This window comes from Panulirus ornatus, chromosome 23, assembly GCF_036320965.1.
Source record: "Panulirus ornatus isolate Po-2019 chromosome 23, ASM3632096v1, whole genome shotgun sequence".
Taxonomy (NCBI): Eukaryota; Metazoa; Arthropoda; class Malacostraca; order Decapoda; family Palinuridae; genus Panulirus; species Panulirus ornatus.
This window is the reverse complement of record NC_092246.1, coordinates 6,190,746-6,312,754: the sequence shown is the minus strand read 5'-3', so window position 1 is coordinate 6,312,754 and position 122,009 is coordinate 6,190,746. Positions and strand designations below refer to the sequence as shown.

The 122,009-nt window shown below is 38.7% G+C and overlaps 5 protein-coding genes across 14 annotated transcripts; 2 read left to right on the top strand and 3 right to left on the bottom strand.

Moving 5' to 3' along the window:
* Positions 1-11,984: 11,984 nt before the first annotated feature.
* Positions 11,985-20,498, bottom strand: LOC139756748 (WD repeat-containing protein 89). Its single transcript, XM_071676494.1, has 2 exons — positions 20,346-20,498; positions 11,985-13,674 (listed from the first exon to the last, which is right to left on the bottom strand). Exons 1-2 carry the CDS (start codon positions 20,365-20,367, stop codon positions 12,518-12,520), a joined length of 1,179 nt encoding a protein of 392 aa, XP_071532595.1. The 5' UTR covers positions 20,368-20,498; the 3' UTR covers positions 11,985-12,517.
* Positions 20,499-22,493: 1,995 nt separating this feature from the next.
* LOC139756661 (uncharacterized) lies at positions 22,494-25,203 on the top strand. The gene is made up of 2 exons (XM_071676321.1): positions 22,494-22,657; positions 22,997-25,203. The coding sequence occupies exon 2, from the start codon at positions 23,007-23,009 to the stop codon at positions 25,152-25,154; it is 2,148 nt and encodes a 715-aa protein (XP_071532422.1). The 5' UTR covers positions 22,494-22,657; positions 22,997-23,006; the 3' UTR covers positions 25,155-25,203.
* A 3,099-nt stretch (positions 25,204-28,302) lies between these two features.
* UQCR-C1 (Ubiquinol-cytochrome c reductase core protein 1) lies at positions 28,303-44,569 on the bottom strand. Its single transcript, XM_071676493.1, is given in 10 exon segments — positions 28,303-28,590; positions 30,684-30,887; positions 32,487-32,594; positions 35,240-35,287; positions 35,289-35,416; positions 36,962-37,146; positions 38,601-38,752; positions 40,096-40,272; positions 41,189-41,410; positions 44,415-44,569. Coding segments are annotated over 10 exon segments (1,434 nt in total). The 5' UTR covers positions 44,484-44,569; the 3' UTR covers positions 28,303-28,449.
* A 2,687-nt stretch (positions 44,570-47,256) lies between these two features.
* LOC139756742 (uncharacterized) lies at positions 47,257-109,574 on the top strand. 7 transcript variants are annotated; one of them, XM_071676474.1, is made up of 15 exons: positions 47,257-47,366; positions 54,036-54,224; positions 56,418-56,584; positions 60,326-60,476; positions 71,977-71,991; positions 77,521-82,528; positions 91,363-92,119; positions 92,507-92,600; positions 95,459-97,147; positions 99,408-99,553; positions 102,715-102,826; positions 102,971-103,150; positions 105,878-105,970; positions 106,471-106,614; positions 107,025-109,574. In XM_071676474.1, the coding sequence occupies exons 2-15, from the start codon at positions 54,045-54,047 to the stop codon at positions 107,103-107,105; spliced, it is 8,817 nt and encodes a 2,938-aa protein (XP_071532575.1). In that variant the 5' UTR covers positions 47,257-47,366; positions 54,036-54,044; the 3' UTR covers positions 107,106-109,574. The 7 variants fall into 7 exon arrangements, with proteins under 7 accessions (XP_071532575.1, XP_071532577.1, XP_071532578.1 ...); XM_071676475.1 differs by lacking the exon at positions 47,257-47,366 and adding an exon at positions 47,376-47,682; XM_071676476.1 differs by lacking the exon at positions 71,977-71,991.
* On the bottom strand, positions 109,489-119,903 carry mtTFB2 (mitochondrial transcription factor B2). 4 transcript variants are annotated; one of them, XM_071676491.1, is made up of 5 exons: positions 119,614-119,902; positions 117,512-117,671; positions 115,437-116,473; positions 114,498-114,623; positions 109,489-110,216 (listed from the first exon to the last, which is right to left on the bottom strand). In XM_071676491.1, the coding sequence occupies exons 3-5, from the start codon at positions 116,469-116,471 to the stop codon at positions 110,001-110,003; spliced, it is 1,377 nt and encodes a 458-aa protein (XP_071532592.1). In that variant the 5' UTR covers positions 116,472-116,473; positions 117,512-117,671; positions 119,614-119,902; the 3' UTR covers positions 109,489-110,000. The 4 variants fall into 4 exon arrangements, with proteins under 4 accessions (XP_071532592.1, XP_071532590.1, XP_071532591.1 ...); XM_071676489.1 differs by lacking the exon at positions 117,512-117,671 and having other exon boundaries at positions 119,601-119,903; XM_071676490.1 differs by lacking the exon at positions 117,512-117,671.
* Between the last annotated feature and the right edge of the window lie 2,106 nt (positions 119,904-122,009).

Sequence of the window (122,009 nt, the reverse complement as noted above, 5' to 3'; positions counted from 1 at the left end):
TGATTTCATGACAATTCTCAGAACCATGTTCTTGAAAGGGTCCTGGTGTTACTTCTATCCCTATATCGCTGTATATGTTAGAGACATCTGTTCCCTCTTGGAACTCCCTCAAGGAGGTAGCCACAGCAATCGTCTCTATAACTAGTGAACTCCAGTGCCACTTTGTAGCCTCTAGTGCCTCATCCTTAACAGGCCACTTGCAGAGGGCAAGTCCAGTGAAGTGTTTGCAGAGCCTCCTGCCTAATGTTCCCACGGATTACTTTTACCTAATGTTCCTACCTACTACTTCTACATAATGCTCCTACCTACTTCTTCTGTCTATTGTTCCTACCATTTTGCCAAAAGGTAGGACTAGCACATAGTGCTCACCACAGGAAAATTTAGTTATGAAAAATGAGCTGAGATTTGAATGTTGTCAAGTGTTATGTATGACAAGGCAAGATTGTATATTTCTGGACAGAGTGCCACTGGTCCACATGTGGATGAGGTAGAAAGAACAATCAGCTACCTGTGTCACAGGAGTGCTACTTGACAACCACTGAAGTTCTGGCTCACTACATAGCCATCACTAACCCTCCTGATACCCAGGCAGGTAGTACTGGTAACATACCTCACTGGTCGTTGGCTGCATACCAAGCACAACCTACAGGACACTCTTATCCAGATGCTCTTGTAGCTTCAAGGCTGCACTATTTACAGTAGCAGAGAAATAATGTGCTCCCTTAGAGAGAAGTTCTTCATTGAGACTGTACTCCCTTTTATCAACAGACAATGATACAGCCTTGACAAAGGTGATTTTCACTTGTGATGTAACCACAGGCAGGCTGAGTCTGGTATGCAAAGGAGGATATTCAAAAGAAGATGTGAGTAAGAGTCTTGCATTTGAAAGAGATAGGCTGTCACAGTACAGCATCTGAAAGTACTAGTTAGTGGCAATAGTTTGTGTACAGTATATGAGAAGCCTGTATTTAAGAGGATTTGTCTAGACTTTGATTTTAGGATAGGTAAGAAATATGATTAGTAAAGATGGATATAATTAGAGTTCTTTAGTTATGGAGACTCTGTTGCTGTGGCCACCCTTTTGAAAGAGTTCCAACTGGATCAGGAGTCAGAGATATAGATAGGTAGATAGATAGGGTAACTTAGTAAATTTTATGGTAAGAAATGTGATTTATAAAGATGGTTAATTTTGTACACTTTGGATTAGGAGAATATGCAGAATAAAGAAAGAAGCTGAAAGAATATGTGTTGAGGCATTGATGAAATCTATGTAAGATGGTATGACAATACAGAATACATGGTAGATGACATGATATAATTTATTTATTTATAATTACCATAGGAGCTCTTAAGAAAGAGTCCTGGCATTACCTGTGACTTTTTTCTAAAAGCTTTGGCAGCCTAAGGCTGCACTGCTTCCACCAGCTGGAATTTTGAACCCCATTGGGGTAGGAAGTTCTTTTATGACACTGTATTCCCAGTGATACAGCCTTGCCAAAGGTGACTTCATTCATGCTGTAACAATTGGAGATGATTATGAGGATAAACAGAAATTGTCTGTACCAGAAGTAAACTGCAAAAAGATGAATAGATACTTATTAAAGATGAAACTATTCCATGTGATGGCAGAGGAGTGATATTTGAGTTTATTTGTAACTTGCTTTTATTGTATTATATGGATGCTAGGCATTGGCTATAGTTAAGGTTGTGCAGAGGAGGGTGAATGTGTTGGAAATGAAATGCATGAGGACAATATGTGATGTGAGGCGGTTTGATCGAGTAAGTAATGAAAGGATAAGAGAGCTGTGTATAATAAAAAGAGTTTGTTTAAGAGAGCAGAGGAAGGTGTGCTGAAATGCTTTGGTCGTATGGAGAGAATGTGTGGGGAAAGGTTGACAAGGAGGATATATTTTTCAGAAGTAGAGGGAAAAAGGAGAATGGGGGAACCAAATTGGAGGTTGAAGGCTTGAGTGAAATATTTTTTAAGCAATCAGGGCTTGAAGATGAACGAGGGTGAGAGGCGCTTACAGGATAGAGTGCATTGGAGCAATGTGATATACTGGGGTCAACATGCTGTTAGTGGACTGGGCCAGGGCATGTGAAGCATGAGGTGAGTAAACAATGGAAAGGTCTGTGGGGCCTGGTTGTGGATAAGGAGCTTGGTTTCAGTGCATTACACATAACATCTAGAGAATGGATGTGAGCAGATGTGGCCTTTCTTGAGTTCCTAGCACTTCCTTGCTAATGCAGGAAATGGAAATCAAGCATGAACTGAAATATGTAAAGAATACATATTGGTAATTTTTTTTCATACTATTTGACATTTCCCGCGTTAGCGAGGTAGTGTTAAGAACAGAGGACTGAGCCTTTGAGGGAATATCCTCACTTGGACCCCTTCTCTGCTCCTTCTTTTGGAAACAAGAGGGGAGGATTCCAAGCCCCCCACACCTTCCTCTTTTAGTTGCCTTCTACGACACACAGGGAATACATGGGAAGTATTCTTTCTCCCCTATCCCCAGGGTTAATTGTTGAATATATAGAATATATAAAATGATATCGGGGTCAATGTGCTGTCAGTGGACTGAACCAGGGTATGTGAAGCGTCTGGGGTAAACCATGGAAAGGCATATGGGAGCTGTGGTTTCAGTGCATTACACATGACAGCTAGAGACTGAGGGTGAACAAATGTGGTCTTTTTTGTCTGTATTCCTGGTGCTACCTTGCTGAAGCAGGGGATAGCGATGCTGTTTTCCTGCGGGGCAGGGTAGCGACAGGAATGGATGAAGGCAAGCATGAATATGTACATGTGTATGTATTTAATGTCAGTGTGTGTATGTATATGTTGATATGTATATGTATGTATATGTGTGTATGTGGGCATATATATATATATATATATATATATATATATATATATATATATATATATATATATATATGTGTGTGTATTATCCCTAGGGATAGGGGAGAAAGAATACTTCCCACGTATTCCCTGTGTCGTAGAAGGTGACTAAAAGGGGAGGGAGCGGGTGGCTGGAAATCCTCCCCTCTCGTTTTTTTTTTATTATTTTTATTTTCCAAAAGAAGGAACAGAGAAAGGGGCCAGGTGAGGATATTCCCTCTAAGGCCCAGTCCTCTGTTCTTAACACTACCTCGCTAACGCGGGAAATGGCGAAGAGTATGAAAGAAAAAATATATGTGCATATGAGTGGATGGGCCATTCTTCGTCTGTTTCCTGGCACTACCGTGCTGACATGAGAAACAGGGATTATGTACAATAAATAGATTAAATATGAAATCACTTCTGGATAGTATATTGTGTTGATTGTGATTGGGTGTTTGTAGAATGAAATGATACCTGGAAAAAACATAATTGTTCCCTACTTAGATAAGGAACAACCATGATGCCACCAGCCCAGGCCCTCCCTCATCAACTTAGCAACATCTTACAACAACTTAGAGGAGAGCATGCAACTTTTTTTTTCTTTAAGGGGGGAGTATTTTCTTTAGTAATATATGGTGTACATATATTCTGTATGGAAAAACAATTTTTAGATTATTTTTGGTGGGGTGGGGCAATTTTTTCAACTGCAGTGAAAGGGTTAAATGCCTTTTTTCAGGAATGCATCACTCATTTATAGCAAGGGAGTCCTGCATTAACATAGATGACCATGTTTCATTGTAGCACATCAGATGGGTTGACAGAGTGCAAGTTATTTGCAAGTTTGGGTTGTAAGCACTCAAAGAACTCCACATAAATGGGAACAGAGTTAATAATAATATATATGTAGTATATTGAATTTTGATACGCCATTCTAAGATAGATTGAAAGCTGTGTATCCAGTGAGTGTGACTGAACATTTAGAACTTAATTTTGTCCTACTGTAAATGCTGAAAAAAATTTTATAGGTGCAACACCAGAATAGGTAATTGAATCAGATTGTTTACCCAAGAATTTGGGTGAAAAATTTACCATTCCAAAACGTTTTTGTTTTACATAGAATGATAATTGCAACTTGTAGACAAAACCTCAGGTCTTTTATTTATAATCATGTCACAATACTTTTAAAGCCTTTTGAATAAAATGGGTATTTATTGTTTTTATGATGGTTTATTTGAATGTTTCAAATATTTTTATATTTTACTTCTAATGAATGGAAGAGTTTACTGTTTATATATTTTGACAACAGATACATAGCATATATTCACTGAAGTATTCATGGCACTCCCATAACATGGATAAGAATTATGATAAAATACCTTCTGTGCAGCACTAAGAAAATCATAATTGTAACGATATTGATTTCTTTTCTTGCACTTTAATGAATTGCTCTTTGCAGCCAGATGGGTTATAACCACAAAGCAAGTTCTGTGTCTATTTCCTTTAGCTTGTGGCTAATATACATCAAACTTACAATGGACCTTTATTGCTACACAGACGTGTTGCTGTTTGATGTAGGCAAGCACAGAGAACCCATCTGTCTACAGTTCATGCTAATGTGAGATGCAAGTCCCAGATATGCACTTTGAAGGTCACAGGGAGTGTCCTAAGTTATCATATGTGTATACCACTGACAGATTAAGGCACACTATCCATGTGACTCCTGTTTTGGGATAGTCACACTTAGTTCTTCACAGCCCCTAAGGAGTGTTCCTTAAACATCTATGTTTTGTTCATGAGCACAGATGTTTGGAGACAGCTCAGCCAGACTTGGCCATTTGGGAATGATCTAGCTATATACCTTTCATACCTTTCTTTTGGTCAAGGAAACAATGCCATGTAGCATCTGACCTCTACAAACACAGGGGTGGTAGGGTCTTGTGCAGAGTTAACTCTAACCAGACCTTGCTATTATCTAAGCTTGCATGGTAAGATGTTAAGTAGATCTGCATTACAAACTTTTGTGCTAATAATCAATTTCAGCTGATATACAGTGACTGTGCAAGATGCCTGTGGCCTCCAATTATTAAGCCACGTCCACACGGTCGAGCTGTGCCTGGCAGGGCAAAGTCAGCAGACTATGCCCGCGTAAGGTGTCACACAGCTGTCTGTGGTGGTTGGAGGGCAGTTGGACGCCAGCAGTTGTTGTGATTGAGTAGTTCATTTACGATACGATTACCATGGTGTGCGCCGTACTTCGAAAGAAGATAGCACTATTGGCAACAATATCCGTACCCAGTACATGAACTATTTCAATGCAGAGGGTGCTGTGCTATGGCAGTATAGAATAGCAAATGTATAATTGTGTACGTGCCCTTTCCCCATTCCCCCAGATAATCCTCCTTCCCCGCACTCACCACCTCGGCCTCTATGCCCTGTCAGACTTTTGCCTCATCCCCTGGTTGTTCACCATCACTTTTGTTATAAACACTCCCTCTGTCACATTTACATACGAATTATGTATCAAGAATTATTGTTGATGGGACTATTGTTCAAACTGTGATTTTGTACCTTATGATAAAAATTAATTCACAGACACTGAATACACATTAAAAGAGTGGGAATATGAAACGCTGGTTAAAGTGAACCATTGCAGTCTCCCTTAACTCAAGACACCTATTTGACATGATAAAACTGGCTGATTTTGTAATATACCTATACAGGCTATCTGAAAGTAACTGTTGGATTTCATTACCCTTCTGTGAAGCATATGATTGAAAATTGGTTATATACTTAGAAAGAGAGAATAGTAAGTACGTACGTACCTCGGAATCAGAAACATCCTCGGATACTGTTTCTGTAGTCTGGTAGCTCACGGTGCTTGACATATTTGACAGCAGGCCGCACAGAATCACCATCGTTCAGGAATGGCAATATGTCAAAGCACCACAACTTGGGTGTATGAATTTCATCTGACTCCTGATTTCTTCGATGTGCACATTAGCCTCGATTCTCGCCGATGTTGGTTTCTGAGGGAATCCAATTTCTTTTTTACATCATTAACACTCCTGCTTATTGTCTGTGCTATATCCCTTATTGCTGCAGCACGTTTGTCTCTATTTCTGTAATCAAAACACCTTACATTCCACAGACATTCATGTGATTTATATATATCAAAGTTAGTCTTGTCGTGACCAATACGCACTAGTACTCGGTGTGGACATGGTGTACTAATAACGTGATAGTCAGTGGATCTGCCTGCACTATGCACTAGCACTCGGTGTGGAAATGGTGTACTAATAACGTGGTAGTCAGTGGATCTGCCTGCACCTTACCTCGTGCGTTTGGCAGTGACGGAAGACCTCTATCCACTGCCCTCTATTGGCGGCGGGAGCGGACAGTTGGATGGTTTGCCCACTGAAACTGCTCGTACAAGGGTAAAGCTTTTGTGCCCGACAGACACTGCTCGACCGTGTGGACGTGCCTTTACACATAAGGTCTTGAAGTACACTTCTATCTGGGTTTGGAATGAATGTCATATTAGACATTGCTCCATAGTAGTGAAGAGATTAGCAATCTAGATAATGGTCAACACCCTCATAAAAAGAATCAAGTATGCAAAATACTATGTAAAGAGGGTGTGACAGTTGGGACATTTTGATAGCAAGCTGTGTGCTGCTTTGGGCACCAGTGGTAAATGAAGGTCTGTTTCCCTTGCTTCTCTCTCATTTTGTACTCTTTTGTCATTCTTTCATCTTTAAAGAGCTATTGTTTGCTCTTTACTTAAAAAATTTTTCAAGAGAGGACAGAAACTTTGTATTCTTGCTTAATGTATGCAATCATAACATTCAACAGAGTCGATCTATCCAGTATCACATTGTTGTACTGTCCTTTAAATCTGCACACCTAGGGGCCAAGATGGTATACAATACTTGACCTTATGTAGTATCATGGGGTTTTCTTATGTTGGTCAGACCTTGCGCTACCTCGCTAACGCGGGAGACAGCAACAAAGCAAAATATAATATATATATATATATATATATATATATATATATATATATATATATATATATATATTGTGTGAGGAAGTACCAGGAGAGACTAAGTACAAAATGGAAAAAGGTGAGAACAATGGAAGTAAGGGGAGTGGGGGAGGAATGGGATGTATTTAGGGAATCAGTGATGGATTGCGCAAAAGATGCTTGTGGCATGAGAAGAGTGGGAGGTGGGTTGATTAGAAAGGGTAGTGAGTGGTGGGATGAAGAAGTAAGATTATTAGTGAGAGAGAAGAGAGAGGCATTTGGACGATTTTTGCAGGGAAAAAATGCAATTGAGTGGGAGATGTATAAAAGAAAGAGACAGGAGGTCAAGAGAAAGGTGCAAGAGGTGAAAAAGAGGGCAAATGAGAGTTGGGGTGAGAGAGTATCAATGAATTTTAGGTAGAATAAAAAGATGTTCTGGAAGGAGGTAAATAAAGTGCGTAAGACAAGGGAGCAAATGGGAACTTCAGTGAAGGGCGCAAATGGGGAGGTGATAACAAGTAGTGGTGATGTCAGAGGGAGATGGAGTGAGTATTTTGAAGGTTTGTTGAATGTGTTTGATGATAGAGTGGCAGATATAGGGTGCTTTGGTCGAGGTGGTGTGCAAAGTGAGAGGGTTAGGGAAAATGATTTGGTAAACAGAGAAGAGGTAGTAAAAGCTTTGCGGAAGATGAAAGCCGGCAAGGCAGCAGGTTTGGATGGTATTGCAGTGGAATTTATTTAAAAAGGGGGTGACTGTATTATTGACTGGTTGGTAAGGTTATTTAATGTATGTATGACTCATGGTGAGGTGCCTGAGGATTGGCGGAATGCGTGCATAGTGCCATTGTACAAAGGCAAAGGGGATAAGAGTGAGTGCTCAAATGACAGAGGTATAAGTTTGTTGAGTATTCCTGGTAAATTATATGGGAGGGTATTGATTGAGAGGGTGAAGGCATGTACAGAGCATCAGATTGGGGAAGAGCAGTGTGGTTTCAGAAGTGGTAGAGGATGTGTGGATCAGGTGTTTGCTTTGAAGAATGTATGTGAGAAATACTTAGAAAAGCAAATGGATTTGTCTGTAGCATTTATGGATCTGGAGAAGGCATATGATAGAGTTGATAGAGATGCTCTGTGGAAGGTATTAAGAATATATGGTGTGGGAGGCAAGTTGTTAGAAGCAGTGAAAAGTTTTTATCGAGGATGTAAGGCATGTGTACGTGTAGGAAGAGAGGAAAGTGATTGGTTCTCAGTGAATGTAGGTTTGCGGCAGGGGTGTGTGATGTCTCCATGGTTGTTTAATTTGTTTATGGATGGGGTTGTTAGGGAGGTAAATGCAAGAGTTTTGGAAAGAGGGGCAAGTATGAAGTCTGTTGGGGATGAGAGAGCTTGGGAAGTGAGTCAGTTGTTGTTCGCTGATGATACAGCGCTGGTGGCTGATTCATGTGAGAAACTGCAGAAGCTGGTGACTGAGTTTGGTAAAGTGTGTGAAAGAAGAAAGTTAAGAGTAAATGTGAATAAGAGCAAGGTTATTAGGTACAGTAGGGTTGAGGGTCAAGTCAATTGGGAGGTGAGTTTGAATGAAGAAAAACTGGAGGAAGTGAAGTGTTTTAGATATCTGGGAGTGGATCTGGCAGCGGATGGAAACATGGAAGCGGAAGTGGATCATAGGGTGGGGGAGGGGGCGAAAATTCTGGGAGCCTTGAAGAATGTGTGGAAGTCGAGAACATTATCGCGGAAAGCAAAAATGGGTATGTTTGAAGGAATAGTGGTTCCAACAATGTTGTATGGTTGCGAGGCGTGGACTATGGATAGAGTTGTGCGCAGGAGGATGGATGTGCTGGAAATGAGATGTTTGAGGACAATGTGTGGTGTGAGGTGGTTTGATCGAGTAAGTAACGTAAGGGTAAGAGAGATGTGTGGAAATAAAAAGAGCGTGGTTGAGAGAGCAGAAGAGGGTGTTTTGAAATGGTTTGGTCACATGGAGAGAATGAGTGAGGAAAGATTGACCAAGAGGATATATGTGTCGGAGGTGGAGGGAACGAGGAGGAGAGGGAGACCAAATTGGAGGTGGAAAGATGGAGTGAAAAAGATTTTGTGTGATCGGGACCTGAACATGCAGGAGGGTGAAAGGAGGGCAAGGAATAGAGTGAATTGGAGCGATGTGGTATACCGGGGTTGACGTGCTGTCAGTGGATTGAATCAAGGCATATGAAGCGTCTGGGGTAAACCATGGAAAGCTGTGTAGGTATGTATATTTGCGTGTGTGGACGTATGTATATACATGTGTATGGGGGTGGGTTGGGCCATTTCTTTCGTCTGTTTCCTTGCGCTACCTCGCAAACGCGGGAGACAGCGACAAAGCAAATATATATATATATATATATATATATATATATATATATATATATATATATATATATATATATATATATATTTCTTTCTTTCAAACTATTCGCCATTTCCCGCATTAGCGAGGTAGCGTTAAGAACAGAGGACTGGGCCTTTGAGGGAATACCCTCGCCTGGCCCAATTCTCTGTTCCTTCTTTTGGAAAATTAAAAAAAAAAAAAAAAGAGAGGGGAGGATTTCCAGCCCCCCACTCCCTCCCCTTTTAGTCGCCTTCTACGACACGCAGGGAATACGTGGGAAGTATATATATATATATATATATATATGGGCTAGGCAGCTTGTTTAAGGACATTTAGAATTACTACCAAGAATATTGTCACTTGTTGTTAATGCACTTGTTTGTTAGCCAAGTATGTGGTAGTGGAAATCGAAATTTTTTCACATTCCAGATGGAAACTATATGTAGCATACATGGTGAAATGCCCAAAGATAGGTTTTGCTTAGCAGTCTAGTGTAAGTCTTGGATTTGATTTTTGTGTCAGATATTATTGAAGTTTGTTACTGACTCCCAACATTCTTAACAGACTGCAAACATTCGTTGATTAGTTATCACATTGTCATGTGTGTGCATTCATTGTGAAAACAAGATAATAAAAATTTAATCAATCCAAAACTCATTGTAAACCAGAAAACATAACAATCAGAGTGAAGGAGGAAGGTAGCAAATCTAACTGGTAATAGATAATTTCTGCTCATTTGTCATCCTACACGGTTGTGGTCAATTAAGTTAATAAATGGTAAGAAGTACAACTTGCACATTTTATGAAATATGGCCTTTGATAAATGTTTGCACTGGATATTCAAAATGAATATATGAAGACTATCACATTAACAAAGACAATTGACTGATATATTTTGTGTTTCATTCCCTTATTCAGTGGATATCTTGTTGAATTTTCTATCACTGAAAACATAAACAAATTCTACAGCTCATTATATTTTCATCTCTTCCTTGTCTTGTACATGGCTCTAAATTGGAGTGGGTGCTTATATTTCATTGTACAAAATGTCAACAGGTGATACTTTCATGGCTATCATTAAATGTGTAGCATGGAATGATGGCCATCCAAAGGAAAGCAAGATTACACACTAAATAGTTATAACCCAAAGAAAAGTTTATGTTTTTAATCATCTCACAGACAATCATCATTGTTAAGAAATGTCCAGAAACATTCTAGTTGTTCTCACTCTGCCTGCCACAATCACACATTTCCCTTTTTACTTAAATATGAAATCATAATGTATACAAGCTTTCCTCTTCATCAATTGTTCTGTTTATTATGTGTATCAAACAATAGTGGCCAGCGTAGTCCTCCTGCCCTGACCTGTGCAGCTGATACATGGAAATGTGATGAGTTACAGAGGTCAAGAATTAAGGGTGTGAAAATGAGAGGAGCATCTGATATGACTAGATGGAATGAAGAAAGTGATAAGAGGGTGTATGAGAAATTTGGTATGGCAGGGAATGAACTGTAGAGTAGTAGAGTAGGTGAAACATTAAACTTTGAAGAGTTGGGCATGTGGAAAAAATGCAAGATAGGAAGTTTACAGGAAGAGTGATGATAGTGAGATTAAAAGGAATTGGTGTGAGAGGAAGACCACCTAAGACATGGGGTAATAGAGTGAAAGAGTACTGGAGGGAAAGGGATGAGGAAGAATGCATGGTATGGTGTATGTGTTGGAGAGACACAAAAACATGGTAAGTGGATGATCTTTTGCCTTGGCCACCCCCTTGATGGGAGTTTCTAAAGGGAATGTTCATCAGAGGTACAGATAGATAGATGGTGGATATGTGTGTCATCACACCAAGTGGCCACACATGAACCCTCATGTGATTATCTATGCATGCCAACTGAGGTATGTGGTATATGTTCCACCTGTCTGTTGGCTGCTAGTAACATCTATGGGTAATATGTGGAATCAAATATCAGTGGGAGTAAAACCGATTCCCAATCATCAATTCTTTTTCAGAACCCAAGTTCTCCATTTTCATTTATACCAGAAATCCCATAACCCCTAGTTATACCTTCTATTGCCACATAACCCACTCTTAGCATTCAGATTCCTCAGCACCAAGATTTAATCCTTTCCATCAGAGTAAACAAAATACTTGCTCTGCTCTGAAAAAGCATTCTCTTTCACTCCTTTCTGTAGCAAGTATTTAAGCTTTAACAGTCACCCTCTTCTTATGGTCTACTTTCCTTTTAACTCATGTCACTTCTAAGTTCACTTCCTTATACTCATTAACACAACCCCACAGTTCCTCCATCAGAAAAGCCTCCCCCACCATCACTCTTAAACTCTCGCTAACCTTTGAGTTTAGCCCTTAAACATTTCCAAACCATTCTACCCCTTTAACCTTCAACTTAGTTTCACACATAGCCAGACCATCCATGTTCCTTCCATCAGTATACTTATAACATCCACACATTCAAACACCTCAACCTTATCCTTCCTGGGCATATCTTCATTTGGCTTTTTATTCTCTTACCATTCTTGGAAAGTGATAGTAAAAGGGAAAGATTATGTACCCTCTGCTTCAGCACATTAGATGCATTTCACAACATACAAGAGTGTGTAAAATTTTACTTCTCTATTCCATGGGGTTATGTGAATGACTAAATTGTTTCCTTAAAACAGTGTACATTAACTAGGAATGTAGAATGATAAGTTTTAAAGAGAATTTTATTAGATAATACATTCACAGGTATTTATAAATCTTACAAATTAGGCATATCCAATGTACACAACATACAACACAACACCCTCAAGTTAATTTACCTGGATGTTAATCAATATTCTTTATTCTATAGGTCTTAGATATTTTATTTTACAAATTGCTTTTAACAATAACTGATGGCAGAGTGCTTTCATATTATGAATAATATAAACTAACTAATACAGTTTTGTCCAATGATTGAGGGTCAAACTAACCACTTAAATTCTCTCTCACACAAGTAACCTTCACTTTTCAAAACCTTGATACTGCCAATCAATATTTCAGACAATACATTTACTGTTAACCAATAATTCAATTGAGTTATTTCTGAACAGTACATGGGACTAATAATCCTGTTTGGATCTTCATGTTTACATTAAGGTATTACAAGATTTCCACATTGGATATAATTCAGTTCGAGTTCTAAAGTAGTAATGATAACAGTTTACATGTTAAACTTGCATCTCATTTTCAATAAATTCAAATCAGTATGGTTTTTTCCTGTTAATTCTACTTTGTTTGGCAACTGTCTGTTTGCCTACACCATCAGCAGATTCTGATTTCCATATCCTTACAACTCCACATTCCCCAGCAGTAATATAAGAGTCTGTTTCTGCTTGATACAAAGCTGTTCGTGTCATAAGTAATGGCTGTTTACTATGAAATGTGCCATGTGGTACAAGCCGGCCGCTGTGGATATCAAATTTCAAAGTACGCAAACAATCACTTGATTCAGCATCAAGAGAACCAGTCAACACAAGTGGATTGTCCCCATCACTTGTCATGTCCACAGACACCAAGTAACATTCATCAACTACTCGGCGCTTCATAGCAGAGGCCACCTCTTCCCTGCTATATTTATGTAATGGTGCAGCCTCCTTAATATCCCAATATTGCAAAGATTCTACATCTGTTAATCCAGATAATCTTTCATATCGACCATTTTGACATAACCATGATAACTTTCCAACTGTCACTTCTGCATTCATACAGTATGTCAGAGCATCATCTTCTGTATTTTGTGAGATGTCAAACACATTAATGAGGCCATCTGTAGCAGATGTAGCCATCATATCTGCCTGATTAGGATGAAACTTAATCTGTGTGATATCATCAGTGTGACAATGCCAATAACTACCTAAAACACCACCACCACGGACATCCCAAAACGAGAGAAAAGTACCTTCTGGTGCTAACTCTGTCCCAAAACACATTATCCTTTCATTAGGCGACATATCAAAGCAATTAATAGGCTTAGTTGCAAGTGAATTCCCAATCTGTATTTGGAATTCTTTCTCACATTTATTGGACCTTAAATCCCACATCTTTAAAAAGCCATCACTACTGCTTGTCCACAAGACGCTGTTGTTGCTGGGAGGGAATCTTAACCCTGTAATACGATGTTTGTGGGCCTTATAACTGTAAACCTTCTCAAGAGTTTCTCTTTTCAATAAAGCCACAGAATTATTTGATATTCCCACAGCTAAATTCTCCCAACTTGTATCACAAGTCAATTGAAGACAGTAATCATTTTTGGCAAGAGATATACTTGTCACAGACTGATATGTGGTAGAAAAGAATGCTGCAATCTCTTCATCTGAACACGTGTTTGCACATGTTGACTTGTCAGCCAGTTTTCCACCTAAAATGAATAAGCAGTAAAATTATACTTTTATCAGAATTATACTTTTAATAAATTCCACCCCAGGATAACTTGCATAGAGTACTTGCAGCTTTAAGGCTGTATTCCCAACATGAGCAGGGATATAGCAGACTCCTCTGGAGTGATATGTTCCTCTATGAGACTGTATGCCTATTCATCCACTAATGATGATACCACCTCTTTGGAGCTGACTTTTCATTTAGTCACTTCAAGGATATCCCAACAATAACAAATTGTATGGCTAACTAGGAGACAGTGAGCTAGTGTATCTAAGAATTACAGTTTGTCAAAATGCACTCCTCTGACACAGGTAGCTGTGTTTTCTTTCTGCCTCACCCACTTGTGGACCAAAAGCCTTCTGGCCACAAATATGAAATCTTTCTTTGTCACACATAACACTATGTGCTAGCCCTGCCTTTTGGTAGTAAGTAGGAGCATTAGGAAGAAACATTAGGTCGTAGGAGTTAGGAACATTAGGTGGGAGGACGATCACTAGATATGAGCATCTGCAAACACTGCTAGACTGGCCCTTTCCCAGTGGCATGTTAAGTGAGAGACATAAAGGCTAAGATGCTACACTAACCATATTTTCTTGTATTTTGAAAAGATGTTCATGATTTACTTTATTGAACTTGTTCTGGCCCTTTCCCAGTGGCATGTTAAGTGTGAGGCATAAAGGCTAAGATGATACAGCACTGGTGGCTGATTTGGGTGAGAAACTGCAGAAGCTGGTGACTGAGTTTGGTAAAGTGTGTGATAGAAGAAAACAGAGTAAATGTGAATAAGAGCAAGGTTATTAGGTACAGTAGGGTTGAGGGACAAGTTAATGGGAAGGTAAAGTTTGAATGGAGAAAAGCTGGAGGAAGTGAAGTTATTTAGATATCTGGGAGTGGATTTGGCAGCAGATGGAACCATGGAAGCGGAAGTGAATCATAGGGTGGGGGAGGGGCGAAAGTTCTGGGAGCACTGAAAAATGTGTGGAAGTCAAGAACGTTATCTTGAAAAGCAAAAATGGGTATGTTTGAAGGAACAGTGGTTCCAATAATGTTATATGGTTGCAAGGCATGGGCTATACATAGAGTTGTGTGGAGGAGGGTGGATGTGCAGGAAATGAGATGTCTGAGGACAATATTTGGTGTGAGGTGGTTTGATCGAGTAAGTAATGAAAGGGTAAGAGAGATGTGTGGTAATAAAAAGAGTGTGGTTGAGAGAGCAGAAGAGGGTGTACTGAAATGGTTTGTTCACATGGAGAGAGTGAGTGAGGAAAGATTGACACACAGGGGGAGGGGGTCTGCCATTTCATGTGTATCAAGGTGGCGCCGGGAATGGATGAAGGTAGCAAGTATGAATGTGTACATGTGTATATATAAATATGTATATGTGGGTGGGTTGGGCCATTCTTTCATCTGTTTCCTTGTGGTATCTCGCTAACCCAGGAGACAGCAACAAAATATAATAATATAAATATATTGTGTGATCGGGGCCTGAACATGCAGGAGGGTGTAAGGAGGGCAAGGAATAGAGTGAATTGGAGCGATGTGGTATACAGGGGTTGACGTGCTGTCAGTGGAGTGAATCAAGGCATGTGAGGCGTCTGGGGTGGACCATGGAAAGCTGTGTAGGTATGTATATTTGCGTGTGTGGACATGTATATGTACATGTGTATGGGGGGGGGGGGTTGGGCCATTTCTTTCGTCTTTTTCCTTGCGCTACCTCGCAAACGCGGGAGACAGCGACAAAGTTTTTTTTTTTTTTTTTTTTATACTTTGTCGCTGTCTCCCGCGTTTGCGAGGTAGCGGAAGGAAACAGACGAAAGAAATGGCCCAACCCCCCCCCATACACATGTACATACACACGTCCACACACACAAATATACATACCTACACAGCTTTCCATGGTTTACCCCGGACGCTTCACATGCCTTGATTCAATCCACTGACAGCACGTCAACCCCTGTATACCACATCGCTCCAATTCACTCTATTCCTTGCCCTCCTTTCACCCTCCTGCATGTTCAGGCCCCGATCACACAAAATCTTTTTCACTCCATCTTTCCACCTCCAATTTGGTCTCCCTCTTCTCCTCGTTCCCTCCACCTCCGACACATATATCCTCTTGGTCAATCTTTCCTCACTCATTCTCTCCATGTGCCCAAACCATTTTAAAACACCCTCTTCTGCTCTCTCAACCACGCTCTTTTTATTTCCACACATCTCTCTTACCCTTACGTTACTTACTCGATCAAACCACCTCACACCACACATTGTCCTCAAACATCTCATTTCCAGCACATCCATCCTCCTGCGCACAACTCTATCCATAGCGACAAAGTATAAAAAAAAAAAAAAAAAAAAAAAAATACATATACACATAAAAAATGGCAACCCCTTCCCCCTCCACGCATATGAGGTAGCGCTAGGAAAAGACAACAAATTCCACATTCGTTCACATTCAGTCTCTAGCTGTCATGTGTAATGCACCAAAACCACAGCTCCTTTTCCACATCCAGGCCCTACAAAACTTTCCGTGGTTTATCCCAGACGCTTCATATGCCCTGGTTCAATCAATTGACAGCATGTCAACTCCGGTATACCACATCGTTCCAATTTACTATATTCCTTGCAAACCTTTCACCCTTCTGTATGTTCAGGCCCCAATCACTCAAAATCTTTCTCACTCCATTCTTCCACCTCCAATTTGGTCTCCCACTTCTCCTTGTTCCCTGCACCTCTGACACATATATCTTCTTAGTCAACCTTTCCTCACTCATTCTGTCCATGTGACAAACCATTTCAATAAGCCCTCTCCTGCTCTCTCAACCACACTCTTTTTATTACCACACAGCTCTCTTACCCTTTCATTACTTACTCTATCAAACCACCTACCACCACATATTGTCCTGAAACATTTCATTTCCAACACATCCACCCTCCTTCGCACAACCCTATCTATAGCCTACGCCTCACAACCACATAACATTGTTGGAACCACTATTCATTCAAACATACCCATTTTTGCTCTCCGAGATAATGTTCTCGCTTTTCACACATTCTTCAATGCTCCCAGAACCTTCGCCCCTTCCCCCACCCTCTGACTCACTTCCACTTCCATGGTTCCATCCACTGCTGAATTCACATATTCGCCATTTCCCACATTAACAAGGAAAGAACAGAGGACTGAGCCTTAGAAGAAACATCCTCACTCTGCCCCCTTCTCTGTACCTTCTTTTGGAAAAATGAAAATGGGAGGGGAGGACTGAGTGATGAGAGAGATGAAAGCAAAACTAGGGAAAGGGGGTGCAAAGATGAAGTGTGGCAGTGAGGCATGGAGGCTATTGCCAAGACTATCTGCAAATGATACTGTGCTGTCTGCTGAGAGTGAAGAGGAGTTGCAGAAGGTTGTACGATTGTTTTATGATCTGTGTAAACATAGGCAACTGAAGGTAAATTCTGGCAAAAGTAAAGTAATGATGTCTGAAAGGAAACAGAGTGAAAGTATACATATATTTGCAAAACCATATAGAGTGAAAGAAGGAAGTATACTAAACTGTTTTTTGGATACTGAGGGAGAAACACTGGAATAGGTGAGAGACATTAAGTACTTTGAAGCTGTCTTGGATGTTTGGTGATATTGAAGGAGATATAAGAAGGAGTGCAATATTGGGTAGAAGAATCACTGGGGTCCCTTTGTAGAATAATGAAGGGTAGAGGAGTAATTATGGAGGTGAAGAGAGGATCATGGGATAGCATAGTTCTCCCAACCCTGACCTAAGCAGCCAAAACATGGAAAACAGAGGTCAAGAATCCAAGATGTGGAAATGAGCTATTTGGGAGGAGCATGAGGTATAACTACGTGGAATGCAAAAAGAAATGGAGGGGTGTATGAGACGTGGTATGGCAGGAATGCAAAGGAAATGAACTGTGGAGTGGTAGAGTAGGTGAAACATAATACTTTGAAATGGTTTTGGCATGTGGAAATAATGCAAGACTGGGAATTTACAAGAGTGTATGATAGAACAATTAAGGGAGTTGGTGAGAGAGGAAGACCACCTGTAACACGGGCAAATAGAGTGGAAGAATAATGGAGGGATGGAAATGAATAATACATGGAAAGGTGTACATGATAAAGGCATGCACAGACGGATAAATGAAGACTTTTGCCGTGGCCACCCCCCTTGATGGGAGGGAGTTTGCAGTGGGAGCAAGTTTCAGAACTATAGACAGACATACAGATATGAAGGTGTGACAGCAGCTAAAAATAATATTAGTAAAGTATTTGTAACCAAACAGCAATACTGTAAATGGATATGACTTAAAATCTCCAGTACTATTCCCCATATCTTTAAAAGTGCAAATTTCAATGGGCTGTCCAATGCATTAAAGTCTCAACCTTGTTGGTTCATGTCCAGAGGAATTATGGGCCAGTTTTAAGCATCAGTTAAGCACCATCAAGTTACATTCATTCCCATGCATGACAGAAACAATAAAACCCACAATATGCCTGAATAGTACTCCCAAGATATTGCAAGAGCTATACAGTGCAGATATAAACTACATAAGCTTTAAGAAATAAGACAATGACCCAAATATTGCATCGCAATAAAACACAATCAGAAGACAAGTGAAGGTCCTCATCAAAGAAGCCAAGAGGGAATGAATGAGCATTGCAAGAGATAGTAATAGAGATCCTAAAAGTTTAAAGACATATCAATAATAAGACACATATGAAGAGTGAAATAAAACACACAGTACAACAAGGATGGGGAACCCATTGCTGATAATAAAAGCACAGCATCAACCCTGAACAAGGTTTTAGTTCTTTTTTGGTAAAAAGCGATGACAAACTTTGAGACAGTGAGAAATAGCACTTATATACGAACTTACCGTCACAGTTAAGGATGCAAGAATTTACTGTCACAGTTAAAGTACTAACACATATAGATAAGCTGAAGACTAATAAAAGCCCAGGTCCTGATCATTTCTATCCACAAGAGATCAAAAATGCCAAACATGAAACTGCCAGACTTCACCCACATTTTCAATAAATCTCCCACAAGACTTAAGACTTGACAGATGTCACTCCTGTTTACAAAAAGGGACACCAAGAACTGCTGGGTAATTACAATCCTATTAGCCTCGCATCAATTATATGTAAACTTCTGGGGTCAAGTATTATAGATAAAATTGTAGCCTATCTGGAACAACACAGCCTGATCAATAATACACAGCATGGTTCTAGAAGACACAAATCATTCCTTTCAAACCTCTTTGAACTTCACTGTAAATCATTCAATACCCATGACAAGACAAAAGCAACAGATATAACATTTCTGGACTTCCAGAAAGCATTCAACACAGTCCCCCGCATTAAACTGATGCACAAAGCCCAGGCCTTAGGGATTACTGGTTTCAAGGGAACTGGATAGAAGCCTGGTTACATGATAAGCAAAGAGTCATAATGAATGGGGAATCATCACCATGGTCACCTGTTACTAGTGGAGTCTCCCAGATATCCATACTTTGGCCTATACTTTTCATCATTTATATAAGTGATACTGATGTAGAGCTAAATTACACAGAGTACAAATTTGCAGATGATAAAAAGATATGCTAAGATTACAAGAGGATCTAGATAAAACTGCAGAGTGGTTTCGTAAATGACAAATGCCATTTAAAGTCAATAAATGTCAGCTGTTGCAAGTAGGAAACCTAAACAAAAATTATATTTTGAAATGATGGGCCACAAGACAAAGGACACCTTTAGTGTAAAAGATCTAAGGGTCACTATCTCCAATAACTTTACACTCTCCCAGCAATGCAATGAAGCTGCTAAGAAAGCAAAGAGGATGTTAAATTTACTAATAGAAACTTTACGTGCAAAAGGAAGGATGTGACAGTGTCACCATACCTAGGTCTAGCTAGACCACATCTTAAATAAGCAGTGCAGTTTTGGGGCCCCCATTTACGTAAAGATATTCTTAAATTGGAAAAAGTGCAGCAAAGAGCAACTAAATTGATTCCTTCCATGTGTAACAAACCATACGAGGAGAGATTGTGAAAATTAAACTTGTTCCCCATCAGCAAGAGGCACTTTCGGGGCTAATTAAAAGTTTTAAAATACTTAAAGGATTCAATAATGTCAATATGACACTTCCTTACAGTAGCAGAAGCATTACAAACAATAGGATATGGATTACAACTTACAGGTTGCCAAGTTAATCTGAAAAGTACAAAATATTTCTTTACCAACATTATTGAGCTGTAGAAGAAGCTCCCAGAAAATGCTGATCGGAGCAACACTCCTAATATCTTCAATATTAGATGTGATCATCACTTGTCACTATCCAGTATTGAATAATTCATTTAATCAGTCATCATAACACAGTGGTATATATCATGTAGTCTTCTCAACAACTGATCCCTCCCTGGCAATACTGTGGTTAACTAATGCCACCTGCTTTGAGAGAGTAAATAAAAATTATTGTATCATTAATAATTATTGTATCATTCTTCAACATAAGGAATATAGGTATGGTGCATGGAGAGGCAGGAGCTCATGCTTATGACAAGCATTGTACATCTCTTATAATCAATTTCACTCCCATGCAGGTCAAATGATTGACAACTTGCACCAGCGGAAATTTAACTTGCCTGTCCTAAATGAATTCGACATCCTGGTCGACCTCTCGAATTCCAAAAGCTTCTTCCTCGGTTTTGTTTACTGCACCAGCATGAGCGAGGGAACCACTCGACGTCCAAGTGTAAAGGCCGGGCTTACTCAGGGATTATCTATATAAAGTTAGTCATTCTTAAACCTAAATAAATAGAAAAAAAATAGCTATAGCTATAAAGTTTGTGTGTATCTATATATAAAAGAACAATCATTCTGCAATAAACGAAAGTACTCAACGTCTTTATTGGCCCTTTTTATCATAAGAATAACTGGGATAGTGTTTCCGCCATTTATCCGTTAATCTGTATGTGTGAATGTAAATAACCAGTCCAATTTCATTTTCGTAACGACACTAATTCCAGTGTGAATTAGAAATGCAAATACAGTCAGGTCATAGGTCACCCCACCATACTCAAGCCCTGCTAATGTGCTCGAGTCGCCATACACGTAAGGCAGGTCTCCACCACAAGCCCTGTTCTTTTTAACATACTGAAGCATTAACTGAATTCTCCATGCGATTGTATATTAGTGGACTATGTCGTGTTAAACAGTCGTTGGTATCCAGTAAAATGCTAGAAGTTACTCATAAGAATATTCAACTAGGCAGTATAGTTCTCTGCATTTAACATGGTACCAGTTGGCTTAGATGATCAAACAACATGGACATTTAACCGTATACTAACAAAACCAAAACTAACCTAACCTAACCTTATATATTCATGAAAGAAAATTCCGATTGCTCTTTACGGAAAGATAAACATTTGTATATTTCTTGTGCTTTTTCCCTAACATCTCTCAGGGCAATTTGGTTATCCAATATTGTGTGTGTTCTTTCACACAATTCAGATTTCATGGTCATAATTCAGTTTCGAAATATAAGCTATTCGTGTATCCATCATATGTTCGTCAGCAATGTGTGGCATAGCAGTCACCATACCTTCACAATTAGGGTGGACACTTCCAATTCAGATCTAAAATGCCATGTTTGTGCCATCACAAACCAGTGGGGAACATGTTTCATTCTTCATCTTGTCTAGAAACAAGTTACACTTCTTACATCACCTACATAACGTTACTTCCATAATGCTTTAAGGTGTATTCGCTGGTTCAACTGTCTGCTTCTAAATGTAATTCATTATTTAACTCATGTTTCGGGTAAACACTTGGAACTGATAATGAATCTTTTTATCTCCGTTGAATAGACTTACTTTAAACAGTGATTCGCTTCGTTATGGAACTAATTTTGTTTCACAGATATCAAGTTTATATCATTATCTACGCAGTTTGAAAGAAAGGAAGACGCTCCACCAGGGATTTACAGCACTCCACTATATCTTGATTTTCGTCGGTCATCTTTAACTTTTACCTTATGCCTACAAAAAACGGCATTGATAAGAATACCTTTTTTACTTATGTTGTTGCCTTACAAACAGGATAGATACGACGCTTTCCCCAACCGATGTAGCAAAAGTACGGTGACACTTGGTGGTGTCTGGGTGTGTTCCTGTAATGGGTACCTTGTTGGTGTGTTGCTCCCTCCTTGTATGTCTGGGTCTTCGTAGGCCTCCTTTGGGAGTAATAAGGGTTTCTCTAGATGGTCCCTTTCATCTCCACAGCCTTAGCCATGTGCCAAGCGGGAAACGTCTGAAAACTTGAGTGGCCAATCCAACTGTATTCCATCGTAAAGAGAAATGGTTTATTGAAATCTAGAGCCTCGGTTGGCTGGTTCCTTGTAAACCTAAATGCTAGGCGGGATGCCATGGTACTGAACTCATTGTTGATCTGCAGTAAACATAACAAAGGAAAAGTACAATTGCCACTGTCATAGGAATACTAACACCTTAGGCAGTTATACGTTTACTTTGGTGGTATGATGGTAGACTTGCTACTCTGTCTTGTTCAGGATTTTCTGTTTGCTGCTTCTGTAAGCTTTGCATGTGATCAGGATCTGTTCATTTTGAAAAATTTTTGTCTCCATGGTAAACTGCTGGGCTAAAAACGTTTCGCTAATTATGAGTGTAAGGAAGTCTCCAGGGTACACATCCAGCTTAACCTAAGTTCTTTTAAGTGTTGGCAGCCCTGCTGTCTTATCAGCCACTTCTGGGCGTGTCTAAAAGGGAAGCCTCACATAGTTGCCAGTGTGGTTGTGTGAACTCCTCGTTAAACACTCCAGTTCAATATATGTTCCACATCCATTTTCTTCATTCTATTATCATTGTTTGTGCCCGTACCTCGACCACAGGATCTTGATCTAAAGTGTTAGAGACGTTATATACATATATGTATGCAGGTAATACTGTGCTTAAATGCATTTGATGGTTCTTCATATTGTTTCAAAATGTCACGCTGTGGAATTACTAGTTCATTGTACATACTTTTAGTTGACTTGACGCTCATTTAGAGTTATATGGATCTGTTAATAATGTGAAATAACCAAAGATGATGTGTGGATAAATGTCCACTGAGTTTTAATCAGTGCTTCAATTTGACCTTTTGCGCAGCAGTCACAAGTATTTAGACTTTTTTTATAATATATTCTGACTACTTAAACGAGGACTGGGTTAGCATTGGGGATAGCATTGGAGAACAATAACAATAAATAACGGTAATTATTGGCTTTTCCCACTAGACTGCGGGTCATGACGGCCAAATGTCACCCTTCTTCCTTCTCCAGCCTGCCACTACCGCTTTTGATGGTACTGCTCCTGGCACTCTCTCCTGTGTCTCAAGAAGAACCGCCTAGCGAAGGTGGCGACCTCTCATCGAGTGACGGAGGAACGCCAGGTCTCGGAGACGACCTATTGCATGGCGAGGAAGAATCGTCAGATGATGAAAACGACCCATCACCTAGTAAGGGAGAATCACCAGTTGTTAAGATCCTTGCAAGAGTGAACAGCTCCGAAGAGGAAAGCAGTGATAATGAACTGGAAGACGATATCATTAGTCGGACAAGTGCAGTGAACACTGTCCAGCGGGTAATGCCGGATGTGAGGCATCTCCGACGGGAGTCACTGCACGTTGGGTCTGCTGCCGCCACGGATCATCGAACAAGAGTTCGAAATACTTTAAATCTGTGTAAATCGATTTATATGTCTGACTATGGGGTATACCCGCGTGACCATGCGTTTGTTTACGTGTACCGGCATGAGAAACATGTGTACCCGATGATCATTTTTGTTCAGAAAAAATTTGTGGATTTGTGCCGACCTTTATTTATACGTGAAGACTGCGAGGAAGAGAAATATCTTACCATATGTGCGGAAGCACAGATCGGGTTCCTGCATTCTCATGGGTGTCAGATACATGAAGGGGGGCAGCACGAGAAGTTGATGGCCAGGCATCTCTTAAGAGGAAATACCGAATGTTTCGAAGGTTTGTGTGACGGATCCTTTAGGCTAATTGAATCCAGTGTAGGGGGAATTGCATACCAAATCTTCAATGTTATTCATCCATATGACAATAAGGTGTGTGACAATGCGTTATTTTCGAGTGGACCTTTGAAAGATGGGAACAATACTGTGTACTTGACACAAAACAATAAATGGCCGTGTTGCTACGCTTTGTACCTGGTGGCCTGGCAGCACCGGCCCGAGGAACATAATCTCATTGGCAACTGGAGTTACCTGCCGGCCTCTTGTCGTGTAGGGGAGGTGCTTCTGATAGTGATGGTAGCGGCGGTGGGGCTGAGCGGGGTACTGGGGAACTTGATCGTGGTGGTGGTGATGCTGAGCAGCGCACATCGAGGACAGGAGTCGAGCCTACTGCGCACATCTCTTGCCTTCTCCGACCTCTTCCTAGGGGTTTTTGTGGTCCTCCCCTCACTCTTCCACCACCTTGCTCCCTTCTTCAGTCCACCTGAGTATATGACGTTTACAGGTAATGAGAGGTTACAAATACTTCCCACTGTGAAGCGTGTGAAGCGGGACGCGCCTGATGTTTTTTTAACAAATGGAGTGCCTAGTAGAGACAGTTTTCTATTGTTCCAGTCTCTGGTGTATGGAACATGTTCCTTAGTGTCCTTGTCTACCTTGTGTTTACTGAGCACTGAGAGGCTGGTGATGACTGGCCGAGCACTTCGCTACAAACACTACTTCACCAGGGGACGGATCAAGGCCGCCATAGCGTTCACCTGGGTGTTGGGCCTGCTGGAAACACTCCTCACTTATTACGACCGTGACGGCAACATTAGCACAATGTGGTCAACTTTCTCCAAAGTTCCGTACAAATTCCCCAAGAATAATCCATCTAGTTTGGCCTACGCCTTTTTTTCGAATATGCACGTCGCACTTTACATGCTAGTAGGTACCACCACTGTTGTATTTTCTGTGCTAGCGTTATATAACTTTGTCCAAGAACAGTCGCGAGTGAAAACGGAGTGGCACAGTCTCGGCATAAAGACAACTGTTCTCTATTACCAAGAGAACCGTCGCATCATCACGACCATGACCTTAATGTTAATACTGTACCTCGCTTCGGTAGTTCCGATCTTAGTCCTTATAATCATAAACCTCATGCAATACAGCTTTACTGGAATTTACTTGTTTGGGCACCTTGCGATCTGGCTGTTGTTGGCCAGTTCAGCTTGGAATCCGTGGCTGTACAACATGCGCAGCAGCCAGTTCACTGGCGACCTAGCCCAGCTGCTGCACAAGGTGTTGCCGACGTCACTTGGAAAGAGGCTTAGGCCCTGCATGACCTACTCACACTATGGCAAGGAGAGGGACGATATTGAGCTAACGCCGGGAAGGGAGAAAATGCTTTTCAGACTGGGTCTTGCTGAAACCTGAGATTTTGTAATTGTAGTTAGAAAATAAAAATGGAAATATACAAATGACACTGCTTTTGAGTTATTCTCCAAATTAAGCGATGTTTTTGCTCACTGTAAATCTTATAAATTTATGTAATTTAGATGGTTCTGCTGGTATGGGTCATCCTAAGATAATATATCGGGGTGAAATTATCAGGTTTGCAGAAGATGAAAGGCGGCGAGTTTGGATGGTATTGCTGTGGATTTTTTTTCTATAAAAGGGGGGTGACTGTGTTGTTGATTGGTTGATAAGGATATTCAGTGTATGTATGAGTATGGCTCATGGTGAAGTGCCTAAAGATTGGCGGAATGCATGCGTTGTGCCACTGTACAAAGGCAAAGGGGATAAAAGTGAATGTTCTAATTACTACATTCATAAAATCATTATGTTTGAAATGTGTAGAGAGCAGTAAACACTAACCAAGGCAGGATCCAGCTGCATTGTAAATGAAGAACTTGGCGGAGCGACTAATGTAGTCAGGTTAGGTTGTTGGTTTCCACTTCAGTTATTAAAGCCTACTGCAAAAATGTCCACGAATATCTTTTTTCCCTTGTTACAAGGTGCACACGAAACTAAGCAGTGATGATGTCTGGAAAATTAATGATGTTGATATATAACGTTTTGGAATTATGTTGCTTTATCCATAAGTGGTCTTGATCACCTGGTCAGTGTTGAAATTGGCTTTTAAGGCTATCAACAGTTAAAGGATGTTAGGTCCCCAGTTAGTGTAATTATCACTACGATTGTCTCTTTGTACTGTAAGGGTAAGGAGTTTTACATTCATGGGGGCCCCATCCACTGAACATTCTCTGCTATCATACTAATTTGGTGAATCTATTATGGTGTCAGCATGAAACGTACACAGTCATCTCCATCCATCCATCCACCACTCTTGAACGATAAAAGTATTTATTTGAATCTTTAAGTTTTCTTTTACTTAATTTCATGTTATGTCCTCTGGTTGCTCTATTCTTATACATGTCAAACATGTTCAGTGTCCACATCGATTTTAATTGAAAAGTTAAAGGATACGATCAGGTCGCCTATCACTTCATTCTAAAGTGGGCAAATTAAAGTCCTCTGGCCCTTACCTGTAACTCATCTCTTAATTCTGATACCATCTTTCTTGCCCTTTTAGACCTTCTCTGTTGGCTCTTTGTGACTTTTGTTGCGGTGATCAAACCTGAGAGGCATATTGTAGTTATGGCCTCATGTGAGTATGTGTGTACAAGCCTTAGGCTATGTACCACACAGCTCACCTGTAGTGTACAACACAGCTCACTTTTCTGTTTCAATCTCCATCTATCAGGCAGTACAGTAAATCAGTTTGTTTTCCTCAGTCAACATTCTTCAAAGTCATCCTATCCCCTGATCTAAACAAAAATGTAATGTTTAATGATGTCTGGATTAAAGTAAATATGTCATTGTTAATCTAGATGGTCAATGGTGAAGTTAATGATACGACTCTTCAATCCTACGATATCGCCATGGCAGTGAAATCCTCGTTCCTGGCCCACTTGCTGTTGTTTCTTACTCCCTCACATGCACAGGGGTTATTGGCATTCTGTACACAGCCCACGTTCTCCAACTTACTAACTACAGTTGACAACAGGTAGTACCTTGCATGACCTCTATTTTCCTGCAGTGTTACGCATTAGGCCTTGCTGGAGGAATAGTCTTTGGCCAGAGGGTTGAATCTCGTCATGGGTGAAGTAGGTTCAAGAGGTGGGGCCTCATGAGTGTAAAGCTCTCTTTCCTTACTGTACAAAGATACTCAGAGGAAGGACGTTGCTTACGAGGGCCTCGCTTCAAAGGCGACTCTGTCCTTTGTCCTCGTAAAAAAAAATATACATTCCTTTGTTGCAGATACTATGTTGATCATGAGTATAAAATGAATGAAAAGTCCAGTTATCGAACATATAATATTAATTAGATATTGAGAGATATTCTATCAGGTGTTTGTCATTATGCCACATGCCTCATTTATGCTAGGTGTCTTTCATTATGCCAGGTGCCTTGCATTATGCCAGGTACCCCCCGCATTTTTATGCCAGGTGCCTCGCATTATGCCAGGTGCCCCACATTATGCCAGGTGCCTTGCATTATGCCAGGTGCCTCACATAAATTGAACCTTCTCTGTTCATGGAGATTAGGAATCTCAGTAAACCTTATAGGGAGGCTCCAATATTTTTGTAGCTTCGATTACCAGTGCGAGAATACAGGTAGGGACTATGACGCTGGATAAAGTTATTTTCTCTTTCCTTACAGGCAGGGTGGACAGACTTTCTGTTGCAGAAGTGTATAAACCACGTACCATAATTCATCAGAGACCACTGGTGTGTTATCCTTTGTTTCTTTATCCCATAGACCAATATTACACAGGCCAAACAAGTAAAGAACATCTTGGGTGGAAGGAAAAAGTAGAGGATAGACTAAAGATCATTCAGCGCTCCACAGGTGTTTGTCCAAACCACTTCAAAACACCCTCTTCTGCTTTCTCAAAAACACTCTTTTTATCACCACACAGCTCTCTTACCCCTCCATTATTTACTAGATCACACTACCTCATATTGTTCTCAAACATTTCATTTCCAACACATCCACCCCACTCCGCACAACCATATCTATATCCCATGCCTCGCATCCTTTTAATTGTTGAGACTTTTATTCCTTCACACATAATAAATTTTGCTTATAAGTCTTTGTGACTTAACATCACTGTTCTCGAAAAGCACATCAGTGAATTCTCTTTACATAATGGAACTTTGTACCACTAGTAGCAGTCTAAAAATACATACCTTTTCAATATTCCTTATGCATTTTCTCTTTCTTACAAGTGCTTCACTCTGTCACATGCCATCCATAAGGTCACCAGAATGCCATTATTTTTGTTTAATTTACACAATGCTGGAACTATATTATTATTATCATCTGTTCATCGTAATGTAAAAAAATCAATCATCCCAGACTTTTAATGGTTAAATAATATAAAAAAATGCATGCTACAATAAAAAACCTATTTTTTTCATTATTAATGTAATTATCTTCAATATGTTTACAGGTATGTATGTGCAACATTCTTGGTATGTACATATAAAATGTGCAGTTAAATATCCAAAAATCTTGGATCTATGATATTCTCCATATTGCAAAAGTTATGATTTTTCACAGAAATGAAACTGCAGCATTTCAATAAATAGTCTGTTTAAACATGTCTACATATTTCAAAACTTTAAACATTGATAAATTTATAACCAAAAAAGTTTATTTCTTTTTACACTCTTAGCCAGTACATGCTTGAACGGATACGATTGTAATCAGGCAACTGCTCACAAGGACCAACAGCAGCAACAGCAGGACACTTGTCGTAAACATACTGGTAGCAAGTGTCTCGCACAACATCTGAGGTCACAGCCTGTAAAGAGAGAGAAAATTTTTTTTTTTTTTTAAATAATGATCATATCTTTATCTGTGGTTTTGGTGCATAACACATGACAGCTAGAGCCTGAGTGTGAACAAATGTGGCCTTTTTTGTCTGCTTCCTTAGTGCTACCTCACTGAAGCAGGGGGTAATGATGTTTCAGGATTACTATATCTTCAACCATACTCCTCTTTCTTCTAACAGACTTTGACCTCTCCTTCCACACACTCCTCAAGGCTGCATCTCCATTTCATCTCAATGGAGTGGAGTTGCAGGCATTCTGTTTTGGGTGAGCCACTTTTCCCAAATGTGTAAGGTAGTTTTTCATGTTTGTTAATGCTTCTGTAGTGTCAGAATGCTAAGATATAACAGGTTTATGGTCTATAGGAGATACTGGACAATCATAAATGAAGAAGGATGGAGCAAGACCTGCTACTTGGGGAACTCTCCTATAGTGTAACTGGAAAAAAAAAAAAAAGTTGCCTTGTAAAGGTTACCTGCTCAGAGCTTATCAGCAGTTTGCAGTCCTTCAAATCAACCAGATTTATGACTGATGTTTGCATTTGGAGCTTTGTTGTAAATATCAAATATATCGAAAAAATGCAGAGTTATGATTATGTGACCAGATGATCAGAGACGTACATCAGCATCGTGTTTAGTAACAGTTCATTCACACTGCATGTGCTGGGTTGGCAGGGCAGATACTAAATTTTCAGCAATTAACCAACTGGACAAAAAATTGGATCACTTTCTTAGTGTTGGTGAATGCACAGAGATTAGATTGGGTTGGAGTGGAATGAGATAGTAATGGAAGTTGCAGATATACTATAAGGTCTATCAAGAGACAATGTCCAAAGAGCCTAAGAGTGCCAAGGGAGCCATCAGCACTGACCGATTTGTTGTTTGGACAGACAGCATTAAAAAGATCTCAACATTAAGGCACAGTGAGAAACAGTTACAAGGTAACTTACTACAAGTGAAAATAAATTCAGGCTCAAAATCTTCATTTATATTTTACTTTATTAGTTATAGAAACTTTTTTATTGTACACTGCAGAAAGGCTGTGTATGCTGACAAATACTCAATGAAATCATTTTCCTGCTTGACCTTGATGTTATTGTGGTTTCAATCAATATGTGTTAAACTACTTGGATGTCAACTATATCAAATTATTTTACTTGGATAGTACTGTGAATTCATGCAAAATATATTGTAACTTAAAAAGTACAAACACATACTACCAAACACAGGTCTAGGTAAACTGGATCAAATGTTTTTTCTGTGTGCTTTTGCACTAGTCTTAATTCCTCCTCCTCCCTTTAATCTAGTGGCCAGTAATTGTGTTTATGTCACGCAGTCACGGATAGGAGTACATTTTATACAGAAACCCATCCATACAAAATGATTCACAAAGAGTAACTCTATGTAGCAAAGAAAACTGGCAAGAGACAGGTCCTGACTGATAATACATTGTCACCAACAAAATCGTTATTTCACGTTTTCTTTATTTTCTTACCTGCTCATAGAAGTAAGCATTTATACAAAATGAATACAAAATATAAATACACATTCAAACATAGCATGTATTCCTGTGTACATATGCAAGTATTAGGTGCAGATTCAATTATCATCTTATAACAATGACTGATATGCTGAATACAATAAATAATAATAAATATCTGAAGGAGCACACAAAATCCTAAAAGTAGCACATGTTAAAAATTTCGAAATAGAAAAAATGAGAAATAAATAAGAATAATGTCAGGAGCAGCATGTATAATATTCCATAATTAATTTACCATTCACAGCCCAATATTAATGACCAATCCATAGTTTACCAATTTGCTCCAATCTTAAAGAACAATCCACAGTTTACCAATTTGCTCCACATACCCTGGTTCAGCCTATTTAAAGCATAAAGCGTTGGTGTATAAAATCTATAGAACCTCACCTCTATTCTGGCATCAAGTTCATGTAGGGGAATACACCTGTTATAACAATCCACAGTTTACCAATTTGCTCAACATACCCCGGTTCAGCCTATTTAAAGCATAAAGCGTCTGTGTATAAAATCTATAGAACCTCACCTCTATTCTGGCATCAAGTTCATGTAGGGGAATACGTCTGTTATAACATAACATTTGGCGACCAATGTCTTCACACACTGGAGTTGTACCATCCAACTGAAGCAGTAAATTAGTGCGTAAAATATTTTTAGCACGTTCTACTTCAAACTCTGTAACATTGGTGCACAACCTCATCCATTCTGACTGAAGGTTGTACATGAAGTCCTGAAAGGAAGCAAAAATATATTTTTTCTTTTCATATACACATTTCTTTAATGTTGAAGGCTCCAGTCATAGTTAAAAGTCCACATCAAGGGTAGGCCTTAAATGAAATATAGAGCTTTAAGAAATTATGCATTTGTATCCTTCACTCAAACTCTATTGCTATCTCTATGAATAGGCCTCTTTTCCAAGGTCACTTACCACTTCTTTCATGTCATATCTTTTCCCTATTGCAAACTTTCACACTTGTGTACACAAGAAAATCATTACATATTACACCAGCCAACCCCTCATTGCATTCACATCCAACAGCCTGTCAAATAGAACATAATTCACTAATGCCTTTAAACCCAACTTCCCTAACCGAACAACACTTTTGTTTTATTTGTTTTATTTATGGTTATGATATTTTTAATGATACTACTGCTACTCATTTATTTATTTATTATACTTTGTCACTGTCTCTCGAACTAGCATGTATAATGCATCAAAACCACAGCTCCCTTTCCACATCCAGGCCCTACAAAACCTTCCATGGTTTACCCCAGACGCTTCACATTACCTGGTTCAATCCACTGACAGCATGTTGACCCCGGTATACCACATCATTACAATTCACTCTATTCCTTGCACGCCGTTCACCCTCCTGCATGTTCAGGCCCCGATCGCTCAAAACCTTTTTCACTCCATCCTTCCACCTCCAATTTGGTCTCCCACTTCTCCTCGTTCCCTTCACCTCTGACACATATATATCCTCTTTGTCAATCTTTCCTCACTCATTCTCTCATGTGACCAACCCATTGCAATACACCCTCTTCTGCTCTCTCAACCACACTCTATTACCACACATCTCTCTTACCCTTTCATTACTTACTCGATCAAACCACCTCACCACATACTGTCCTCAAACATCCCATATCCAACACATCCACCCTCCTCTGCACAACCCTATCTATAGCCCATGCCTCAACCAAATATCAACGTTGGAATCACCATTCCCCTAAACACACCCACCTCTGCCCTCTGAGATAAAGTTCCCACCCTCCACACATTCTCCAACGCTCCACACAATTCTTCAACGCTCCCAGAACCCTCACCCCCTCTCCAACTCTGCTACTCACCTCCGCTTCCATGGCTCCATCTGCCACCAAATCCACTCCCAAACATCCAAAACACATTACCTCCTCCAGCCCCTCTCCATTCAAACCACAACTACTACTACTACTACTAATAATAATAATAATCTTTTTCTTTTCTTTTAAACTATTCGCCATTTCCCGCGTTAGCGAGGTAGCGTTAGGAACAGAGGACTGGGCCTTTTTTTGAATATCCTCACCTGGCCCCCTCTGTTCCTTCTTTTGGAAAATTTAAAAAAAAAAAAAACGAGAGGGGAGGATTTCCAGCCCCCCGCTCCCTCCCCTTTTAGTCGCCTTCTACGACACGCAGGGAATACGTGGGAAGTATTCTTAATCCCCTATCCCCAGGGATAATAATAATAATAATAATAACAAAACACTAATAACCATGGGAGTAAAAATGGTAATGGCAATATCACATGCATTAATCTTTGACATTCATCTTAATACTTCAGAATATCCTTACCTCAATTTTTTTGGGTTCACAAACAAAGTACATTCCCCAGAGTCCAGTGTCCTTATAACAAGTATTAAATGACTGGAATGAATGACAAAGATTCCCTACGACTGCAGCCTGAAAAAAAAAGTTTTGAGTTGCTACTTGTCCCCAGTTTGGCAGTTATAGTGATAATGACACAAGAGAAATGTTGTTGGAAATATGTGATTTGTAGTTATGTTATTTTTGTTTGTATATTGTATAAGCCAATTTTTAAAGTGAAATTTGTAGATCCATAAACTGTCTATATGTACATTTTGATAATCAGTAGTAAATGTACTGCTATATTAGGGGTAGGGGTAGTGAGGCTAGAGACAAGGGTACTTCATGGTGACCCATGTATTAAGGTTGCTATGTTAAACCTAGGTTAGTGTCAGTTTGCAGTCAGTCCATAGTTGGAGATCAGAGGGGAAGATGGTTTAGTGTTGTCTGCTCATTTCACTCAGCATTTGTAGGTGCTGTAACCTGGATTAACTTAAAAACAATTATGGATAAACAATTATGGACAACTGTTTGTGTGGAGACATGCTCTGTAATGAAATGTAACTTTAAAGGTAATGTTATTCATGTTTCTATTACAATGTAGCATCACACACGAGTTAATAAGGCTAGATACCACCAATGCCATCTGTCATCCCCTTCCCTTTTGGCACACAATAGCTCAATAAAATGGTCAAAAAACAGTTTTGATGCTTCAAAGGATAAAAAATGGGTAACACGGCAAAGTTAAAAATTACAATGCTGAGCTCTGAATGAACAAGTCTACAGTGCAACACAGTTATTGGGAGTACATAAGAATGTTTGGAAAATATCTATTCTATATATATCTATATATCTCTGACACCTGTTCATAACTGGAATTCCCTCAATGGGGTGGCCACAGTAACAGTCTCCACAAGAGTGAACTTCAAAGCTACTTGTTAGTGTCTCATCCTTAGCAGACCACTGACAGAGGGCAACTCTAGCACAGTGTTTGAAAAGTATAATGAAAATAAAAATTTTTTTTTTTTTTTTTTTTTTTTTTTCTTTGGGCGCTGTCTCCCCCGTTTGGAGGTAGGCAAGGGAAACAGACGAAAAAAATGGCCCAACCCCCCCCATAAATGTTTTACATAAGCCCCACACGAAATTTACTACCCACACAAACTTTTCCCTGGTTTTCCCCCGGCTTCACATGCCCCGATTCAATCCCCGACAGCCGTCAACCCGGTATACCCCATCGATCCAATTTACTTATTCCCTTTCCCCCCTTTCACCCCCCTGATGTTAGGCCCCCATCCCAAAACCCTTTTTTACTCCATCCCTTTTTCCCCCAATTTTGGTTTTCCCCTTCTCCTCGTTCCCTTCCCCCTCCCACATTGTCGCTTTCTCTGCATTAGCAAGGAGAGAAGGGGAAAAGACGAAAATTCCCAACCCCCCCACATTAAAAACAGGGACCAATTACAATAAACATCCCCCTTTTAAGCACATTTAAAAAAATCCTTTTTACATTTCATCATAAAAAAAACATACCGGTAACAGGGGCATAAATGGGGGGGTTTATTTTGCCTTATTATTTCCCATCCCCCCACCACACCCCCCTGAACAAACCAAACCCTCCCACCCCCTTGCACCTGGAAGGAAAACTTTTGGGAAAAGGGAAAAAAAATGGCACAATTTCGTTTTCAAAAATTTTTTCTTTTGTGTCAGTTTCCAGTTTAAATTTCACCCAAACCAACACTTTTTTTTACCCTTCCCCTGGCCCCTTTAAATTCCTTTTTTAACCCCCTGGGTTTCATTTTTTCCCTTGGTTTTTAAATCCAAAATTGACAAAAACAGTTTTTAAAAAAAAACCCCAGGGAAAACATAAAACTTTTTCAACTTCACTTTTTATTCCATTGGTAAGCCTTTAAATTCGTAAATAAAGGGCCCAAAATGCCCTTTTAAAATTTTTTTTTTCCTTTCTTCAAAAAAAAAAAATTTTTTCCCCTTGTTCCCCCATTTGGAAATATAAAACCTTTGTTTAAAATTATTTTAATTTTTTTTGTTTTATATTTTAAACCTTTTTAAAAACCCCTTTTTTGCTTTTAAACCAAAATTCTTTTTATTTCCAAATTTTTCCCTTTTTTCCATGCCTATTATTATTTTCAGTCTTGGGAACAAGGGGAAAAGGTTTAAAAGGGTTTTTCTTTATCCCTTTGATGCTTTAAGGATTCTTAAAAAAAGGTAAAAAATTTTGGAAATTTTGGTTAAACTTCCCCTTAAAGAAAAAACTTTAAAGGAAACAGTTTTTTTTTTAATCCCCTTTGGGCTTGTTAAACCAAAATTTGCACCCCCCCTTTTGGTACCCAAAAAATTTAAAAAGGTCTTCAAAAGGGGGAAAAAATGGGAAAAGGCCTTTTTTCAAATTTGGTTGAATTTTAAAAGTTGGAAAACAGGAGGGAGGAAGTTTTACTTTTTTAAAAAAATTTTTTTCATTTTTAAGGGGGGCCCCAAACATTACAAATAAAAAGGTTTGTTGGGTTTTTTGGAATTTCCAAAATCTCCTTTTTTAAAAAAAATTTTTTTTTTTTTCTTAACTTTTGTAGCTTGTAACATTTTATTCCACCACATCTTATTAAACTACATTTCCTTGTGAGACCTGAATTCATTCAAGCTGAATTTACTGAACCCCAGTTTATTTTCAATTTAAAAAGAGGGCATACTTTTTTTTCACTGTTAACACTGCAGTAACAAACCGAACATACCTGTGCTAGGTTGGATGCATTGTGAGCACCTCCACCATGGGTGCGGTCCCCAAGAACCAATGATAGTATTTGCAATCATTAGTGGGATATTGTCTGGATCAGCCCAGCCAGCACCCTCCACTGCCAATGCAATGTGAGCCAAAGGCATGCTGTCATCACGCACCCGGATCTCAGCACCTGGAACGAGAAGTACATGATGATTAGTACACGAATAAATAAATGGACACAATCTTAAACTTGTTCTTCAAGAAATTATTTACCTTCTTTAGCCTCGTCTACGCTTAACTCTCAGTTAAGAGTCTGCTATTCATTTTCCAACTAGCAACTTAATCTTACATTCATAATATTTACCATGTCCCTTCTGTTCCTTACTGCTAAACTCTGCTTCTCTCTCTTCCCATACCTCCCTGTGTTAGGTTACTTACTCTCTTACTTTCTCTAATGGTTTTCAAAGTCCATTAAGTGTAGACATAAGACAGCTTCAAATGTGAGTAAAACAATCCAACATGGAGAATGATTCATAAAATCTTTCTAATAAGCATCATTCTTAAAACACATGTTCTATTCCTGATATGTAATGCGTGTAAATGTACAGTAATGATGAAGGCAACAACACTATGCTCTTTCTTTAAAGTAATTCATATCTTATCCTAGTCACTTCTAAAAAAAAAAAAAAAAAAAAAAAAAAATCCAGGTGTCAAGGGTTATAAGGACAAAGCAAGGAAAATGTATGTAATGTACATATAAAATATGTACTGATATGTATAAACATATCCCCGGGGATAGGGGAGAAAGAATACTTCCCACGTATTCCCTGCGTGTCGTAGAAGGCGACTAAAAGGGAAGGGAGCGGGGGGCTGGAAATCCTCCCCTCTCATTTTTTTTTTCCAAAAGAAGGAACAGACAAGGGGGCCAGGTGAGGATATTCCCTCAAAAGCCCAGTCCTCTGTTCTTAACGCTACCTTGCTAATGCGGGAAATGGCAAATAGTATGAAAGAAAAGAATGAAAATGTATAAACAGTATCACTTACATATCTACTACATATCCATGGGATGATGTATCCATCTTCAAGCAAATACATCTATCTATCTATATCTCAGACACCTGTTCCAATTGGAACTTCCTCAAAGGGGTGGCCATGGCAACAAGTCTCCACAACTAAAGAACTCCAGTGCCGCTTCTTAGCCTTTAAAGCCTCACCCTTAACAGGCCACTGGCAGAGGGCAAGCCTTGTGCAGTGTTTGCAGAGGCTCCTATCTAATGTTCTTAATGATTATTTCTATCTAATGCTCCTACCAACTGCTTCAACCAAATAATTCTACCTAATAACCTTGCTTAAATGTTCCTACCTACTACTTCTATCAACTGCTCCTACCATTTTCTAAAAGGCAGGGCTAGCATAAAATGCTCATCACAGGAAAATATGAAGTTATGAGGAATGAGCTGCATAAGTTAAGTGTTTGTCAAGTGTTACATATGACAAGGAGAGATTGTACGTTTGTGGACAGAATGCCAGTACTCCTCATGTTAACAAGGCAGAAAGAAAAGACAGCCACCTGGGTCAGAGGAGTGCAACTTGACAACTACTAAAGTACTGGCCCACTAAGTAGGTCATAAACACTCATGATACCCAGGTGGGTAGTACTGGTAATATACTCCCTAGTTTTTGGCTGCCAAACCTTGAATAAAAGTACCACAAGAAAATAAGTCTGCGCACATACCTGTAAAACGACAGGGAGCAACCTCAGGAGTATCTCCTTCATAGGCAATACCAAGGCCCTTGAAGTGTTCTTCTGCCATTTTAACAAGTGAATCATGGTCAACGCCACCAGCAGCAGCAAGCACAATACGTGGGGCCTTGTAATGGGTCGAGATGTAATCTACCAGATCAGTACGGCTGATTGATCTGATGATTTTATGAATTGTTAGAAATTTAATACATTCTTTTATGATAAACCTTAACCCTTAAATATTGATAATCATAAATGATATGCATAATATTATATTTCTTATTCAATCAACCCTCCTCACACCACATATTGTTCTCTAACATCTCATTTCCAGCACATTCACCCTGTCATTTGCATTTTTGTGTGAAAATCACATCTCACATCTATACAGCACTAACATGACTACTATCAAACATACTTATATTTGCCCATAAAGACAGTAACCTCTTTTATCACATATTCTTTCATGCGTCCAAGACCTACTCCACCTCACCCATCTGAAACTCACTTCAGCTCCCTAGTTCAATTCACTGCCGTATCCGTATCCACTTGAAGATAGATACCTTGAAGTTCTCTCCATTCAAACTCACACTCCAAATATCCTGTTCCTCTGGACTGCTAAACTTAATAATCTTATTTTACACATTTACTCACAATTTTCTCTTCACACACTTTCCCAAACTCATCAGAAAACAACATACGACTCATCTCCCAGGCCCCTAATTCCAGCAGACTGCATATCTGTTTCTATTTCCATGATCCTTCCATTCACCTCCCTTACCATCCCATTCATAAACAGGTTAAACAACTATGGAGAAATCACACACTCATGCTGCAAAAACATCTTCACCCACAACCACTTAACCCCATTCTCTATGCACTCGTACAAGTCTTTTGATAAAAATGGCTCACTGCCTCTTAAGAGCTTTCCTCCATAGCCATATACTCAGAACTTCTTTATCAACCCTATCAGTTGCTTTCTCCAGATCCATAAATACCACAAAATCATTCCATCTCTCTTAGTATTTCTCATGCACAATCCTCAGAGCATAAAAAGAATATTCTCTTGCAAGCTAAATAAATAGTATAAAAAAGGAAATGAGACACTAATCCAAGGGACTGAAAAACTTAACCTGGTTTCACTTCTTGACAGTGCAAGATCTAGAGACTGAGTGAGCTTTCTGTGGCTGGAAACCAAAGGGCTCACAACGTTATCACTATGGCAGTTTCCAGCAGAAAGCAGGCCCAAAACAAAGAAGAATCCACTATCTTCTTGAAATGATAGTGATGGGTTAAGAAAGCAAGTGTTCCCAAGGAGACATACAATGGGTTAAAAGGTCCTAACCCCAATATTCCTAGAGAATAGCTCTCATGCTCATAGGGCAAACCACAGTATTATACATATGGGGACAAGAGAAATAATACCATCCATGTCGTAGAAGGTGACAACGAGAACCAGAAGTGAGGGTCTGGATATCTTCCCTTACTGTGTTACTTTCCAAAAGAAGAAAAAGAAAAAAACACAAGGATTTTTTATCCCCTAGGGCTCGCTCATCTGTTCTCGATGTTATCTTGCTCATGCAGGAAATAACAAACGAAATCAAAAATCTTAAATACAGCCAGAACTCACTTGATATTCTTGGTTGGTCCAAGAATGGTACGTCCAAGAGGTGTACCTTGGAAGGCTATTGCATGAAGGTGATCAAACACAACTTCTTGTAGATTGCTTTCCACTTCTTGCATCTCACGCAAGATCACACCACGTTCTCGCTCAATCTCGACCTGGAAACATAACAAGGATAATCGAAAATATCATAAAAAATCATGGAACCAATTATCAAACTGATGTATGACACATAAACTTGCACTATTTGTGACACTCGACCAAGTTCCTAAGAAATTCCATGCAAGTATCATGCTACCCTCTGCAATATATATTTTTTTTTTTCAAAACCACAGTTATTAGTAATACCTTAAACAATGCATTCACCTATATGAACTTTCAAACTTTTCTGTACACAGCATGCATTATAACCCTTATCCAACACCTACTGTCTGGATTTATACATATGTGTTAATTGATAAATACAACTAACTTCACTTAAACTACTTTTAGTATAAGAGGGCATCATGTGAGGATAGCAAAGGCATGGTATATCACTGCTCAGAACTTATTGTGATAAACAACAGCAATCTTAAATATGACGTGCTGCCAGCTTTGTCCAGCTAAGGGTCTTAAAATGCAAATATCAATGCAGCCTACTTAATATCCCCATGACACAATCACTGCAAAATATGGAGGTGCATAAGTGTGTATCTGTTCTACCTAGAGTGAACAGAACAATTTTCTACTATAGCACTTCATAAAAGTGCACAACAAATACACATTATGGCTTAAGCCAAGACTTCACACTTACTCTTAACCTTCCAGGCCTGCACAATATGTGGTAGGCTTCCAATGCACATAACTGCCATACTCAACAGTTCAGTGATTCAGTCAGACTACCTCATTCAACCTCTTCCACTAAATCCTTCAATCACATTATCAAACACCTATATCCTCTAGCCTAACCGCTGTACTATATCTGTAAACTTTTATCCCTGCAACTTTCCAACAAGTTCTTCACATTGAAATTCTAATTAGAATTTAATTATTTCAACCTGTCAAATCACACTTCAGATTTCAATAAAGGTTTACTGACTCACGTCTCCAGATTCCAAGAAGTGTACTACCTGAGACAGTTACACTGCAAGACTGGCTCTCCACTTATTCAACTTATAATCTATAAAAAGCTAATTACGTACAGTCATCATTCCCTTATTATTCATAGAAAGTGTCTAATAAGAAACACACAGCTCTAACACAAAAAAAAGGGAAATTAAGTCTACCAATAATACAATACATACCACGTCGTATTATTCATATCAACTTACACTCTACTTTTACCTCATATGGCTACACCTTTATGCTTCAAGTCATTCTTGAAACTTAAACCAAGGCCACATCAACTTCCAAGAAAACTTAGGGCATTATCAATGAGTCACCCATGCATCTTCGTGTTCTTACTTCAACATCAAGCAATCTTTCATGCACCTCACGCATTCACTTATCTCCATATTCTAACCTCTCCAAATCTGCTGTTCAAGATGATGTCTGACAGGATCTCTATGGCCTTATGAACATCCTGAGAGAAACATTTTGCATAAAAGACTGTTTGCTCCCGGGAGGTATAGGCATTGAGGTGGGCACCCATGTTCTCAACTTCTAGTTCAAGATCAGTCTGGGATCTCTTCGATGTGCCCTGAAAAGAAAGTAACAATAAATATACACAAATAAATGTACACATTAGCATTAGCAATGCTACATGATCTTAGATTCAGATAAAATGACCACAGGCATTTAATCTACCAGTAGAAAGACCTCTAAGCTAAAATTTCAATTTATGACTGTCTCCACACTGTAAAGATGACTTAAGAGCAAATGCCAAAAATATATGTGGCATAAATACTGAGTTAGGGGAGTAAGAGTACTGCCCACGTATTCCCTGCATGTCACAAAACATAACAGGTGGCAGTGGGGGTGGGGGGGTGGGGGGGGCCCTGGAAATCCTCCCTTACTGTTATACTTTTCCAAAAGAAGGATCAGAGAAGGGGGCCAAGTGAGGATTTTTCCCTCTAAGGTTCCATCATCTGTCCATAACACTACCTTGCTAATGTGGGAAATGGTGAATATGTATGAATAACATTTCAAAAAAGCTCTACCATACTTGGAAATCAACATCTTTACCCCTTATAATCTTCAGTAACCCAGCAACTTGCCTTTATCACCTTCTAACAAGCCTCTGCATTTATGTTTTCCAATTGCATAAAGTACACTCAAGCAATACTTAAAATTTTGAAGTCTTTCCTTGCTCATGAACAATTAGCCTCCTCTTAGCATATGTAGTTAACATCTTTCCTAACACACTTCCAAATTTTCACCAAAAGTTTCTCATCTTTCTCCAACATACACAGTGTCATCAACATAAAATAGCTACAATTGTAATCATATCCTCTTCCAACTGTACTCTTCACTTAATGAACAGTCCCCTTCCAGCACTTTCCTCACAGCAGCACCCATCAAGGCATCTGATACCAGTATATAACTTCATACCATGTACTAATATTTTAGTTACATATACACAAATTGATTAGCGGATTTGTTACCCTGAATCTCACCTTGAAAGCCATGTGTTCTAAGAAGTGTGCTACACCATTGTTGGCATCTGTCTCAAAACGGGAACCAGTATCAATCCACAGTCCCACAGTAGCAGTGGGTGCACCCGAGTTCTCAGTTGCTACTCTCATACCATTGTCTAGCACTGCCACATGAGTAGCTGGCACATTGAGGAGAGTCTGCTCATAAGTGGCAGTAGCAGCTGTTGCTCGCCATCTTGCTGGCTAAAAGAAAAATATCAATCTTATATGCAAGAAAAATTCCAAGCAGTTAGTGAATACCTACATTCTTTGGCTCTAGTCAAATATCCATATTTATCAATTAGGACTGACAGTATTATTACAATGGAAAAGGTGAAAGGAAGGGCAATAATACGGCTGAAAGTAAGAAAAGCACTTGGAGAGGATGGGATTATGGCTGAAGTTCATCTGATGAAGTATGGAGGAGAAAGTGTAAAAGAGAGGATGCATCCGATATGTAATTTACCATGGAAACAGCAGACTGTACCTGGGGACTGGGTGACAGCTATGACTGTTCCTTTACTCAAAGGAAAAGGTACAAAGGATGTATATGGTTAACACGGCAATATAACTGATAGAGTGATGGAAGTGACTGAAGGCAGGAAAGGTAAGGGATGTGTAGATCAAATTTTTGTAGTAACGATGACCATAGACAAGTATTTAGTGAAAGGTAAAAGTTATATGCAGCTTTTATGGATCTGCAGAAAGCATATGACAGAGTCAAGTGGAAAGCTTTATGGGATGTGTTAAGGATAAGTGATGTAGCAGTTAGCATGTAAGGACATGGGTAAGTGGAGACCCTTTTGTCATGGCTACCCTGTGATGGGAATTCCAGGAGGAAATGGGTGTCAGAGACATAGATTAGAGAGATAGAAAAGGTGCTAAGGATGTAAGTAGCACAAAAACGTAACAGAAGAAACAGAAGCGCTGCTTTTTGCAAGAAATGTGTACTGCGGGATATGGCTAAGTACAGAATTGTCTTGAGGAGTGATGAGGTCTCCCTTTTCTGAGACAGGTAGCCATGCTGGGCATGCATACAGGTGGTAAGGCTGTGAATCATTTGACCACAAGTACATTGCAAGCACTGTAAAGTTCCATGATTCACTAATGATACGGGACCGTTTCAATTAATATGGTATTGGGGACTGTGTGGTGTTTCCAAAAATAAAACTGAGAACAGAGATACTTGCCTCAAGCTACTGTGTGACGATCTTCCAGATTCGTTCAAAAGGTGCAAGGCTGATGTGTTCTTGCAGGACAGGACTCCCTGCCATACTACTAAACTAGTCATCAATTAGCTTAAAGTTTTCCACTGACTGGCCCAGGAATTCACCGAATGTGAATGAAATTATGTAACAAGAATACTTTGTCATTACCTAAGCTGGAGGTGGCCATTCATGAAATTCATGCAAAGATGGACCCTAAATGTTTTCAAAACCTTGCTGATTCAGTTCCTAGTCATTTTAAGAAGTGTATAAAGAGGAAAGGGATACTAATAAAGTACTAATTGGAGGTTAATACACAGTTTTCATGGTTTCATTTCATGTTTACCCTTGATGGTTGTGCTGCAGCCCGTTTGCTCATACTTCACTGGCAGGCACTGTATAGTGATTAGTGACAGCTCTGTTAGTGTATGATACTGTGTTGTTTGCTAAGAGTGAAGAGGAGTTGCAGAAGGTTGTACGTACGTTTTATGATGTGACCAAGTCTCGGCAATTGAAGGTAAATGCACGTAAAAATAAAAGAATGGTGTCTGAAAGGAATCACAGTGAGTGTATAGATTTTCTAAGCCCTATGCACTGATAAAAGAAAGTATGATGGGTCTGGGATGTGAAACAGTTCCTGTTTGTAGATGACATAACTAGTGGCAGACTCCAGACAGACACTCCAAACAGCTGGTGACTTAAGTTTTGGAATGTGTGAAATAAGAAAGTTTGGAGTTAACATCAACTATATAAGGTAAAAAGGTGAGGGAAGGGGAATGAGACTTGATGAACTGTATACAAGTTTGAATTAGGAAAAATACATAGGAAGGACATAACAGGAGACCTACTCCACCCACCTCTACCTCTGGAACAACAGATCTGAAAAGAAAGCTGAGGAAACATCATGTAAGAAGAAAGTATTTTGTGGAAATTCTAAAGGAAAGAATTAATGGGGAAAAATGTCCTACTTTCATTGCAGTTTCTTTCTATGGAATTGAACTCTAAAGTAAACATGAAATTCTCCCAATCAAAACAAGACTGATAACAGATACCACTGAATTAAATTTTGTAGCCTTGATTTGAAGATACTGATAGTCTTTTCATTTTCCAAGTCTTATTCAATAAAACTTGCAATATACCCTGGGCCCAGCCCAGGTTGTGAGGGTGAAAACTCCTGATGACTTCAAGTATTCGCCAAACACAGATGATGGCTTTTCAATTTTCATTAATTCCTACATATACTGCAACTATTCATTTCTCTAAACCTACAATTTCCCTTATGTTCACAGTCCTACTCTGTGACTCATACACAGCATCAAAGGATATAATTCAATGGGGCACATCATGTTCCCCTTATCTACATCTCTTCTACTTAAATGGAATCCATCAATATGCATTTCATTAAAATCCATACTTCTGTTGCAATTCTAACACGACATTTTACCAGTTTTCATGGGTTCTGTTCATCTCTAAAGTGATTTTCTTACTTATATTTAACATTTCCCCAGTACATCAGAGCCTTCCCCACTTGCACTGTCATTGCCGAAGTATATAAAGTCATGCTCCAAATCACTTTCCTCAGCCTAAATCACTTCTAAGTTTACTGACGTATGTTTTTCCCCAAATCCTTAAGTTATTTCTATGTTGCCCCTAAACTGGATATCTACCTCTGAAAAGAAGTTAGGTAAATTCTGGTGAACGACATTCTTCATAAATCTAATGTAGTGACTAAAATGGACCTAACTGCTATGAAAATTCGGAGAAGCTGATGCTACAGATAAAAGAACGCTTCCTACCACAACTCAATAACGAGATGTGACTATGAAGGGTATGTTTCCAACTACATAAGGCTAATGAAAGTCAAGCAATCAGCTGATTCTTGCACCTCGATCAGAGCAGAGTACATGGTCTATGGTAGATTCATGGATTATTAGGGAGATTTCCTATGCAAGACTTCCCCTAATATTACGCTAGATATTCATTAAACAAGTGAACTAGCTTACCTTTACGAGGGATGTCTTATTTGTGTAATTTTTGAGCAAAGCTCCAGCCGGTCGTACTAGCCTGAACATTTCGTGCGATTGCGTACAACAAATGGCTCGACGGCTAGCTTAGGACGGGTTGGTACAGAAAACGAGTCTAATGAAATAGGTTCCTTTTAAAGTGCACTATGATCAAAAACTTACTATCAGAATTGCTTAAAAATCAAGTAAACCATGATAATGATATTAAAAATTCGTCAATAATTATTGCAAATCATTTTCCTTGTTCCTATACAATTCATCTACACAGAATTTAGTACTGGATATTCCCGTTTGTTTCAGAAAATTTACATAATATCCTCTGAAATCAGATTTCCATATCTATCAATGCATTTCTAATCTATGTCTTACTAAAATGTTCAACTTAGAATACGAGGCCAGTGCCAGGTCCGATCGAGGAATCTCAGAGAAGGTAACTAAGATTAAACACTTGGCTTCTTTCATCAGTCCATCAGTTACTTCCAATATTTCAGGTCCAGAGTTAGCACTTCCTAAATATTTTTTCTACCATTTTCTGGATCTACCCAGCAATTGTCTTCCTTCTGATTTTCATGCTAAGGTCGTTTTTGAAAATGCGTCCCCTATTGTCTTCACGTGATCTAGCCATTTAAGTTTTCAAAGTTCTAGTGTACTCAACAAAGGTTTCATTCTATGCTCACTCTTCTATTGTGTAAAATTCTTGGAAGTTAAGGGATTGGTTAAGATGATATATGATATTCTGGCTGAAGACGTTGTGCTACATCTGAATACATTTTGGACTTCATTACTTCATCTGATCATAACAAGGTGTGTCAATCAGGTGTTATCACCGTTAGACCAAATGGCCATAAGTTCACATTCTGTAATGACAAGGCCACCAAATTGATTGTTTAGGCAGTTAACGAGCAGCAGGACTGGTCTGATTTATGACAACACTAGTAAAACATAGGTTAGCGTCATGACCCAAGCTTTAGGATAATTTGGCACCATTTAAGGAAGTATGGCTTAAACAAAGAATTGAACCATGGATTACCACAGAAATATTAGACCACGAGTCAAAGTACACGAGACCCAAACAAATTTAAGCCATCTAAAGATCTGTCAGGTTATGAACATAATGTACTCGTCTTTTGTAAACCAGGATTACCCTGTGTTGATTTTTCACTGTCCACGCCATAGAATGCATTGTTCTCTGCAGTATACAAGTGCATACCAAATGGACTTACGGTTAAGTTTTAATTCTTGCCATATATTCTGGTCTTTTGTCACTGTGTGCTCTTATATTCTCTGGTCTTTCCATGGTTGTGATGATGAAAATATCAGCTGTAGGAGATGCCTCTAATCGAGAATTTTTGTTCATCGTTCTTCATATTTTCGGTCTTTCTGTGTTTTTATTTTTGGCCTGTTCACAAAGATGGCTTTTCCTTGCAACAGACAGAGGACAATGTATGGAGAATGATCCCACGACAAAGTCCATGTAAGTCGAAACGAACTATTACTTCCCCTGAGTTTACTGTGAAGAAATACAACATTTGTTGCTTGAAGGTACAAGGTTGTTGAGGAGCTTACATTTGTCATTAACAGACATATCTGATAATTTCCTGGAAATTTCATCTATGGCCATGATGTCGAAGAGGAATTACTCCAAATTACGGGCTATGAGGAACTTGAAGGTTCATTGGTAACCTCATCTTTGGAGGGTGAAGTGGGAACATGTTCTTTGCACGTAAAGAAAAAGAATAGAAAGGGGGAAGCATTGAGATAATCAAATGTTAGAAATAGATGGATTGAAGTGAACATTAAGACATCTGGCACTAGGAATAAGCCCTCGCAAACTCACCAGTCTTGGCATTTTTTCCCCCAGGCTAGGAGAAACTATAAAGGCTTTGACAACTTGATAATTTGCAGCCTTTCCTCATTATATTTTACGTTGCTTTGCTCCACCCTTCTTCTAAGAGAAAGGCGATGCATGTTGCCTTAAGAGAAGCTAGAAGTCACCTCCCTGCCAAGAACTTGAGATCATGGCTAAGAGAAAACTATAGGAATGATGGATCTCAATATTTCAAAGCTAGAAGTATTCAGAGGCAGAATGGACATATTCAAGAGACTTGTAGAAATTGGCAGGCGTCAATCTAACCTATGATCTTAGCTGTCCTGAGAGTGTCGAGTCTCGGAATTCTGAAGCAGAAACACTTCCCGTCCAAAATGATGTGACACCTTTTTCTATGGCGGCGTCCTATTTACTACGGGATTCGACCCAGTCATCTGCTAGTTCAGGTCAGCGATGCGGCATCTGCTTCACGAAATTTTCTGAATTAGTAAGTAGGACACCCATCTACTGTCACTGCGTCAGGGGTCATGTTGACTCTTGTTCAGCTCATAGAGCTTCACATGAAAGTGGCTGAAACATGTGTCAGTGAACTGTTAACCGTCTGCTTCATCAAACTGGTTCATGAATTTAAAGGTTTTGCTCGGGTCAGTCCTCACTCTCTTCCATGATGTTGCCTATCCCCGTAACTTTGGCACCATTTTTCTGTAGGTAGAAAATCAATCGTGTCAGTTTAAATGATCATGATTAACTGAAGTGACTGACACATTTAAACACCTGACTGAAAAAAACAGGTGTTTTTGCTATAGGTGTTTTGCACTGAAATTAGTTTTTTGATTATTCCGCCAAGGGAAACTACTGAAAGAAGGATACGTTTTCCCATAGACTATGAAGTCTTTATTATTTTTTGTAAACAGGAAATGCTTTGGACGAATTTTTGACACGAATTTTGATATATTTCAAATACAGCTTTACGATTCTGTGATAATATCAACTTTTTTTTCATCTTTTGTATTTTTGTTTCTTAGATTAAGTGTCAGGATATTGGTTGAGAAGAACCATCGGCTACGTTACCCTGTAGTGTTTGTGTGTTTATTTTTGGACGGGTAAGAAATTGAAGTCTTGATATTTTCGTGAAATTGCAACCTGACGGTTAGAATAACAGTATTCTGGTACTGGGAAATGGTGATGACACAGAGTGTGGCACAGACAAGGAATTATTGGCAGGATACGAATAGGCATGGCGGTGCGGTTGCCCGCTGATCAAACTAGTCTTCGAATTCGTGGGTGGAGGGCCAGTGAATCACCCCTCTAAATGGGGATCTGTACAGTGTTCGACACGTTGGGTTGTGTGACTATGTATCGAGCGTAGTATGAGGCTGCTGTTGTAATTGTTGTCAAAACAATAGGCAAGAAAATAAGGTTCAACAAAGTATCTTCATTATGAGTGATTCTTGTCACCATCTTCTGGGTCTGCCTGTCTTTGCTTGTTATATTACCTCTAACACATTAAGCATGAACTGCCTTCATAACAAAATAGGAAGCATTTTTGTTGTACGTTTTGAGTTATGAAGATGGCATAGCTAGTTATTAGTTTTACGAGTGTATGGCTTTTATTTTAATGATGTGTCATCTGTCAGGAATGCTTTGAACCACTACTACCTTGACTTAGGTTGCAAAAGGTCTTTTGCTTCACCTTCTTTGACCAGACGTAACTCTTCTTCTAAAGTTATTTATGGGAAAACTTTGACTTAAAATATTTCTTGCTCTAGTAAAGTTAAACAGGAATATATGCATGTTTATTTCATGGTCCTCTTCGGTTTGCTACTTTTTTTTTTTTTGCTTTTCAGTTTAATAGCAAGATATGTCATTTACTTTATTAAGATTTATGTAACTCATTAAGTTCAATGTTATTATAAAAGCTCCAATTGATGCTTCAAATTCATTTGTAGTTCTTTATTAATGGGCTCAAATTTTGTGTTGTTGATGAAGAGTATAAGAGTAATCAATGATATCTGTAAATTAGTAATGAAGCCCCTTATCTTTCCTAATTTTACTGGGATTTTTGTAGGTAAATGGGTGCTTTGATATGAGTTTAGGTAGAGTGTTGGTTCAATAAAGCCACTATGCTGGAGGTGGTTTGTTTACATCCTAGCTTTGTCCAACTACCTGTGCCACAACACCTTCCTCTCTCTCTCCCCTCCCATACCTTTTGATCTGGGATAGGTGGTTAGGGCACTGAAGAATTGAAGGAAGGAAGGAATGATAATGGAGTTCAGTATTTGTGAACCAGTTCTATCAACTTTTGGTTCTATGCAAAGCTTAAATTCACCTCTCCTTGTTGTGATGAATCTTAGATTCTAGGTTATCTTGCTCAAGACTTACACAGTTGCTTTACCAGGGCTGTGTAAGTTGGCAAACATCTAATTATAGAAAATATGAAACATGACTAAATTTGGTATTATGGAGTGCCCCTGATCTTTACTGATTAGATGACGCCGCCAGGAGGAGAGTACTAATATTTATACTACTTTATGTTACTCGTACATGATTTGCCTCATTTTGATAAGTTTTGATATGACAGTGCTGTTTATTAACCTGATGTAACAGTATTCATTAAATAAGCAGAATAACTGGCAAAATTTTGAGATAAAACAATATTTGGGTAGTTCTGGTTAAAAGATGAGCTTTATATTCCTGAGATCATTATCACATTAAAGTTCAAACCAAACAAGGAACAAGCTTATTGAATGTGTGCTAAAGTAATATGTTGTACTGAACTGTACTTCCCTTTGGTAATGAGTTGGGTAATGGTTTACTTACCTGTGTCACTTTGATAGTCTTCAGGAATTACTATCACCCAGCACCCTCCTCACAAAAAAAATCCAGTATCGAATATGTCTATATATTATTGAAGAATGTACCCAGAACATTAGTACACTTTTTTCTCTGTTGGTGTGGGAGCTTGTAGAGTGGATGGGGAGGGTCTTGAATTGTCAGTATGGATGCTTCATATCTGTGAAGTATCCGATAGATGTTGTTTTTCCAGGCATGATTTCATTTTGGACGCAGTTCCTCACAATATACACTTGTTTTTTTCTGGTGTGGTTTCATTTTAATACACCACACACAGAGTTTGTATGTATATAAGAAAGGTGCAAGAGGTGAAAAAGAGGGCAAATGAGAGTTGGGGTGAGAGAGTATCATTCAGTTTTAGGGAGAATAAAAAGAAGGACGGTAAATAAAGTACGTAAGACAAGAGAACAATCGGGAATATCGGTGAAGGGGGCAAATGGGGAGGTAATGACAAGTAGTAGTGAATTGAGAGAGAGATGGAGTGAATATTTTGAAGGTTTGTTGAATGTGTTTGATGATAAAGTGGCAGATATAGGGTGTTTTTGTCGAGGTGGTATGTGAAGTGAGAGGGTCAGGGAGAATGATTTGGTAAACAGAGAAGAGGTAGTGAAAGCTTTGCAGAAGATGAAAGCCGGCAAGGCGGTAGGTTTGGATGGTACTGCTGTGGAATTTATTAGAAAAGTGGGTGACTGTGTTGTTGACTGGTTGGTGAGGATATTCAGTGTATGTATGGTTCATGGTGAAGTGCCTGAGAATTGGCAGAATGCATGCATAGTGCCATTGTACAGAGGCAAAGTAGATAAAGATGAGTGTTCAAATTACAGAGGTATAAGTTTGTTGAGTATTCCTGGGAAATTATCTGGGAGGGTATTGATTGAGAGAGTGAATGAATGTACAGAGCATCAGGTTAGGGAAGAGCAGCGTGGTTTCAGAAGTGGTAGAGGATGTGTGGATCAGGTGTTTGCTTTGAAGAATGTATGTGAGAAATACTTAGAAAAAACAGATGGATTTGTATGTATCATTTGTGGATCTGTGGAGAAGGCATATGATAGAGTTGATAGAGATGCTCTGTGGAAGGTATGGTGTGGGAGATAAGCTGCTAGAAGCAGTGAAAAGCTTTTATCGAGGATGTAAGGCATTTGTATGAGTAGGAAGAGAGGAAAGTGATTGGATCCCATTAAGTGTTGGTTTGCAGCAGGGGTGCGTGATGTCTCCATGGCTGTTTAATTTGTTTATGGATGGGGTTGTCAGGGAGGTAAATGCAAGAGTTTTGGAAAGAGGTGCAGGTATGCAGTTTGGTGTGGATGGGAGGGCTTGGGAAGTGAGTCAGCTGTTGTTCGCTGATTATACAGCACTGGTGGCTGATTTGGGTGAGAAACTTCAGAAGTTGATAACTTAGTTTGGTAAAGTATGTGAAAGAAGAAAGCTGAGAGCAAATGTGAATAAGAGCAAGGTTATTAGGTTCAGTAGGGTTGAGGGACAAGTCAATTGGGAGGTGTGTTTGAATGGAGAAAAACTGGAGGAAGTGGGTGTTTTAGATATCTGGGAGTGGATTTGGCAGCGGTTGGAACTGTGGAAGCAGAAGTGAGTCACAGGGTGGGGGAGAGGGCAAAAATTCTGGGAGCGTTGTAGAATGTATGGAAGGTGAGAACGTTATCTTGGAGAGCAAAAATGGGTATGTTTGAAGGAATAGTGGTTCCAACAATGTTATATGGTTTTAAGGTGTGGGCTGTAGGTAGGGTTTTGCGGAGGAGGGTGGATGTGTTGGAAATGAGATGTTTAAGGACAGTATGTGGTGCGAGGTGGTTTGATCAAGTAAGTAATGAAAGGGTAAGAGAGATGTGTGATAATAAAAAGAGTGTGGTTGAGAGAGCAGAAGAGGGTGTGTTGAAATTGTTTGGTCACATGGAGAGAATGAGTGAGGAAAGATTAACAAAGAGGATACATGTATCGAAGGTGGAGGGAACGAGAAGTGGGGGACCAAATAGGAGGTGGAAGGATGGAGTGAAAAAGATTTTGAGCGATCGGGGCCTGAATATACAGGAGGGTGAAAGGCTTGCAAGGAATAGAGTGAATTGGAACGATGTGGTAAACCGGGGTCAACTTGCTGTCAATGGATCGAACCAGGGCATGTGAAGCGTCTGGAGTAAACCATGGAAAGTTTTGTTGGGCCTAGATGTGGAAAGGGAGCTTTGGTTTCAGTGCATTACACATGACAGTTAGAGACTGAGTGTGAACGAATGTGGCCTTTGCTATCTTTTCCTAGTGCTACCTTGCATGCGCAAGGGGAAGGGGGTGCTATTTCATGTGTGGCGGGATGGTGACGGGAATGGATGAAGGCAAGTATGATTATGTACTTGTGTATATATGTATATGTCTGTGTATGTATATGTATGTATACATTGAAATGTATAGGTATGTATATGTGTGTTTGTGGGCATTTATGTATATACATGTGTGTGTGGGTGGGTTTGGCCATTCTTTCGTCTGTTTCCTTGTGCTACCTTGTTAATGCAGGAGAGTGACAAAGTATAATAGATAAATATAATGTGAAATATATGTAAATTTACATTATTAGTAAATGAACAGATCTTATTTTCATCAAAAATATAAGCAATGCAATAGAAATTATGTCTTTTATTTTAAAGATGAGCACCATATTAGGTGTGTAAATCTGATATCATGCCAGGATGACATACAGTGTCGGCAAAAAAACATTGACAGTCCCCCATGTGTTTTCAAATATGGTTGCTGAGACTATTGTTTCTAATGGTATGAGCACCAGCAACCCTCTGATGCCTCAGGCTATCTTAATGAAGGATGATCTTTTTCTCCTCTTTCTGTGTGCTGCATCTCTTTTGGGATTTTGCTTCTAGGTGCTGCATTTCTGTCACCTCTGCTTTAAGATAGTTGGCTCTTTTCAAAGAGGACAAAGCCTGAATTAGTACACATGAGAGTTATAGGTGTACTAAGCACTCAAAATGCACAATCAGGTGGCTGCTTCTTGCAACACCTCATCAGTGCCTTGCCACATTCAGGAGATCAAGACCCTATGGACCCAAAACATGAACCTAGACTACTTTAGGAACCTTGTCAATTCCATGCTCAGACACTTGCAGATAGTAATCAAGACCAAAGGAGGGATGGCAAGCTACTAAAGTGTATAGGAAGGAGGACAAGGTTTTTTTTGTGGACACTGTATGTTGTTCACTCTTAATGAGGATTTTTTGGTGAATGAGATGCATGATATTCTCCAGCTGTAACCAGTAGCTTGACCTGACTTTCCTGTTGGTGCTTACCAGAGATGGACAATTTAAGGGATGGTGAGAAAATAGAACATCTTTTTACATGCCTTGCAGTTGTTCATGCCCACTTCTCTTGATGTGTGATACAGTTTGAAGGTAACCGGAATTATGAACTTTTTCTCGAATAGAAAATTTTTTGAATTTTTGATAATTGGGCAACTTTTATGATGGGAGATGAAGCTACTGAATTTTTGCTTGAAATTGTTTCTAAGTTCATTGTAGATTATATGAGGAGAGCTTATCCATATGTCTGTTTTTTGTTCCATTCATGTTTCTAGCACACGGATGAAAGTCCAGCAGAGTTGTTATTGCAGTCTGTACTCAGTGTCCTCCCAAATCTTGACTGGTGTGCAAAAGTGTTGGTACTGCAGTGTGACATATTCTGGGTTTTAAGGAAGAACTTATAAACTCCCAGACCTGGACTCTGGTCTGGTGTAAGGGTGTTTGCCAAGAGTAGGAGGAAAATTTTCCATTATTAATTGCTCCATACTAACAAGATGTCCAGAATATGGAATGGGGTTTCATTTCCTGTAATCTAGACAAAGTCTGGACACTAGCAGGTTTTGAAAATATGTAGTTCCTAGAAGATCTGTCGTTCATCAGCTGGGTTTGGGATGATATATTGTACAAGTATCTGGATTTTAGATGTGTATAGGTATATTTTCAGGACATTCGTTTGATCAATCACTGTTTTCATATTCTAATGTGGTGTTACTGGACTCTATCTGCCAGTGAAAAGTCTCAATTGGTAAGGATGTATCATTAATAGTACAGTCTTGTCAAATAATTTCTCTCAGGAGTCTACATTTCCCTGCTCAAAAAACTTTTTGTTTTAAATGTGAGAGACAAGATATTCAAACACTTTTATACTTGAAATGATCACAGAAAACCCTGAGCCAGTTACTCATTTTTATCAACCAACCCTTAGAGTTGGATCAGCAGTTGGGTTGACTGTGGACTGACTGTCACAACCAGAGTTTGAACTGATACATTTGACTCTGGGCAGCCCATGAATGCGTCACAGTCACGAATGCTGACCGCAGTGCCACAGAAATCCATGATATGTTGTGCAAGGTGGTTTGATTGATTAAGTAATGAAAGAGTAAGCAATATGTGTGGTAATGAAAAGAGTGTGGTTAAGAGAGCAGCAGAGAGTGTTCTGAAATGGCTTGGACATATAGAGAGAATGAATTGTAAAACGTTTGACAAAGAAGATGTATGTGTCAGAAGTGAAGGGAAGGATGGAGTGAAGATTTTGAGCTACTGGGGCCTGAACATGCAGATGCATGAAAAGCATGCACAGGATAGAGTGAATTGGAACAATTTGGTATACTGGGGTTGATGTGCTGTCAGTGGACTGAACCAAGGCATGTGGAGCATCCAGGGTAAACCATAGAAAAGTCTATGGGGCCTGGTTGTGGATAGGGAGCTGTGGTTTCAGTGCATTACACATGACAGCTAGGGAATGGGTGTAAGTGAACAATACCTTTCTTCATCTGTTCTTGGCTATATCTTGGAAATGCAGGAAATGGTGATCAAGAATGAAAAAAGTTAGTTGGATATATTTGAATTATAGTTCCTAGTGTTTGACAAATTTTGTTATTACTTCTTTAGGACCATCAGATGGATAGAGAGTGGACTTACCGTCCCCCAGTATTGGTGGGGGAGCGTGTAGTTTGGCTTGGCAGGTCAGCAGAACTTGGTATAGGAGAGTGGTGCGAATATGGTCCCCATCATGGCGTTGTCAGCTGGATTGGCAGAGTTCCTGAAATGGGAAATCACTGGACTGTTGGAGTGGAATTTGTAAGTTATTGTAAAGCATTCTCTAATGCTGAAGGGATGTTGCATAGGCTTTTATTTGATCAGTGTTGTAAGAATTTGTATTTTGTTAATCCTGTAATGTGTAGCTAATGGAAGCAAGAATTTGCAGTTCTGTCTTGTGCTGACATGTTATTGTTTATTTCTCTTTGGTTGCTCATGCAGTATATGTGTGTAATTAAGTTTGTAGTGCCTTTTTCTTATTTGAGGAGGGAGTGTTTTACTAATAGGGCTTGATCTCTTACACTTTTTTATACTCTTTAAAGAAAAATGATAATACTTTTTCCATTCATTGATTCTTTGCTTAATCTGTAGCTTTTGCTATCCTCTTGTTTACAATAGAATAATTTTTTAGATACTTCTTAACTTGTTATTTGTCTAGTTTCTTCAGTGTTCCTCCAAAGGGTTGCATATATTTTTTTTTAGGAAGATCTGATTGGTATTTACCTTGTCATGTGACTTTTGAATCTTGAAAGATGTAGTCACCTCACCCCTTGTCCCTCTCTTTTTGTGGGTGTGGGTGTAATTACCTACTCCCTATTTTACTTACCAGGAATGAGTTTTTCATTTGTGGAGATCCATCTCTTGACCATTCTTTACTGTTATACAACTTTTTAAATTTCTATAGGCTGTTTGCATTACCCATGTCTTCATTCTTTTTATCCTATTCTTCCGCCACTCTTACACTGTGAAAGTACTTCTTGAAATTTGTTTCTAATGTTTTTTTTGCTTAATTAGATGTTATGTCCTCACATCTCTTCAGGAAGTGTTTTCAGTGTACATCATTAGTTTTTCTAAAAAAAAAAAAAAAAAAAAAGCTGTGATAAAGTCATTTCTCTCTCTTCCCTTTTCCTTGATGGGCAAATTTAAAGCCTCATGCCATTCCTTGAAACAGCTTACTAAATTCAGATGCCATTTTTGTTGATATCCTTTGGGCCTTCTTTATTAGCTTTTTGTACTTTTTTAGGTACAGTGATAAAACTTAAGATATGTATTCTAGTTTTGTCTTTGTGTATGATGTGAATAGCTTGCTAAATATTTCTTTATCCATGGGCTTGAATTCAGTTCTGATTTTGTTAGAAGACAGGTTGTCTCCTTGATTATGCTCCTAAGGTAGGTCTCTGGCAAGAGGTTAGGGACAGTGTTTACTCCCAAGTCTCTCTCACATGCAGATTCCTACAGTATATTTCCTGTTTGATGATATTCATATCGAGATCTTCTTACTCTGTGACCCATCCTCATTACCTTATATTTGCTTGGGTTGAACCTTCATCATCCATGTATTGGGCCAAATTTGGAGTCTGTAAAGGTGAACTTTCACACTTATCACTTCCCTCATAACCATTTTGTCATCCGCAAATATATTTAGTAGGTGTCCATCCTATCTGGCAAGTCATTTACGTGTATTAAAAAGAGTAGTTATCCCAGGACAGGGCCCTGTGGCCATTCTGCTGGTGACTTCAACCCATTTGGAGAAGGTTCCTCTAACATGCATCCTATCCTTTCCACTACATTATGTGTATGTGTAATTACCTATTTGTGCTACATATGGGGTGAGAGCTTTACAGTTGTATGTGTGTGTATGTAATAGAAATAGATTAATGATGGTTAATGAGTTCAGGCAGCCATTCAACTGAAAATACACAGTTCAAGTATTACAGATATTGCAGAACTAGGAGGTTATGGTTGTAAATAGTTAACTAATCGTAAAAGAGCTGAAATTCAAGGTGGGCTGAATATTTCCACTCTTTCGATAAGCACATAAGTGAGGTGCTTCTGGATGATCAGGGTGGCAGATATACAAGACTGTTTATACATTATGTACTTAGTTGAATGTATGTGCATTTTTGTGTTTCTTTTCTTATGTTTTGTGTTTAATGTATGTGCATTTTTGTGCTTCTTTTCTGATGTGTTGTATGTATTATTCTCAAGGCACATAATGTTGTGCATGCATATGTCTATGGCTTGATGCTTTTACTTTTTAGGCATACTTTTTTTTTAAATATTTTGTATTTTGCATTCTCATATTAATGATGGCATAGTAAAAGTACCATATTGTTTTCAAATTATTTTTGTGGTTATTTAATCATAAGAATTATGCCTTGTCTTTCTCATTACTATTACAATCAACTTTGTAAACTAAAAGGTATGCTGTTACTTCAGTGTATTGCATTTAAGGATGTGGACATGCCTGGTGGCTGTGATGGTGCTTCTAATGGGCGTCAGCTGTTTACCTGTCCACGTAGCCGAGGTCTCTTCCTGCCCATATCATCACTTGTCAAAGAAAAAGATTTTTATAACAATGAACACACACCCATATCTGGAATTTCATTAGGACATACAAGGTAGGATTACAGTTTGCTGTCATGCTTTATTAAGTGATTTGATAAATGGTACTTACAGTACACTGGCTCACCTCAAGTAATGCCTTGTCTACTTGTGTAATTTCTCCATCTTAACATAGATAAACCTTCCTCTGGAATTTTTTTATGCCTCATTGCTTTTACCCCTGAGCAAGGTAGTACCAAAAATGTACAAATGTCAGCCTCCAGTGCCCACATCCACTCTTTTGGTGTCATGTAATACTCTGAAACTAGAGCCTACCATCCACAGCCAAGCCCCACAGACTGCTCCATTGTTTACCATTACCATTTCACATGCCTTTTTTCAGCCCATTGACAGCACACACACACACACACACACACACACACACACACACACACACACACACACACACACACACACACTAATATGCCATGTCAATCCAGTTCATTTATTTGAAAATATTTGCACTAAATGAATTGATTTGTTTTAGTAGATACTTCCAAGTTATATCATGAAGAAAAACATTGGTACTCAAAATTACCACATGGTTTGCTTGTAGTTTCTTTAAAGAAAGCCAGAGTGTTAAAGAGAGCCAAAGTGTATAATTTTGTATGAATAGTTTTTAGTTTTTTTAGTGTCTTTTTATGCTAAAAAGTGCTGAATAGTCATTAAGTTCTAGTGTTTTACAAATTCCACAGAATAAGTTCAATTCTGCCTGGTTCTGCTTGTGCAATGCTCCATAAGAGGCTTTTAATTCTGAAAGGGCTTGCACAATATGGGTTTCACAGTATCTGATAGAACATTACAAGTGCAGTTGTTAGGACAGTTGTATACAACATTTGGACCAGTTTGATAATGAAGGACATAAATTCATGACTCGCATTGCTACTTGGGATGAGACTTGGATCCACCATATTTGTCAGAAAGCAAATATCATCTCCTTCAAAGAAGTTCAAAACTCAGTCATCAGCTGGTAAAGTTATGCTAACAGTTTTCTGGGATTGCCAGTGTTCACTCAAGACAAGGGAACCATGGCAGCCATTGCAGGATGTATTGGCATGCTGTGTAATCATATGAAGTCAGCAATTTGGACAAAACAAAGAGAAAGGCTGTCAGTTGGTATTTTTTGTTGTGACAAAGCCTTCCTTATACCTTTTACCATCATATAGAGACCCTACAGCTGTTGAAGTTTGAGGTCCTTGATCAATCACCAAGCAGCCCTGACCTAGCTTCATTGGATTTTCATTTGTTCAGAACTTTGCATGACTTTGAGAGGCCATCCATCTGCCTTTGAAGGAGATGGTACATTCATGGTTTCATGTCCATCTGGAAGCCTTTTTTCCTGATGGAATCAAAAGCATGTTTGCCACAACTAATTGGATTGAAAAGCCAGGTGATTTTTTTTTTTTTAAATTAGATCTATTGCAGTGGAATTTATTAAAAAAGGGGGTGACTGTATTGTTGACTGGTTGGTAAGGTTATTTAATGTATGTATGACTCATGGTGAGGTGCCTGAGGATTGGCGGAATGCGTGCATAGTGCCATTGTACAAAGGCAAAGGGGATAAGAGTGAGTGCTCAAATTACAGAGGTATAAGTTTGTTGAGTATTCCTGGTAAATTATATGGAAGGGTATTGATTGAGAGGGTGAAGGCATGTACAGAGCATCAGATTGGGGAAGAGCAGTGTGGTTTCAGAAGTGGTAGAGGATGTGTGGATCAGGTGTTTGCTTTGAAGAATGTATGTGAGAAATACTTAGAAAAGCAAATGGATTTGTCTGTAGCATTTATGGATCTGGAGAAGGCATATGATAGAGTTGATAGAGATGCTCTGTGGAAGGTATTAAGAATATATGGTGTGGGAGGAAAGTTGTTAGAAGCAGTGAAAAGTTTTTATCGAGGATGTAAGGCATGTGTACGTGTAGGAAGAGAGGAAAGTGATTGGTTCTCAGTGAATGTAGGTTTGCGGCAGGGGTGTGTGATGTCTCCATGGTTGTTTAATTTGTTTATGGATGGGGTTGTTAGGGAGGTAAATGCAAGAGTTTTGGAAAGAGGGGCAAGTATGAAGTCTGTTGGGGATGAGAGAGCTTGGGAAGTGAGTCAGTTGTTGTTCGCTGATGATACAGCGCTGGTGGCTGATTCATGTGAGAAACTGCAGAAGCTGGTGACTGAGTTTGGTAAAGTGTGTGGAAGAAGAAAGTTAAGAGTAAATGTGAATAAGAGCAAGGTTATTAGGTACAGTAGGGTTGAGGGTCAAGTCAATTGGGAGGTGAGTTTGAATGGAGAAAAACTGGAGGAAGTGAAGTGTTTTAGATATCTGGGAGTGGATCTGGCAGCGGATGGAACCATGGAAGCGGAAGTGGATCATAGGGTGGGGAGGGGGCGAAAATTCTGGGGGCCTTGAAGAGTGTGTGGAAGTCGAGAACATTATCTCGGAAAGCAAAAATGGGTATGTTTGAAGGAATAGTGGTTCCAACAATGTTGTATGGTTGCGAGGCGTGGGCTATGGATAGAGTTGTGCGCAGGAGGATGGATGTGCTGGAAATGAGATGTTTGAGGACAATGTGTGGTGTGAGGTGGTTTGATCGAGTGAGTAACGTAAGGGTAAGAGAGATGTGTGGAAATAAAAAGAGCGTGGTTGAGAGAGCAGAAGAGGGTGTTTTGAAGTGGTTTGGGCACATGGAGAGGATGAGTGAGGAAAGATTGACCAAGAGGATATATGTGTCGGAGGTGGAGGGAACGAGGAGAAGAGGGAGACCAAATTGGAGGTGGAAAGATGGAGTGAAAAAGATTTTGTGTGATCGGGGCCTGAACATGCAGGAGGGTGAAAGGAGGGCAAGGAATAGAGTGAATTGGAGCGATGTGGTATACCGGGGTTGACGTGCTGTCAGTGGACTGAATCAAGGCATGTGAAGCGTCTGGGGTAAACCATGGAAAGCTGTGCAGGTATGTATATTTGTGTGTGTGGACGTATGTATATACATGTGTATGGGGGTGGGTTGGGCCATTTCTTTCGTCTGTTTCCTTGCGCTACCTCGCAAACGCGGGAGACAGCGACAAAGTATAATAAAAAAAAAAAAAAGATCTATTTAAAACCTGTACTGTGGTAGAGTGAAATAGAAATAGAATTTTTTACTTCCCATTGTATTACCTACCAGCCAGCAGTTTCTCTTTTCACAAGAAAATGGGTGAAATATAGGCAGCAGTGTATGGGAAGTCGCTGCATGCCTGGCAACTTTCTGGGCATGTCTGCAGATGGGCCAGACAGAACTTCCTCATTATGGTATAGGTATAATATGTTCCATTATCATGGTTTCAGGGTTTTGATTTAGATAAAAAATGTGACTTGTAGTCTTATTCAAGAGACATTATGATTTCACAAATGAGAAGTTTTTCAAGGATAATTGATTTAATTAACATAACTTTTCTATAGTTGAGGGGGCTAGGGTTGATTTCTGCATGGTGAGCAACTAGTACCTAGTTGCAAGCATGTTATTTATTTCATTTTTGCACACTTATTGGATACTAAAGATGTGGCTATAGGGCAGACTGAAATGATAGGCTTACCTGGTTTTAGTTGTTAATGGGAAAAAATCACACTGAACACTTGAGTTGAGGTGGTAGATTTCTGAGCTAAATACAACTGGCAGGGTGTGGCAAGCAGATGCTGACCATTGTCACATCAGATTCCCAACTTGGTGAAAGCCAAATTAATTCTTCACAGCTTTTTTATGATAATTGATATGAATAAATTGATTTCCAGAACAACAGCATCTTCCTACCCTCCAGTTACATCTTTGAGCCTAGACAAATCTTGGGCTCCCTTTGACTTGAGTTTGGCACCAGAACCCCCACCACCCAGGATCAGAGTTCCTGTACCCAACATTGATATTTACACTAGAAATTGTATTGAGGTAAGAAAATTAATAATAGACTAGATAACTTCCAGCATTAACCCAAATTTGATTCACAAATATCCAAGAATAGGTCGTCTGATCTTTTAGTAGGGTTAGGGTAAGCATGTTTTTATTTTATCTTTGTTTGAGTGATCTGGTTATTTTAATATTTGTGCTTGTTTATCTGATCAGCTGAGTTATAAGAAAAGTTAGGCTTGTTTAGCCTTGATTAGATATAGCTAACCTTAGAGAGAGTGAATTGTTGTATATAGATCAGGTGGAGTGCCTTTTTTTCTTTTAGGAGCAATTTAGGACATTCATCTAATTGTCATTTTGGTCATATTGGAACGACATGGTTGATGTGAATTTTAAGTTACTTAGATAATGACATCTCAGATGTTAAATTTTATTATTTGCTTGCCATTGTTTGCTCTAGCAAATTAGCATCTTAAACAGACATTTGAACCTTTTGAGGAAATACTCTTATTTGCTTCCTTCTATCCATAATTTATAAAAGCGATTAGAGAATTGATGGATTACATGCCCCTACTTCATCCCCCATAGTTGCCATTTACAATGTGGAGGAGACACTTAGGTTAAGCAGCACTGTTTCACCATTATCTGCAGATGGCAATTAACAGCCACAAGTTTTGCTGTATCATCATGCCTGAAGAAGAAATGTTCTGAAATTCCTATATGCAAATTGTTTTGGGCCTTGTAAAGATAGGCATGACCTGTATGCCTTTCATGCAGTACATGGCCCATGAATGTTCTGAAATTCCTATATGCAAATTGTTTTGGGCTTTGTAAAGATAGGCATGAAACTATTGATCTGTATGCCTTTCATGCAGTACATAACCCATAGCTGTTATGTCCTGTTTTGAAAGGTAAGATCAGTAAATATAGGAGATTTCAGTTCAGTTATCAGTTCCATTTACTATAAGAAATAGGTGTTATCTTCACAAGGCATCATTCATGCACATATTTGGGCTGTATTAGTGACAGAGCTGTAAATGAGACAGTCTTCTAGTGGAATTGACAGTGTTCTGTGTTTATGAATGTGAATGATCAATTGATCTGCAAGCTTCTCAGTGGTAAAACTACTTAAACACCACAGGAAATCTTTGTTGAAATCAACCAGCTTTGTCTTTGATCTCACATACTAAAACCATACTATGTTAGTGAAACTGAAAATTTTTCATCAAGTAGTGTGGTTTCAGAAGTGGTAGTGGATGTGTGGATCAGGTGTTTGCCCTGATGAATGTGTGTGACAGATACTTAGGAAAATGGATGGATCTGTATGTGGCAATTATGGATCTGGAGAAAGCATATAATAGGGTTGATAGAGATGCTTTATGGAAGGTCTTAAGAATATATGGTGTGGAAGGAAAGCTGCTAAAAGCAATAAGTTTTAATCAAGAGTGTGAGTAGAAAGTAGGAAGACAGGAGAATAAATGGTTCCAAGTGAAGGTTGGTTTGTGGCAGGGGTGTGTGATGTCACCATGGTTATTTGATTATTTATGGATGGGAAGGTGAGGGGTAGTAAATGCAAGAGTCTTGGAAAGAGGCAAGAGTATGCAATAGGAGATGAAAGGGCCTAGGAAGTGAATAATTTGTTGTTTGCTGATGATACAGCACTGGTGGCAGATTCAAGTGAGAAACTGCAGAAACTCACATCCATATATGGATGTGAGGTATGGGTTATAGTTAAGGCTGTGCAGAGGAGAGTAAATGTGTTAGAAATGAAATGTCTGAGGTCGATGTATGGCATGAAGTGGTTTGATTGAATAGTTAATGAAAGGGCAATAAAAAGGGTGTGGTTGAGAGAGCTGAAGAGGGTGTGCTGAAACGGTTTAGACATATTGAGAATGAGTAAAGAAAGTTGACAAAGGGGATATACATGTCAGAATTGGAGGGAATAAGGAGAATGGAGAGACCAGATTGGAGGTAGAAGGATGGAGTGATAAAGATTTTGAGCTATTGGGCCTGAGCATGCAGGAGGATTAAAGGCATGCATGGGATAGAGTGAATTTTGGAACAATGTAGTTTAGTGGGGTCTTTATGCTGTCAGTGGACTGAACAAGGGCACATGAAGCATCTTGGGTAAACCATAGAAAGTTCTGTTGGGCTTGGTTGTGGATTGGGAGCTGTGATTATGGTGCTGTACATATGACAGCTTGAGAATGGGTGTGAGTGGATGCAGCCTTTCATTGGCTGTTCCTGGTGCTACCTTGCTAACATGGGAAATGGCAATCAAATATGAAAAGAAAGAAAAATTGCACAAACCCAGGACCCGTTGTATGTGATTCTTTTAGCTTCAAGACTGTTCTACAATCAGCAATTAGGAAAAGATGGACTTCTTTCAGTGAGTTTTTAGACAAAATTGTACTCCTGTTCATCCATTGATGATGATTCAATGTTTCTGAAGGTGACTTTTCACATGCGGTGTGACCACATGCAGATGAAATGCAGTGATACCTCTTTTTGCTAAGTTACATGATTTTCCTATGAAGGTCAGGTGCATCTGAGATTAGTTCTCTCTGTAGAGTCATCCAGTTAAGGCTGCAGCAGTGCCTTATGCATAGCTGTGTCTGCTCATTTGGCTTTCATATTTAGCTCTCAAAGCACAGTATTCCCAGTTTTTTATCAAGTGTCATTTGTAGAATGTTAGGATAAATGAATGATTTTTAGTAAATTTCATTTCAATTTTAATTAGGACATGGACATTTGAAGATGTTTTCAAGTAAAGCTAAATGTTTGTAAGTGATGAATATTCCATTTTCCATGTGTTATACAACACAGTGATGTAGGTCATATCAGTGATGACTTAAACTTTCAGAGTGCAGATTACCATTTTGTATTGGTTACTAAGCCAGTTGGCTTTACTCTTACTATATTGTGGTCACTATATTGCCAAGTGAAGTTACTTCCAGGCATTTCCTCTAATAACCGATAATCTAGACTCGCTCTTCCCAATTCATTATATTTTGATTCATTCTTTCCAATTTATTATATTTAGATTCATTCATCCCAGTTCATTATATTTTGATTCTTGCTATATCACCTTTTTAAGTACACAGTGCAACTCTGGAATAGTTTGACATACTTCTTATTGTAATTTTACTGAGGATAAGGATCACTGATGTGTTATTTCTCATGATAATTTTTATCAAAGCCCCAATTTGCAAGCAGAGATTGACTTTCAATTCTAAAACATTCTTTTTGATGTACATTAGCATGTTTTCCTGTACTTAATTTTCACGGAAGGTATTTTTTTAGAGAAAGTAGGTTGCTGTGAAAGCTTTTTTTTAGCATGATATGCCTCTCAGTATTTTAGCCCAATCATATTTTGGGAAGCTTAGGAGGACTCCTTATTCTCATTAAACACAGTTGTTTCATTAGGATGGAAACTAAATGATCAGTGAACTAATTATGTAGGTATACTTTAACATTCTACTCATTCAAGATCCTATGAGTTATACATTTTTGTAACTGGAGATGGGTCATCTTTATTAAATTATGTCTACCAGTCCAGGCCCAGATTCACTGGTGATGGTCACCATTTCTTTTAATTTAAGTCAACAGAAATGGTCTACGTATAGCCACCAACTCCACAAGAGTTTTGATAGTAGCCACAATGTAAGGGGTTAGATAGTCCTTTTTGCACTACAATTTCCATTTTTTTAAACAAGTTCTCCATGTCTTGCTTTAGTGACTTAGTGCCAGGAAGAGATGAAGAAATGGCCTCATTTGTCATCTATATGTCCCTGAGGTAGGGGAGAAAGAATTCTATGTACATATTCCCCATGTGTCGTTGAAGGCGTCTAAAGGGGGTGGGAGCGGGGAGCTGCAATTCCTCCCCTTCATGTATTTCAATTTCTAAAAGAGGAAACAGAGGAAGTGAAGCTGGGAGCGCTCATCCTCCTTAAAGGCTCAGATTGAGGTGTCTGAATGTGTGTGGATGTAACTAAGATGAGAAGAAAGGAGAGATAGGTAGTATGTTTGAAGAAAGATTGATGTGGGTAAACTGAAGGTTAGATGACAGTAGATGGGTGATTATTGATGCTTATGCACCCGGTCATGAGATGATAGATCATGAGAGGCAAATGTTTTAGAAGCTGAGTGAATTTGTTAGCAGGTTTGGTGCAGAGATCTGGTATCGATAATGGATGATTTGAATTCAGTGGTAAGTAATGTGGCAGTTAAAGGTATATAATTGGTGCGCATGGTGTATTCGGTGTTGTGAACAGAAATGGTGAAGAGCTCTTGGATTTTTGTGGTGAAAAAAGATTGTTGATAGGGAATACCTGGTTTGTAAAGAGGAATATAAACAAGTATATGTTTGTGTAGGAAGAGAGGAAAGTGATTGGTTCTCAGTGAATGTAGGTTTGCGGCAGGGGTGTGTGATGTCTCCATGGTTGTTTAATTTGTTTATGGATGGGGTTGTTAGGGAGGTAAATGCAAGAGTTTTGGAAAGAGGGGCAAGTATGAAGTCTGTTGGGGATGAGAGAGCTTGGGAAGTGAGTCAGTTGTTGTTCGCTGATGATACAGCGCTGGTGGCTGATTCATGTGAGAAACTGCAGAAGCTGGTGACTGAGTTTGGTAAAGTGTGTGGAAGAAGAAAGTTAAGAGTAAATGTGAATAAGAGCAAGGTTATTAGGTACAGTAGGGTTGAGGGTCAAGTCAATTGGGAGGTGAGTTTGAATGGAGAAAAACTGGAGGAAGTGAAGTGTTTTAGATATCTGGGAGTGGATCTGGCAGCGGATGGAACCATGGAAGCAGAAGTGGCTCATAGGGTGGGGGAGGGGGCGAAAATTCTGGGGGCCTTGAAGAATGTGTGGAAGTCGAGAACATTATCTCGGAAAGCAAAAATGGGTATGTTTGAAGGAATAGTGGTTCCAACAATGTTGTATGGTTGCGAGGCGTGGGCTATGGATAGAGTTGTGCGCAGGAGGATGGATGTGCTGGAAATGAGATGTTTGAGGACAATGTGTGGTGTGAGGTTGTTTGATCGAGTGAGTAACGTAAGGGTAAGAGAGATGTGTGGAAATAAAAAGAGCGTGGTTGAGAGAGCAGAAGAGGGTGTTTTGAAGTGGTTTGGGCACATGGAGAGAATGAGTGAGGAAAGATTGACCAAGAGGATATATGTGTCGGAGGTGGAGGGAACGAGGAGAAGAGGGAGACCAAATTGGAGGTGGAAAGATGGAGTGAAAAAGATTTTGTGTGATCGGGGCCTGAACATGCAGGAGGGTGAAAGGAGGGCAAGGAATAGAGTGAATTGGAGCGATGTGGTATACCGGGGTTGACGTGCTGTCAGTGGATTGAATCAAGGCATGTGAAGCGTCTGGGGTAAACCATGGAAAGCTGTGTAGGTATGTATATTTGCGTGTGTGGACGTATGTATATACATGTGTATGGGGGGGGTTGGGCCATTTCTTTCGTCTGTTTCCTTGCGCTACCTCGCAAACGCGGGAGACAGCGACAAAGTATAAAAAAAAAAAGAAAAAAAAAATGTTTGTGAGTAGGAGAGATGGCCAATGGGCATTATTAGATTACGTATTAATTGATAGGTGTTTAAAAGAGAGACTTTTGGATATAAATGTGCAGAAAGGGGCAGCTGCTGGGATATATGATCACTATCTTGTGGAGGCAGAGGTGAATATTTGTAGAGGTTTTCAAAAAATAAGAGAATTTAAGGGAGAAGAGAGTGGTGAGAGTAAGTGAGCTTGGAAAAGGAAACTTGTGTGATGATATATCCAGAGAGATTGAGTGTAGAATGGCAAATGCAGTGAGGGTAGTGCGTGAGGAATGGGAGGTGTTTAGGGAAGCAGTGATGGCATAAGAAGGGTGGGAGATGGGCAGAATAGAATGGATAGTGAGTGGTAAGCTGAAGAAGTCAAGTTGACCTGCCTCTTTCTTTTATACATCTCCCTGTCATTGGCACTACTTCCTTGCAAAAATCATCCAAACACCTCTCTCTTCTCTTTCACTAACAGTCTTACTTCTTCATCCCAACACACACTACCCTTTCTAATCTACCTACCTCCCACCTTTCTCATGCCACAGGCATCTTTTGCACAAGTTATCACTGCTTCCCAAAATACATCCCATTCCTCCCCCACTCCCCTTACATCATTTGCTCTCACCTTTTGTCATTCTTCACTCAGTCTCTCCTGGTACCTCCTCACACAAGTCTTCTTTCCAAGCTCAATTACTTTCACTACTCTCTCTTCACCCCAACATTTTCTCTTCTTTTCTGAAACTCTCTACAAATCTTCACCTTTGCTTCCACAAGATAATGATCAGACATCCCTCCAGTTGCCCCTCCCAGCACATTAACATCCAAAAGTCTCTCTTTCACGTGCCTATCAATTAACACGTAATGCAACAATGCTCTCTGGCCATCTTTCCTACTTACATATGTATACTTATGTATATCTGTCTTTTTAAACCAGGTATTCCCAGTCACCAGTCCTTTTTCAGCACACAAATCTACAAACTCTTCACCATTTCCATTTACAACACTGAACACCCCATGTACAACAATTATTCCCTCAACTGCCACATTACTCACCTTTGCATTCAAATCACCCATCACTATAACCTGGTCTCATGCATTAAAGCTGCTAACACACTCATTCAGCTGCTTCCAAAACACTTGCCTCTCATGATCTTTCTTCTCATGCCCAGGTGCATAAGCACCAACAATCACCCATCACTCTCCATCCTCTTTCAGTTTTCCCATATCAATCTAAAGTTTACTTTCTTACACTGTATCACATGCTTCCACAACTATGGTTACAGTGCATCACACACGACAGCTAGAGACTGAATGTGAACGAATGTGGCCTTTGTTGTCTTTTCGTAGCACTACCTCTCACTCACTTGTGAGGAGGGGGGTGCCATTTCATGTGTGGCAGTGATGGCGACAGGAATAGATGAAGGTAGCAAGTATGAATATGTGCATGTGTATATATGTATATATCTGTGTATGTATATGTAGAAATGTGTAGGTATGTATATGTGTGTGTATGTGTATACATGTGTATGTGGGTGGGCTGGGCCATTCTTTCATCTGTTTCCTTGTACTACCTAGCTAATGCAGGAGACAGCTGACATGGGAAATGGCAGTCAAGTATAGTAAATGAATATGAATATATATATATTCTTTTTTCTTATACATATTCGCCATTTACCATGTTAGTGAGATAGCATTAAGAACAAAGGACTGAGCCTAGAGGAAAAATCCTCACTTGTCCCCTTCTCTGTTCCTCCTTGTGGAAAAGTAAAAACTGTAGGAGAGGTTTTCCAACTTCCTGCTCCCTCCTGTCCTTTGTCACCTTTTACAACAAGCAGGGTATACATGGGAAATATATATATTTATAGAAGGGACTCTTGGAGCAGGAAGGTAATGTACATATGACCTGGTTAGTTCTGAAAAATAAGCCTTTCTCGCTCTTGCCCTAGTCAGTCAGTGTGCTCTGAAGTTCACCTTTTGTCCTTAGTCTTAAGTATGTTCAGCTTTACACATAAATCTTTCTCAGTAGATAATATTAGGATACTTGGAGGAAATTCACTTGTTTTTTTATATTTCACAGTAATGTCTTGTTCCATGCTTAACATGCAATTTCATGAATCTACATACCCTTATCTTCTGTAGAAAGTACAGAATTCTTAAAAAGTATGTGATATCTGTCTAAAGTTATAAGGTATATATTAGAAATTTGCCTTTGGGATGTACCTGTGATACTGATTTTCTTGTCAAAACTGAAGGTTTCTAATCTTGGTCAAAAGGATGAGTACTTTGAGATTGTGAGAACAGTTGATTGAATTTACCTTAGTTTTTTCACATTTCCCAGCAAGCTGTTGGAAGGTATATCAATTTAATACCAACTGAATTCCAGTCAAATTCCTTTATGACCGAGTAGTGTTTGGATTTTAGACACTTTTTGGATTACAGATAATGGTTTTTCTGGTGAGATTTTCTAGGTTGTAAGTGCTATCCTTGAGCAATATTTGTCAGTGTATTTTGTAAGAAAGCATTTAAAAATATTCACTTGTTGAAGTTACCAAAAATTATTTTATGTCTCTACTTACAATAGACTAAGATAGAGTTTAGGAGTCACATAGATGATATGCTGGGGTTTTGGAATTTGTCTGATGCCACTAAAAGGGCAGAATTTAGGGCAAAATCACAGAAGTTACTGAGAAATCTCAGAGCGTTACTGCTTCAAAGGCTCATGCAACATTTTGGTAGGAATATTGTGTAAGCATTTGGATTTTGGATATTATTGGACTGCATATGTTTGTGTATATACTTTGATCTAGAGAAGTTATTGAACTTTCCATTTAGATTATTCTTATGGTAAATATACTTCTAAGAACAGTTGTTCATTTCTTTAGACTAATATTGAGATCCTTGAAGGTTTTCCAGAAATCCTAATCACATAACTTTTTAGCTTCTTAAATGGATCAGACTTCTTTCAGATGGATACTCTGATGAGGTTCCTTTACCTAATTGCATTTATGCCTCCTCATAGATCTTGAATCCTTTTTACCTTGTGGAAAATGGATCTGCAGTTTTATCATGTCTCATGCACAGTCATTGTTGCAGTCAGAATGCAACATTTTGAAGAATTGGATACATTGTGTTTGTAGGTTAGGCAAGGTTTTGTTTTCCTTTATTTGCAAAGTGTGTGGCGTAGAACCCTAGACATATTCTGTATGAATATGTTTTTCTTAGCCATTACTCCACCATTCTTTTGGACAGTTCCTGGAGATCAGTGCTATCCCTTACTTTGGAGTATTATAGTTTCCAATATATGCATTATTGTTAATCAATTATTTATTTTCTTTTTTAGGAACTGACACTAGCAGAAACACTGATGTCAGATTTCTGCCTAGAATGGACTTGGTACTTGTTATGGAACAACAGTCATGTTACTCACAGGCATTGGTCTTAGGGAGAAAATATTATTTGAAATCTAAGATGGGTTGTTGCTTCACAGAGACCACACCTGTCAACTTACTGTGATCTTCTTCCCAGTCCATCTTCCTGCTAATGAAAATCAGCATGGTACTCAACCAAGTGAGGTGGGAGCCAGATGCCAAGCCAGTTGCAGCAGGTGCATGCCCACTGGAAGAACGTTCTGGCAGCTGTACACTTTTTTGATAGGTCATTTGGCATTTGAATAGTCATTTTCTTTATTCAAAGTTCACATCAACCAATCCGCTTGTTCAGATAAAAATAGGGGTGATTTCTAACTATCTTTGACTGTGGCCACAACTGTCCACAACTGATGAACTCCAGTGTTGCTTTTTAGCCCTTATTGCCTGACCCTTAACATGCCACTGGCAGGGAGCAGATTCTTCAACCTAATTTGTCTACCTAATGTTCCAGCGTATTACTTATACATAATGCTAACACTCATTGTTGCTTCCTACTCTTTCTGACCTACTGCTGCAATCTAATGTTCCTACTTATTGCTTCTGTCTGTTGCTCCTACCATGATTTCTTTTACCAGTAAACTTAAAAGTAATTGAGATTTTTTAGGTATTCCAGAAAGGACTAAAGAATGATATTCTCACCTCACTTGTATTGGGTGAATAAGAAATATACATATAGTACAATAAACTTTTCATTCTTTCATTAATTGATGAATTACTTCCTTTTATGCAACAACAAAATATAAGCAGACAGTGACATTATTAATGATGTAATGCAATGGAGTTATAAAGTAATGCTTGCATATATTGATAATCAGCATGTTCAGAATGGTACTTTCAAATTGATCATACAAACTGCATTGCTCTCAGAACCTACATATATTAGCGACAGTTTAGTTTTGTTTGCCCAGTGTAAAATCTATTTCATTCTATTTTACGTCACTATTGTCAGGAAAAAGTAAATCAGTTCATTGATTTTCCCAAACTCTCTCTCGCAAAATTTAATTAGCAAAGCTGGTAATATAATTGCTACCAGAGTGTGTCACAGCAGTAATCAAGTTGTTATTTTTGCAGTTGTACCTGATATGCTTGGATACTTGTACTCTTTAGATGCAGACTGCATTAATTAATAACAGTAAACATTTATTATCTTGCAGAAATTTAAGCAAATCATAGGTAACTGAATTGAGGGAACCTGAAAAAAATTGATATGAATTAACTTAGGCAAGAGTATTTAGAGTAAGAAATGTTGATAATTTCACTCTTTTTATACTCAAATGCTTTTCCAGCTTTAACCCTTATTGTCAGGTGATTTGCTAAACTTTTGTCACAATATGGACCAAATAATATCTTCATATTTTTTATTTCCTTATATAAAGTGAGAGAAAGAAATTTAAAAGGATATGCACAAAAAACTGAGCTGAAATGCACTATATGGCTGTGATATGGCATTTAAGTACACATGTAGACCTCCTAGAGTGCTGGTGGAGGAAGGATTGAGGAGGATGTGCTCATTGAGATTTTCTCTTTCCCACCATGAAATGAAAAAATAAGCATGGTAAAGTAAAGGATATGTACAAAAACTTTTATGAAATAAAAGATAAGCATGTTAAAGTAAAGGATATGTACAAACAAACTCGCTAACATAAATGACAGTGGTATAGGACTGAAGTTTATGTATGGATCCTCCAGAGGGATGATGGTGGAGGATGTGTAATATTCAAATTTTCTTTTCCTCAATAAGAAATGAAAGGACGAATATGACAGTAAAAGTACTCATAAACAAATGAGCTAACATACCTTTTATGGCTATGGTATAGTGCTGAAGTATACTCATAGATCCCCCAGTGGGGTTGTTTAACTAAGGGTGGAGGTATTTGTCAACCATTGTCACCGAATAGATAGAAAGAATGATTTAGCTTGGGAAGTATTAGTTTTGTCTTTCTATCTAACCTTTGATTCCAGTCTTGTTCACATGTTAAACTTAATGCAGATACTGTAGCTGTTTGGTTTACTCATACAAATGCTCCATCTATGTATAATTTCTTGAAGTAGGTAAGCCTTCTCTCCTGAACCTGTTCAAGATGATTTATTCTGCTCAGTAAGTTTTTGGATGAAACTTAAATCTATTTGGTCTTCCATCCTTGCTTATGATGAAAAATAATTTGCTTGGTATCTTCTATGAGGTTGATAACATATACCCACTTGCTTTCAACTATTACATGCTATTCTGGTGAGGCCTGATGCTTCATGTTCATTTGCAGATGAAAATCTAAAGAGAGAAGTATGCTTATAACATTTTCTTATTAAGACACTTCTTAGTGGAGTGGATGCTCTGTGTTAAGCTCCCTTAAAATTCCATCCGAGTGGGGATTGTATGTTTCCTCCTTTGAAAGTGCAGGAGTACATACTGTAATTGCAAAGCAGGAAAACTCAGTCAAACATGACGCAAATGCAAATTTCGATTTAGAATATTGGTAGGTTCTTAAAGTTATCTTAATTAGTCACATATGACAGATACTGACAAGTGATTCATCCAAGCAGTTATATATGGGTGCATAATTTTTTGCAGCATATGTCGGAGAAGGTATTTATAAATGTTAGTTTTTCATGCATGTCTTGCACCCACATTTGTGAGAGTGCACTGTAGTGTGTATTTCATGCATGCATTGAGCTTTGTATGTCATTGCATGTATGTATGTATTTAGAATTTTTGATTGGAGTATAATCTGTTTATAATCAAGCATGAAGCTTCTCAGCAAAGTATAATGATATAGATAATTTTTGCTCACTCTCCAGTCCCAGTACAAACACCCAATGAACAATAGGACAAAACACTCAACCCCACCATGAACATGCTCTCTCTCTCTCTCTCTCTCTCTCTCTCTCTCTCTCTCTCTCTCTCTCTCTCTCTCTCTCTCTCTCTCTCTCTCTCTCTCTCTCTCTCTCTCTCTCTCTCTCTCTCTCTCTCTCTCTCTCTCTCTCTCTCTCTCTCTCTCTCTCTCTCTCTCTCTCTCTCTCTCTCTCTCTCTCTCTCTCTCTCTCTCTCTCTCCTAAAAAAAAAAGTACGTGGTAAGACTGAGTGAAACTCCATTATTTGTTGATACCTTCTACACTGGGTACACAGTTTGAGTAGATTTATGCCTAAATTTCTCTCTCTCATTCTCTCTCTCTCCTTCTCTCTCTCTCTCTCTCTCTCTCTCTCTCTCTCTCTCTCTCTCTCTCTCTCTCTCTCTCTCTCTCTCTCTCTTCTAAAAAGAGAATACTTGGTAAGACTGAGTGGAACTCCATTATTTGTTGATACCTTCTACACTGGGTACACAGTTTGAGTAGATTTATGCCTCAATTCCTTTGTTATAAGGTGTGGTAGAAGTCTTGTGCATTGAGCTGAATAAATTGAATTTTTTTCAGTGCACTGCCAAATATTAAGGTCTAGTGAGTGAATACTCATACTGAAGTCATTGCCACAAGTCAAACCATATCTCAAATGTATGTGGTTGTGATGGCACGTTTACTTTTGGTTTTAGTAGTTTACAAAGGAATGTTTAAAATTTTGATATTTTACTAGAGATTGTCATGTGTTTCATGGTGGTCTGATCAGCTGAGGACCTGATTATGGGTTCTTTGATGCTGTGTTTGTTTGACCTAGGGACAAGGCAGTCAGATAAAGTTCCAGTTAACCAATTACTATTTTGTGTATCGTAGACCATGGAATTGGTGTGCTTTAACCATGCTGGCATAATCAGGTAGTACAGGCACAGGAAGTGGCAGAAAAAAAATCAGATATTTTACTGATCTTAGTTAATACGTGCTTGGAGTCCTATGCTGATTATGGTGAAATCATTCACAGCTAACCTTGCCAGTTCCCTTTACTTCAGTTGATTGGTCATAATCACTATGTGAATGTTAAAGAATAATGTTTTGAACCAGTACATTCAGTAGTAGGTAAAGTTGAGCATTGAACATTTAATAAGTTTCAGACAAACTTCTTATAGCATTGATGGAGTCTTAGAGTTTTGGTTTTAGATTTTCTCCAGCTTGGAAATAGGACTATGAATATCTATTTCTGTGGTATGTGCAACTAGGTTATAGGTCCCCCTCTTTTATCATCATTTGGTGTTTTTCGTATGAGATGGAACAAGGTTGTGAATGAGATATTGCTTCAGTTCATGTTTGATCATTTGTTGATTTAAGTTAATATCTTCATAGGGATGGTAGGGGAAATCTTTTGAAATCATCTTTTGAAGACTGAATTTAGGGAGTTGTCACTACAAGGAGTTTCATTAGTTTTTGTCTTGACCAACAATTATTGTTCTTTTTTCAACAGTTAACCACATGTCTGGGTCTGTCTCATGCTCATTAATGCTCCTAATCCATGAGCTTTTTATTTTCTTTTTAACCTGGACTTTCTTTTTTTTCTTCTTCCTTTACTACCTGCCTTAGTGGGGTTAGTGCTAGGAACGGATGACTGCATCTTTTAGAGAAAGAGAAAAAAAAAAATTTGCTTGACTGTTGTTCCCATTAGAAAGTGAATTCAGGAGGGAAGGATTTCCTGTCCCTCTCTCCCACCATCTTAAGTACCCTAGGAATAACTAATGCTAATAACTGGCATTTTCAGTATTATAATGATGATAGCTTTCCTGTGATGTCATCTGATTCATAGTACTCTTTTCAGATATAATTAAAACTTATGATGTTTTATGCAACTTTCTCTACTGTGTATTTTAAATCAATAAGAGTTACAGTGTATGCTTCTTTAGAAAATCAGCAAGCATTCTCCACGTAATTTTGGGGACATGCAAATTAATTCTTATGGCCTTATTTAATCAGATGTTTCCTGTGATATACACAGTCTTTCACAAAGAATGAAAGCAGAATAAATAAAGGACATATCAAGTGACTTTTATACAAACATGTATATATTAATGGTTTTGTCTTAGCTGATAACAGTTTTGAATATAATTTAAGTTGAAACAGCCCTTCCAGAGCAATTCTTATTTTACAGTATCTAGTTGAGAAATGTATGACTGAAGTCGAAAAGAACACATGACAATGAAGAGGTGTATGACTGAAGCTGAAAATAACCCTTTACGTTTATTCATGTGAATTCCTAATAAAGTGAAGCTGTTTTAAGTTATTGTGGTGTGTATGCATGGCATTATAACTGCATGGCAGCAGTCAAAAGCTATACTTTTATCTGCTTGTAATTTTACTAAATAAAATGGGTAATGATGTGATCTCTGTGCTTTTTATTAACTACCTATGCATGGAAAGCAATAAAACAACCATTTTGAATTGCATAATGCACTACCACACTTTTTCAAATTGATTACATCAGGTATATCTGTCTTTAGATGAAATCAGAATGACTTGGATGGTACAATACCATGTAGATGAGGTCAAGATGACATAAATGTTATGAAGATAGTTAAAACTATAGGTGTGTAGTTATAATGAAGTAAGGCTAGTCAGCATTTGTACAGAATGGGAATGACAACCTTATTTCATAGTAATGAGTCAACTAGTTGCAAAGATCACCTTAATTCTGTGTGCATAATTTATTCAAAACTAGATATTGAAGGTTTGGATTAGTCATTTACATACTGTTCAGATATTCAGTTGTTTAGCAGCGTAGATTGTTTCAATTGTAATCTGAAGTTAAAAGTCCTACATAGTTTGAGGAATTTTAACACTGTTCATTTATGAAAAGTAATACATTATACCTCATGGCTAAATCTATGTATACTTTATGTAGTTTTATCCATATGGAACTTGTCTTTTTGTGAGGTATTTGGGTTGTTAACAGGAAAATAAGGAAGGTGCATGCATCACTTGAAGAAAATTAAAAGAAAAAAATTCATAGTTTATATTTTGAGGAATGTTTTAAGTTCTTAGATGTAATGGGAAAGTAGAGTATGATTTTATTAGAGATGAAAGAACTTGCCAAGAGGATGGCTTATAACAATGCTTACTTTATGTGCGTGTGTTGACATGTTTGTATATACATGTGTATGTGGGTGGGTTAGGCCATTCTTTTGTCTGTTTCATTGCACTACCTCAGTAACGCAGGAGACAGCAACAAAGTATAATGAATAGATAGATAATAAGCTAGACATCACATTTGACATACATATTATGTAACACAATGTGATGAATATCAGCACAAAGTTTACATATAAGTGAACACATGCAGAATATTCTCTGTTGCCAGTTTCAGACAAGGAAAAGAATCCCTCAAAGTGTTTAGTAAAGTATGTAATTGCTTCTGGCTGAAAGATTCCCCACCTGCTTGGTCATCTGCTCGTACCGAAGAAAATACAAAAACGTAAAAACCATCCAAAATAGAGTACTCGGAACAATCACTTGCTGCATAGCACTCACAAATACTTGACTCCTGCACAATGTACCAAAAGCACATTTTATATAATTCTACCCCATCATGCTTTGAACCCAGTTATTTTGGAAGAGTCAAACCCCTTCTATTTAGTCCAGTTTACAAACGTTCATCAATCTTCATGGAGAAATGAAAAGCCCACCTTAACCACCTGTGCACACAGATCCCACTGTCCCAAGGAAACACCACTTTTACTAAACAAATTTACTCTAGAATGGCATGTCAGCACTAAACAACCATTCCCTCCACAATTCAAGTTTGGTCTTCATTCCATTAGATACACAACCACCTGAAACTACTCTTCAGACAAGCAAAAGTCACACTTTCATTTTTGTATTTAGGACATCATCCATTAGTTTATCTTGTACTCTTTTCACCTTTCTGCCTTAGAAGCCATTCCATTTGGACCCATAGGTCAAGGAGTGTGGTGATATATGCATGTCTGTGTGAGATATGTGCAAGACAGTTTTGGAGTAAATGGTCAATGTCCTCAGCATTACAGAAATTTGATTCGATGTGTCACAGGACCCCACGTGCCTAAGATGCAAGTTCCATACTGAAGGCAGTGAACATGCTCTGAACTGTCCAGTACATATCCTGCCCAAATATACTCCACCACACTTCATGGCTTATGGTCCTGGCCATTGGATGTGACTAACTTCTAAGTCCTGGGGTTACAAGGTTTAGAGTATATATATGTATATGTATATTTTTGCCCAGTTAGAGGATTTTTAGCTCTAGAATTTAATGTCGAAAGATTGACAAAGATGTCTTAAACAAGAAAAGCTTACTTTTTTATGATTTAGCTCCAGAGGTTAAGCTAATCTTTGAGGAAAACAAAATGAAATTAGGTATATTTATTTATCAATTCATTTTGGGAGGTCATTGGCACTCATATACTCACATGCAAGTCAAAAGTAGAGAGTGAAGCAAAAATAACTATTTCAGTCCTTAACTTGCTGAATATCTTAGGTATAACTTCAGTATTCTTAATGATAAAATGCTGTCTGTGACAGTATGCAGTTCGAAGTTATACAGAGTTGGTGAACACTGCAACTAAAAAACAACATAGTCACTACTGAACAATACAATCATTTATTTAGATACAGATCAATAGAATATTAACTTGTCCAGGATATTATGGTTAAGACAAGTAAATGTGATTACTATTTGTGATTACTACTATGTGTAACAGGGAGAGAGTTTTACATTTGTGTTACCCATCTCAACCTGTATATGTACCTTATGGTTACTTTTATTTCTATACACAAAAAGACACCCCAGCCTTAGACAGGTGAGAATATGTAATTTCAGTATGGATATCTTCATTAGATATTAACTGTTGTTAGTGCTATGTCTTTCATAGCACATCATAGTCACAACTATATCACAGATGACAGACTTTCTTACACATACATACACTGGTTTAGTGTTAAGGTGGTTGATGGTTGGAATATACTAACAAGGGGGACAGTGAATGCTAAGAGTTTACAAAGGTTTAAAAGGCTACTTAAGGGGATGAAATGTTCATGAGATGGGACCTCATGAGTGTTGAACTCTTTCCATATACTGTACAGATAATAATTACAAATAGGTAACATCTCAGGAAAGTAAACTCAAATAATGTACAGAGAACAACATTGACTAGATCAATCTTTATATTTAATCACAACATAAAAACATAGGAGGTGTTAGAATCCATTTATGACCTTTTCCTTGCAGCAGAGTGGTGGTGAAGTGGAGTCTTCAGCAAGTTCTGGTGCGATAAGTGGAGGAACAGTCAGGAGCAAGATGCCTGAGCACTTTGCCCATGATGACACTGTTAATTACTTCTCTGTCATGACTACATCCATGGCTTCATCCTCTTCCACTGGTGCTACCACCTCCTCTGTATACTCTCCTGCTGCCTCCTCCACAAGCACAAGTAAGAAGGACCTAGTAGCTGAGAGGCTTGTACAAAGTGGGGCTCAGGACACATCTCAGGAATGCAAGAATGTTAGCAGCAAGGAAAAAATGAACACATGTGGATCTGTGAGGAAAACTGGGCTCAGTGGACTGGGAAGAGGTGATGATGAGGACTGGCACAATGCAGTGTCATATTTTGGGGAAACAATGGTAAGAAAATCCACACTGCCATCCTGTTTAAGATCAAATGAAGCATTGGAAAGATTAGGACAAAGTCAGCAGCCCAGTGTATCTACACCATCGAGTCCAACACTTAATGATTATCAAAGACAATATGGAAAAAAGTTGAGTTCTTCAAGCACGTCGACAACAGCCAGTGATGTGTCTAAATATATGAGTTCTCCTGGTCGATATTCAATGGGTGACAGACCTTATCCACCCAGGAGAGAAAAGACCTCTGGCTTTCTAAATATTTTTCGTTGGTTTAGAAATCGAGACAAGAAGAAGAGATGTACATCAGTTGATCGGATGAGTGATGCCAGTGAGGGAAGTATGAACAGTCTATCAAGCAGTGCTAGTGGCTTTGCTTACTTTCCTATTATGAGAAGCAAGAGTGCTGACACTCAGAAAAAGATGACATCTCCAAAAAATCAAACTCAATTTGGAATCACCCGTCGATACAAGTTTTTTTCAAGAGACTCTTCTCTTGGAAGATCAAACTCAAGCAATTCAAATGAGGATGGAGGCAGGAGACTATCAGCCATCAGTGCTTCTTCTGACACATCATCAAAACCAGATTCTCGAAGTGCGACATTGAGTCGCAAGAAGAGACCAGCACCTCAGCCACCAGGATCACCAAAGACAAGTGATTCAGAATCACTTAAGTCACAAAAAAGCTTTACTAGTCTACCGTCCAGGGAACCAAGATCCATTGTAACCTCAGAGCCAAACTCACCAATCTGCAGCAGTCAAGCAGTTGAAAGCAAAAAGCTCCAGAAATCCAAGAGTGAAGGCTTGATATACAACAAAGTAAAGAGAAGGGCTCCATTGCCACCAGTTCAATCGAATATCGGAATTGAGAATGAAGATAATTCTTCAACACTTACTAGAGATGGCCAGAAGAAACGCCAAGCTCCTTCTATCCCGTTAGAGAAACATGGCCGGCCATTAAGTAGTGTTTCCACTGGAAGCTCTTTGTCACAGTCACCTTCCTCAGCATCTACCACACTCAAATCTCAGAACAGTAGTGTTAACTCAAGTGGTGCAACAAGCAGTCAGTATTCTGCCGAGTCCATGAGACTGGAAAGTGGCTTCCTTAGACAGGACATAGCTAAATCATCATCAAGCCCAGCCATTCCTGATGCAAGTAAATTAACCCTTTCTCCCCGTCCTTGGTACAAAAGGAAGAAAAATAAAGATAAAGAGATTAGTAAAGATATAAAGGAATCTGAGAAAAAAGAAAGGATTTATGATAGCTGGATGCCTGATATTCAGTTTTCACGAACTAAACTCAGCATAAGTGGGGGCTTCAGGAAAAGTAAAAGTTATGAAAAAGGGGTTGAAGACACATTAAAGAAATTCAAAGATGATGATAAAAAAGAGAAAAGGAAGTCTCAGGTGTCTTTACTGGCAAATATAAGTGAGCTTGACCGAGCTGCCTCAGAGCAAATGCAGCGAGAGTTGGAACAAAGAAAAGCTCAAAAGGAAACATATGACAGTAAGTTTTATAAAACCAGTGAGCCTCACATTCTTACTCAGAGGGACTTTTTGCCAAGAACAAGAGATAGGAGGGGAACTGAAGACTTAGATATGAACACTCTGAATTCATGTGGGTCTGCCACTCTTCGTTCCTTGTGTAGCATAAAAACTGAAGTTGTAGAAAATGCATTTCCACCTCAGGAAAATGGTATTTATGATAATCTTAGTGATTCTAGTAAGGAATGTACTCTACTTCAGAGCTATTCAAAACAGGCAACACTGAAAATTGATGAAAGAGAGGGTAACTTTAATCATTCCACTGAAATTGAGCAGAGTGCTTCAGATGCTTCTCTGTTTAGTTTATTAGATTCATCCCTTGGAATGAATTCTCTCAAAGTCAGCATGAACTCAAATCAAAATTTACATTCTTCAAGAATCTTAGATTCACCTGAATCATCCCCTTTTCAGGTACGGGAGTCCCCAATGCGTAGAGCAGCAATTGATGCAGAATTATTTTATCAACTAGCCAAGGATTCTCAGGTCACTGCAGAGCCGAGAAACAGAAATTCCCCTGTACTTACTGGCATAAGAGAAACCAAGAAAATGCCACCATATGATGAAATGAGTGAGGATGATGAGGAAGATGTTTCAGCTGTTGTAAATGACTCCCTGGCTCAGTTTCGTAAACCAACTAAAAATTTTGGTCTTCGTATGAATAATTTTTTCTCCCCAGATGTTTCAACCATTATTGAGGCCTCTGAATCCATGACGTCTAGTGCCACAACTCCAGCTGATGATATATATGATGACCTTCCTATATCTTCATCTCTTAATGGAAGAGAAAAGGCAGAATCTATTCATGATGAATTAAACAGTGAGGCTAATTATGAGTTTCACTTACACTCAACAAATACACGAGAGATCATGCAAGAGTTAGCAGATGTTAGGCAGGAAATAGAGAAGATTAATGAAGAGGAAGAAGAAGAAACAAGGAACAGGGAGAAGAAGAGAGCAGATAAGATTCGCGAAGAAGTTTTGCTGTTGAGAGAGAAAGATAACTTCAAAGTATGGAAAAATGCAGTGGGGCAAGCAGGAACTACTAATATGGATGCAGGCCCACCTCCTCCCATTGAACTAAGTGAAGGGAGTGAACGCAAGCTTAAGTGGATCTGTGAAATGTGTACTCTCATCAACCTACCCTGGAGACTTCAATGTGAAGCATGTATGATACGCAGACCTGCAAACCCAAAGCGAATTGATGACGATGGAAAATCTCATACTTCAGATCACATAAGTTCTCAACCAAGTGTCTCTGATGACAGTCCTGTCACAGTTATCCATGATGAAAGTAATATGGAAAGCTCAAGGGAAGCCATTGTTGGAGCAGAAGCTATCTCACCAGAAATTGGTCATCCCCTGGAGAATGAAAAAAAATCTCCATCCAACAGGAAGAAGAGGGATATTAATTGGGAGAGAGAGTTACAGAAATATTTCAAAACATTTGATGAGCATGTTAAAGGCATAAATGATACAACTGATTCTTCAGGACAGAACTCAGAAACCAAGAAGTTCACATCAGCCAATGTCTCTGAAAATGAAGAACAATGTGGAAAAATTAAAAAAAGTTTTAAAGATGAAGTAGGAGTTGCATCAGCATGTAATTCAAAAGAGACAGAGAATATAAGCAAGGGTGCAAAGCCAAAAGCAAAATTTTTTGGGACAGGAGCAGGACCACCTGATACATTCATTAAAAATTCTGATGTTGTAAACCAGACTGATGATCAACTGAAAACATTAGAATTTACCATTACAGAGTCAAAGAGCAATGAAGGGTTAAACAAAGAACCTGATATGGAGCAAGTAAGGAGAGCAAGGCTTGCAAAATTTCAGGGAGATGGGCACATTGAGAGTGGGCATGTTGATGAGAGTGGGCATGTTGATCATAATGATGAGGTATCTTTACATGTCAATAATGAAAAAAACTTCAAAAAAAAAGATGGAACAAAAAGGAGAAAGGAAAATGGATTACACAGTAAAAATGCAAAATTAGAAATCCAAGAATCTAGAAGACATCATTTGGAAAGGAATGAAAATGGAGTTGATGGTGGAGAAAGAGACTTGAGAAGACTTAAGACACCTGAGAACCACCCCTTTGAAGATAATAAAATGTTTTGCAAAAAAAACAACCATAAACCACAGGTGTTAAAGCCAAGTGGTGCAGTGCGTAATGTAGTTAGTATCTTTAATCAGTTTGAACAGTTACAACATGCAAAACAAGATAAGCCAAGGATAATTCGAAGAAAATCATCTGGAAATGTCATAGGGAGGACACAGATTTTTGAACAATTGAACTCTGAAACAAACAGTCCAGAGCTACCAAGAGACAGTTCTAGATCAAAGCCTAAGATTGAAATGCAAAGGGATAAGGAAGTATTTTCAGCAATTGCTAAATTTGACGAAATGGCTGCTATGGCAGAAATAGAAAGGATAGAAAAACAAAGAATAAAGACTGAATCAACCAGGAGAAAGCCAAGATTGTTTTCCATTTCCTCTGCTTCCCCTTCTGAGACAAGTGAGAACTTGATTACAATCACTGCTGCCACTACTAGTCATGCAACTAGTACTGTTAGCAGCACTGCAGCCTTCTCACAAACTTTCCCTGAAAATGTTAAAAACAGTGATGTTCTGCAAGGAAAACCTCCTTTTGAACATAATTTAGGTGCTAATTCAAGTGAAACCTCTGAGGGAATCATAAAAGGAGGAGTTCTCTATACTGAACAGCGTAAACGCTCCATGTCTATAGGATCAGGAACCTTTGAGTTAATACAGGCTAAAGATTTTGAGACTATTGAAGCTCAGCACACTGAATCCTTACCATCTCCTGAGACCAGGAACATTACCAGCCTTGTCACCTCCTCAGCAGGTTCTGTGGCCTCAGCTATAGTGCCACAAATTATTATTGAGCCACAGGATGATCAAATGCTCCCACCATCCCATTCTGATAACCCTACACTTTTGGCATCTGAAGTAAGGGTTCAGCATAGGGGTCAGGTGCAGGTAGAAAAGAAAGAGGTTGAAAGACTGAGTCGGCAGCTCACGGATGTTGATGGCATTGCTACATTCAAAGGTAAGAGACCAAAACTGGTGGATTTAATGTCTTTGGTTTTGATGATTTTATCTTTTCTAAACAGAATTTTAAGCAATACCTGGACTGTACATTGTATCAAAATTAAATATGTTCTGCACCAAAGATATTAGATCTGTCATTCTCTTATTGTTATAGATGGGTCCTTGTGCACAAAATGTCTAATCTCATTTATCCAACTGTATCTGAGTCCTTCAAATGTTTAATGAACATAGAGTTTATTCTTGGTGCCTCAGATATTGGATTAATGAAGATCAGATTACTGAGGATAAGGGATGAAGCATCACTGGTGGTGGAATTGACTGAAAGGTGGGATGTGTGTGTGTGTGTGTGTTATTAATTACCTATTTATATTGTACGGGGAGGGAGTTTTACAATTGTGGGCACCCACCTCTTGAACATTCTATACTCTTATGCAGCTTGAAATTATGTATGCTGTCTGCATTAACCATATATTCATTCATTCCATTCCATTTATCCACTCTTATGTTATAAAATTACTTCTTTATATCTTTTATGTCAAATTTCTTGCTCAACTTCATGCAGGGTCCCCTGGTTGCTCTAGCCCTACAATTCTCAAAAAACTGTTCACTATTCACATCATCAGTCGGTTAGGTTAAGGTTGTAATCAAGTCACCCTCATTCTTCTCTCTTCTAAGATGGGCATATTTAAGGCTTCTAGCCTTTTTCTGTAACTCAGTTCTCTAAATTCCAGGTTGCATCTATGCTGTCTTCCTCTGGACTTTCTGTAATAGCTCTTTGTGCAACATTAGGTGCAGTGACCAAACTTAGGAAATGTATCCTAGTTTTGGCCTTATGTAGGATATGAATGGTTTGTTAGATTTTTGCCTTATCCAATATGAAAACTGTTCTAATGTTTGCCAGCAGACAGTTTTTTTCCTAACTTTTCTTATACGGAACTCTGGCATCAGGTTCAGGACAATGTTGACTCCTCAGTCCTTCTCGCTCACAGAATCTTGAAGCATTTTTCTTGCTACATGATAATCATACTGAGGCTTTCTTTTACTTTGCCCCATTCTCATTACTTTACATTTGCATGGGTTGAATTTCATCAGTATATGTCAGACCAACTTTGGAGTTTGTTTTGGTTCCCTTGTGATGTGATGCAATCTTCCTCACTTTTCACTTCTATCATGACTGTTGCATCTTCTGCAAACATTTTGTGATAGGAGTCCATACCTTCTGGCAAATTATTTACATAGATCAAGAGGAGTAATGGTCTCAGAAAAGAACCCCATAGGACTCTACTGGTCTTCTGGTCTCCTCTATCCATTTGGAGTAGGCTCCTCTGACATGCTTCCTTTTATCTGTTCCACTGAGATAATGTTATATCCAATGAAGGAGTTTCCCACTTATTTTATATTAGCCTCCCATGTGGTATAGTGTCAAATGCTTTCTGGTAGTCCAGATATGAACAGACCACTCATCCATCCTTTTTGTCTGAGACAGACAAAATGGAGGGGTTGTTGCACTTGACCTTTCCCTAAAATGGTGCTGTTTCTTATTTATGTAATTTCCCCTTTGTAAAAAGTCATCCATTTGCTTTCTAATTATCTTTTCTAGAAACCCACAGGCCAGACTTATCAGTGAGACTGGTCTGGAGTTCAGTGCCTATTCTATCTCCTTTCCACTGGATACATATTTACAGGTACTTTCCTTGGCACTCTGCCTCTCTAGTGATTTTTGGACTTTATTTCAAGATGCTTATTAAGTGTATCTGCACACATCTTCAGCACACATGGTAAAATTTGATATAGACCATGAGCCTTTTATGGGTCAAGACCTTTTGGTACTCTGTCTTTTCTAGATATCTCAATGTTGTCTGAAACCCCGCCTCATTCCATTTCGTTGGTGTTAGGGGTTTCAGCGTCTTTCTCAGTGAAAACAACTTTGAACATGTTATTCAATTCCTCTCATATCCTTACATTATCTTCAACAATCCTCCCCTCTAAATCTCTGAGCCTAATTAGCTGCTATTTAACTGACAACTGACTCCTGATGAACTTATGGTAAAGTTTTGGACTTTTTCCTGCCTCATCCACAATATTCTTTTCAAAGTTTCTTTGTTCCTTCTTTCTTAACCTGCAATACTCATTTCTTGCTCTCTTATACCCTGCAAATGCTGACTGGCTGGAATACCATCTATGTCTTTGCCACTGCACATTTAACAATCCTTCAAAATATTCACTCCATCTCCTCCTCACTTCATCACTATCTGTTATTACTTCTACTTTTACCCCCTTCATCAATGTTTCCATTTGCTCTCTTGTTTTTTGCATATTATTAGCCTCTTTTTTTTATTCTTAAAGTTTAATGACACTATCTGGCCCCAACTCTCCTTTGCCCTCTTTTTAACTCTGCACCTTTCTCTTGACCTCCTCCTGCTTTCTCTTATACATCTCCCAGTCACCTACACTCCTTCCCTTGCACCAGCAACTTTACCTCTTCATTCCATCACTCAATACCCTTTCTAATCTGCCCATCTTCCATCTTTCACATGCCACATGCATCTCTTGCACATGCCAGCACTGCTTCCCTAAGTACCTTCTATTCTTCATCCACTCCACTCACTTCATTTGCTCTCTCTCACCTACTGCCATTCTACACCCAATCTCTCCTGGTATTTCTTTACACAAGTCTCATTTCCATTAGCACTTACTCTCACCACTCTCTTCTCTCTGACATTGATTCCTCTTTTTCGAAAATCTCTAGAAATTTTCACCTTCGCCTCCACAAGATAGTGCTCAGACATCCCACCAGCTACCCCTCTCAGCACATTTACATCCAAAAGTCTCTCTTTTACATATCTGTCAGTTGATACATAATTTGATAATCCCTGTTGACCATCTCTCCTACTCAAATGTATACTAGTGTATATCTCATAGGATCACTTCTATGGTATGATTAGTCAGGTTCCAGCCTAAATCTGGAATGTTTCTTATGTTGGAAATGTAATATTTGAGGACAATATGTGGTGTGAGGTGGTTTGATCGAGTAAGTAATGTAAGAGTAAGAGAGATGTGTGGTAATAAAAAGAGTGTGGTTGAAAGAGCAGAAGAGGGTATGTTGAAATGGTTTGGACACATGGAGAGAATGAGTAAGGAAAGATTGATAAAGAGGAGATATGTGTCAGAGATGGAGAGAAGAAGGAGAGGCAGGAGACCAAACTGGAGGTGGAAGGATGGAGTGAAAAAGATTTTGAGTGATCAGGGGCTGAACATACAGGAGGGTGAAAGGGGTGCAAGGAATAGAATGAATTGGAACGATGTGGTAAACCAGGATCAAGGTAAGTTTGAATGGAGAAAAACTGGAGGAAGTGAAGTGTTTTAGATATCTGGGAGTGGATTTGGCAGCAGATGGAATCATGGAAGCAGAAGTGAGTCACAGGGTGGGAGAGGGGGGCAAATGTTCTGGGAGCATTGAAGAATGTGTGGAAGGTGTGAACATTATCTCGGAGGGCAAAAATGAGTATGTTTGAAGGGATGGTGGTTCCAACAATGTTATATGATTGCGAGGCATGGGCTATAGATAGGGTTGTGCGGAGGAGGGTGGATATGTTGGAAAGGAGATGTTTGAGGACAACATGTGGTGTGAGGTGGTTAAATTGAGTAAGTAATAAAGGGTAAGAGTGATGTGGGGTAATAAAAAGAGTGTGGTTGAGAGAGCAGAAAAGGGTGTATTGAAATGGTTTGGTCACATGGAAAGAATGAGTGAGGAAAGATTGACGAAGAGGATATATGTGTCAGAGGTGGAGGGAACAAGAAGAGGGAGACTAAATTGGAGGTGGAAGGATGGAGTGAAAAAGATTTTGAGCAATTGGGGCCTGAACATGCAGGAGGGTGAAAGGTGTGCAAGGAATAGATTGAATTGGAATGATGTAGTATACCCCACCCATAAACAAATTAAACAACCATGGAGACATCACACACCCCCGCCGCAAACTGACATTCACTGAGAACCAATCACTTTCCTCTCTTCCCACTCGCACACATGCCTTACATGCTCGATAAAAACTTCTCGCTGCTTCTAACAACTTGCCTCGCCTCCCACACCATATATTCTTAATACCTTCCACAAAGCATCTCTATCAACTCTAAAATATGCCTCCTCTGGATTTATAAATGCTACATACAAATCCATTTGCTTTTCTAAGTATTTCTCACGTACATTCTTCAAAGCAAACACCTGATCCACACATCCTCTACCATTTCTGAAACCACACTGGTCTTCCCCAATCTGATGCTCTGTACATGCCTTCACCCTCTCAATCAATACCCTCCCATATGATTTCCCAGGAATACTCAACAAACTTATACCTCTGTAATTTGAGCACTCACTTTATCCCCTTTGTCTTTGTACAATGGCACTATGCATGCATTCCACCAATCATCAGGCACCTCACCAAGAGTCATACATACATTAAATATCCTTACCAACAGTCAACAATACAGTCACCCCCATTTTTCATAAATTCCACTGCAATACCATCCAAACCCGCTGCCTTGCCGGCTTTCATCTTCCGCAAAGCTTTGACTACCTCTTTTTATTCTCCCTAAAATTTAATTATACTCTCTCACCCCAACTATCATTTGCCTTCTTTTTTGCCTCTTGCACCTTTCTCTTGACCTCCTGCCTCTTTCTTTTATACATCTCCCACTCATTTGCATTATTTCCTTGCAAAAATTGTCCAAATGTCTCTCTCTTCTCTTTCACTAATAATCTTACTTCTTCCCACCACTCACTATCCTTTCTAATCTGCCCACCTCCCACACTTCTCATGCCACAAGCATCTTTTGCACAAGCCATCACAGCTTCCCTAAATACATCCCATTCCTCCCCCACTCCCCTTACTTCCTTTGTTCTCACCTTTTTCCATTCTGAACTCAGTCTCTCCTGGTACTTCCTCACAGAAGTCTCCTTCCCAAGCACACTTACTCTCACCACTCTCTTCACCTATGCGCTCTACCCTGGCTTGCCCATGAATGCATCATGGTTAGGAACACTTATCTGCAACACTGCAAGTTGTGTGTTACTAGAAGAAAGTTTTACACTCATTTTGTCTCAGTCTTCTTTATATGTACTATGTCTTTATTCTTCCGTATGTATGCATGCACACACACATCCATTCCTAACATAGTAACCCAGGTGACTCCAACCCTGATGGGAGGATGAACACCTGGATTGGGTGAATGCCAACTGCTATGCCCAGAATTTAAACCCATGCAGGCCTGACTCAGGGCTGGACCATGCTGATGCATTGTCAGTAACTTAGATCTAAGAGTATGTATGTGTGTGTATGTGTAATCACCTGTTTGTATTGTATGGGTAGGGAGTTTTACACTTATGGAGCCCCATCTCTCGAACATTCTCTACTATTGTACAGTCTTTTCATCTACATGCAGTCCACATTTACCGTAGCCTCTTCCAATTTATTCCATTTGTCCACAACCCTATACTTTAAAAGTAATATTTTTCATCTTTTCTAACCAATTTCTTGCTTGATTTAATGTTATATTCTTTGGTTGTCCTATCCTTACATCTTTCAAAGCACTGTTTACTTTCTTCATCATCAATCAGGTTTAAAGATTTAAAGGTTGTGATCAGGTCACTTCTTACTCCTCTCTTCCATGGTGAGTAAATCTAAGGCTTCAGGCACTTTTTCTGTAATTCAGCTCTCTTAATTCTCTTTTCATCTTTGTTGCCCACTTCTGGACTTTCTCTATTAACACTTTATGCTTCTTTAGATATATGGTGACCAAACTTGAGAGGTAGAATCTAGTTTTGGCCTTGTGTAGGATATAAGCAGCTTGCTTATATTTACTTATCTATATAATTGAAAGCTATTCTAATGTTTGCCAACAGACAGTTTACCTCCTTTACTGTTCTCCTGATGAGGGACTCCAGCGACAGGTTTGGGATAGTGCCAGCTCTCAAGTTACTTTTGCACACAGAATCCTAAAGCTTATTTCCTGTGTCACGTCAGAATCATAATAACAAAAAGTATTGAATCTAGAATTGTCAGATATGTTTCCATTTGCCATCTCTCTGAATATTAGAACTGTTTAACCCACTTTCCTAGTTTTCCTTTAATGTTATACTTTGCCACTTTCTCTAATAATACTTCATAGTTTATTTTGTCACATTTGCCAAATCCAGAAAAAAAGAATGTCTGTTCTCTTCCCTTGCATTAGAGTTCCATACATGTCATGTACTTTTACCTGGTACAAATCTGTGTCAACCGTCATTTATATTATTGCTGTGGATGTGTTCTGTAATGTGCTTCTTTATCACCTTCATATGTTTTCATTATATTTGATGTTTGCCTGACTGGTGTATATTACTTTGGCATTAGTTTGAATTTTCCTTCATGTACTTATATTCTATATGGCATTTTGTGTATATCTGCTGTATGTGTAAAGGAAGGGCTGGTTTCATGGTTCTTCAAAAATTAGTCTCCATGCGTTCTGTTTTTAAGATAGTCAGCATTGTATGGGATGGCACTCTATCAAGTTAGTTTCCATGACAACAGAAATGTCTGTTGAAGAGACACATCACTGGTTACTTTCTCTGGGATGGTTCCTCAGGTGGAGCTCTTTGCCACCAAGACAAAATAAATGCCCTGTTACCAGCTTATGGACATCCAGTGCTCAAAAAAGGACACTCTAACAGATATCCTGATTGTGGATTTTGTAATGAAAAAACAAAATTACTTCTCCAACTATTCTCCCAACTAGTGTATTTTTGTGGTTTAGAGATATTTTGATGCCAGAAACTACTTTGGCTCTGCAGTTCCCCTCATTTAATACTTTAAGTTACCATAGGCTAAGGACCTCAGCACTAAATGCTGGATTTTGAAACTCATGTATGGATTTTCTCAACACTTTTACAGCCTGAACTGGGGAATGTGTAACAAGTGGCTTTCTCCATAATGTCATTTTTACCCAAAGAGCATTAGTCAGTCTGGGAAGGTTTCAGTTGTTCTGGAACATTCATTTTTTTTTTTTTTAAGAAGCTCCTTGTCTGGTATTTTCCTTGCCTCAATACTTACTCTTGAAAATTCTTTCTGATAGCTTTTATGGCAATATTGAGCTATAATGATTTTTACATTTTCATGATGACTGGTTTGTGCTAAAAAAAAAGATTCAAATTACCCTATATTGATTATCTTTTGGAAGAATGTCATGCTTTTTGCACACTTAAATCTGAGAGTTCACTGAGATTATTAGAGACTGTTAAGGGTGATACCCTGTTTGTTCATTTAAGAAGCCTAAAAACCCTCTCAGCAAGGTATATCTCATTTTGAATTAAGACTAGTTTTTTGGCTCAACCTGACTCAGAGGTTTGAGCCCATGGTGTCAGAAGATGGTTGCTCTCTGGCTATTCTGAGGAGCCTTTTCTTGAGAGAGGTTAATATCAGGTTTTTGGCATTCCTCAACACCTTTGTTAAATGATAACTTTCTTAAAGTTGAGAATTAACCTTGCATGGCACTCAGTTTGCCTCCTTTGAGACAGAGGTTTGCTAATGTGCTGAGGATACATTTAAGGTAACTGTTTTGCTATAGTTTTCCTTTGGTTATAATGTTCTTCTCTAATCCTCCTCTCCTCCATGTTGATATGCTTTTACAGCTCATGGGACAGGCTAACCCTGAAGAGAAAGGCAAGTTTTAAAGAATGAAAAACTATTTCTATCTGGGGTATTGTCCTGTGAGCAATTTTCTGGTTGTTGTTTCCCACATGACCTTCCCCTTTCCTTTGAAAAACTAGTGGATAGTAACCACCATCAAGGTAATGTCCTTTTTCCAAATATTATGAGGTGACTGGTGTGACCGATGAGCCACTTAGAAGGATGATGAAATCATTGCTGAGTGGAGGTTGCTGATTGACAGAGGGGGCTCTGGACCAAGTGTAAGGCTGCAAGTATTGAAACATGGTAGTAGGGGATGAGAGGTGTAAATCTCATCAGAAGGCAGAGTTTAGAGGTTTCTGATCCTTCTTAGAGGATCTCTCACAGCTTGAAGGACACTGCTCCAGAGAGAAACAGTTTTTCATGCAGGACTCTATGTTCATTATGTGACTCAGACTTAATCTGAAATTCTGTTCAGATTTTTTTGGCATTTTCGTTTCATTATTTTGTAGATCAATAACTTATTACATACAGGACCTTATAAATTAGTGTTTGATATCTTGAAACCAAGATGTATTTCTAATATTGTACTGCAGGAGTTCCTAACCCTGGGTAGCAACCCCAGGTGGGGTTGCCAAGCTTTGTTTTTATACATTTTGAAAATATATGTGTGTGAAGTATTTTTGATAATCTCAAGATGTATTTCTATATCAAGTTGCATTATCTAACTCCAGTAACCCCAGTTCCTTTAATTACCCTAGTTTTCTGTTTTTAATGAATACTTGATCATGATTAAGGTGTTTTATCTCAGGGTGGGGTTGCAATAACTTTGAAGTTGAAATTGGTCCTCATGGAAAAAGGTTGGGAACCACTGCTGTACTGAGATGTATAGTGAACGAGAGAAATCAGGTAACACTAACATATGAAGGCATGCTGTATACTGTTTATGATATTCAGTATACTTATAATTATTGTGATATTTGAATAGGTACTGTAAATTACTTTATATGGTTACTATTTTTTGATACCTTTACATAATTCTAGATATAATGAGTCCAAGAGTAATGTGTGGTGATAACTTTTATTTAAAGTGATGAATTGTTTATGTAGTGAATGGTCATATGAAATTTATTATTATTATGATTATTTCAACATAGGATTCTCTCTGCAGCAACCTTAAGAGTTGATGAGCCAACTTTGGGTCAGACCGACACACTGAACATCAATCGACTTCTTAAACGTCTAGAAGGTGCTATCTCTCGTGGGAACCATACTCAGGCTGCTCAGCTAGCTCAAGAACTGGCTGAGCTGAGGGTATCATGCTCTGTTACACGCAGCCCCCAAAATGAAGTGTATGGTGATGTTATCACAACTTCATCTGAGCACCCTGCTGCTCCAGCTACATTGCTTGAAGATAAGCAGATTGCTACCACAGAAAAAAATCTTGACCTGTGTGGAATTCAAACCCCAACCAGTAATATGTCAGAATGTTTCTATGATGCTTCAGAGATGTTTGACAATGAAGAAATGAGTTTAAGTGAGCACAGTCATATATTAGAACTTACTGACATGGATGGTATTGAACAAACTGTTCAGGCAGAGTCTCCCAACACAAATGTTACATCAAATGACTCATTAAATGACACAGTAACTTCCGAATCTGTATTTCTCTCTCCAGCACCGGAACAGTTATCAGCTTCAGCTGTTGCTCAAAATAATACTCAGATAGTATCAGCCACTGAAGAACTTTACACCAATGCTGAGGATAAAGAGGAGATTATCAAGGATGCTAATTCTCCCACTGCTAACAGAAGGGACACTCGCGTTGATCCAGCAAGACGTGAAGTTAAATCAGACACTATAAGTAAACTACCTGATGGACCTTCAATTTATATGAAGGATCTTAGTGAAACAGTAATACCTTTCAAGTAAGTGCTATTTTTGTTTTCATTTCTGTATACTTGATGAGATAAAATTTCAATTGCCTATGTACTTATTTTTAAAAGAATTACATTATCCACATTTTTTATTATATTATATTTGTTGAGGTGCAAGTGAAAACAATAAGTTACATGCAGTTAATGCAGTACCTTCCTGTTACACAAAGGAGCTTTGTTTGTGCATTACAGGAAATTTTATTATTGATCTAAACATGCCATTACATTTACATGGACTCGCAAAAATAATGTAGAAGCAAAAGTGTGTTATTGGGGATTTCAACAAATTTTTGTGGGATATAGGATGAGAAAGGATTATTAGGCAGTCTAAGCAATGTTTTTTCTGTGAGATTTAGGTGAATATTTCTTTACTTTCAGTGTGAAGATGTATGTTGAGGATAAAAACAGTCATCAAGGCCCTATTACATTTACTGTGACAAAATCTATGACTGTTGGAGAACTAAGAAAGAAGGTAAGGAGTCATTTACTTATAAGCAAAAAATATTCTCTTGTAGAGGTATAATTAGGAGCTTTCTTTCCAGCCAAGAACCTTCACTGGTTAAAGTTAACTGGCTCTTGGTGCCAGTTTGCCCCTGAATACTCATCAGTTCCTTCTTTTTGTACAGCTCTTGGTGAATTATGGTTTTCTTATTAAAAGTCAATATCTGTGTTTGTTTGATGCATTTTCACTTATTGTAGTTACTTTATTTAAGCATGTTAAACTCTTTGATCGAGGGAGGGAAGGCAGAAAGAGAGGAACAGTATTTGGTAAAGAGAAAAAATGAAATATCTAAACTCCAGTTTTTTGCCATTTACAACTCATCCACGTACATTTCTGTATGTTTCTTTCGCACCTACTTTCCTGTTTCATATGCCTGGTCTCTTACTATCAGTACTGTGGGTGTCTTTGTCTGTGGTTTTTCTATATTTCTTCTGTTCTCGACCTTGTAGGTTTTTCTTTTCATTCTTCTAGCTCCTCCTTTGGTCTTTCTTATCAATGAAAACCATACCAAATTTTTCCTGATGTGCTAGTTTGTTTGCATCTCTTAATCCTGTTTAACTGTTATAAGTCTTTAGAAAGCAACTTATTCATGTCTTACCCTCTGGCTCTTACTGTATCTTCCTGTTCTCTGCTCTGTCTTTAAGACTGTCAATTGCAACTGTAAACCATGGAAAGTTCTGTGGGGCCTGGATGTGGAAATGGAGGTGTGGTTTTGGTGCATTATACATGACAGCTAGAGACTGAGTGTGAACGAATGTGGCCTTTGTTGTCTTTCCCTAGTATTTCATCATGTGGCGGGGTGATGACAGGAAAGAATAAGGGCAGACGGTATGAATTATGTACATGTGTATATATGTATATGTCTGTATGTCTATATATATCTATACATTGAGATGTATAGGTATGTATATGTGCATGTGTGTACATAATGTATATACATGTGTATGTGGATGGGTTGGGCCATTCTTTCGTCTGTTTCCTTGTGCTACCTCGCTAACACGGGAGACAGCGACAAAGTATAATAAATAAATAGATAATATATAAACGGAGAAGAGGTAGTGAAAGCTTTGCGGAAGATGAAAGCCAGCAAGGAAGCGGGTGGATGGTATTGCAGTGAAATGTATTCAAAAATGGGGTGACTGTGTTGTTGACTGGTTGGTGAGGATATTCAGTGTATGTATGGCTCATGGTGACGTGCCTAAGGATTGGCGGAATGCATACATAGTTCCATTGTACAAAGGCAAAGGGGATAAAGGTGAGTGTTCAAATTACAGAGGTATAACTTTGTTGAGTATTACTGGGAAATCATATGAGAGGATATTGATCGAGAGGGTGAAGGCATGTACAGAGCATCAGACTGGGGAAGAGCAGTGTGGTTTCAGGAGTGGTAGAGGATGTGTGGATCAGGTGTTTGCTTCGAAGAATGTATGTGAGAAATACTTAGAAAAACAAATGGCTTTGTATGTAGCATTTATGGCTCTGGAGAAGGCATATGATAGAGTTGATAGAGATGCTCTGTGGAAGGTATTAAGAGTATATGGTGTGGGAGGCAAGTTGCTAGAAGCAGTGAAAAGTTTTCATTGAGGATGTAAGGCATGTCGACGAGTAGGAAGAGAGGAAAGTGATTGGTTCTCAGTGAATGTTGGTTTGCGGCTGGGATGCATGACGTCTCTATGGTTGTTTGATTTGCATATGGTTGGAGTTGTTAGGGAGGTGAATGCAAGAGTTTTGGAGAGAGGGGCAAGTATGCAGTCTATTGTGGATGAGAGGGCTTGGGAAGTGAGTCAGCTGTTGTTCGCTGATGATACAGTGCTGGTGGCTGATTCGAGTGAGAAACTGCAGAAGCTGGTGACTGAGTTTGGTAAAGTGTGTGAAAGAAGAAAGCTGAGTGTAAATGTGAATAAGAGCTAGGTTATTAGACACAGTGGTTCCAACAGTGTTATAGGGTTGCGAGGCCACATGGAGAGAATGAGTGAGGAAAGATTGACAAAGAGAATATATGTGTCAGAGGTGGAGGGAACGAGGACAAGTGGGAGACCAAATTCAAGGTGGAAGGATGAAGTGAAAAATATTTTGAGCAATCAGGGCCTGAACATACAGGAGGGTGAAAGGCATGCAAGGAATAGAGTGAATTGGAATGATGTGTTATACTGGGGTTGACGTGCTGTCAATGGATTGAACCAGGGCATGTGAAGCGTCTGGTGTAAATAATGGAAAGTTTTGTGGGGCCTGGATGTGGAAATGGAGGTGTGGTTTTGGTGCATTGCACATGACAGCTAGAGACTGAATGTGAACGAATGTGGCCTTTGTTGTCTTTTCCTAGCGCTACCTTGCACACGCGTGGGGGGAAGGGGGTACCAATTCATGTGTGGTGGGGTGGCAATGGGAATGGATGAAGGCAGCAAGTATTAATATGTACATGTGTATATGTATATGTCTGTGTATGTATATGTATGTATACGTTAAAATGTATAGGTATGTATACGTGCGTGTGTGGGCGTGTATATGAGTGGGTTGGGCCATTCTTTTGTCTGTTTCCTTACGCTCTCTCACTAACGTGGTAGACAGCGACAAAGTATAATAAAAAAAAGATATAATGAGAGGTTAGGACATTCTTCATCTATTTCCTTGTGCTGCCTCGCTAATGTGGGAAACAGCGATTAAGTATAATAGATGAATATAATATATATCATTAATAAAATGGACTTGATAAGGGCTTCAGTTGTCCATGCCATCTCACCAAACATTATAAAAAGAAATAGTGTCACCAAAAGTATGCATAATGCAATGTTTGCTTTTTTCATGCAGAGTTAATTTCTTATCTCCAGGTTTGCCAAGACTTTGGATTCCCACCAGAGGTACAACGTTGGATCCTGGGAAGACGCTTGGCAGATGATGATAGTCATACCTTGGAGCACCACAAGGTTACAACAGAGGGCTGTCCTATTTTTCTCTATTTAGTGGCACCAGAGTCAGAACCCCAGGCACAAGCACAGAGTCTTCCCAAGACTATCACTGCAAGAGGAAGCAGTGCTGAAATTTCTAGAGGTTGTTATTCTGAATATAGAGCCCCAAGGTACCTCCAAGTCTATGATTCAGAAGGAAATGTAGAATACAGATTTTATAATCCAGATACCAAGAAATATGAGATTAGTGTTGACATGGATGATAGTGATAATGGTGAAGAGGAAAGCACTGATGATGAAGATACCCTAGAAGAAGATGATGAAATGTATCAGAATGTCACTCCCAATAAAAGAGACATTCAAAAAAATATGCATCTTGCATATATTTCAGAAAAAGATAAAAAGATTGATATGCTAGTAAATGAAAAAGATAATTCAGTATCAGTACAAGCAGAGAATAAATACTCACTACCACAGCCTTTAAGTGCATTTCGTGAATTCAGTGCTTCAGCTGTTATTTCTAGTCAGACAGATACTCTTCACAGCACACAGAGTAAGGAAGTTTCTACCCATCACACTAACTCTACATCGACAGGTCAGATAATTGATGATCAAAAGGTTGGTCAGAAATACTGTCAATATGATCACAAGTCAGGAGAGCCTCACTCAGTAGAGAAACTTACATCTGATTCTACTGAAAGTGTATGCCAACAGCAGGAAATACATAACAAAAAATATTTAAACCAACAACAAAATCTGCATCATGAGATTACACCTAATAATCAGCAGGAGCAAAAACAAGAAGAAAAACATGTACACCTGCAGCAACAAACTAAATATCAGCAGCAACAACAGTCACCTGTTCAACAACTTTCCATCCCTCAAAAATCTCAGGCATTAAACATTTGTGAAGGTATATCAAAAGAACTCTCTCAAAGTCATCCTTCAGACCAAACCAGTGTGCAGTCACAGCTGTTAACAGAAACATCTGTTGATGAGGACTGCCAAATGGAGTCACATTCTCTTCAGTGTACACTTCAACAACAAACACGTCTTCCTTCATCCAGTCATATACAGTCCATATCATCACAGCTACAGTCACAGCAGTCATCACAATCTGATCAGCAGTCACAGCAAGGGTCATCAGAATCATTAAAGTCATCCCATCAACATCAGCAGTTAAGACCAACTTCACAATCATTGCAACAACACTCATCCCAGACATTACAATTTCAATTGCACCAATCATCACAGCATCAGTCATCACAATTAATTCATCAGTCACCCCAGTCTCTAAAACAATTAAGACAACCTAAGCAACAGTCAAAACAATCACAGCAGAACCAACCATCTCAACCCCAGCAACTGTCAAGACATCCACAAATGCAGTCACACCAGCTACAGAAATATGTAGAAAATAAGGATTCTGCTAATAATCAGTCATCAGAGAAACAAGAGGATGATACAGATCTTTTATCATCCACCAAGGCACATGGATGGGTATGTCCGAGATGCACATTAGTCAACAAATGGGCTAGGCCAGGTTGTGAAGCATGTGCTACTGAAAGACCTGGCACTGTGCACCCACAAGCTGCAAGGACTTCTGACAAGGTTGGTTTTCCATTGAATCTCATGATATGGAGTGACAAGAGAAATTTGCTCTAGGAATGTGCATGAGTGTCCTCAAATATTTCATTTCTGACAACTCTTCCCTCCTCTATACTTTTCCATTAATGGCTTACTGTTCACAGACAGTGACCTCTCTTTCCATACATTCTTTATTGTATCCATGACCTCTGCCTCTTCCTTTACCCTTTGGTTCACTTTCACTTCTGTGGTTCTATCCATGACCATGACCACTCCCATATATCTAAAATACTCCACTTCCTCCAAGTTCTTCCCATTCACACTCACACTCAAACCAACATATCTCTCTCCTTTGTGAAATCTCATAAATTCTCTTCAGTTCATATTATCTTTCAACTTCCTCCTTCCACTCACTCTCTCAAACTCAGGCACAGTCTCCTGCAGTTTCTCACTTTGGATCTGTCATCAGAGCCATGTCATCTGCAAACAGCGACTGACCCACCTCCCAGGACTTCCTGTCCCCAGCATTGTATGATCGGGTTGACAGAGATCCATTGTGGAAGATGCTACTAATATAAATGAACCTGCTCTTCCTTCCAATACCCTTGCATTTATCATCTTCACCACCCCTTTCTTAAATAGATTAAAAAGTATTAGTCATCACACACCCTTAATGCAAACTCATCTTCACCTGGAACTATTGATATCTCTTACCCTCCTGCTTGCACACATGTCTCACTTTTCTGATAAAATGTCCTCACTGCTTCTAGTAACTTTCTTCTCATACTATATATCAGTAGCACCTTCCGCAAAGCATTTATATCAGCCCCATCATACACTTTCTCCAGAACCATAAATGCCATTGTAAAACCCTCTCATTCTCTTAAGTCTTTCTCACACATATTTTTCAAAGCAAACACCTGGTTCACATATCCTCTAGCTTCACTGAAGTCACATTGTTCCTCCTCAGTTTAGTATTTTGTGTATGCCGTCAACCTCACAATCACCAGTCTTCCATACAACTCGCCAAGAATACTTACAAATTACCAGGTATACTCAACAGCTTTGTACCTCTGTAATTCGAGCGTTTACTTTTGTCCTTTCTTTTACATGATGGCACTGTACGAATATTCCACCAGTCCTCAGGCACCTCACCTTGAGCCATACTTACTGTATGTAACCTATCAACAACTTATCTTCTTCCTTTAGAATTTAAACTCCAATCCCACTCATTTTAACTGCTTTGTCAGACATCTTACACAAGGCTTTTATCACTTTGCTTTTCTTCAAACAATTCACATTGATCTTGCTCCACGTACCTCCACTTCCCAGACACCCCATATCTAGCACCTTATCCTTTATCAGTCCTTCAACGTAATGATTCCATCTCTTCTGTACCTCTTCTTTGCCTGTTAACACTTCCCCGTCTGTTCCCATTGGTTCTCTTCCTCTGCATATGGTATTCAATTCCTTCAAAGCATTTGTCCATTTTGCCTCAAGTTTGCCAGTACTCTCTCATCCCATCTCTCATTTTCCCTCTTTTTCAGCCTTTGCACCTTCCTTTTGACCTCCTTCCACTTTCTTTTATATATCTCCCAGTTACTCGCATTCGTTCCTTGCAGATATCACCCATGCACCTTTCGTTTTGCTTTTGCTAGCAATGTAACTTGTGCATTCCATCGCTCACTACCTTTTCTCAAATACCCACATCCCACCTTCTGCTTACCACACACTTCACTCATGCATGTAAGCTGTGTTTCCTTAAATACCTTCCATCCCTCATGCAATCCCCTAATTTCGTTTACTCCCACCTTATGCCATTCTTCATGCAATTTCTTCTGGTATCTCTACACTCAAGCCTCTTTTCCAAGCTTACCCATTTTCACCTGTCTCTTCCCTCCCTTGTTATATCCTCTTTTCCTAATGCCAGTACAAACTTTCACACTTGCCTTCAACCGAGAAGAAATCAGAATCCCAACAGCTGCCACTCTTAACACATTTGGATACAAGAGTCTCTCCTTTATATGCCTTTTGCTTCCCATATAATGCAATAATTCCCATCGACTTCCAATGCCTATCATGCAAGTATACATATGTATTTCCCTTTATGCTTCCCAATTGTAACCTTTGTTGTCACATTAACCATTCACTCATTCAAATTTTGTACCTTTGAGATTTGATCACTTGCATCAAAACTGCCAAAGCACTTATTCATCTCCCAAAAAGCATTTTCTTCTTCATACATACACAAGAAAAAAGTATATAATCGATTTTCTTTTTTTAGACTCCTGGCATTGGTGCAGTGATGTCTGCATTAGAACGCCAGGGCTGTGTACCCAATCCAGACCCATTTGAATGTTGCATCTGTTTCTTGGATGTAAATATTGGGCAAGGTGTAGTACTGCGAGACTGTCTTCACACTTTCTGCAGGTGAGTGCTGAAGGTTTTGAAAATAAGACTTATAGGAATGGGTGTCTCATAAACAGAATGGAAGTCTGACTGGTAGATTAATGAACGTAGACAATACCCTGTTTGAAAGTTTGCCTCTAAGGCATTAAGTGTAAGTCAGACTTATCTTCTTTTGATTGCTAAAGCATGGACCAGTATACTTCTCTTCAAGTATATGCTGTTGCTTGACTATAAGTCAAATAGTGGCAGAGAAATTAATATTGATGTAAAATTAACAAAGGTGTGGTTGCACATGGACAAGGGTGTTATTGCGAATGACGATGAAATAGACCTTCCTCTACTTCATACAGGTGACCTTGTAAATGCAACATTGTCACTATATTTTCCTTGTAATTGCTGATGGATGAGATGGAATCATTCCATAGGATGGTATCTGATTATTGAGAAAAAGAATTCCAGTGCACTTGAATTCACCTGTTATGGAGACTTTTGTCATGGCCGTCTCTTGAGGGAGTTTCCAGAGGGAACAGGCATCAGAGATATAGATAGATAGACAAAAGAATTACTTAAGATGTTTGAGTCACTTTCCATTTTCCCTACCTGTGATGCGCATTTGTCACTGTCTGATAACTGTAAATGACAGGAACACAATTATAAACTTTTATAAACATCACATTTTCCAGTGCTCTAAGTATGTAAGAGTTGGAATATGAATTATACCTGACTTTTATTGACAAATAAGTCTAGGAAACTCAATTTTAGCTTGTGCTATCCAGTCAGTGGGAGAAAATCGGTAATTGCAACTAATTCATGTCTCGTTAACCAAAGCTTGGATAAAAAAGTTAAATCATGGAATGGATGAGACAAATGCTTTTGAAAAAGTACATCATATGATATGTTGTAATATCTGGCCAGGAAGAAGATGAAGTTCAGTTCACATCAAATCTGTCAAAGTCAAGATACATGGTACAAAACTCAGACATTTTGAAAACCTGCCGGTGTCCAGGTTTAGTGCAGATTCCAGGAGAAAAAAAGTACCATTTCAGGTTGCAGACCTTTTCTCCAAGTAAATGTTGCTTCATGATGATTAACTTTTTTGTGAAAATAGAATAGCACATGGTTGAGATACCTTTTTTTGTACATTGCAACTGCTGGGAGCTAGTGTTTCCTTGAGCTGCTAGATTTCCTGACAAGGGTGGATATTAACTTTATTTATAGACATTTCTGCACATGACTTCCTCCCATTTAGAAAAAGTAGTTGGTCAGTTTTGGCCATATTTTTCAATTAAGTAAGCTGTTTGGCAAACCCTCTTGCCTCAGACATTAAGCATACTAACTGTTACATGGTCTTCTCTCCTTATTTACATTTGTCATTAGTAATATAGTACAATCTCTATTATAGTGGTTGCATGAATTTGCCACTTATCTGACACTTTGAATATTTCCTTTAGAAGAAGACCTTTTGTTTTTCATTTAGTATTAGTTGATAAGCCTGCTTTCTAGAAGGGTTAGATATATAATTTTTCTAACTGATGCAGTTTTAATTCTAACCAGTTTATGGAGAAAACTACAGACTGTATCCGACTACCATTGTGGAATAGGTTTTTTTTTTTTCAGGATGTTGTAGAGGCTGTCCAACATGCAGAGTTTGTGCTCACTTTACATTATACTGATTGGCTTGCTGTTTAATAGTGTCGAGTAGAGAAAATCATTTTTGAAATGAGCAGGCTTTTTATTCCATATCTAGCTACTTTGTTTTATATATTTGCATAACTTGCTTACAGAATTTCCTGTATTGTCTTTTCTAATGTTTCATATTGTACATGAAAATTGTATTTACCTTTCTGTTGAAAGGAAGGTCAGCTACTCTTTCAGGCCAGTGTATTAGCTCACTAGTTAGCTTTATGATTGTTTCCACGATGTTTGAAAGGTACTTAAGCCATTCACTTGGGAAAGGGAAAGAGCACCTTGTTCCGGTTATAAGATTTCCAGCCAGCAGATATCTAGCTGCTAAATCACAACAGGTTACAAAGGATTGTATATCTGCAGCTAAGAATGTCAATGCAACAAGGCTCTTAAATCAAAATGAATTTTCTGTCTTAGATAATTTCTCATACAGGTACACCACTGAATTTCTGGCAAGTGATGGATTGGCACCTCCTTTAGTCTGGACAAAATTACATGAGGGAACTTGAAATTACCGCAGCCACCAGACTAGTTTACTGGGTGGCCACAGATTGTGTTGTGTGTAGGTCGTGCTTATTTACATTCTTTACACTGGATATGTTGGTGGTGGTACTGCAGTTCTGTGAAATTCTTCGCTTATTTTGCTTAAATTTAACCCTAGCTATGGCTTTAAGACATATGAGTGTCTGTTGTGGTGTCAAATGTAAACACTAGTCTATACTGATCCAAGATGAAGTAGAACTGTTGAAAAAATGGACCATGGTGTTTCGATGGGTAAGCTGTGTGACATCTGCGGTATTGGTTCATCAACTGTTTGTGATATAAAGGAGCAAAGGAAGAAAATATTGAAATTCTATATAGACAGCGATTCAAGAAGCAAATGACGATTAGTAAAACTATGAAAGATGGAAAGAGTACTGAGCACGATCGAGTGATGATGGAATGGTTTTGACAGTGTCGGAGTGATGGAGTGGACTTGTCAGGTAGCTTTGTAATGGACCAGGCTAAGTTGTTCCATAAAGAACTTAAATTACAACATGAGCGTGACTGTAATGAAGGATGGCTTCAAAGATTTAAGATGTGTCATGGAATTTCCATGAATAAAGTGTGTGGAGAAAAGCGGTCTGCAAACCACAAAGGAGCTGCTGAGTATGTGGACAAATTTGCGAATCTCGTAGCTGATGAACACCTCAGTCTTGAGCAGGTTTATAAGTACCTGTATTTCATTCATTTATTTAATTTACATTTAATATTTAATTTAAATTTCTAACAGTCCATGGTATACTTTAGACACATGGGAGATGTATAATTAGTGGCTTAGAGGTGTGTTGAATTATTATTGCGTGACCATAGTTGGTTCGGCAAAATGGTTGATCTGGCAACACTTTGGAACCAAGAGTGCTGCAAAATTGGTGGTGTACCTGTATATGTGGCTGAATTTGTAGATTTTGTTTTCATTCAGTAGTAGTTAATTTTAATTTCCATTTTTCATTCAGGGATTGCCTGGCCAATGCAGTTAAATATTCTGACACGGCAGATGTAAAGTGCCCATACAGAGACAACCAGTACTCTTGTGACTCCTCTCTACAAGACAGAGAAATCAAAGCTGTAAGTCAAAATTATTTTAATGTTTCACCTTGTCTAAGAACTTGAATATGTAATCATTAGTTAGATGCTGGTAATACATTATATCATATAAACAACGAATGTCATGTGTTAAAGAGTTACTAATATCAAGACATTTGGCTGCAGCTGGTTACACCACAGGAGTACGACAAACATCTGACCAAGTCTGTCAAGCAGGCTGAGGGAACCATGCAGAATGTGTTTCACTGTAAGACACCTGACTGCCCTGGCTTCTGTCAGTTTGAAGATAATGTCAACTCATTCCACTGTGATGTTTGCAAGAAAATCAGCTGCCTTACTTGCCAAGTATGAGAAAATATATTCCAAGAGAGATAAGTGAAAAATATTACTTTACTAGATTTGCAACAAGGGGAATTTTATTTTTCAGTATAGCTTATCTTTCAGACTGTGAGTATAATGTACTCAAGCAGGAAGAAAACTGTAGACAGTGACACCCATAGCCTATAAAACAACAGAATGTTCAAATAAAAAGGAAGTAGTTCTTTGGTTGCAGTTAGATATGCAAACATTTCTATAGGATAAGATTCAAAGTTATCAAAGGATTTTTCCTGAAGGCCTTCTTTCTTCCAATGATGATTTATTATAAGATCTGTCATACATGCTTGAACCTTTTTCTGCAGAACCAATTTTTGTGGCCTTCCCAGGATGCGAAAAACTGATATATATATATATATATATATATTTTTTTTTTTTGCCGCTGTCTCCCGTGTTTGCGAGGTAGCGCAAGGAAACAGACGAAAGAAATGGCCCAACCCACCCCCATACACATGCCTTGATTCAATCCATTGACAGCACGTCAACCCCGGTATACCACATCGCTCCAATTCACTCTATTCTTTGCCCTCCTTTCACCCTCCTGCATGTTCAGGCCCCGATCACACAAAATCTTTTTCACTCCATCTTTCCACCTCCAATTTGGTCTCCCTCTTCTCCTCGTTCCCTCCACCTCCGACACATATATCCTCTTGGTCAATCTTTCCTCACTCATTCTCTCCATGTGACCAAACCATTTCAAAACACCCTCTTCTGCTCTCTCAACCACGCTCTTTTTATTTCCACACATCTCTCTTACCCTTACGTTACTTACTCGATCAAACCACCTCACACCACACATTGTCCTCAAACATCTCATTTCCAGCACATCCATCCTCCTGCGCATAACTCTATCCATAGTCCACGCCTCGCAACCATACAACATTGTTGGAACCACTATTCCTTCAAACATAGCCATTTTTGCTTTCCGAGATAATGTTCTCGACTTCCACACATTCTTCAAGGCTCCCAGAATTTTCGCCCCCTCCCCCACCCTATGATCCACTTCCGCTTCCATGGTTCCATCCGCTGCCAGATCCACTCCCAGATATCTAAAACATATTCCATGTGTGGTGAGGTGGCGATGGAAATGAATAAAGGCAGACAGTGTGAATTGTGTGCATGGGCATATATGTATGTGTCTGTGTGTGTATATATATGTGTACATTGAGATGTATAGGTATGTATTTTTGCATGTGTGGACTTGTATGTATATACATGTGTATGGGGGTGGGTTGGGCTATTTCTTTCGTCTGTTTCCTTGCGCTACCTCGCATACGCGGGAGACAGCAACAAAGCAAAATAAATAAAATAAATATATATATATTTTTTTTTCTTTTCTTTCAAACTATTCGCCATTTCCTGCATTGGTGAGGTAGCGTTAAGAACAGAGGACTGGGCCTTTGAGGGAATAATCCTCACCTGGCCCTCTTCTCTGTTCCTTCTTTTGGAAAAAAAAAAAAAAAAAGAGGGGAGGATTTCCAGCCCCCCGCTCCCTCCCCTTTTAGTCGCCTTCTACGACACGCAGGGAATACGTGGGAGGTATTCTTTCTCCCCATGTAGCGATATATATATATATATATATATATATATATATCGCTACATATATTTTTTTTCTATTATTATTATACTTGATTGCTGTTTCCCACATCAGCGAGGTAGTGCCAGGAAGCAGACATATATACACATCCATACGTGTACATATACATAGATATACATATCAACATATGCACAAATACATACATATACATACACAACCATATATACATATACACATATACACATGTACATAATCATACTCACTTGAATTCATCCATTCCTGGCACCACCCTGCCCCACAGGAAACAGCAATACCACCCCCAGCATCAGTGAGGTAGCACCAGAAAAACAGACAAAAAACCCTCTCATGTCGCACACCACCCCAATCAAAACACCCTACATCTGCCACTTTATCATTAAGCACATTCAACAAACCTTCAAAGTATTTGCTTCATCTCACCTCATCACTCCCTGTTATCACTTTACCCCTTGCAGTAGGAGTAGTTAAGTCTTTTTTATAAAAGAATATTTTTTTTTTTTACATTTTTGTGCACCTTTTCATAGAAAAAGTTAATACTTTTGTTTTAATTGAGAAAGCCAAAAGATCAATTGTACACCAAAAGAGTTAAACCACAATGAAAGTTATGGCAGGATACTTTGTAACAGTACACATCACTTATATCTAGTTTCTTAAACTTTCTCCATTACATGCAGAACACAAAATTCTCATCTGTACACCCTCTTCTCATCCTAAGTACATCATGATCTTCACCTGTATAGGGTTTAATGTTACTTTCATAAAGTTTAGTCACAATTCTGCCACACACTTCTGACTTTTCATTCAGTTTGACAATTGAAGATATCAGTGAGAATACTGAATGAAATGCATTGCATCATACTGACATACATAGAGAGGAAAATAAGTGTACTTGGACACTAAATATGACTAGGAGTTAGATAGAACAATTCTTAGAATTTGAATAAGATCCTTTAGTATAATCATGGCCATTATATATCTTGAGAAAGAAAATTATTTGAAATTAGCAACATTGATTAATGGGAAATAAAAGAATTTACAACTGACACAATTTTGTAGATTTCCTATATTTTTTAAAGGAGTATTTAGCTTGTGATATATCTACAGTTAATTTATACCTCTAGGCTCAGCATGAGGGCACCACATGTAAAGAGTATCAAGATGACCTTGCTCACAAAGTGGATGAGGCTGCAATGAAGACCAAAAAGTTCTTTGATGTGAGTAAATCTAGAGTTTACTTTCTTACACTCTATCACATACTCCCATCACTCCTGTTTCAGGAGTAGTGCTACTCCTTCCCTTGCTCTTGTCCTCTCACTAACCCCCTGACTTTACTCCCAAGACATTCCAAACCAGTCTTCCCCTTTACCCTTGAGCTTCGTTTCACTGAGATCCAAAACGTCCAGGTTCCTTTCCTCAAACATACTACCTATCTCTCCTTTTTTCTCATCTTAGTTACATCCACACACATTTAGACACCCCATTCTGAGCCTTCGAGGAGGATGAGCACTCCCAGCGTGACTGTTTCACCTGTTTGTTATAATCTATTTTGTACCCTCTTCTTGTTATTCTCTCCACCAAATTTGTTTAGTTTTATTGCTTTTGTTATTCTTAAATCTTGGGAATATTTCATAAATGTATGTTACTTCATTATATGTTGTAACCTACACATACATATTATTTGTGAACTGAAATTCTAAATCAAACCTTTTTATAGGACATGATCCGTCGAGGAGATGGACTACCTTGCCCTAAATGCTCAGTGATGCTAGTGCGGAAGTGGGGTTGTGACTGGATGCGATGTCCCATGTGTCGAACAGAGATCTGCTGGGTGACCAGGGGGCCACGATGGGGTCCTGGGGTGAGTAGTTATAGTGTTTATCTATTCTTCACTATTAACCCCTTAACTCCTCTCCAGAGTTTCCTTTCCAACACTGATTTTTTGTTTCTCAAGTTGTTTGAAAAATATATTTAACTTTACAGTTTCCAAGATCTTCATACAACACTTGCTGCCAGCAACTGATAATCATCATTAATAATGCTGAACAAAGATGTCAAAGTAGGGCAATCAATTGCCATAAATATGTGACTGGTACATCAAATATTTTCTTGTGTGTAAATATATAAAAAAAAACTTCAAGACATCATCTAACATAAAGTAGCATTCATTACATATTATAAATATCTTCAAGTTTTAAATATCTACTTTCAATGTACATATTTCGTATGTTATGTATTGAAATGCTTTGTAACATAATTTGCCACCCACAGGGTCCAGGAGATGTATCAGGAGGATGCAAATGTGGAATCCGAGGTCAAAAATGCCACCCTAAATGTACCTATTGCCATTAGCTGGACAAGTTCTAGCCTAAAAAATATGTTTTGAAATAGTTATTGGTCATCCAAATAATTGAACTTCTAAGCAAATAAAACATTCTTGGACTTCAACATGATAAAACATGCTACAGTTGTTCTTAACAGCCCTGTTATATCTTGTGAATTTCCTCCATTAAAAGTATGTTTTTTACTCATTCAGTTACTAATCAAATCAAATGTCTGTGGTTGATTGTTGCTGATTTGAAAGAGCATATCATAATCATCTCTGACGGCAGAGTGTTATTTGACCAAAGATCCAATGCTTCTTTAAATTGCTCAAATAATCTCTCAAAATTAAACCTTGTGACCAGTTAAATGCCATTTGTTATAGTATTTAAATCTTCAATGTGGTCAAATGCATTCCATGACCAATAATCAGGACTGTAGTTTGAAATTATACCGTACTTCATAATTAAGTTACTCATGTTGTCAGTGAGGCTCATCTATATTTTTTTTTTTCAAATACTTATAATCACTATATGACTGAATCAGCCTACCAATCTTTTCAGTTTCATTAAAAAAATGTGATTCTAGTCTTACTGACATTATCTAGTCTCCATTTCAGGAAGACAGGCAGCTCCTTATACTTAAGATGCAAAGATACTCACAAGGCACAACAAGCAGTAATAATTATACTTGCAAACTTACTACTCTGTCTCTATAAGCTTCTGTATCATTATCAAAATGTGGCTATCTTTCTGCAGTTTTCCTGAAAATAGCTCAAAACAGCAAAAGTGTGCTCAAATTTTCAGTTTGTAAATAGCATCTTTTATCATAAACAGATGAATATCAGACTTTTTATTAATGACAAGACTATAGAAATCTCTTGAATTTTTTTAGGAAAATTTTCAGTGTTAATGCTTCCAACAAAGCTACAACCTGAACACAATGAAATTTATGGCAGTAAGCAGCTCCACTTATAAATGTCACACCATAACTATTATATAAAAGTGATGACACACCTTTTGTTGCTAGTAAGCTATCATGCCATGTAAGATGCAGTAGTTTCAGTGCTTAAGAGAACTTTTTATATCTATAAAGCATTTTTGTATAATGTTGGGAGGGGGGGTTGTTTATGAGTATATTATAAATATATTTATATATATACACATATATATATATATCATTTTCTACATTTTTACTTTTACACATTGGTGCTCATGCAGCATCTTATATACTGGTAATGATTTGAGAGTACTGAAATTAGAAAAGATGTGTGTGTGTTTATCGTTACAGCATAGGAACCAGTTAATCAGATAAAATCATAATCAATAGGTGATTCTTTATATTAATTATGATAATCCCAATTTAGGTTGGGTATATTTTCTCTTTTTTATATCCAATGTCCTTTTTAAAACAATAGTTTATATATCATATTGCAACAGATGTTTAACTTGGTAGACAGGATATATGCTATGAATGTATTAGACAAGATTATAATCAGAATGGTGCTACTTGTTTCTCAGAGGTTAGAAAAGTAAGTTAGTACCTTCTTAAGTTTTTGCTCCTTAGTCAAAGGTGCTAATTACAATAACTTGAAAAACATTTCTGTGCTGATTTATGAATATTCTCATGAACTGGGTTCTAAATAAGTAAGGTGTTGATGTGCTCTTACACACACTAACTTTAGAAGGGTTTGTCAGTTCAAAATTAAGTATTGTAAATTTGTATGAACAGTATATAAAACTGCCAAAGGAAGCTCTCTTTCCTTAAGTTTAACACTGTTCAGTTTGCATCTATGAATATAACCTGTGATAATAGTTACTGAATAGCCAAGCCCTGATAACATTATTTATATACAGTATAATTTTGTGTTGTAAAGATGACTATAGCCAACTGTGAGTAAGAGAAAGTCAATATGAAGTATGTTTTATAATTACATTATTTAGTTTCTTGTACTTTTTTTTATTCTCGAGTCTGGTTTTACAGTTCTCCAACTTTGGAAATGTCCATAAATTATAATACTGACAGATTTTCTTTAGAATCACAATGGCTATGGTGTTATGCAGCTGATAAGAAATTTATCAAGACATTATATCAGAAATTTGTTTAGATATTCATTTGCACAACTAGGAAGATTTTCTAATTTTCTCTTACATCCAATCACTTTTCAAGTAAAATTTTCAAAGATCTAGCAGAGGCATCAGCATTTATGTTCACAAGTATTACAGTTTGTGATCACTTCACCCAGTAATCAAATATTGATCTATTTCACATTGTGTTCAGAGCTCCTAGTCTCAGAATTAATATGCCTGTATCATGTACTGTCTTGTGATCTCCCCAAGATATTTTCAGTTTTAAGTCTATGAGGTTATGTGCAATGCACAGTTAGAGTTTACAAATGTACATAGAGAGAGAGAGAGAGAGAGAGAGAGAGAGAGAGAGAGAGAGAGAGAGAGAGAGAGAGAGAGAGAGAGAGAGAGAGAGAGAGAGAGAGAATTTTATCTTCTGTACAGCAAACCACTTTAAATATATATTTGACTATGTACTGTATGGTATGCTGTTGTGGGGTGCTAAATAAAATTACAATATTTAAAGCATCTTGGATTTTCATAAATACATTCAGTTTACAGAGTAAAGACAGAATCTGTACTACTTATTCTCTGCTTACTGAAACTGGAGTCTTGCAGATTCAGAATCATCCTTCCAAAAAGTGAAATACTGTGTATTAAACCTTTTGAACCATAAAAAGACCTCATAAAAAGCCTGTTAAATACCTTTGACTTTACCTTCCTGCTGTAGAAGCTCCTCTTTTGGAGGTCCTGCAGTACTCAGAAAGTGACAAGATCCCAATATCCAAGTGATTCCCTCAGTTGCCAATAAGGTTACCTTACACCTATTTGGCAGACAGTTTATTTATCTTATATATGACTACAATAATTCCTGATCTTCCATTACACTAACTCCTTCAGTCAAATTTAACTGTGGCACTTCCTCATCTTTCTCCCCATATCTTGCAGCATACTGTCTCCACTGGTAATGGAATACAGATTCTTCAAATGATGGCAGACTGATGAAGATACTGTATGCTAGTAAAAGCTGCTCTTTTGTCAAGTCCCTGGGGTGTGAAAACACATGCAGACCATTCTGTAAGAAAGGTGAATTTTGAAGAATGAAAACTTATTTCTCTCTGGAATGGTTCCTATGAGCTTTGAGATTCTCCAAGATTCCTAGGAGCTAGAAACCTCTAACCCTATGTCTTCTGGTGAGGTGTATGCCCAACAATGGTTCCAACATTGTTAGATGGTTGCGAGGTGTGGGCTATAGATAGAGCTGTGCAGAGGAGGGTGGATGTGCTGGAAATGAGATGTTTGAGGACACTATGTGGTGTGAGGTGGTTTGATCAAGTAAGTACTGAAAGGGTAAGAGAGATGTGTGGTAATAAAAAGATTGTGGTTGAGAGAGCAGAAGAGGGTGTTTTGAAATGGTTTGGTCACATGGAGAGAATGAGTGAGGAAAGATTTACAAAGAGGATATATGTATCAGAGGTGGAGGGAACGAGGAGAGAAGTGGGAGACCAAATTGGAGGTGGAAAGATGGAGTGAAAAAGATTTTGAGTGATCGGGGCCTGAACATCCAGGAGGGCGAAAGGCGTGCAAGGAATAGAGTGAATTGGAAGGATGTGGTATACCGGGGTCGACGTGCTGTCAGTGGATTGAACCACATGTGAAGCGTCTGGGGTAAACCATGGAAAGTTCTGTTGCGCCTGGATGTGGAAAGGAAGCTGTGGTTTCGGTGCATTATACATGACAGCTAGAGACTGAGTGTGAACGAATGTGGCCTTTGTTGTCTTTTCCTAGCACTACCTTGCATGCGTGTGGGGGGAGGGGAGTGTCATCTCATGTGTGGCAGGGTGGCAATGGGAATGAATAAAGATAACGTTCTCTTTTTCTACACATTCTCCTTCACTCCCAGAACCGTCACCCCCCTCCCCCACCCTGTGACTCACTTCCACTTCCATGGTTTCATACACTGCTAAGCCCACTCCCATATATCTAAAACACTTCACTTCCTCCAATTTTTCTCCATACAAACTTACAACCCAATTAACTTGTCCCTCACCCCCTACTGAACCTAATAGCCTTGCTCTTATTCACATTTACTCTCAACTTTCTCCTTGCACACACTTTTCCTAATTTGGATGCCAACCTCTGCAGTTTCTCACTTGAATCAGCCAATAGAGTTGTATTATTGGTGAACAACAACTGACTATTTTCCCAAGCTCTCTCATCCACAAGAGATTGCATACTTGTCCCTCTCTCCAAAACTCTTGTATTTACCTTCCCAACCACTCCATCCATAAACAAATTACACAACCATGTGGACATCACACACTCCTGCTGCAGACAGACATTCACTGGGAACCAATCACTCTCCTCTCCTCCTACTCGTACACATGCCTTACATCCTTGGTAAAAACTTTTCACTGCTTCTAGCAACTTACCTCCTACACCATATACTCTTAAAACCTTCCACAAAGCATCTCAATCAACCCTATCAATTGCTTTCTCCAGATCCATAAGTGCCACATACAAATCCATTTGTTTTCCTAAGTATTTCTTGCATACATTCTTCAAAGCAAACACTGGATCCACACATCCTCTATCACTTTGGAAACTACACTACTCTTCCCCAATCTAATGCTCTGTACATGCCTTCACCCTCTCAATCAATACCCTCCCATATAATTTCCAAGGAATACTCAACAAACTTATGCCTTTGTAGTATGAACACTCACCTGTATCCCCTCTGCCTTTCTACAATAAGCATGCATTTGGCTAATCCTCAGGCACTTCACCCTGATCCATACGTACACTGAATATCCTTACCAACTAATCAACAACATAATCACCCCCTTTCTTAATGAATTCCACTGCAATACCATCCAAACCCACTGCCTTGCCGGATTTCATCTTCCACAAAGCTTTCACTACCTCTTCTCTCTTAACTGAACCATTCTTCCTGACCCTCTCACTTCACACACCACCCTGATTAAAACACCTTACATCTGCCACTCTATCATCAAACACATTCAACAAAACTTCAAAATACTCACTCCATCTCCTTCTCACTTCAACACTACCTGTCATCACTTTCCCCCTTGCCCCCTTCACCAATGTTTCTATTTGTTCTCTTGTCTTATGTACCTCATTTACCTCCTTCTAAAAGATCTTTTTATTCTCCCAAAAATTTAATGATACTCTCTCTCCTCAACTCTCATTTGCTCTCTTTTTCAAGCCTTGCACCTTCCTCTTGACCTCCTGCTGCTTTCTTTTATAAATCTCCTAGTCATTTGCGCTCTTTCCTTGTAAGTACTGTCCAAGCGCCTCTCTTTTCTCTTTCACTAACAACTTTTCTTCTTCATCCCCTTCACTCACTAACCTCTCTAATCAGCCCACCTCCCATCTTTCTCATGCCACATGCCATCACTGCTTCCCTAAGTACATCCCATTCCTCACCCACTCCTTTCACGTCATATGCTCTCACCTTTTGCCATTCTACACTCAATCTCTCCTGATACTTCCTCACACAAGTGCCCTTTCCAAGCTCACTTACTCTCACCATTCTCTTCTTCCCAACATTCTCTCTTCATTTTTGAAAACCTGTACAAAACTTCAGCTTTGCCTCCAAAAGATAGTAGTCAGACATTCCTCAAGCTGCCTCTCTCAGCACATTAACATCCAAATGTCTCTCTTTAACATGCCTATCAATTAACACGTAATCCAATAATGCCCTTTGACCATCTCTCCTACTCACATACACATATTATGTATTCATCTCTTTTTAAACCAGGTATTCCCAATCACCAGTCTTTTTTCAGCACACAAATCCATAAGCTCTTCGCCATTTCCATTCACAACACTGAAAACCACATATACACCAATTATACCCTCAGCTGTCAGATTACTAACCTTTGCATTTAATCACAATATACTCACAAATCTGAAGCAAGTAAAAGTTGAACATGAAAAGTATATTTCCAAGTTATACTCCTCACTTGCCTTCAAATTTCACACATTTTTTTCATGAAGTTGCCCTAAGCAGGGAGGAACACAAGACATATTCATACTTGCTTGTCTTCATCCATTCCCAGCACTATCCTGCCCCACAGGAAAGAGCATTGCTACCCCCCTTCTTCAGTGAGGTAGCACCAGGAAAACAGACAAAAAAGGCCATATTCGTTCACACTCAGTCTCTAGCTGTCATGTGTAATGCACCGAAATCACAGCTCTTTAACCACATCCAAGTCCCACAGACCTTTCCATGGTTTACCCCAAACATTTCACATGCCCTGGTCCATTGACAGAACGTTGACCCCAGTATACCACATCATTCCAATTCACTGTATTCCTTGCAAGACTCTTGCCCTCGTGTATGTTCCGGGCCTGATCGCTCAAAAATCTTTCCCAACTCAATCTTTCCATCTCCAATTTGGTCTCCCGCTTCTCCCTGTTCCCTCCACCTCTGACACGTATATCCTCTGAGTCAATCTTTCCTCTCTCATTCTCTCCATGTGTCCAAACCATTTCAACATACCCTTTTCTGCTTTCTCAACCACACTCTTTTTATTACCACACATCTCTCTTACCCTTTCATTACTTACTTCATCAAACCATCTCACACCACATATTGTCCTCAAACATTTCATTGCCAACACATTCACCCTCCTCCACACAACCCTATCTATAGCCCAAGCCTCCCAACCATATAATATTGTTGGAACCACGATTCCTTCAAACATACCCATTTTTGCTCTCAAAGATAACGTTCTCGCCTTCCACACATTCTTCAACGCTCCCAGAACCTTCACTCCCTCCCCATCCTGTAACTCACTTCTCTTTCCATGGTTCCATCCGCAGCTAAGCCTACTCACAGATATCTAAAACACTTCACTTCCTCCAGTTTTTCTCCATTCAAATTTACCTCCCAATTAACTTGTTCCTCAACCCTACTGAACCTAATAACCTTGCTCTTATTCATGTTTACTATCGACTTTCTTCTTTTATACACTGCCAAACTCAATCACCAACTCCTGCAGTTTTTCACCTGAATCAGCCACCAGTGCTGTATCATCAGCAAACAATCAATGCATCACTTCCCAACCCCTCTCATCCAGAAAAGACTGCATACTTGTCCCTCTTTCCAAAACTCTTCCATTCACCTCCCTAACCACCCCATCCATAAACAAATTAAACAACACTGTACTCCTTTCTGTCCACTCAAAATGATGCAGCTTTGCTGAAGGTGATTTATCACTCGTGGTATGATCACTTGCAGACACCCTGTGACACCAAAATGCTATTTCTCATATATAATTAAACACTGAAAAATTTAAACTCTAGAAGCAAACAAGAGACTGCAGTTTACCTTGATAAGCTGTGGTCCACAATCAGGTATCCATTTCTCCAAACACATAATAAGAGTTTCTGTTCTCTTGATGCGAGACACTGTATTCATGAAGTAATGAAAACTTATCAACTCCTTCTTTGGCACCTGATGAAAGTAGAAACTGGTATAAAATGTTATGAATGAAACCCATATTGTTACACAAAACTGCAAGAGTGATAGGCACGTTAACCCTTTAGCTGCAATATTTGATTTCAGAAATGTTACCTGGAAGCTGTCTATTCTCCATTAAATAATATATCTTACTTTGATGTTTTCTACTACTTTTGCAACTTAATCACAGTAAATATATCAAGTATTAAAATTTCTTGAAAAACATATTAAATGATGGAAATTCAGTTCTTCAGCAAGCCATTATGATTTCTTCTAAAAGTGTACATTCTGAAGGTTGAAAAACCCTCTCTCCAAGGCAATGCCTGACAATCACGACACATTCCTTAGGGAATATCTTGTCAAGATCATTCTTACCATCATAAAAATTTAACAACTGAATAGTGAGGTATGTATAAGTTATGCAGTAAAGGTGGATGCATCATATGCCTAGCAATGTTGCAGCCATAACATCTTTTCATTTAATAATTTCACCAGGCATGTAAGTAAAGTTGATATATTTTTCATCTTTTTCAGAAAAGATCTTTTGAATAGTAAGGTAAAACAACGTAATTTTTAAAAAATTTACTGAAAATTCAAGCAGGGAAGGTATACCAAATATCCAGAGTAGTCCCAGCCATTGACTTAATTAGGATTGGGGATTAAGAAAATTCTAACCCCCAAAGAGCCAAGACATCTCTCACAGTTCAGGATAAGCAATCCAAAAGAGGATTGACTGTATCTATATGCTTATAAGGAAAAGTAAGGAGGATATTACCAATAATTTTAAATACTTGTAAAATTACTAACCTCTTTGAATATATCTTCATTTGGTGATATCTTGACCAAATGCATATGCTTCTCCCTAGCAAATTTCCCTTTTGAATGTTGAGTGTAAGGTGGGTAAAATCCTTCCCTGGATACCACTTCAAGACATTCTAAATGGAAATAAAACTGAAATGGAACACTTATATTTCTGAATATAAAATTTTCCGAGTCAAATGCAATTCTATTGTATATTCCCTTTGGTATGAATAAATACAGATCCGGAAAAATTTCTTCATAAAAGCAACACTGGAAAGCAAAGCTTAGTATTAATCTAAAAAAGAACTTTATATCATGAATTATTCCTGTAATTTTGACAGGTGAATCCTTTCCATCTCCTTTAATAGGCATTGGTTTCAAAAACTTTTCTAATATACTTTTCTCAGGTTCTTTTCTATCAATAATATAATGTGCATAAAATTTTTCAAGATCATAATCATAAATCTGTAAACTAGAAGGATACCGAGGAAGCAGGGATTTCTCAAGATTGGACCTTAGAATGTCTTGTGGTTCATAAGCAATTACTTTATTATTTGTCTGTGTCAGAAGGATCTCTGTAAGCACACCAGGGCCAGGGGAAGATTCCACAATAATATCACTTTCCTTCAGGCCTTTATTTAGATGTGTTACAAACTTTTTTGCAATATCTTGATCCAAGAGGTACCATCGACTCCCACTTTTATTCCGTCTTAGATTCCTCTTGAGATCTTTGATAAGGACTCTTGTGTCCTTAGCTTTTCTGTTGTCATTTACACTCCAATCACCTTCGCATGTGACCAATTTGGGGGGCAAGACTGTTTGGCTAACAATACTTTCAGACTTCTCTTTTCTGACATGAATCTTTCTTTTACTTTCACGAATTACTGGATCAACAGAAGACGGCTCTTCTATGGCAGTGCTTGCCTCAGTTCCCTGTTCTTTTCCCCCAAAAGGTGACAATGGCCTAAACCCCCCATGACGGAGGTAGGGTACAGGACATATTGAAGAGCACTTCTGTGGCAATCTTCTAAGTGCTAACATGTCTGAAAAACACAAAGAAATTGTACAGGATTAATGAAATAACAAAAGCATCACAAGCAATGGTGATCACTGTAGGAAATGCTTTCAAGAGAGGAAATTCAGATACATTAGGTGAGTGTATGAAAATGATGAACAAAAGTATCACAAGCAATTAGAATTAAAGTTTCTCTTACAACCTTACACATAGGGCTGGTTGAGTATCCTTTGTGAAATGGATTAACTGTTCTATTAACAATAAATGTGTTATTCCACATCTGTGAGAAAGTGTCATTACATAACTTAATTCATGACACAGATATGTGAAAAAAATTTTCTTACATAATTACCTATTTGTACAGCACAAGGAGTTTTACACTTATGGAGCACCATCTCTTGAACAGTCTCTCCTATCATACTTCTTAAATTTATATATGCTGTCTGCATCAACAAGGTTCTCAGTCATTCAATTTCATTCATCCACCACTCTAATACTACAAAAATACTTCTTCCCTATCCCAGGGGATAAGGGAGAAAGAATACTTCCCACGCATTCCCCGCGTGTCATAAAAGGCAACTACGGGGACAGAAGTGGAGGGCTAGAATCCCTCCCCTCCTTGTATTTTAAATTTCTAAAGGGGGAACAGAACAAGGAGTCATGCAGGGAGTGCTCATCCTCCTCGAAGGCTCAGATTGAGGTGTCTAAATGTGTGTAGATGTAACCAAGATGAGAAAAAAGGAGAGATAGGTAAGGGTACACCATCGATTTTCCAGCACTCTTGGTTCCAAAGCCTTGCCAGATTAACCATTTTGTAGTATGAGTTCTACAATTTTATTTAACAAGTAATTTTTCTATACATGTGGCACGACATGTTTCATGTTTAATAAATTATCTGGAATTTTCTTATGTTATCTATCAGAATTGAATGAAAAATTACAATCTAATGTAGTATAATTATATTCCATAAGGCTTTTGACAAAGTACCTCACAAGAGACTTTTACATAAACTCAAAGCACATGGAATTGGTGAAGAACTCTGTACATGGATCAGAGACTGGCTTACCAGAAGCAGTGTGTAGTATTAAGCCTCAGATTGGGTAGATGTAACGAGTCATGTGCCACAGGAGTCGGTCCTAGGTCCAATTCTTTTCATATATACATTGATGACCAAGAACTCAGTCTTATATCTAAGATCTCCAAATTTGATGACAATACTAATAGAGCTGTAAACAGGTGAGAGTGGTTACACTGATGGTAAATGAAGTTTAATGTAAACAAGTGCAAAGTTATGCACACTGGAGACAGGAATATATGTTACAACTCTTAAAATAACTACTGAGCAGAATTACAGTTTCTTGTCAAGTGAATTTTTTTTTTCCTAGACAACCCACTTGTGGGCGAATCAGCCTCCTGTTGTCTGTCTTTCTCATGCAAACACTTTAATCACTCCATTCCTCCTTACACCACAGACTCCTATGACAAGTATCATTTGTTCCCTTACATTATGATAATGTATCCAAGAAAAGAGTGTCCTCTTCATTCCTGGCTAGTGATATAACCTCTTTACTAGCCCACCATGCATTAAAGTGTCAAGTGCTTTCTGGCAGTCCAGATACAAATTATCCACCTAGCCATGCCTTTTGTCTATTACAGTGCTTATTCTCTCATACACATGACCTTTCCATGTGTTTATATTGAGGTGAAATGTAATTTTGTATAATACCAGAATAAAGTTTCAACATGAAAAATTTTACTTACAATATGTGAATACAGTTGATGGACAGACAAATGTATATGCACCACAGGTCGGAACTGAACCCAAGACAAGGTGTCAAGCTACCGCGGCCACATGGAGGTTATAAGATGCAAACACTTGATGACAAGTGTCTTCATCTTTTAACTTCCATGTGGCTGTGGGAGCCAGGTGCCCTGTTCAGGGATTGAATCTGACCAATAGTGTATATAAATATGTCTGTCCATTGACATATCTGTCATACCACTGGAGTTGCAATAAATTGCAGTCCAAGTTACTCCCACTGAGATGAGGTCGGGATGCAGACAAAGTAGCAAGGCACCCTGTCCTGGGTTCAAACCTGGCCAGTAGTGTATGTATATATGAATTCAAGCTGCATTGCCATGCTAAGGGGGAGTAATAGCCCAAAGTTAGAAGTAACTTCCACACTGTCCACCTCCTTTACCACCATCATCTAAAGTTTCCCTTTCAACCTTATTAAGGGGTTGGCTAATTAATAAGGAGACACTGTTGAAGTGAAAAGATGACATGAGTATTTTGAAACTGTTAAATGTTTTCAATAAAAGGGAGGAAAATGTGGGGTCTTCTGGAAATAGACGTATGCGAAGTGAAAGCCTTGCATGAATGGAAATGTGGCAAGGCAAGTGGAATGGATGGGATTACAACTAAAGAGGATGGGTGTGTAGGTGATTAATGAGTCATGATTTTCACTTTATGAATGGCTGATGGTGTGGTGCCTGAGGATTGGTAGAATGCTCATATAATGACAAAAGTGAATGTTCAAATAACTGAGGTATAAATTTGTTAAGTGGTGACTGAGAGGATGATGGCATGCATAGGGCATCAGACTTAAGAGGAACAACATGGTTTCAGAAATGGTAGTACACAAGAGGATAAGGTGTTTGTTTAGAAGAATGTGCCTGACTAAAACAGTCATGACTAGCATCATTATGCTCTGTAGCCCTAGCAACTGGGGGTACCAATTTTCTGGAATGGTGAAGTCTATTTTCTGAGAGTGCCTGTCGAGATCTTCAAGCCCTGAACTGACCTCAGTTACTTTAAAAGCCTGTCTAATGGGTGTGAATTATTATATTTCTCATACAGAACGTAAAGCTAACCATCCACACTAACTTTACTACTCATTGAGAGTAATCCAGTATGCCACGAAGCAATAATCCTTCCCATATGGTTAATTCTACACATGATAGTAAATAATTCCCCAGCTCTAGACTACTTGAATTCGACTGCTCTTATAACACTAACCTCTGAACGAAGTCCTTCGCTTCGTAGCTCATTTTCCATCACAGAATATATCTCAACCTTATTTCTAAACAAGCTGACAATATCGATTTGCATTAAAAGTGATGGCAATACTTATATCAGGATCAGTTATACGTACAGACAAACCTTACCATCCAAGTCCGTGGACCATGCAAATGTTGTTTACTTCGATCAGCTGGAAGCTCTGCACATCCGTGCCAGACGCACGATCAAATCTTTGTACAATTGTAAACCTGCTGAGACCTTAACAGGAATCTCGAATTGGGGAAAAAAAAGCACCACTAGTAAATGTTAGTACTGTTTCTAAAATAAATTGAAATATAAAGATATTCCCTTTACTGGGTTACAAGAGATTTTTTCCTCTGAACATTGCCATTGAGAAATGTAAATAGAAAAAGATCTGTTACTCCTTCTGCCTCCAAAATGATCCTTAGGGATGAATATCCTTCCCAGTGAGTAACTCTCGTAATATGACAAGTCGTCTGTTTTGTTGAAATTTCTATTTGGTCGCGTTTGACCAGTAGGGTTAGATGCAAACATGGTAGTCAAACTACACAGCTGAACGGATGGTAGAAAACGATATCATAGAAATGCGAAATTCCACTTCTTAAAAGAGTGAACGAAATCAGCTGTTAAGTTAGACACATTTTGTCTTGGCTTACGAGATTATATCAGTATTAATCATGTTAACCTCCCATTTCGTATATGTATAGCTGTTTTGTGAATTTTTTGGTTTTAGTCTACTTATGGTAATATATGCTGGTATTTGGTTATTAGAAGACCAAGGCAATCATCTTCATATAATGTTACCAGTTTTGCTAAGTATATTGATAATCTCTAGTAAATAGTGCAGATTTAATGTTGGCCATTTTTCGCTCCTAATTTTGTTCTTTGGGTATGGTATAGTTAACGCAGGAAATTTGTATCGTTTTATTTCATTATTTGTTTGGTGATAGTAAAGGTGGCCACTACACCTGTTTTGTTTTATGTTGAATTACATTTGTTATGTGTTTTGTTCGTAGTTTAAGTAACATAGATATATTTAGTACAGTGACTAACGTTAGGAAATCAGTTAGATGAAAGAAACAAGGTTTATCTTCCCTAAATCAGGCTGTTCCTTGAAATATATCATAGTTACCGTTAGAATAAAGTTCTCTTTCCTAATCAATACATCCGTTTTCAATTAGTAGGCTGTTTCTGTTCCAGTCGTAAGTACAACTAAAATAATTTGGAGTATAAACCTTATATCTGTATTTCTTGATTGTCACACAAAGAAAAAAAACACACACGTATTCAAATGGCTGGATATATCTGAGTAAATCTGAATCATGCCTTACAAATCTTGTCATGGCACTTAGAAAAGAACAAACAAAGATCTGATGGAGGTGAAAAGCTAGTTAGAACAAAATGACCCCTGGGACAGCGGTTTAAAAGGCTACTTGATAACAAAGAAAGCCCAGGAGACGGAGAACCCACGGTTGTAGAACTCTCTCTCCCCCCATACTGGACAAATGAGTACAGCAATATACTACACAGTGCAGATCTAATATAGATGAGTCATACAGTCCGGCTGGCCTGGCTCTCTCGGGTGGGTCGGTACTTGGGTGGGGATCACGTGTGTCCTCAAACAAAGCCTATATCGCCCGCTGCTCAGACATATTTAGGCTTGAAGCTAGACCTTCATAGATATTCCGTCAAACACCAGACATCAATCTTCATTTGAAACTCATTTTTGTTGCCTTTCTATAACAGACAAGGTTTGTTTACTTGTGTAAATCACAGGAACAGTTTGATATACACTCTATAGACATTTTTTTCGTGTTAAGGACCGAGAGAGTTAGAATGAAATGAAAGAAATAAATCGCCATTATCATTCGATATGTTATACAGTAACGTATGGCTCGGCCAATGATAAGGAGTTCAGGGGGAACATTGTACCCTGGACCCTTACCCCTGGTGTCCAGAAATACCCTAGGATTTTTGAACGTTTACATATATTGAAACTAGCATTTACATTTTGTGTAAGCCTACATAATTGATATAATCTTGATTTAAATTGCATAAAACCGTGATGGATAATTACAGGATGACTAATAGAGAAGGGTAGGGGGGACCCCTAGAAAAACTTTGTACTCTCTGATAACATGACATTCCACTGTAGAGGCCATGCCATAGGGGGGTGCTAAATGTGTGATTGCGTAGCCACGAAATGTTATGTCTTGAATCTGTATACAAGAAAATTTGTACTATCGTATGATGAACAAGTGTAAGGAAAAATAAGAGTATCATCTAACCCTACAGAAATCTTGTAGCGTTCTTAAGTTTGCTAAAAGCTCCATACACTCTGTTATCAAAAGAGATAATTACTTCGCCTGTTTTGAAGATATTGATGGTGGAATATCAAAGTCATTAAGGTAGATCATTCCAATAGATTATAGCTAGTGCTAAGGATAAATTGATTTTTCATTTGCCTTTGTGTGCTGATTTCATACGAAAAACCTTTGTTTCTTATTCCTGGATGAAGATC

Bases quoted from the DNA above. Each gene is read 5' to 3' on its own strand.
- LOC139756748 (XM_071676494.1), bottom strand. From the start codon at position 20,367: ATGTCGAATTCATTTAGGACAG. The intron at 13,675-20,345 runs GCAAGTTAAATT...TATTCATTTTAG, and splicing joins GTCGAATTCATTTAGGACAG to GTGGAAAACTGGCTGACAAG.
- LOC139756661 (XM_071676321.1), top strand. From the start codon at position 23,007: ATGACGGCCAAATGTCACCCTTCTTCCTTCTCCAGCCTGCCACTACCG.
- LOC139756742 (XM_071676474.1), top strand. From the start codon at position 54,045: ATGGATAGAGAGTGGACTTACCGTCCCCCAGTATTGGTGGGGGAGCGT. The intron at 97,148-99,407 runs GTTGGTTTTCCA...TTCTTTTTTTAG, and splicing joins CTGCAAGGACTTCTGACAAG to ACTCCTGGCATTGGTGCAGT. The intron at 106,615-107,024 runs GTGAGTAGTTAT...TGCCACCCACAG, and splicing joins GGCCACGATGGGGTCCTGGG to GGTCCAGGAGATGTATCAGG.
- mtTFB2 (XM_071676489.1), bottom strand. The intron at 114,624-115,436 runs GTTAGTAATTTT...TACTTTCATCAG, and splicing joins ATGAAGATATATTCAAAGAG to GTGCCAAAGAAGGAGTTGAT. The intron at 110,217-114,497 runs GTAAACTGCAGT...CCTTTCTTACAG, and splicing joins GTGGACCACAGCTTATCAAG to AATGGTCTGCATGTGTTTTC.